The sequence below is a fragment of the Macrotis lagotis genome, chromosome 5 (assembly GCF_037893015.1).
Source record: "Macrotis lagotis isolate mMagLag1 chromosome 5, bilby.v1.9.chrom.fasta, whole genome shotgun sequence".
Classification (NCBI taxonomy): domain Eukaryota; kingdom Metazoa; phylum Chordata; class Mammalia; order Peramelemorphia; family Peramelidae; genus Macrotis; species Macrotis lagotis.
The window spans coordinates 244,331,412-244,451,088 of record NC_133662.1 but is presented as its reverse complement, the minus strand read 5'-3'; the positions used below and the strand labels follow the sequence as shown (position 1 = coordinate 244,451,088).

At 41.4% G+C, this 119,677-nt stretch overlaps 2 protein-coding genes across 7 annotated transcripts; one reads left to right on the top strand and one right to left on the bottom strand.

Moving 5' to 3' along the window:
- Positions 1–13,391: 13,391 nt before the first annotated feature.
- Positions 13,392–42,494, top strand: CLUH (clustered mitochondria homolog). 4 transcript variants are annotated; one of them, XM_074189217.1, is made up of 26 exons: positions 13,392–13,636; positions 22,579–22,763; positions 26,302–26,473; positions 28,981–29,124; positions 29,417–29,544; positions 29,699–29,853; positions 30,053–30,178; positions 30,646–30,793; positions 31,059–31,151; positions 32,088–32,782; positions 33,127–33,335; positions 34,816–34,923; positions 35,128–35,228; positions 35,842–35,994; positions 36,086–36,148; positions 36,300–36,544; positions 37,240–37,324; positions 37,522–37,675; positions 37,766–37,905; positions 38,163–38,243; positions 38,575–38,700; positions 38,783–38,904; positions 39,384–39,477; positions 39,567–39,701; positions 39,791–39,864; positions 40,763–42,494. In XM_074189217.1, the coding sequence occupies exons 1-26, from the start codon at positions 13,537–13,539 to the stop codon at positions 40,926–40,928; spliced, it is 4,002 nt and encodes a 1,333-aa protein (XP_074045318.1). In that variant the 5' UTR covers positions 13,392–13,536; the 3' UTR covers positions 40,929–42,494. The 4 variants fall into 4 exon arrangements, with proteins under 4 accessions (XP_074045318.1, XP_074045319.1, XP_074045317.1 ...); XM_074189218.1 differs by having other exon boundaries at positions 13,393–13,636; positions 34,819–34,923; XM_074189216.1 differs by lacking the exon at positions 13,392–13,636 and adding an exon at positions 18,835–20,049 and having other exon boundaries at positions 34,819–34,923.
- A 2,071-nt stretch (positions 42,495–44,565) lies between these two features.
- PAFAH1B1 (platelet activating factor acetylhydrolase 1b regulatory subunit 1) lies at positions 44,566–119,235 on the bottom strand. 3 transcript variants are annotated; one of them, XM_074189219.1, is made up of 11 exons: positions 119,133–119,235; positions 75,723–75,946; positions 61,183–61,267; positions 60,445–60,519; positions 59,244–59,450; positions 56,282–56,450; positions 54,682–54,784; positions 53,645–53,873; positions 50,890–50,991; positions 49,347–49,503; positions 44,566–48,538 (listed from the first exon to the last, which is right to left on the bottom strand). In XM_074189219.1, the coding sequence occupies exons 2-11, from the start codon at positions 75,752–75,754 to the stop codon at positions 48,465–48,467; spliced, it is 1,233 nt and encodes a 410-aa protein (XP_074045320.1). In that variant the 5' UTR covers positions 75,755–75,946; positions 119,133–119,235; the 3' UTR covers positions 44,566–48,464. The 3 variants fall into 3 exon arrangements, with proteins under 3 accessions (XP_074045320.1, XP_074045323.1, XP_074045322.1); XM_074189222.1 differs by lacking the exon at positions 119,133–119,235 and adding an exon at positions 118,971–119,025; XM_074189221.1 differs by lacking the exon at positions 119,133–119,235 and adding an exon at positions 117,058–118,336.
- Positions 119,236–119,677: the final 442 nt, after the last annotated feature.

The window sequence follows — 119,677 nt, the reverse complement described above, 5'->3', positions numbered from 1 at the left end:
GAGAGAGAGCTAATGAGCCCCCATTGGTATGCTTCTCTTTAAATGTTAAGTAGTAGAAATAATTAGGTCTCAGTAAAGGTATTTACTAAGATGACATAATAGCAGTAGCTACAAAATATTTCCTCCATAAATTTGTATCAGCACACTGATACATAGGAAAGAGTGGTTAAAAACTTAGATTGCATAGTAGCGAGGCAGATATATAGGAAACAGTTTCTCATGACTCAGATACCTCCTGACCGTGGAATCCTCACAAAGCTCCCCCAAGATGCCTTGCATCTCTGGTATGTTTTTGCTCCGGTATCAGTTATTGCTGGGACCATATGAACTTGAGTCCATAGTCACTTTTCTTCTTTGCTGTCAATCTTGCTTCTTGAAGCTGCTTCACCTAAGGACTATCTTTCTGGGAGTCTGTCAGAAGAGGAGGCTTCTCCTCCTTTGACTGGGTCTTAAACTCTCAAACTGACTCTCCAGATGTTGGATGAGATAGCTTCTTCTGGATGAATAGTTCTGCTGCCAGGTAGGGGATGCTCTCAAACTCCCAATTTCTGAAAGGCTAGAGAAAGCCCCCAGGGGCAATGTCAGTTTTTTAGTTTGTTCAATGACCAGGCTCTAATTCACTAAAGGGATTTCTTCAAACTCCATAAAGGAATTATCTAAACTGGCTTTGTTTTACAGTTAGTTTAGCATTCTTATTGGACTATAAACAAAGAAAGAAATCAATCCTAGGCTTTTAAGGCTTCTTTTCACAGAGACATAAAAATAGAGCATCTATTATGTTCTTAGATTCTGGACATTGCATTAAACACTAAAGTTGCAAACACAAACAAGACAGTGCTGACCCTCAGGGAACTTGCATTTTTTTAAAGAAAGATTTTATTTATTTTGAGTTTTACAATTCCCCCCCCCCCATTCTTGCTTCCCTCCCCCACCCCCCACAGAAGGCATTCTGTTAGTGTTTACATTGGTTCCATGGTATACATTGATCTAAGAGAAATCATAAGGGAACTTGCCTTTTAAGGGGGGGAAGGCAACACATAAAGGGGTGCTAGAAAGGGGAACACAAGAAAGAAAAGAGGATTCACATTAATGAGATGATGAGATAGTAAGAAAGTGAAGTGCAGACTTGGACTTGGTCAAGATAACTCAAAAATTCATCTATCAGAATTATGGGATTTAGAGATTGAGTCCAAGTACCTGAAGTACATTGTATTGATGTCCTGACAATGTCTTAATGCTACTATTCTTAATTCAATCAATCAATCACTCTGTCAATAAATATTTATTAACTGCCTATTACTTGCCTGACATATTATTTTTAACCAGGGGGATACAAAAAGAAACAAAAGACAATCCTAAACCTCAGGAAGCAGATTATTGCAACTGCCGCCCAAAGTGCTCTCTCCTTCCAGGTTTCAATTCATCTCCTACATCATTAATGCCAAAATAAGGCAAACCTGCCTTCAAACCACTCCCCTGCTCAAAAGCTTCTCAAAGTTTCCCACAAAGTCCACACTGCTTAGCCCTCTACAACCTAGCCTTACTGAATTTTTTGAAGCTTATCTACTCCAAATTACCTACCTCCTGCCAAACTACATCACTCCCTGTTCTTTAAACAGGTCTCACTACATTCAGTCAAACTTGGAATTCCTTCTTCCCACATTTCCACCAATTGAAATCCTAGAAATTTTGGAGCTGGCCAGAGAGAAAGGAAAATCTAGGTTCAAGTTCGGTCTTGTACTTTGGGTTAAAATCTGTAACTGATTGTAAACTCCTATCTACTCTGACCCATCTTTGTCTTGTAAATTACAAATTTCCTTTAAAAAATATAGTTCTAGTCACTTCCTATCTACAAGATGAATTTCCTGAGTCCTCTGCTTCCCCCTCTCTAAAATTTTTGTATCTACTTATCTGTAAAGTGGAAATTCTCTCTCTTTTAAATTTTAATAGTATTTCATTTTTTCCTATTACATATAACGGTAACTTCCAACATTCATTTCTTTAAAATTTTGAATTCCATATTTGAGTTTCAGTTCTCCTTTTTTCTCTCACTTTCACCTTCACTAAGATAGTAAGCAATCTGACATAGGTTATACATGTGCATTCATGCAAAATATATCAGTCACATTGTGAAAGAAGAAAAAGACCAAAAGAAAAAAGACATCAAAAATAAACTGAAACTAGTATGCTAATCTGCATTCAGTATCTACCAGTTCTTTTTCTACAGGTGGATAGCATTTTTTTTTCCGGAATCATTGTATTACTGATAAAAATTGTCATTCACAGTTGAACATCATACAATATTGCTCTTACTGTGTGCAATATTCTCCTGGTCCTTTTCACTTCACTCTGCATCAGTTCATCTAAATCTTTCCAGATTTTTCTGAAATCAGCCTACTTGAATTTCTTTTTTTTTTTAAGTTGTATTGGGTTTTTTTTCTGCTTGTCATTTCTTGCAGCACAACAATATTCTATTGCATTTCTATACCACAACTTGTTTAGTCATTCCCCAACTGATGAACGACCCCTCAATGTCCAATTCTTTGCCACTGCTACAAACACCTTTGTACAAGTTGATCCTTTTCCTTTTTTTTTCTTTGAGGGATGGGGATACAGACCCAGCAATGGTTGCTGTTGTTGTTTGTCCTTTGTTCTTGCAAACCATGACAGCAGGGAGGTAATGCTGTAACAAGCAGGTGAATTGGCCTCATTTTCTCCTCCAGAATCATATTTAGGTCCAGTGGCCAAATATATATATATATATCTCAGGTCAACTTGAGATGGCCCTGGAGGCAAGGCAACTAGGGTTAAGCGATTTGTTCAGGGTCACACAGTTAGTAAGTATCTGGAGTCTGAAGTCAGATTTGAATTCAAGTCCACCTGACTTCAGGGCCGGTTCTCTATCCATTGTACCACAGTGGAGGTCATCTCAAGTGTAAAATCCTTGAGGGCTGGAATTTTATCCTTTTTCTTTGTATTCTTATAGAGTAGCTCCTTAAATTTTTGTGAATGAAAGTGAATTTCACTGATCCTATTTTATTACAACTTTTTCTCTATTACCCTGCAGCTAGATGGTGCAATGGGTAGAGCACTGGTCCTGAAGTCAGGATGACAAGAGTTCAAATCTGACCTCAGACACTTACTAGCTAAGTGACCTTGGGCAAGTCACAACCCTGATTACCTCAAATCCAGGGCTATCCCTAGCTGCCTTGATTCTGGAGGAGAAAGTGAGATTGTTGACTTAGTAGCACAGGATTCCCTCACGAAAATCCAATTCACATACATGTGAAATGCGTATCATGGCATCCCCTCCCTGATGTCTCCTTTTTCTTCAAGAAGGACAGGAGGCAGCTAGGTGGTGCAGTGGATAGAGCAACAACCCTGGAGTCAAGAGGACCTGAGTTCAAATACAGCCACAGATACTTAATACCTAACTGTATGATCTTGGGCATCATTGCCCCCCACACACAAAAAAAAAAAAATCATTATCAATTCTATACACTTTTCTTTCTCTCACCCTCCAAGAAAGACAAACCAACACATTGACCTTATTTTAAATTTACTATCCATCCCCACCATGCAACAGTGAGAGTCGTATTTACCTGCTGGAAAGTCTCTGTGGTCTTGAGGCAAGAAAGGCAAGTTCTATTTATTTACTGAAGGACAAACAGCCACAGAGAGTTTATATGAATTGTCTAAGACATTCAAACAATCGTGGGTGGAACCAGGACTAGAAATTGTGTTTCTTGCCTTTTCATGCAGGATTCTGTGGTCTATGTTTGGAATGAAAGGGCCTGGCTTACTAGTCAGTGACTGTGCAGCTTTAGGCAATCATCTTCACCTTTCTGAATCTCAGTTTCTTCATTTGTGAAATGGTTTGAACTACATGACCCTTTCAACTTTCAATCTGGGACCTTACAGTTTAACTCTCTAAAACAAGGCTTCTTAAATTGACTATTCCCAAAGGGAAGAATTTACTCAAATTTTGGATAAAGTCATAGTATCTCAAATTTCCTCCTACTAAGGGCTGGAGCAAATCTCCATTTAAAGAGGACTCCTTTGTACTATCATTACCCCACCTCCATTTTCCTCCCTTCTCAACAGCTTTCTAGGGTCTTTTGTGTGTTATCTCCCCCACTACTACCCCATTTTTAAGTTCCATTGGGTGGAGACTTTCTTTTTTGTAATTTTTTTTATCTCCAGCATTTAGTACAGTAACATGTCACAAGTGGAGTGTTTATTGACTGACTAGTTGACTACCAAAAAAGAAAAATTCAGACTATGTGAGAAAAGACTGGAATTCAGTGAATTTGGATCTAGATGGTACAGCTCTGAGACTTGTATCCCATACAGTTTGATTTCTAGTGATTTATAGGTTTATTGTCGCTTCTACTCAATAGTGTTTGGTAGCTCCTCATCACCTCTGGCACCAATTATAAACTCTTCTTCATAGCTTGGTCCCTTCTGATTTCTGCAATCATCTTACATATGTTCTTATACTCTTACTTTATAGTCCTTCTATAGACCTTATCATTTCTGACAAATGACACTTCATCTCTTATCTCTTTGACTTTTCTTTCTTTCTTTCTTTTGTTTTTTGCAAGGCATTAGGGTTAAGTGACTTGCCCAAGGTCACACAGCTAGTTAATTAAGTGTCTGAGGTCACATTTGAACTCAGGTCCTCTTGACTCCAGGGCTATTGCTCTATCCACTACACTGCCTAGCTACCCCTCTCTTTGGCTTTTCAATGGCTATCCCCTCCCCATACCTAGGATGCCTTTTTTTCCCCCACCTCAAATTCTTAGAATCCCTAGCTTCCTTAGAGATTCAGCTCAAAAGACAATTTTTTCATAACTTTTCCAGCTCCCTTCATAGGATATCTTCAGTCTTATCAATAAGTATATTATGTAGGTGAGGATAATTGTAAGATAACTGCTGACCTAGACCATGACTTCCTCAAATAGACTCTGAGTAGTTTGGGTTTTTTGGCTAAAAATTTCAGAAATTTTGAGTTCCAAATGTTCTTCTTCTTTCCCTCCATTGCTGCACCCATTGAAAAGGCAAGCAATATATTAGTCAAACATGAGAAATAAATGAACCTATTAGCCATGATGCAAAAAAAAAGCAAGAAAAAGAAAGTGAATGAAGTATACTTCCATTTGCACTCATGTTCAAGTACAAAGTTCATCAGTTCTCTTTTTGCATAGTATTTTCATCTTGAGTTCTTCATAACTGTCTTGGATCATTATATCAGATATAATAAATCTGATCATTACAATATTGCTGTTACTGTGTGCAGTGTTCTCTTCGTTCTGCTCAGATCACTTTACATCAGTTCAAATGACTTTCCAGGTTTTTCTGAAATCATACTGTTTATTGTTTGTTATAGCAGAACAGTTTTCCATCACAATACGTACCACAACACGTTCAGCCATTCCCCAATTGATGGACATACCCACAATTTCCATTCTTTGTCATTACCAAAAAGAACTTTTTTTTTTTTTTTAGGTTTTTGCCAGGCAAATGGGACTAAACAGCTTGCCCAAGGCCATATAGCTAGGTAATTATTAAGTGTCTGAGGCCAGATTTGAACTCAAGTATTCCTGACTCCAGGCCCGTTGCTTTATCCATTGCGCCACCTAGCCGCCCCCCAAAAAGAACTTTTATAAATGTTTTGAGCATACATAGACCCCTTTTTCTTTTATCTCTTTGGGACAGAGATTTTTAAAAATTTATTTATTTTCATCCATATGTATATGTATATTTTTAAGTTGCACAATTTCCTTCCACCCTCCCTTCCCATCCCCCTCCCCTCAGCAGTGAAGTCAGGTTAGCATTGTTCATACGTATTTTGATAAATGTTTACAGATTAGTAATTTTTAGTATGAGGAATTAGGATTAAGGGAAAGAGATACATAAAAGATAATTTTTCTAAAGTGTTCATCAGATTCTGAAGGGTTGTTGTTGTTGCGTGTGTGTGTGTGTGTGTGTGTGTGTGTGTGTGTGTGTGTTTTGGTTTGGTTTTCTTCCTCTGGATGGGGATAATATAGTCCATAGCCAGTCTAATACAGCTGTGCTAGATCTTTGGACTGCTGAGAGGAGCTGCTTCCATCAGGGTTGTTCATCACACAATATTGCTGTTGATGTGCACATTGTTCTCTTGGTTCTGCTCCCTTTGCTCAGCATCAGATGCTGTAAGTCATTCCATGCTTCTCTAGAGTTGGACCATTTATGGGTTTTTGTTGTTGTTGTTGTTTTAGGTTTTTGTGAGGCAAATGGGGTTAAGCGGCTTGCCCAAGGCCACACAGCTAGGTCATTATTAAGTATGAGACCGGATTTGAACCCAGGGACTCCTGACTCCAGGGCCAGTGCTCTATCCACTGTGCCACCTAGCCGTCCCTATTTATGTTTTTTTTAATAGAACAATAGTATTCCATAATGTTCATGCACCTTAACTTGTTTAGCCATTACCCAATTGATGGGCATGCCCTCAATTGGAATAGAGATCTAGCTATGTATTGCTGGGTCAAAGGACACAATTTTATAATCCTCTAGGCATAGTTCCAAATTGCTATCCGGATGGCTGGAATGATTCACAACTCAACCAACAGAGTTGTGGATCAGTAGATAGAATGTTAGATCTGGAGTCAGGAAGACTCATTTTCCTGAGTTCAAATAGAACCTCAGCTGCTAGTTGTATGACCCTGGGCAAGTCACTTAACTTCTGTTTACCTTAATCCATCAGGAACTGACATATCAATTCAGAATCTTTGTCAAGAAAACCCCATGGACAGTATGGTCCAGGAAGCCTTGAGGAAACAGATACAATAAGTGATTGAATAACAACAACCCTCGACATTTGTCATTTCTTTTTTCTATCATGTTAGCCAATTTGTTAGAGGTGAGGTGGTAACTTAGAATTGTTTTAAGTTGCAGTTCTCTAATCAATTGTTATTTAGAATTTTTTATATGACTATAGTTAGCTTTGACCATTTATGCATTATAGAATGGCTCTCATTTTTATAATTTTGACTCAGTTCCCTATAAGGTTGAAAATGAGTCATTTATCAGAGAAACTTCTTGTAATTCTACTTCCTCCCCTTCACCTCTCCCCATTCAAAAAGATTCTTGCTTTCATTCTGATCTTGTCTGGATTGCTTGGTTTGTGCAAACCGTTTTTACTTTAATGTATTCAAAATTATCCATTTTAGTTCCTGTGGTCTTCTTGATCTCATTTGGGTATAAATTCGTCCATTTTCTATAGATCTGATAGGTGAATTTTTCCATACTCCCCTAATTTGCTTATGATAGCAACCTTTACATCTATCATGTAGTCATTTTGACCTTATATTGGTCTATGGCATGAGATGTTCATCTGTTTGCTAGTTTCTGCCAAACTCCACTCCAGTTTTCCCTGCAGTTTCTGTAAAATAGTGAGTTCTTGTCCCCCCAAAGCTTGGATCTTTAGGTTTATTGAACACTTGATTACAATGATTACTAAATTGCAATGTGGATTGTGTGCCTAATTTATTCCATAGATCCGCCACTCTATTTCTTAGCCAGTAACAAATTGTGTGACTGATTACTCCTTGTAATACAAATCGAGACATGGTACAGCTGGACCTCATTGCCACACAATTTTTTTCATTAATTTCCAAGATAATCTTGTCCTTTTGATCTTCCAAATGAATTTTGTTAATATTTTTTCTATCTTTTAAAATAATTCTTTGGTAAGGGGAGGCTAGGTGGCTCAGTGAATAGAGCAACGGCCTCAGAGTCAGGAGTACCTGTGTTCAAATCCGATCTCAGACACTTAATAATTACCTAGACCTGTGGCCTTGGGCAAGTCACTTAACCCCATTGCCTCGAAAAACCTAAAAAAAAGATATCTTAATAAAAATAATTCTTTGGTAGTTTGATATGACACTGAATAAATAAATTAATTTGAACAGAATTGTCATTTTTATCATATCGGATATTTTTGATATCCCCATTATCACCAGGATAATGAGATTTTTGAGATGAAAGTTACTGCAGGACAGACCCACCTAGAAAGGGAAGTTTTTGATAACTGAATGATATACCATTTTGTTGAGGGAATTCAAGCAAAAATAAAAGAAAGATATCAATCAGAACAAGCATGCTGTGAGAAGACTTGAAATAGCTTATGAAAGAGTTAAGAGCATCTAACACTCAAACAAGTCTGGAAGTTGATTTATTGTAGGAAAGTATTGACTTCTACATATCCATTACACATACTATATTTGAAGAATTATATTCAATCTGTTCTGAAAGAACCCTAGAGAAAATCCTCTGACATGCCAAGATGGTCAAGACTTACATCTATGACATTTTCCTGGTGAATCTACCTGATCCCGAATCCGATATGGAAACTATTGCAAGGTTTCAAAAATTGCAGAGACCTGAACAAGTGTATCAACCCAGATAAATCTGTGGCCTATGGAGCAGTAGTGCAGGCAGCCAAAGGGATGGGTGATAAATCAGAGAAAGTTCAGGATCTATTGTTGTTGGATTAGCATGCCTTTCCCAGAGGCTGGAAACAACAAAAGATATAGTGGCAGGATTGACCAAAGGAAACTCAACCATCTCCACCAAGTAGACCTACATCTTCACTGGTTCTTCTGATAACCAGCCAGGTGTCCTGATCCAGGTATTTGAGGGAGAATGGGGCAAGACCCAGGACAACAACCTCCTCAGTCACTTTTTCTAATTAATACTTATTTTTTCAATGATATGTAAAAAAAATTTTCAACATTCATTTTTCTGAAGTTTTATCCCATCCACCCCAGGATAGCAAGTAATGTGATATATGTTATTCATGCACCTGATTCTCATATTAGTACATATACTAATGCATATAGTAGTACATATTTTCATATTAGTCACTCTGTGAAAGAAGAATCAGAAGAAAAAGGGAAAAACCAAGAGAAGGAAAAGCAAAAAAACAAATTTTAAAATAGAATGCTTTGATCTAACATTCAGATTCCAAAGTTCTTTCTCTGGATGTGGAGGACATTTTCCATCAAGTCATCTAAGCCTTTCCAGGTTTTTCTAAAATCTGCCTGCTCATCATTTCTTATAGAGCAATAATATCCCATTGTCTTCATATACCACAATTTGTTTATCCTTTTCCCAGGTGATGGGTATCCTCTCAATTTCCAATTCTTTGCTAATATGAATATTCTTGGGGGTCTTTTTCCCCTTTTTGTGATCTTTGGGAAACAGTGATGGTATTGCTAGATCAAAAGTTATACAGTTTTGTTTCTCTTTGGGATAGTTCCAAATTGCTCTCCAAAAGGGTTGGATCAGTTCACAACTACACCAACAGTTCGTTAGTGTCCCAGTTTTCCCACTTCCCTTCCAACATTTATCATTTTCCTTTTCTGTCATATTAACCAATATGATAGGTGTGAGGTGGTTTTTAAAAATCCAACAATTAAGATATGAATAAAGGAATATAATGGGAGAAGAAGGGGTGAGGTAGAAGAGAATAAATCACATCACATGAAGAGGCACAAAGGACCCATTCTAGGAGAGGGAAAGAAGGAAGGGTGTGAACATTGATCGAATCTTACTCTCAACAGATTTGCCTCAAGGAGAGAATAACATACACTCCCAAAGGAGTTTAGAAATTTTTCTTACCCTACAGGGAAGTAGAAGGGAAAAGGGGAAAGAAAGGGGAAGGGGCTGATAGAAGTGAGGGCAGATTGAAGGAGGTATTGGTCAAAAGCAAAATACTTTTGAGGAAGGATTGGGTGAAAGGAGAGAAAAGAAGTATAAATAGGTATAAATAGGATGTAGGGAAATACAGTTAGTAATCATAATTGTGTATGTGAATGGGACGTACTCTCCCATAAAATGGAAGATAGCAGAGTGGATTAAAACCAGAATCCTACAATATGTTGTTTACATGAAACACATTTGAAGCAAAAAGAGAGAGAAATATACACAGAGTAAAGGTAAAAAGTTAGAGTAAAACATGTTATACTTTGGCTGAAGTAAAAAAAAAAAAGGCAGGGGGTAGCAATCCTGATCTCAGAACAAAGTAAAAGCGTTTTAAGTCTGTTTTTAGACTTAATTAAAAGAGGTAAGGAAAGATACTACATCTTGTTAAATGGAACCATAGATCATGAAACCATATCAATACTAAATATATATGCACCAAGTAATATAGAATTCAAATTCTTAGAGGAGAAGTTAAGTGAGTTATAAGAAGAAACAGACAGTAAAACTACATCAATAGGGGATGTCAACTTCCCTCTCTCAGAATTTTATAAATCTAACCATAAAATAAATAAGAAAGAGGTTAAAGAGGGGAATCAAATCTTAGAAAAGTTAGATAAGATAGATCTCTGGAGAAAATTGAATGGAGATAGAAAGCAGTGCTTTTTCCTGGGTCACTTTGACCTAAATGTTATCCCTCCTGTTCCCCAGGTTGTCTCTCAAATTGAGTTGACCTTTGACATTGATGGCAATAGAATTTTGAATGTCATAGCTGTGATTAAGAGCCAACAATATCATCATCACTATGAAAAATGGTTCCTGAATAAGGAAGAAGTAAAAGGTGCAGAGAAGTGTAAAACTGAAGGTGAGGCCTACCAGGAGAAAGATTCTGCTGAGAATGCTCTGGAATCCTATGATTTCTTGGGGGGGGGGGGTTGTTTTTCTTTTGCTTTTTGTAAGGCAATGGGGTTAAGTGACTTGCCCAAGGTTCCACAGCTAAGTAATTATTAAGTGTCTGAGGTCATATTTGAACTCAGGTCCTTCTGATACCAGGGCCAGGGCTCTATCCACTTTACCACCCAGCTGCCCCTTTGTTTTTTGTTTCTTTTTGTTTTTTTTTTTCCCTTTTATTCATTCATTCATTCGGTCATTTGTTTTATTTATTTATTTATTTATTATTTTGAATCTTGTGCTTTCAACATGAATAGTGCAGTGGAGGATGAAGGCCTGAAAGGCAAGATTGATGAGAAAGACAAAAGAAAGGTGTTGGAAAAATACCAGGAAGATATTTCTTCAGTTTGGTTTGATGCAGACCAGCTGACTGAGAAAGAAGAATTTAAATATAAGAGGAAGGAGCTAGAGCAGGTGTATACCGCATCATTACAAGTCTTTACAAGGGTGTTGGGGGTCCCCCTGGGGGGGGGAGTTCTGAAATTCAGTTTTAATATTCAAGCTCTGGATCAGGTCCCACTATTGAAGAGGTAAATTAATTGTACTCTCTCTTCTGTCCCTGCACTATGTTATACTTCTGAGATTCTGGGAATTTGGGGATGCTTTGTTTCCATTATGCTATTCCTCCTTTAAACTCCTCTGTCATGCCTACCTAATCATTATGAAATGTAATTATGAACTCTGTTCTTATAAGAAATGTTTTTTTTTTTATCCTTTCCCCAAACTTGGGAGGGAATGAACACTGCCTCCCCTGCTTGTGTCTTGCTGTGTAGTGCACTTGGTCATTACTCAAATATTTTCTATTTTTATTTTTAGCAGTCAATGGCTTGGAAAATAGGAAAAATAAACAATCAAACTATCACATCTCCCCAAGAGCAATGAATATTTATTTCATTGAGATCTATCTTTATTTTGTGAAAATTCCTTTGTAATTGTGTTCTTATACTTCCTAGGTTTGTCTTGGCACATAGATTCTCAAGAATTTTGTAATGTCTGCAACGGGACTTTTCCTATCTCTTTTTGGAGTTTGCTGGTAATATGTGGAAATACTGATAGTATATATATAGATTTAATTTATATCCTGCAACTTTGCCAAAGTTGTTTCAACTAGTTTTTAGTTGATTCTCTAGGTCTAAGTATACCATCATATTGTCTCCAAAGAATGATAGTTTTGTTTCCTCATCACCTATTTTTATTCCTTCAATTTCTTTTTCTTGTCATAGATATAGCTAATATTTCTGGTATAATTATCACCATATTGAATATAGTGGTGGTAATGGAAATCCTTGCTTCACCCCTGATCTTATTGAGAAGGCTTTTAATCTCCATTACAATGTTTATTCTTGGTTTTAGATACTTTTTTAGAAGGAAATTTCCATTGATTCCTATGATCTCTAGTACTTTATGTTACTTATAATTAAGAATGAGTATTGCAGTTTATTGAAAGCTTTTTCTGTAGAGGTAACTATAATTTTTCTTATCTCTTATAATTGTTTCTTATTTCCAAATATTAAACTGGTTCTGCCTGTCTGGCCTAAATTCCACTTGACCATAGTCTCTGATCTTTGTGATCTATTGTTATGATCTCTTTGCTTATATTTAAAAATTTTGCACCAATATTCATTAAGGAAGTTGGTCTATAGTTTTCTTTCTTTTTTTGTTTTGGCTCTTCCTTGTTTAGGTATCAGACTGTAAGCTTCCTGAAGGCAGGGAGGTTCAGTTTCTGTACATAAGCTCACACACACACACACACACACACAAAGACGCTTTTTTATATGCTGCTAGCACCTTACACAGAGTCTACCATTTAGTGCTTGAGAAATACTTATAGATTGGTAATGCATTGATTAGTGATTTAGGAGTAAATCCAGGAGAGAGGTTAGGATTGAAAATAGGCATCTGCAGAGACATCGCTGAACCCTGGGGAACTGATGGGATTAGTGAGAAAAATTGTGTGGAAAAGGAGAGGCTCCAGGCAAGAGCTTCGGCTGCATCATGGAGAACGAGGTCATGGGGGGGAGCTGGGTGCGCGGCCCGGGCAGGCCCAGGCCCCCGGCGGGGCCAGGGCCGGGCTCCTGTCGGGCAGCGGGGCGCCCCGGCTGCACCCCAAGATGGCAGCTGCCAGTGCGGGCGGAGCGGCCGGAGCCCGGGCGGCGGAGGAAGGGGGCGCGGAGGCCGGGCGCGGCCGCGGCGCCCCCGGGTGAGTGTCCCCGGCCCGGGCCCGGCTCCCGCAGGAAGGGGGCGGGGCTGGAGGCGGGGCCGGGCCCCGAGTCCGAAGTCCGGGGGGGAGGGGAGCCAGGCGCGGGTGGGGGGTCGCTGAGGGCGGGGGGCGTCGGGCCCGAGGCCCCGCCGCACTGCCCGCAGCCCCGCTTCCGCCTGTGTGACGTGGGGGGGGGTCGGGCCCCGGGGCGCTCCCCCGCGCCCGTTCCGGGGCGAGCCGGCGGCAGGGCGGGGCCGGGCTGGGGGAGGGGCCGCCGCCCGCCTCGCGCTCAAGGTCACGCGGGAGGCCCCTCCTCCCCGCGGCGCCGGCGGCCTCGGGCGCCCCGCGGGGCGGCGCCTGGCCCTTTAAGGCGTTGGGCGCGCGGGCGGGCGGCGGCGTTTTGTCCGCGGCGGGCCGCCGTGCGCGGGGGCGGGGCCGGGGCGGGGCCCGGGCCGGGGCGGGGCGCGGCGGCCGCGGGGTCAAAGGTGACGCCGCGCACCACGTGGGCGGCCGCCCGACTCCGTCCTTCCCGCAGGAGCCGCGGCGGCGCCAGGGCGCTCGGCTTGGGTTACAGGCGCGGCCCGAGCCAGCGCGGACGGTCCGGCCGGAGGCCAGCCCGAGCCCGAGCCCGGCGGCCCGCCATGGTCATCAAGACGGACGAACTGCCGCCCGCCGCCCCCGCCGAGGGCCCCCGGGAGCCCGGGCCGCAGGGCGGCGGGAAGGCCCGGCCCGGCCCGGCCGGTGAGCGGGGAGGGGGCGCGGGCGGGCGGGGGCGCGGCGCCGGCTCCCCGACACCCCTCGGACCCCCGCCGACCTCGGCCCCGAGCCCCGGCCGAGACCCTCCCCCCGACCTTGGACCCCCGTGACCTCTCCCCCTGGCCCCGCCTGGGCTCCGGCCCCCTCCGCCCCAGACTCATTAAGCGTCCCCTCCCCCCCAGCCCCCCCCAGCCCTCCGGTCTCCCCCCTTCCCCCGACATCCCCTTCCTCCTCATCCTCACTCTGGTCCGGCCCCCCAGCCCCCCCAGCTCCTTCCCCTTCCCCAGACCGCTTGTCTCCCCCTTCCCCCTCCCCCTCCCCCTCCCCTCCTCCCTGGCCTGGGTCCTCCGTCCGCTTCTTCGGACCCCTCTCTGCCTCCCCCAGCCCCCCCCCCCCCGGCCACAGCCCCCCTGTAGCTCGGGGTCCCTCCCAGCCCGGGCCTCTAGTGAGGAGGGGGCTGGGCCCCCGGGCCTGGGACCCTCCCCCCGGAGCGGGGCCTGTTGGGCCCTCCTGCCCCACCCCCTTCCTGAAGGTCACCTTCACCACCCACCTGGACCCTTTCTCCTCCGGGCCACCCAGGGGACGGCGAGTCACCCCCTCCCGCCCTGTGCTGTGCTGTCCCATCGGGGATCCCGCCCCCCAACTTTGCACGTGGTTCCCCTCCCCCCACTGTTAAAGGGACAGGTCTGAGTAAGTGTTGCCCCCTCCCCCTCCCCCCGAGTCCCTGGGCCTTGGGGGGACGGGGCCGAAGGGCCTGCCTCCCCCTGGGCCCGGGCGGCCTTACTCTGCCTTCCTGTCATTTTGGCAGCTGTCATTTGGTAGAGGCCTGTGGCCCGTCCCTGCTCCCTCTCCCGCCCCCCCAGGGTGGGGGTGTGGGGGTGACGGCTCATCCCCGGAGGCCCCTGTCCCCCATGTGTGCGCTGCGCAGATAGGCCCGGCTTGCACATAGGCCCCAAGTGTTAGCCGGAGGAAATGCCGGCGGGCTCCTGGGGCCCTCTCCAGGCCCAGAGACACCCTGCAGGAATCCATCCCCCTGCTTCGAACTGTCCTGGCGCCCCCAGGCCTTTAGGGGTTCACTTGTGACCCAGGCTCCTTCCCTCTTTGGTGCCGGTGTGTTGGGGAATGGGGGGCACCGGGACCTGTGCTTCTATGGTTTGTCATTGCTTGGTGAGCCCAGTGCTGCCCCCCTGAATGCGGGAGTTTCTCATTCCCTTCTCTAAGGAGGTTCGGCCAGGTCTCTGGACTTTCAGTGGATGGTGGGAGGCTGGCCTGTCCTCCAGGCCTCACATCCAGCCTCTTCAGTGACCCTTCTTCCCCCATACTCTCTGTGGAGACTCAGGTGTGACCTTCATGTCCTTATGGGCCTGGGCAGCTTTGAAAGCTTAGGGTGAATTTCTGGAGATGCTTTTTCTGGGTGTCTGGATCGGGAGACCTCAGGGCTTCTTGGTCCAGTTCTCGGACCTTCCTCGTCCAGAGTGTCCCAGAGCTGTGGGGCCAGGCTGGGAGGAGCCTCTTGGGGTCATGCTTTGTTCCCTGTCCTATAGTCTCATCTGTGGCCTGGCCCTGGGAACATGGAGGGGTGGGGGGAGGCAGGAAAGGAGTTTGCATCCCAACTTGATCATTAACCCACCTTATTGCGAAAAATGGGTCATTTCCAGAGCTGCTGTTTTTAAAGCAAAGTTCACCCATGTCAGTTCCCCACCTCCCAACTTTTCTCCCCTCCCCCCTTCCTCTCCTCCCATCCCACAACCCATCCCAGTGGGGCAGGTGTCAGCCAAGCAGGGAGTGGCAGAGGTGGGGCCAACTTTCTCTCACTTTCTCTTGGGTCTCCTCAGTGGCCCACCTCCCCTTTGTGCTACCAGGCCTGGGCCTCCCAGCTCCTTTGAGTTATGACTTGCTGTGGAGTGAACACCCCAAGTCCTGGAGTCTGAGTTGACCACTTGGGTTCAGCCAGTCGTGGGGGCTCCTCACTTTACCCTGGCTTTTGTTGGGCTTGGGAGTGTGCCTTCTGCTTCAGTCCCAGTCCTCCACTTTCTCCTTCCCTTTTTCCCCATCCCAGAAGCTCTACCTGGGCCAGCATTCGCTCTGGTACCTTGCTGCCCACAGGAGTCCAGACTTTGTAGACACCTTTTCGCTTAACATCCTGTTTGAATCCTTGGGACAAGGACAAGGTTGTAGTATTGCTGGTGGTCTCTCCCCATGACAAGATGGGATAAAACAGTGAGATTCCCCAGCAGGGCCTCTAGGCTCCTGGGTTTGAACCCAGGGTCCCAGATTGAGAGATGAGTACTAGCCTAGATTCCTGTTGGGGAGAGAATAAGAGTGATGTCAGCCACCCAGATCCGAGGAGACATTAGAAGGTTTACGTCAAGTTACCCTGGAGGGGGCAGGGAGGATGCTGGAAGATTCAGGCCTGGAATGTGAATGAACACTGGAGAGTTGGAGGAGTTGACTTTGAAGGTCCCTTTTAGCTTAGAATCTCTGCTCCTGCCAAGCTGGGGAAATTCAGAGGTTCAGCCCAAGGACACAGTGAAGTAGTAGAGATCCAGGCCTGGGGTCCCCCGGCTGTCTGCCTTTCTTCCTCTCCATCCAGTGTGCTTTGACTGGGAAGCAGAGTCTAGTCAGATTATAAAGGATAAATCTGAGCCGCAGCCGGAGTGGTTGTGACTTGGTGCTGGTGCAGGGAGTGTCACTGAATCTCTGTGGCTTTCTGCCTGTTCCCTTTTCCTTTGACCCATAGGCTTGAGGCTCTCCAAAAGCCATCCCTTCTGGGGGAGCCAGTGGAGGGGGGACCTCAGTGCTCATCTGCCCAACCCCTCATGCAGAGGGGAAGAAGCTGAGGCTCAACAGAGTGGTGCTGACAGGCCTCTTCTCTCAGACTAGCAGAAGGCTTGAGAGAGCAGGGCAGGTTTTTCAAGTTCTTTCTAATGTGTCCTGTGTTCTTTTCTAAGTGTCTACCCTCCAGGTAATCACCTTGGGGAAAGCCAACTTTTGTTGGGTGATTTGGGAGTTTGGGGGTATGTGGAACAACTGCTTAGGCTCTTGAGGAAGCAAGGAAGCAAACCAAGGGGATCCTCCATCCCAACCTGTTACCCTGACTCCAACAGATTCCAAGTGACCTTCTGACTTCTGGGTTGGAGCAGTAGGATCCTGCCACCAAGAATTTGGTCTGTGTCTGTCTGTCTGTCTGTCTCTGTCTCTCTCTCTCATTCTCTCGCCTCTGCCAGCAGGTCCCCTCACCTTTGCAGTTAGGATCTTCCCATTTGCCTCTCCCTCTTACTTTTCCGTGGGAGGAAAGACCTGGGAGCTGTCTAGTCTCCCCTTCTGTGGACCCCCCCCCCCCCCCCAGGCAGGGGTGTAGCTCTTCACTGGGCAGGTTTGCTTGCTACTATGTTTAAGGGGAAAATGTTGAGGCCTGGCTAGGCCTTGGGAGGGCCCTGGCCTGGGCCCAGATCCAGACTCCAGTAAGAGAAAGGTAGGTAGGCCAGGTGCATGATGATGGGAGTGGGGCAGGCGGGAGCAGGAAAGCGCACGCCCTGCAACTGTGTATGTGTGTGTGTGTGTGTGTGTGTGTGTGTGTCTGCCTGTCTATCTATCTATGTCTGTGTGTGACTGTGTATCTGTTAACTGACCATCCTGGGTCTAATTTTTGTGCCAGGTTTATAACCCTTCCCCACTTTGCCTTAGGGACCCTGTGAGTCTCCACCCCATTCTAGGAAGCTGCCCTTGATCTTGATTTCACAAATGGAGGATGAGATTATGGGAAAATGAGACTCGGTTATTACGAAAATTTCATTTCCCTCCCCTTTGTAGCTTCTGATACATGAGATTTGGACTTTAACAGAGAAGACTACTTTAGGGGTGGACAAAGCTGGAATTCTCCTTTTTCTTCCGACCAGCCTTTATTTCTCTGACCCCCTAGAACCCCTCATCTCCTAAAGAGACCCCCTGGGAATACTTCCCAGGTCAGGATGATGGCCACAGGCCAAGTCCCTTCATGGGTCAAGGCAAGAGGCTGCATTGTCTTCCTTTGCTTGGGGCTGGGGAAGTACAGACAAACAGCATGAAAGGGGAGAAAGTTTTAGGCAAGGAACTCGTCACTAACAAACTACATGACCTTGGGAAAGTGAACTTCCTGGGCCCACTTTGTAAAATGAAGGGTGAAGGTGAAATGACCTCAAACTCTCAATGATTTCAAAACAAAACCAAGAACCCCCCCCCACCAGTAACCTGATTTCTCTCTGTCTAATCCTAACAAGAAAGAAATTGGGGAGGAGAAGGAAAGGGGGGGTGAATTCGTCTTGCCTCCCCTCCCCCAGTGAGAAAAGATTCCTGTGGATTCTTAGTAAGAACACAGGCTTATTTGGCCTTCTGAATCCAGAGGAGAAGGGGCTTGATTAGCCTCTGGGTTATGGCTTGAAGAGGAAGATTTTTCACTCTTTCAGATTTTCCCGATCTGGGCCATCAACACAGTATCAAGCCCTGAGGATTGTCATAGTGCAATTTGGAAGCTGGAGAATATAACTTCTGAGAAAGAGGCTTGAAGGGTGAAAAGTTTGCTCCAGGGACTTCTCTTAGGGTCCGAGTCCAAGAGGCTTGGTCGCAGCTTAGCTTCCCTGGCTTTTTTTCCTCCCTTTCAAGGGACAGAGTGTCCTGGCTTAGTGAGAGAAGGAAAGGCCTTGAATAAGGAAGATATTTTCTTTTTTCAGGGTTAGGGGAAGGCTCTACAATGTTGCCAAAGCCCCTTTATCCTCATTGAAAAATGGGAGGTGAATGAGTGACAGAACAGCCCCCCTCCCCCCAGATTTGTAGATTGTGGATGGAAGCCTGGTGAGGTTTGGATAGTGTCTACCACATTGATCTTGTGAAGGGACTGTCAGACAGATGGCAGCCTGAACTAGGAGCTAGAAGAGACCTTGGAGACCACCAAGTGAGAAAAATCAAAGTGAAGGGGGAGATCAGGCTCTTCAAGGACCTGGGCCCCAGGAGCTTCATGTAGGCCTCCTGAGAAGAGGTTAGAGGAAACCCTGAAGATTTGTAGGCCTCAGCTTCCTTCCTGGACTGATTTTTGCAGCTGGGCCTGTGCCAGCCCAATTGGGCCCTGGAACTGAAGATGAGTACAGGTGTGTGTGTCTGTGTCTGTGTGTCTGTGTCTGTGTCTGTCTTTGTCCTTCCAAATGGGGCCAGGGCCTGGAAGCAGGGGTAGTCTGTTGGTCTATCCTGTACACCAGCACTAGGCTGGCCTGACTGTCCCACTCACCTTGGGGCTGAGGGCTACTCTCCGTTAGCCCCTCTCCTAGTCCGTCCTTCCTTCAGGGCCTTCACATTTTCCCTGCTACCAGCTGGGTTTCTCCTGGGGAAATTGCAGGGAGGAAAGCCTTGACTCCATTCCCCTCCCATTTCAAGAGGGTAGGATTTCTCTCTGGGTGGGAGGGGGCCAACTAGCTCCTTATTGGGGGCTGAGAGACTGGGTCACGAGATCAGGAGTGAGGAGAATTCACATTCTCCTTTCTGAGCCCTGCCTGCCCTCTTGTAAGGGAGGGACACCAGGATTGGGTCCCCTGTGAGAATCCAGAGAGACCCCTCTGGGTAGACAAGCCTAAGAGGAGTTGTGGGGTCTGGGAAAGGCCATTTCCCTTCTCTCTGCCATACCCCAGAAGAGCTTACAAGAGGATCTTGTGCAACTTTCTGGAGGAAGGACATTTTGGTGAGGCCGTCCCCAATGTCCTGGGCTGGGGTCTGTGCCAGCTGCTGTTGGCGGCTGGCAGAGGCTGTTCTATCTGCTCCTGCCAGGGATGAGGAAAGGGCCCCCCTCCTGTCCAAGACGCCTACCAGTGAGAACCCCTTGCCAGGTCCACCTTGTGCTGGGGCCCCTTACCCAGATATTGTTCCCAGTGATAGAGAGAAAAGAGATCCAGACCCCCTTGGAGTGCAGATGGCTAGGGATAGATACCTTCAGGTTTTAAGAGTGGCTTCAGATGCCTGTCCTGTTGCTGTCCTTCCAGCCGACCTTGAGCCGGGGGAGTTAGCCTGTCCTCGGGCTAATGGAGCAGAGCAGGGCCTGGTGAAACCTGAAGCTAGCAGTGTTGGCTTTAAAGAGGGCAGTTGGGCAGGGGCAGCTGGGGAGGTGGGCCTTGCCACCAAAGACCCACTCACACATAGCAGCTGGGATCAGGACCCCCCCAATAAACTAGAGGCAGAGAGCCAGATTTCTCCTGAGCAGGGTGAATGGGGGGCTCCAGAAACAGACTTGGCATGCATCAGGAGGCCCTGTATGCCCCAAGAAGAACCTTCCAGTCCCACAGCTCCAGGGCCCCATGGAGATGAGAGCTCTGAGCTACCAGAGCAGAAGAGGGAGGAAATGCTGCCTCCACCTCCATGGCCACTGCCTGGACAAGGTGGGCTTGAAGGAGATGGGTGCAGACTCTGAAGGGAATCCCTTGTCCTCGGGGGGCAAGGGGGGAATGTACCAGCATCCAGTCACATTCCCTGGTTGTTCTGTAGGGGGCTGGGTGGCCATGTGGATTGAAGGGCACCAGTCCATGCCAGCCTCTGCCCTGTGTGTGGCTGGAACACGTGCTCTCTGTAGGTGAGGGAGGATCAAGTTTCTATCCCTAGCCTACACAGGAAATGTGATGGGGTTGGGGGGGGCACTTCACCTTCATCTCCAGTGAGAGCACAGCTTAGATCCCAAGCCCTGCAAAATGCCCAAAGCTTGGCCCTCTTGGTCTGCCAGGACCCTTTTCCAGGGTCTGTGGATATTTGTGTGTGTGTGTGTGTGTGTGTGTGTGTGTGGTGTATGTGTTCTTGAGCGGGTGTGTCGCTGATCTTCTCTAGCCTGGCCTCCTTCATTTCCTGGGTGGGGAATCTGAGGTCCAGCAGACCCTGGGGGCGTCCGGGGGCGTCCGGGGGCCTCTTGTATTTTCCTGTGGTTTCACTGGCAGATGTTCTTTTGCATCCTTATTGTTGTCCAAGTTCTGAAATCTGTTCTAAATGAGCCAGAGGGTCTGCTTCAGAGATGGCCCAGAGATGGGTAGCAGAGCTGGCACTGTGGACCCATTGCCCTTCCTACTGTCCTGAGCTGATGTACCCGGGCCTCTGCCATGCCAGGCTCCTCTTTCCTGCTTCCCTTAGCCTTGGGGAAAGGAGCCAGGCTTCAGCCTCAGGCTGGACAAAGAATCATGTCTTGCCCTGATCCCTGGGTGGTTTCTTTGGCTTTCCACATTCAGGAAGTTAGCTAGGCTGCAGGTAATGCCTGCCATCTTTGAGGAGGGCTGCTGGCTGCTCCTCCCAGACCTTGGTTTTGGCATCTGGGCCTGCAGACTCTCTGCTTCTGTTCCATGAGGGGATTCCCATGGTGTAAAGCTGATTAATGAGTCAGATGCTGCCGAGCTCCACCCTCTCATCACTCAGCATCTCAGAAGAGATGCAGAAACACTACCAAGCCTTCTCCCCCCCCCCCCCCCATGGGGCCTTTTGTATTCTGTTGTCTGTCTCCCTGTGTTGGGGAGGGGCAGTGACAAGGGCTTGGTGGTGTTTCAGTGTCTCTTCTCTCATCTCCACCCTCCAAGAATTGAGTCTCTTGTGCCTTGCTCCTGCCCATGTTCACCTAGCAGACTCTCTTGCTGCCTTTGGCTCTGTTTGCCTCGGTTGCTTCATTTTGTCTCTTCAACTTTGGTAGGGAGTGGCTAGGGCAAAGATGGCTTCACTCTGCTATATGCTTGCTGGCAGCCCAGAGGAGTGAAAATGTTTGCTTCTGGATTGAGGCCCTGGAACTATAACACAAGGATGAGAAAGAACAGGGACCAGTCCCCTCCTCTTTCTCAGGCTTCCCTGGAGGCCCCTGGGAAGCATGATGCTTCAAGGATCAGAGTTAGAAGAGGATCCCCCCCCCCCCCCACTGGACAGGCCAGCTCTCACTGTTCATGCTCCCCAGTGGAGCTGGGCTGAACATCCTGGACCACACCTCCCCCAACTGGGGGAGGCAGGAGCAGATGGATGCCACTTTCTGGGCATTTCTTGTCTCAGAAATGTGCTGTGGGGGGCTTCATCTTCAGGGACGTTCTTCAAGCACAAGCCCCAAACCCTTCAGGGACAGAAGGCTCAATTGATAGAACAAGCCCCAGCCTTGACTAGGAGGGGGCTTGCCAAGCAGTGCATGGAGCCCAGGAAACAGCAGGAACAGATGGCCAGGTTTGAGGGACCAGACAGGACGGCGCCTCTTTGGTCCTATGGAGGCAGGACCACCTAAGCATTAGACCCTGTTCTGGTTCAGTCTTTCCTTTGAAGCAAAGGCAGTGTGGTGGGCCAGAGTTGATGTTTTATCCTTCATTCTTTTTTTGTTTGTTTTTGTAAGGTAATGGGGTTAAGTGACTTGCCCAAGGTCACACAGCCAGTATGTATCAAGTGTCTGAGGCTGGATTCCTGCTCTCTCCTAGATGCCCCTGGTGGCCAGAGGGGAAGAGCCTTGCCTGAGCCTGTAGGTTACTTGAGGGCAGGGCCTGGAGCGTTGCCGTGGCAACCAGGCCACCTCATCCCAGCCCTTCCTTAGGCCTGTTGCTTTCATTTGGAATGTCAGTTCTGGTACTGTCGTCTCTGAATCCAACTGAGGAAAAAGGGGACTGTGGGACAGTTCCCTAGGAGTGTTTGGAGGATCATGTGAAGCCTTCACACCTCCTTAACCATGGGCAGGGGTGGGAGGCACAGCCAGATTCTGTTCCCCTCCCCGTAAATGGCTCCTGTGGTCCCCTGTTCAGAGGACTGTTCCCTTGCACCTTTTGGGAGTGAAAGGTGTAGGCCTGGAGCAACAGAGGCCTGGCCTGGGGCCATGGAGGTGCTCCTGGCATGATTGCAGAATTAGGGAACCCTTGACCCTGGTTGCCCTGGTAGCTGCCCCTCTCTGATCTGTGCCTCTTCCTCAATCCCAGAGCTCCCGACAGTCATGCTGCTGAATGGGGACTGTCTGGACAAGAAGAGTGAGGAGCCAAAGGAGAATGGGCACGGAGAGGCTGAGCCCAGCGACGAGGCCAGCGGGCAGGAGGTCATTGTCATCCAGGACACTGGCTTCACTGTCAAGATCTCGGTCCCAGGGATCGAGACGTTTTCATTGCAGGTGAGAAGGAACTTGAGGAGAGGGTACTGGAGGAAGGAGGGAAAATGAGACCAGGGAACTTGACATAAAGGATCAGCACCTGGTACCTGTGCTTCAGCCTCCCCCTCTGTTAAATGAGGGTCTGGATTCCTTTGAGCCACAGAGCTAGGGGTCCCACAGTCCTACTTCAGACTTGATTGTTTTTTTATCTTTATTCTGTGATTGTGGGAAAAGCTATTGGAGCATAGATCCTCAGTTTCCTCAGTTTTTAAATACTAATTCTTGTACATACTGTATAGTAAATATTGGAGAAACTTTTTTTCCAGTTTTCTTTATTCACATTTTTCTTTTTTATATACTTTAATTTATCTCTTATCTCCCCCTTCCCCACCTCCCTAGCCCTATGCCTTATCCAGGAGAAAAGGAAGTAAGATTAAGTCAAATCAACTTTGCTTTTAGTTTTGTCTGACAGGTGTATTTAACATTTGGGGGAGATCTCAGATAACAGTTGGAAAACAGATTTAGGAAGTGCATGTGTCAGAATCCTGAGATATACATTTTCAATGTAGAATTTTAAAATTTTTATTTAAGGCAATTAAGGGGTTAAATGACTTGCCCAAGGTCATACAGCTAGGTAATTGTTAAGCATCTGAGGCTAGTTTTGAACTCAGGTCCTCCTGACACCAGGTCCAGTGCTCTATCCACTGCACCACCTATATTCCCCCTCAATACAGAACTTGAAGAAAGTTTTTTAAATTTTAAATCCCTACATAAATGAATTTTCAGTGGACATGGGGCCTTGAGTGGCCTGGCCACTCAAGTGGACATCCAGTACTTGCTTTCCTTGTCTTGCCATTTTTTATGCTCCCAGAATCTCAGCATACCAGAGCCAAAAGGGGATTTAATGCATGCTTCTTGTTAGAAGGGACAAAAAGAGTAAGACTGAGACTCAGTCCCACTGCCCCTACCCCTTAGGGCAGCCTTGGGCCTCTGGGGCTGGAGGGGCACAGAGGGCAAAGAAATGAGGCCACAGCAATGGAGGAGAGAAGGACAGACCGCAGGCCCTCCCTTAGAGATGGTAGAGTAGGCTCTGAGCTGCCAAGAGCCCCAGAGATCTAGGGGTGTGACCTTGGGGCTCAGCCACCATGTGTGAAAGGCGGGGGTGAACTAGAAAGTTTCTGGGATGCCTTTGTTCCAGTTCTTAACTTTTTAAAGTTCTTATGTAAGCTTATTTGGGGCAGGGGGAAAGGAAGCCATGTCCCTGCCCCTCTGTGTCCTCCCAATGTTGTTCTTGTGTCAGGGTACCCTGGTCATCTTCTCCCCTTCCCTATCACTTGAGCTCTGGCCCTCTTCTGGGGAGGCAAGGTGACCAAGGCCACCTTTGGAGTTGTTGCTTGGAGTGCCTTGGGCCCTGGCCTCTCCCTTTGGAGTTCCCCAACCTGCCTGTCCCTGCAGAGCTGCCTGCATTCTGGGCTCTGCTCCAGAAAATTGCTTAGCTCCTGGCAGCTGGAGGGGAGGGATTTGGCTGCTCTGGGGGAGGGGGAACACCCCAGACAGATGATCAAATTCTCTTCCTTCTCTCCCTTGGATCTTTGACCTCCCCCCTTTTGAGTACAGGCTAAAGGAGCATCCTTGTGGGCTTCTGGGAAGAAGGAGGAGGAGGGCAAGCCTCTCTGGAAGCAGGAAGACCAGTCTTCAGATCTCCTTTGGGAATCCAGTTTAGATTTCTTTCCAGTCCTTCTTAGTTACCTTACTTCCTTTTATTCTGTTTCATGTATTATTCCTACCTCCACACACCCCTCCTCCCCTCTCCATTCTAGAGAAGCCAAGCTGTACAGAGAAGGGATAGAGTTAGAGGAGAGCAGTTTGGTGTGGGGGAAGGAACCCCTACTGTGCCATTAACTGACTGAGTAATCTTGAGGAAATTCTCAGAGCTCTGCTTCCTTAACTGTAAAATGTACATCTGATCGTGGAATTGTGTTGACCATGTCCATGTGCATTCATATAAAACATTTCCATATTAGCCACGTTGCCAAAGAGAACCCAGACTAAAAAGAAAAACCAAAGTTTTAAAAAGTATGCTTCAAACTGCATTCAGTCTCCATCAGTTCTTTCTCTGGAGGTAGAGAGCATTTTTTTCTCTTAAGTTTTTCAGAATTTTCTTGAATCATTATATTCACAATAGCTAAGCTATTCACAGCTGATCATACAATATTGCAGTTAATGTATAATGTTCTTCTGGTTCTATTCAGCTTTCTTTGTATCAGTTCGTATAAATCTTCCCAAGTTTTTTTCTGGAACCATCCTGTTCACCATTTCTAATAGCACAATAGTATCCCTTACATTCTTATGTCACAATTCAGCAATTCCCCAATTGATGGACATTCCCTCAATTTCCAGTTCTTTGCCACCATTAGAAAGAGCTGCTATAAGTATTTTTGCACAAGTATATCCTCCCCCCCCTCCTTTTTCTTTTTTCTTTTTTTTTTTTTTGGTTTAATCTCTAGGGACTACATACTAGAAGTAGGCTACATCAGTAGTGATATTGCTAGGTTGTCAAAGGGATGTGCAGTTTTATAGTCTTTTGAACACAGTTCTCCAAAATGGTTGTATTCACAACTTTGCCAACTATTAGTGTTCCAATTTTTCCACCTTCCTACCAAATTTGTCATTTTCCTTTTCTATTATAATAGCCAGTCTGATAGGTATTAAGGTGATATCTCAGAGATGTTTTCATTTTCATTTCTCTGTTCAGTAGTGATTTAGAGCATTTTTTTCCTTATAACTTTAAATAGCTTTGATTTCTTCTGAAAACTGCTTGTTCATATCCTTTGACTATCATTTAGGGAATGACTTAATCTTACAGATTTGACTTGATTCTCTTTATATTTTAGAGAAACTTAGTCTCTCAGAGAGACTTGCTGTAAATTTTTTTCCTTTATTTTTTTTTGGCAAGGCAGTGGGGTTAAGTGACTTTCCCAAGGTCACACAGCTAAGTAATTATTAAGTTTCTTGAGGCCAGATTTGAACTCAGGTACTCCTGACTCCAGGTCTGGTGCTCTATCCACTGCACCACCTAGCTGCCCCTATAAAAAATTTTTTTTTTTTTTTTTTGCAGTTTCCTTCTAATTTTCTTATTCTGGCTTTATTGGTTTTGTTTATGCAAGAAAATTTTAATTTAATGTAATTAAAATTATTTGTAAACTAATATTTGATAAAAGTAAGCCACTACTATTTTTTTGTCCTACATATGTGCACATATATTCCCATTTAATCGAATTGTTGACTTCTTGGAACAGAATAGATGCTCAGTAACTGTTTGCATGTTGACATTTGCCCTCTGGGGGTTGGAAAGGCATAGATTATGGAAGCCAGACCCAAACACAGATTGTAGTTTTTCCCCCCTGTAGGTCCTCAAACTGGGAGCTTTCTTGATCCATGCTCCCTCCCCACCCCTGCCAAAGGAAGGCTCTTGATCCTAAGTTAGGGTTGGGGATGACTCCTCAGGCTGTGGGGGAGCTGGAACAGCTCTCATGCTCAGGGTGGGTTTTTTGTACAGGTGTCTCCCCAAGAAATGGTCCAAGAGATCCACCAGGTCCTGATGGATCGGGAGGACACTTGCCACCGCACATGCTTCTCTTTGCAACTGGATGGCAATGTGCTTGACAACTTCTCAGAGCTCCGGACCATCGAGGGACTAGAGGAAGGCTCCATGCTGCGAGTGGTGGAAGGTCAGTGATTCTTTCCTCCTGAGAAGAGAAAAGGGCTGATTTTCAAACATGTGGATTCTTGAAGGCCAAAGGGTGGTGAGGGTTGGGGGGGTATGAATATTGATACTTTCATGATCAAACCAAGATACCCCAAAGATCAGAACCCACTGAAACCAAGGTAAAGAATAATGTAAACATCTCTAAGTCGGTTCAAAAAATGATGTATATATCCTCCCAAGTGGGGCTGTTCTGGCTCAAGAACAGCACATGAGAAAGGTCTGGGGCTCTGTAGGAGGCAGCAACTAACTGGGGGTACCTAGTGAGGGTCAACTGTTGCAGAGTGGCCTCAAAGGAGCTGATTGTGGAGAGAAAACCCTTCTGTGAATTGTTCTTTGTCACTCTCTTTGCTGGGGTCTAGGCTTATAGATTTAGAAATAGAAATTGGGGAAAGTAAGGTTTTCTTCAAGCCTTCCCTGGAATTAGTCCTTGCCTTTACCTCTAGGGCTAGTATTTTCTCTCCTCTTTTCTTCTGTTCCTATTCCTAAAAATTAGTTTTCCTTTCTGAGGATTGGGGGTCAGAACTTGACCAGACTTTCCCACATTTGGTCAGAGTGCTGGTAAATTCTTGAGAATTCTTTTAAGTTCTGATCAGGTAGTCCTCAGTTCAAGTCCTGGCTGGCATGCTGCTCACTAGCTGGCTGCATCACCTGAGCTTCCCAGGCCTAGCTTTCATCCTGTCAGGCTTTGCCTCCTCTTTGCTGGATACTCATCTCCCTGACCTGTGGCCACATCTGGCCTTCGGCTTCAGAATGTTGGCTGACTCTTGCTGTCAGTGGAGAATCAGGGGGCATTGAATTGATTTGTTTCCCACCATAACTTTCTGTTGGGTAAACCGAGAGTTGCTCTCTGGTCCTAACCTATGCGTGTTGATTCCAAAGCTTGCTGGCTTCACTAGCTCAGCTAAAGCTTTTCTTGTCATACACCAGTCATGTCTCCAATCCCTGTGTGTAGATAGATGACCTAGCTTCCTGTTTCTCTTGGAGTGTAGGGACCATTGGGTGGCAGCTCCCTTCCCTCTTATCATCCACCCCTTACCCCTTAAGATTCCTTATTTTGTTTAGGTTCTTTGAATCTTGGAACACATATTTCTGTTCCCTGCTAGGACTATTCTCCTGTGTCTGGACTAGAACTCCTTCCTCCCTGCCTCTCCCTGCCATCTTCCCCCAAAGTTCCACTCCTCTCTTTGACATCTTCAACCTCCATTTCGTCATTGATTCCTTCCCATCCCTTTGCTGCATTACAATCTTCACACCCATCGGTCCTTGGACCCCATCTTAGCTGTCTTCCATCCATAGCCTCTCCTCCATGGCTATGCTTCTTGCAAAATTGTATCTTCAATCTCTTTCTGGTCTCTTTGCATTCATTCATTTTGCCCACTACTTTACAAGCAGATGGGACTGCTGGCTGACGTGCCCCCAATCTGTCCAGGAAGCATTTATGAGCCTCCTACTATGTGCTAGCCCAGGATGAACATACCCAGGTTAAAAAAAGAACAACTAGCTCTGACCTTAAGAACTTTCCGGAATTCTTCATTTTCATCTCTGCCCCACCCCAGAACTTTCTGGTGCCCTCCCCAGGTGCTATCTACTCTCCTTCCTCCAGTTACCCTAAACTCACTTCTCTGTGTGCACTCCTAGTAGAAGGAAGCTTCCTTTTTAAGTTTTGGGGAAATCCTTCCTAAACATTTGTGCCCAATGTGAATCTTTAACCTTTGCCATCTGATTGCTGCCCAGCCACATAGTCTGATGGTTCCCCTCTTTCCTTGAATTGGCTGCACTCATTCTCAAATAGACCCTGGCATTGGGATCACAGGACCGGGGTTCAGATGCTGATTCTGTCTCTTCTACATGTGGGACCTTGGGCAAGTCAATTGCTCTCTCATGGCCTTAGTTTCCTCATCTGTAAGATAGAGGTTTGGACTAGCTGACCCCAGAGGCCCCACGCAGCTTTACCCCAGACTAGCAGCAAGCTGAAGCATTCTTGTGGCCAGACATGCCCTCTTCTGGACTCCACTCTGAGGCTGGCAGTCAGGGCTTCCCTACACAGTGGGCACACTCTGGCCTGCCCTCCGACTTCAGGCCCCCCCCCCCCAGTCAGTGATGACCTTTCCTTGACTTTTGGAATACACCTTGTTTCTGCTCTTAGATCCTCCAGATGTTATAATAAAACAAATATTTAGAGGTTGGGCTAAGGTTTCATTCTAGAGCCTCTGCTGTCTACACACAGTGCCCTCTGCACACAGGGCCGTGGTCTGGTTGACCTGATGCTTGTGACAAGAGCCTGTGGCAGGCTGCAGGTGGGAAAGGCTGGGGTGGGGGGCCCACAGGGATCTCCCCTTGGGGGAGGCCAGGCTGCCAGGACAGCCTGCTTGTCATCATACCTTTCCTCAAATTCATCACCATGGCCTCTGCATTTATGCTGCTATGATCCTGGGGCCTCCCTGTGATGTGCCCTCACCTCTTACCCAGAGCCATACACAGTACGGGAAGCCCGAATCCACGTACGCCACATTCGAGACCTTTTGAAAAGCCTGGATCCCTCAGATGCCTTCAACGGGGTGGACTGCAACTCTCTCTCCTTCCTCAGCGTCTTTACAGATGGTGACCTAGGAGGTACCCACCCCTGTGGTTTCTTGGGATCCTCTCGCCCATGTCCTCCTGCCTTTCAGGGCCCCCTCCCTGGACCTGAGGAATGGGGGAGATAGATGTGAGAATGGTGCAGATACCTTTTCCCCAGATGGATAAGGGGAATGTTCTGCCCTTACTGCTAAGCCCCACTTTGCCCTCTCCCACGTCTCCTGATGATATGATACCATTGTAATCTCCAGAGTTTGAGATTGCATGGGTGGCTTGGAGTGTGTTCGGGGTGCCTTCTCTGTCTGGGTCAACTTTTTTGCCTCTTTAGATAGTGGGAAGAGGAAGAAAAAGGGCATTGAAATGGAACCCATTGACTGCACACCACCTGAGCACATCCTCCCAGGGAGCAAGGATCGGCCTCTGTGTGCTCTGCAGCCCCAGAACAGAGACTGGAAGGTGAGGTGCCAGTCCTCAGATCATTCAGGGAGGCCCATGGTCCCACAGGGGGACTTAAGACAGTGGGCATTTCTATTCCCCCATGACCTAGTTCTTGGAGCTTTGGGTTGAATGGGTCTGACTGCCCCTGTTCACACTAACCTATTCCCCACAGCCCCTTCAGTGTCTAAAGGTGCTCACTATGAGTGGCTGGAACCCCCCACCTGGGAACCGAAAGATGCATGGGGATCTCATGTACCTGTTTGTGATCACAGCAGAGGACCGACATGTTAGCATCACAGCCTCCACACGGGGTTTTTATCTGAACCAGTGAGTGTCCCCCCTTGTCCAGGCTCTACAATCCAGCTCAGAATCTCTCCCTTTTGCCCTTGCTTGTCTATTGGTGCCACCCCCTTCTCCTCCGATTTCTCCTTCCTCGTGTGGCCTACCCAGACCGGAACATGGGGCCTTCTGGGCCCTGATAGTGGGACTAGGGAAGTGACTTCCCACATGGATGTTACCTCCACAGATCCACAGCATACAACTTCAACCCCAAACCTGCCAGTCCCCGGTTCCTGAGTCATTCCTTGGTGGAGCTTCTCAACCAGATCAGTCCAACCTTCAAAAAAAACTTTGCTCTCCTGCAGAAGAAAAGGTATCCCTTACCAGCTTGGCATTCCCTCCTCCTGTCTCCTCACTGCCCAGAGCAGCTGGGCCCTGACTGGAAGGGACCTTGGAGGAGATGGAGCCTGGCTCTGCCCTGGTCCTTGTCCACAGATAGGAGGTGGGAGAGATGGGTTCAGGGTCAGGACCTCCTCCTCTAATCAGAGTGTGCTGCACTGGGGAGACTGCCCTCCAGGAAGGGTTTCTCCTCACTGCTCATCAGAGGGCCTGACACCCCACATGGGGTATTCATTGCTTTGTCTGTCTACTTTTGTCATCACTGGGGTCCTTAAGAGAATGAGAGTCTGGGCAAAGGCAGGGGGAGAAAAGGGAGAATTTTCAAGACAGATCCAGGTGATAGAAGGAAACCTCACTGTTCTCTGACTCCATTTTATGTGCTGGAGTTGGGGGGAGGCATGTTGAGTGATGATGCTGTTGGGTATCTGCCCCTGGCTGTAGGGTCCAGCGCCATCCTTTCGAGAGGATTGCTACCCCGTTCCAAGTTTACAGCTGGACAGCCCCCCAGGTGGAGCACGCCATGGACTGTGTGAGGGCTGAGGATGCCTACACGTCTCGGCTGGGCTATGAAGAGCACATCCCTGGCCAGGTGGCCCTCCTGGGTGAAGGGAGGCTGGGAGGGGGTGGAGAGAGGGGTGAAGCAGCTGAGACTCAGTAAGGGGCAGCCTTGCACAGGGGGCTGGATGGATTTGTTGGACAAGTCAGGACTAGCAACTCTACTGCCTTACCATGTAACACTTGAGTTTGTTTTGTGAAATTAGAAGAGGCAAGCAGGGAAGAACCTGTTCTAGGGTACCAATGGCTGTGTTCTAGAGAGTTCTCTAACTCCTTCCTGGGCTGTGACTTTTCCTTAGACCAGAGACTGGAATGAGGAGCTGCAGACAACAAGGGAACTTCCTCGCAAGAACCTTCCTGAGCGGTTGCTGAGGGAACGGGCCATTTTCAAGGTACCCAGAGAGAAGGGTGGGGGGCCTGGGCTTGTCCAGATAGGGAGCCCCTCTTTCCAGGCCTTGGATTACCTCCATAGCCAGGGAGGAGCTGCTGCTGACCTGCAGGCCGGCCAGGCTGTAGGCCCTTGTCGTGGGATTCTCAGGGCTGAAATGGGGATCTAAGAAAAGTGGGGACCCTTAGGGCTCTTGTTATTCCCCAGCTCTTTAAATGACTTTGTTGGGAAGGGTTGGGGAACAGCAGAGAGTGTGACTATTTCCCTTTCCATCCCACAGCCAGGACTGCCCTTCTTTGCCGCTGACATAGGACACCCTCTGGTGTTAAGACAAGAGGACCTTTAGGTTTAAATTCTAACCTCATTTCAAGTCATGGGAATTGAGACCCAAAGGAGAATAGGGACTTAGCCAGGGTCTCCTATCCTCCAGAAGTTTCGAGAGTCCTGCTTGGCTCTTGGAGAAACTACAAACTTAGAATCTTTTGTGACCCCTTCCTAGATTGGCGCCAGCCTTCCTGTCTGGTTTGGCTGTACACAGATCCTCATGGCCTCATCCTTCCATCTTTGTACCTTATCATGGGCATTTCCCCGAACCCAGAATGTGCTGGGGCTTCAACTTGTGGCTGCTGCCTTCAAGGCTCGGCCTGTGGCACTGGGTGGTTACTAACTGAGGGTTTGTCTAGTCCCACTGGGGCCTCTTTCCCTTGAGGACAGGGACCAGGATCATCCAGGCCTGTGCTTGACTGCCTAGGGTAAGCTTACCTGGGAACTTGGTAGACCTAGATAGAAATTAAAATGACACCTTTATTTCACTAGAATGAATTCCCTTTGCTGTCCTTAGGAGACCTTAGGCCTCGGGGTCTATGACCCAGAGAATGGGTCTGCACAGATGGCTTCCTTCTCAGGAAGCAGGTTCTAAGGTTGTCCCTTTGCCTACTAGGTTCATAGTGACTTCACAGCAGCGGCTACCCGAGGGGCCATGGCAGTCATCGATGGTAACGTCATGGCTATCAACCCCAGTGAGGAGACCAAGATGCAGATGTTCATCTGGAACAACATCTTCTTCAGTCTGGGCTTTGATGTTCGAGACCACTACAAAGACTTTGGTGGGGATGTGGCTGCCTACGTAGCACCCACCAATGACCTGAATGGGGTACGCACCTACAATGCAGTCGACGTCGAGGGTCTCTACACATTGGGCACAGTGGTGGTTGACTACCGAGGGTACCGTGTCACGGCCCAGTCCATCATCCCTGGCATCCTTGAGCGGGAACAGGAGCAGAGCGTCATCTATGGCTCTATCGACTTTGGCAAGACAGTGGTGTCCCATCCACGCTATCTGGAGCTCCTGGAGAAGACGAGCCGGCCTCTGAAAATCCAGCGGCACCGAGTGCTCAATGACCGCGACGAGGAAGTGGAGCTGTGCTCCTCTGTGGAGTGCAAAGGCATCATTGGTAACGACGGCCGCCATTACATCCTAGACCTGCTCCGTACCTTCCCCCCAGACCTCAATTTCCTGCCTGTGGCTGGCGAGGAGCTGCCCGAGGACTGCCGACGCGCTGGTTTCCCCAAGCCTCACCGTCACAAGCTCTGCTGTCTACGCCAGGAGCTGGTGGACGCCTTTGTGGAGCACAGGTGAGGTTATATTGCTTGGGGTGATCGGGGCTGGTGCTCCCCCAAATGAACCCACACTCCTCATCCCCGGGGTCAGCCTGCAGATTGCCTCCCTGCCCTTTCAACTCTGTCTGCATGAAGCAGCAGAACAAGTCTGGAATATGGCTCGAGCCCAACTGCTCCTCCTGTGGGACCTTGGGGCCGCAGCTGCTTCCCAGAGTCTCCAAAGCCCCTTGTCCAGTATGCAAATCCAGGGCACATGGAGTTGAAGGAGAAAAGTGAGGATTGGTCCCTGAGCCTAAGAGACAGAGACTGGTCTGGGCATAGGTGCCTGCTGGCATAAACCTCACAGCTTGGTCCCCCAGGTACCTCCTCTTCATGAAGCTGGCGGCCATTCAGCTCATGCAGCAGAAAGCCAACAGGGTTGATAGTCCGGGCCCGCTGGAGAACGGGGCTTCAGAGGCTGGGGCTTCAGAAGCCCCAGAGGCTGTGGAGGCTGTAGGAGAGGAAGGGGCCAGTGGCCTGGCCAAGGTGAAGGAGCTCGCCGAGACCATCGCCTCTGACAGCGGCCCAGGTGGGAACAGTGGGAGGGCCGGGAACCCTGAGGGTGGGACTCCACAGCACCCTTAAAGAGCCTCCCTTCTCCTAGATTTTGTACCATGGGATTAGGGGGCTCCGATTCTTGTCTATCCTGATTGTCTCCACATGACCTTGTGTTTCATCTAGGGATGGGGATGACTGAGGGGCTACTGACTTTATGGTCATGAGAGTCTTATCTACCTAGTTGAATCTGTGTGCCCTTTTAGGTTCCTCTTAATGACTTTCTAGGTTCCCCAAGTTGGAGCTAAGCAGAAGTGTCTTGCCCATTCAATGTCTTGCCTCTCACTTTTTTTTTGAAAGGTTTTGTGAGTTTTACAATTCCCCTCCCCCCACAGAAGGCTGTCTGTCAGTCTTTACATTGTTTCCATGGTATACATTGATCTCATTTGAGTATGATGAGAGAAATTATATCCTTAAGGAAGAAAAATAAAGTACAGGAGATAGCAAAATTACATAATAAGAGAATGGTTTTTTTTGTAAATTAAAAGTAATAGTCCTTGGTCTTTGTTAAAACTCCACGGTTCTTTATCTGGATACAGATGGCACTCTCCTTTGCAGACAGCCCCAAATTGTCCCTGATTGTTGCACTGATGAAATAAGAGTGTCCATCAAGGTTGAACATCACCCCCATGTTGCTGTTAGGGTGTACAGTGTTTTTCTGGTTCTGCTCATCTTGCTCAGCATCAGTTCATGCAAATCCCTCCAGGCTTCCCTGAATTCCCATCCCTCCTGGTTTCTAATAGAACAATAGTGTTCCATGACATACATATACCACAGTTTGCTAAGCCATTTCCCAATTGAAGGACATTCACTTAATTTCCAAGTCTTTGCCACCACAAACAGGGCTGCTATGAATATTTTTGTACAAGTGATGTTTTTACCGTTTTTCATCATCTCTTCAGGATATAGACCCAGTAGTGGTATTGCTGGATCAAAGGGTATGCACATTTTTGTTGCCCTTTGGGCATAGTTCCAAATTGCTCTCCAGAAAGATTGGATGAGTTCCCAGCTCCACCAACAATGTATTAGTGTCCCAGATTTCCCACATCTCTTCCAACATTGATCATTGTCCTTTCTAGTCATAATTTGCCTCTCACTTCTCTGCCAAATGACCAGGGGTTTTGCGTCACCCACAGTAGTCTAGTCCCCCAGCTGTTCAGACCATGCCCCTGATCTAGGTAGTGCTGTCACTTCCCATTGGCCATTATTAGAAGGGCCCCTTGATGAAGAGCAGTTTTTTTTTTTTAGCAGAAAGTAGCACGTTCCTGCTTCTAGGGCCCCTGAGGACCTGGATTAGGTGAGACTTGCCACAGGCTGGTGTGCCCCCAAAGAAACCTAAGCCTGCTCTGAGGGGGCAAGTGGCCCTTTACAAGTTTCCCTCCCTGTGAGGGGTGTTCCCTCCCCAGGGCTGCCTTCTGCTTCCTCATCTCCCCACACTTTCACTCTTTCCCTAGCAGTGGACCCCAAGAGCCGGGAGGTGATCCAGAATGCCTGTAAGGCCGTGGGCTCTGTCAGCAGCACTTCCTTTGATATCCGCTTCAACCCTGACATCTTTTCACCAGGTGTGGAGGCACAGGGGGGTCCGGGCAGGGAGACCCTCCCTAGTGAGCTCAGGGTTGGGTCAAGAGGAAAGAGCCCATGGGGGTGTGTGTGTGTGTGTGTGTCTGTGTCTGTGTCTGGTTCTGGGAGCCAGAGCCTGAGGGCTGCTGAGTGCTTACCCCCTTCCTTCCCAGTCACCTGCCTGTTTGCCCCTATCCTGCTGATAGGTGTGAGATTCCCTGAGTCCTGCCAGGATGAAGTTCGGGACCAGAAACAGTTGTTGAAAGATGCTGCTGCCTTTTTGCTGTCCTGCCAGATTCCTGGCCTGGTGAGGAGCTGAGTGGCTTGGGGCTCCTGAGGAAGATGATGGACTTCAGCTAGCTGGCACAGATAGCACAGGACGCTCCCCATCCCCACCTCCTGAGGCCCCCCCAGGGGACCAGAGCCGGACACCCCCTGGTCGGCCTGAGATACGCCTCTTAGACCTTCCACGCAACACAGTCAACTTAGGCCAGTTGAAGGAAAGAAACTGGGTTTTTAAAAGAAGGCTGTCATTTTTTAAGACTGTTCCTTTGTAAATCAATCTAAAGTGGTTGTGGATAAGGGAGCACCCATCCTTGCAGGAGGAGGCTCTGCATTTGCCTAATTGGGTGGAAGGCTGTTTGGAGTTCAGTGGAGGGCTTGCATCCCTGGTGACCTCTCTGAGGCGATTGTTCTGTGAGATATTAATCTGGGAAAAGTTTGATGCCTTCCTTCCTCCTTTGGGGGGTCTCCAGGAGGGCAGGGGGCAGGCAGAGCACTCAGCCCGCCCTCCTGTCTTGCTGGGCTTTTCCCAGGGGATTTTCCGGGGTGCCAGATTAGGAAGAGGATGTGAGGGTCGGGTTTGCTTTAGGAGTTGAGGGGGCACTGATGCCATCCTGACCCTTCTGCTGATGTTCCAGGTGAAAGACTGCACAGACCACACGGTGCTGCCCATGGATGGGGCCACCTTGGCAGAAGCCATGCACCAGCGTGGCATCAACATCCGCTACCTGGGCAAGGTGCTGGACTTTGTGCTCAGGAGCCCAGCCCGGCCTCAGCTGGACCACATTTATGTGAGTGATGAGCAGGGAAGGAGGGAAAGGGGGCGCAGAGGAGAGGCGGCCCACAGGGAGCGAACACCTTGTCTCCCCCCACCCCCTGCAGAAAATCGGCATCAGTGAGCTCATCACGCGGTCTGCCAAGCACATCTTCAAGACCTACCTTCAGGTACCATTACCCTGCTCTCCCTGATCATTCCTCCAAGGTGGTCCTGTGGGGGGCATGGAAGAGGAATGAAAGACAAGGGAGGGGGCCCCAGAGCCAGGGAGGAGTAGGGCATGCCATGGGGCAGCTCTTGACCACCGTGTACTCAACCCAGGGTGTGGAGCTCTCGGGCCTCTCGGCAGCCATCAGCCACTTCCTGAACTGCTTCCTCAGTTCTTTCCCCAATCCTGTTGCCCACCTCCCTGCCGATGAGCTTGTCTCCAAGAAGAAGAACAAGAGGAGAAAAAACCGGCCCCCGGGAGGGGCTGACAACACAGCCTGGGCTGTCATGACCCCCCAGGAGCTCTGGAAGGATATCTGCCAAGAGGCCAAGAATTACTTTGATTTCAACCTGGAGTGGTGAGGGAAGGAGGAGGGAGGTGGAGGCAGAGTTGGGCAAGCTTGAAGCGGGGGGCGGGGGAGCCAAGGGGAGGGAGGGGCCTGGAGAAAGGGTGGGCTCTGGTCAGGAACCCAGCCAAGGAACCCTAGAGCCTGGGACAGACAACCCCCAGCTGGCTGGGAGCTAGAGGGAGGACCATCGGTCTGCCCTTTTCTGTCAGAGGCCTAGGCTTTGTTCGTCTGGGGGATGTCCGCACCAAACACTGTGAGAGGGGCTGATAATATGGCTGTGACCCGAGGTGTCCTGAGCTGGGCCTCCGAGAACCATCCGCTCCAGTGTGGTGTGCGGGAGACCACCAAGAGGCCTGAGGGCGGCCACCAAGCAGGGAGGGAGGTCTGGGAATCCACATGGAAAGCTGGTCTGAGGGGCAAGGGCAAGCGTGCCCGCATCAAGGCCAGGCTCTAGGCAGTTAGGAATTGGACTGCAGTAGTGGACCAGATCCCTCTCTAGGAGTCTCAACTCCTGCCTTAGGAGGAACTAGCAAAGGAACTTCAGAAACCAAGAGCCCCCCCTTCCATGGGACTCCAGGGTCAGGGATCGGGATGCCCCCCCCCTCCCGGGGGGGCTCCCAGGGACTGGTGTGAATAGGGGGTGGGAAGAGGTGTCTGGGGCCCCCACCCTGGCATCGAAGCCCTTAGCCCATGCCGTTCCTCAGTGAGACTGTCGACCAGGCTGTGGAAACTTTTGGACTGCAGAAGATAACCCTCCTCCGAGAGATCTCCCTGAAAACTGGAATCCAGGTGGGTACCCCCCCCCCCTAGATCTGAGGGGTCACATGGAGCTTCTGGAGAAAACTCGGCATCTTTTACTCTAAGCTACACCAAGCTGAGCTGGCAGACCACCTGCCCATGGGGGCCTTGAGGGATGGGCAGTGGGATAGAGCTGAGGAGTCCAGAGGTGAGCCCGCCCCTCCTCCTCCTGTGCCCCCCCCCCCCAGATCTTGCTGAAGGAGTACAGCTTTGACAGCAGGCACAAGCCAGCCTTCACCGAGGAGGACGTCCTCAACATCTTCCCCGTGGTCAAGCACGTCAACCCCAAGGCCTCTGATGCCTTCCACTTCTTCCAGAGCGGCCAGGCCAAAGTGCAGCAGGGTAAGGGGGGCCAGCCCGGGCCACAGTGGGGAGGACGGGGGGGTGGGGGGCAGGATGCTGCCGGGACCACAGGCCTCTCTTCCCTGCCAGGCTTCTTGAAGGAGGGCTGCGAACTCATCACGGAGGCCCTGAACCTCTTCAATAATGTGTATGGGGCCATGCACGTGGAGATCTGTGCCTGCCTCCGCCTCCTGGCGCGGCTTCACTACATCATGGGGGACTACGCAGAGGTGGGTACACCCCCCCCCATCCCTCAGCAAAGGCCTGGGCAGAGCTGTCAGATGGGGGGAGGGGAGGAGGTTGTGTCCACCTCGGGGCCTGACCTGCCACAGCCTGCAGCACCCCAAGGCGGCTCCTCCTCAGTACCACTGGTTCTTTCCTCGTGTGGCTGCGAACAGTCTTTGCCCACCAGGCTGGAGGGGAAAGAAGACCCCCAGTCACTGCCTCAGGACCAATGCTCTCTCCCCTCCCCCCCAATGCTTCCTAGGCCTTAAGTAACCAGCAGAAGGCTGTGCTGATGAGTGAGCGGGTCCTGGGAATCGAACACCCCAACACCATCCAGGAATACGTGAGTTCCAGGGTGGGGCGGGGGAGACACTTGGCCAAGGGGAACAAACTACACTTGACCTCAGTCTCCTCTGTAAAATGACAGAGGAGGGAAGTGGAGATGCCACACGGGCTTTGTGAGGCTGGTGTGGGGAAGCAGGAAGGCAGAGCCCAGGCAACCAAGGGGGCATAAAGATAAGCTCTGTGTTTTGTTTAAAAATGGAGGGAGTGGAGCTGAGGACCAAGCTCCTTCCAGGCCCGGGTGGACGCCCCCAGGGGGAAGAGACTGTGGGCTGGGGGGGGGGGGGGGTGAGGGCCGGAGTGGGTGCTGACGCCAGCCCTGGTCTCCCCAGATGCACCTGGCTCTCTACTGCTTTGCTAGCAGCCAGCTGTCCACAGCACTGAGCCTGCTGTACCGCGCCCGCTACCTCCTGCTGTTGGTCTTTGGGGAAGACCACCCCGAAATGGCTCTGCTGGATGTGAGTGTCTGGGGAGGCCCTGGGGTGGGGGTGGGGGGATGTGCAGCACCTGGCCCCAGCCTCACGCCTGGCTTCTCCCCAGAACAACATTGGCCTGGTGCTGCACGGGGTCATGGAGTATGAGCTGGCGCTGCGCTTCCTGGAGAATGCTCTGACCATCAACGCAAAGTACCATGGGGCCAAGTCCCTCAAGGTGGCCCTCAGGTAAGGACAGGCCTGTGCTCTCCAAGCCCTCAGGCCCTTCCCTTCCCCTCCCTCAGCCAAGTCCGGCAGTCTCTCCTGTGCTCTGCTTCCACCTGACTCTGGGGACTTTCTCTTTAATCTATCTCCAAGGAAAAAAAAGTGTCCCATTTGCCTCCATCCAGTAGAATGGAGGGTCTTTGTGGAACCCAGGTCCAGTCCAGGCCATTTGAGACAGAAAGCCCCCCCCCCCCCCAGTTTTGCTTGGTCCTTGTGGGGGAGATGAGAGACACCAGGCCACAGGAGATTTGTATCAGGAAGGGTTCTCGGGGCCCCCTGATGGGCTGTTGCCCACGGCCCTCCAGCTTCCACTTGGGGCAGATTGAGGAATGAGGGGTGGCAGCCAGGGAGGACGAGACGCAGAGGAAGAGGCCTGGAGTCCCTGGGCCTGTGGGGCAGGGCCAGTCCCCTTTACCTCACATCTGCTGTGTTTGCCTCCACAGTCACCACCTGGTGGCCCGGGTCTACGAGAGCAAAGCCGAGTTCCGATCGGCGCTGCAGCACGAGAAGGAGGGCTACACCATCTATAAGAGCCAGGTGAGGAAGCCACGTGGCTTGGGTCATGGCTCGTGGGCTGGCCTTGGAGGGGGCAAGCTCAGGCCTCCCCTGACACTTTGTCTCCACAGCTTGGGGAGAACCACGAGAAGACCAAGGAGAGCTCCGATTACCTGAAGTGCCTCACCCAGCAGGCCGTGGCCCTGCAGCGCACCATGAACGAGATCTACCGCAATGGCTCCAGTGCCAACATCGTGCCCCTTAAGGTACTTGGGCCCCATGCAGCACCTGCCCCAGGCCGGCTGAAGCACATCTCTGCTCCCTGGCCTCACTGGCCCCTCTTGTCCATGCCCAGGTCACAGCCCCCAGTATGGCCAGCGTCCTGGAGCAGCTTCACATCATCAATGGCATCCTCTTCATTCCACTCAGGTCAGTTCGAGGACGGGGGTCCCCCTCCTCCTCAGCCACCCTCGGGGAGCCTGACAAGGACAGAATTTCCCGGGGTGGGGCCAGCCCTGAGGTGGCAGAGGTACGCAGCATAGCTGAACCTTTCCTGGATGACCTAGCAGCCTGGAGAGCTGAGGTTCCTTCCTCGGACGCTGAGCTGGGGGTGGACCCCCCCCCACCTGCTCTCAGGCAGGGTAGAGAGTGCCGAGGGCCCTTCTAGTCAGGGCCACAAACTGCATCCGCCGGTTTCTGAGCTGAATGAAGCTCCTGAAGCCAGAAGGGAAGCACTCCCTCCTGGGGTCGCCCAATCTGAACACAGGTTGCTAAAGAACTTTTCATCTCTCTGGCTAGGTGAACGTAGCTAGAGGGGTAGAAGAGTCCCAGAACCCCCCGAGCCGCCCCCTGCATATTGGCTGTTCTTGAGGAGCCAGCAGCTCCCCAGGCTGCCTTGTTCTTGGACCTTGCCCTTGGATGGCTTGGTCTGGTTGGGCTCAGACCTCGGGACCGTGTCCCATCTCCCCCGGGCTGTCTTCTCCACTGCTTGGCCTTTTTTGTTTGTCAGAAAGATGTATGTAAAGAAAAATGGCATTTGATAGAAGATGCCCCAATTTCCGGGAGTGCAGATGGGGGGCATTTTACGACTTTTTCAAGGTTCTTTCTGGGTTCTCAGCTGTGTTCTGGATAGGGGAGACCATCAGAGGAGTTTCTGGATAAGTGAAGTGTCCCTCAAGAGGCAATGAAATGCAAGGATCTATGTTTCTGGGAGGACCTGAGCAGCTTAAACTTTTAATTCCTGTGCCTTTGGGAAGCATGAGGAGTCAGGGAGGGGCTTGGGCCCAAGAGCCCTCCTTCTCTCACCAACCCTCCTCCTCTTCCCCAGCCAAAAAGATCTGGAGAACCTGAAGGCCGAAGTGGTTCGGCGGCACCAGCTTCAAGAAACCAGCAAGGCTGCCATGCGGGATTCAGATGCAGCCACTGAGTCTCGAGAGGAGGCAGAGTCGAGCCTCGTGCCAGGGGATGATCCCCCCACCTTGAGCTCAGTATGATGTTTCTGGGGGCAGAGAGGGAGAAACTGGACACTCGCCCCCCCAATGATTCGCAGAGGGCAGGTATATGCCATTCCCTGCTGCCTGGGGAAGGGGTCATCCCCCCTTACTCTTGAGCACCTTGGCCCCCAACAAAAAAATGTTCTTGCACTGGTACAATTAATACACAATGCCAAGTCCTTCTTGGAGACCTGTAATTGGATGGAGCGGGTGAGCATGGAGCCACTGGCCAGGGACAGAGGGGTCAGGGCAGCCTCTGGCCCCTCCCTACTCCCCACGTATTCTCGATCTGTCCCTTTCTCACATGTACATAGCCCCGGCTTATTTCCCCAAATGGACTCTGTGGAGATGAGATTGTTTCTCAGGTCATTTGTATGCTTGGCATAAGGATGCTGCTGCTACTTCTGTTACCGCCGCTGCCACCGCCGCCTCCTGAGGGTCTGCCCCCCCCCCACCCTGGGAACCCAGGGTCCAAGCCAAAATGCAGGGAGGGGGATTCCCTTCTCTGCTGTCCCCACACACCACCCTAGAGGGGATGGTGCACATCCCAGCCTGTGCCCCTCCACCTCCGGTCATCCACCGGGGTCTGGGGTCCACGGCAGCATTTCTGCTTTAGGAAAGAGCCATCCTTTCTGCAGCATTGTGTCCCCGGGGTTCTCTTTCCGCTCAGCGGACTTAGTTGGGGGGGAGGGGGAGTATCGTCTCTGATGTCTCCATGTTGGCCGGGCCCCTTGGCCCCCATCCATCCGTCCATAGTGCCTCACCAGGTGCTGAGGACTGTGTCTCTGCGCCCTAGCTCAAATACGCACAGTCCCATTTCCGCCCTAGCCCCCTCCCAAGCTTCAGAGCTGAGTATCCCCCCTTTCTCCAACTCCAGATTCTCATCTGGGACAAGGAGGGGGAACACCAGGGGAAGGGGGGGGGGCTTTCAACGTGAATGTATTTTTTCTTCCTCCGCCCTTTATCCTAAGCAGTTTGATGATTAGTAGGGGAAGGTGGGATTTACTGGGTGAGGGAGGAGCCCCAGGAGGGAACCAGCATAGAATCAGGAGTCTGGAGAAGTCACACCCCCTCCCCCAAGGAACATTTTTTTAAAAATTGTGTTACTTTTGCTCATCTTGGGGGCCCTTTCTGTCTCTTGCTGATCATGGTCACTACTGAGATGTTTCTGCGGGGACAGAGGAGCCTGGGGGATGGAGCCTGCTGGAGAGGTTGCCACCCTGGTTCCCACGTGGGCTGCTTGCCCTTCTTCCTGTGGCCTGTTAAAGGGGGCAGGGAAAACGATGTGTCCACTGGGTGTGTATGTTAAGAGGGTGGTTTAGGATGTGACATGCCACTTCTCCCCCTCACTTGAAGCCCAGGGACCCTAAGGTCCAGGCCATCCAGCCACCCTGTTTCAAAAATCAAAGTGTAGAGAGCGAGTGTGAGCGCAAGTGAGTGTGAGCGCGTCCCCACAAGCTGATCAAGAACTTGGTTTTCTTGTTTTTAAACCATCACATCTTCGTTTCACATTGGAATAAAGTGAATTTTTGAAACCTGCTGCCCCCGCCTCAGCACTGTGCTTTGTGAATTCTGGGAGGGCCAAGTTTCCAAGCTGCTTAAAAGAACTCCTGGTCTCGAGAACCTTTCTGAACCTTTAACCAAGGCAACTGGTCCTTTACTGCTTAGGACTGGGAAGAGCCCTGGGGAGGGGGACGGGAACGGGAACAAGCCTCAGCTCTCTGCCTTCCTCAGGGCCCTCTTTCTGCTACAGTAGCTGCAGCCTGAGCCAGCACAACACAACCTAGGGCAAGGGAGGTTTTAAAAATTTTCACTTTTGCCCTCCATCCTCAAAATAGACTTCCTCCACACAGGTCAAGGGCTGACTTGGACTTCCAAAAAGACATCAGGTTGGGAAGGAAGTATAGGCAAGCCAGAGGCTTCTTGGATAGGAAATAATCTAGGCCTGTATCAGAACTAGCATCATCTTTAGCCAGGCAAGGAGAGTGTTCCCCAACCTACCTGTCCTTTGGGGCAATTAATTTCTGCCTTTCTGGCTTTTTAGAAACCTAAGCAAACCCTATGTCAGAGAGACAGTTAATGTGGGGGTTTTAAGTGAATTTTTTTAAAGCCCCCCTTTTCTCCACACATTTTAAGGTTTTGCTCAGTTTTAACTATTTTAAATGCTAACATTTTCCTCGTACCCCTTTCTAAAACAGTATCATTTGCTTTTGAAATAACTAATAATTTTTCTTGCTTGTTTAGAGAAAATCATTTCCCTAATCCCAACATGGTTTCCTCATTTTTCAAGAGTGGGGAGAGCCTTCATCCTCTGGGTTACGTGCTCTTCTTGTGCTTGATTGCCAAAAGCACATTAGATTTTAGCTCTAATTGTGATCATTCAGGAGCTAACAGTAACGAAGCTGAAGTAAAAATCTAGGCCTTGTTTCCCTCTCACTTTCTCCTGCCTGGTTCACATTTTAGAGGTCAAACAAGTTGCATCATCATTAAGCTCCCATTCGTTTTTTTTGGCAAGGCAGTGGGGTTAAGTGACTTGCCCAAGGTCACACAGCTAGGTCATTAAGTGTCCCAAGACTGGATTTAGACTCAGCTTCTCCTGACTCCAGGACTAGAGCTCTATCCACTTTAATTCACTTTTTTTTTTTAGGTTTTTGCAAGGCAAATGGGGTTAAGTGGCTTGCCCAAGGCCACACAGCTAGGTAATTATTAAGTGTCTGAGACTGGATTTGAACCCAGGTACTCCTGACTCCAAGGCCGGTGCTTTATCCACTACGCCACCTAGCCGCTCCTTTCATTCACTTCTAACAGGTGATAGAAGAGACAGAACAAGTTCTAAGCCAGAGGGTGGCGGCAGAGAGTCAGTCAGGATGTAGAGTCCAATGGAGGTGGGTGAAATTTAGAAGTTTCCCCAGATGTGATTTTAAGAATTTCTAGAAAGATCTAGAACATTTTCAACTAATAAAAAGATAAGTGAAGATGCCTGGATCTTTATCAGGTTCTTTCATGATGTCAATGGAAGTATAGCAGAGTACGAAGTCTTCATGGAAGGCAGCAACAGCAGCTTTCCATCTAAAGATAGAGAATGAAGAAGGAAAAGAGGTAATGAAGTCGATGACTAGGCAATCTACTGACTGCAATGTTAACAGCTGCATGACTGTTTTAAAGTCTCCCTTTAGTCCAGCAGGGTAAAAAGAATTGAATGATTATAAAGAAAAGCTAAATGATAAAGATTTACAGGGAAATATATATATTATTACTTTACTGATTTTTTTAAAAAAACGCTGTCAATATATTACACAAGTAGGCCAAAAAAGGGCAGTCTTGAGGACCTGAAATACTGTTTTTAACCTGAACACTCAGTTCATTGGAGACAAAATAACTACCAAGGTTGCCAGCTAGGTCTGAACCAGTGGTTTTTACTAGTTAGGACTTCGTGAAAAAGGGATGTTTGAGTCACCATGGGAGCTCAGTGAAGAGGGACAGTGAGATAACTACTGAACACCAATCCCTAGAAAGTCTAAGTTCTTAGATTTCTACACTTTCTATAGTCCCCCTTGATGGGGTTCCTGTAGGAAATTCTATGAGAATGAAGTTGTTTAAAAATTCTGTGTACAAGGAGACAAAAAAAAAGCACACCTAGTTTTATATGCATTTAATAGTTTACCAATTGGTACAATAAGATTTTTAATATGCAGAAAACATGAATAAATTTTGTTTTACACAGTCTGAGCGCAACAAATCTTACTGTAAAACACAGAGCAATATTATATACATTCCTTTACTGATTTTTTAAAAATGGTGTCAATATCTTCAGTCTGGGGAACTGTTTCTCCAATTATAACCTTGCCATCGTTCTTTATGAAATCAATGCTTGCCTTCATGCCAGTGTCAGGATCAACTTTTATTAGCTTGGAGATTTTTTTTTCTAACAATCTTCAGAATGCGCTTGGGTGTCTGAAGGATAGGCAGGACAAGAAAGCAGCTACTTACATGATACAGTGGAAAGATAAAAAAAGGCCATTTCAATCCAGTCGTGACTTGTAAATCCATTCACCCCCCCTTCCACCCCCCCAAAAGGTTTTCTTCCCAACAATTTTGTACACATTGGCTTCTCTACCAGATTCTTCTTTGTGTCAGCTATTTTAATTCACACATTGGACTTATATACACAGCTGGACATAAAATATGTAGCCATTTTAAGTGCCTTTTTTCCTTCATTCAATTCAGCAATTAAAATTTTCAACTTAAGGATTATCAAGCCACCACTGTCAACAGAACAAAATATCCTTTATTTTTTTAAATAGTTTTTAAAAAAACTTATTTTTAAAAAACTATTTAAAGAATGCTATTACCAGGCAGTTCACATAAAATAAGAAAGAGGCAGACAGGAGAAGCAGGGTACTGACAATAAAGGAGATGGGGCTTGGTGCATCTATAGCCAAAGCTCTCAACAACACTAGCGTGCTCCACAGCCCGGCACGACTCACTAGCGACTAGTTATTTGTAGATGAGTGCTCTGGGCACACATTGGTCACACCACACACATACACAACAGCAGGACGGTCTTTGTCTCCTAAAGTGCAAGATGCTAAAAAAAAAAAGCCGTTATTTCCAGACTGTGTCTAAAGCACGCGCTCGCTCTCTTGCGCTCTCTCAAGAGCACCTGGGAGACTTCTCCAGCACTTCACATCAATGTGGCACAGGAATGTCTGTTCTCTTAACAATGAGAAAGAAACTATCTGAGAATGCAATTCTACTGGGTTTGTTTTTGTGGGGTTTTTTTTTTGATTTCTTAAATTAATAGCCAATCTAAGAAAATTGACAAAGCAGCAGTGAACCTCTAAACCTTCAAGATATTCCTCTACTTATAATCCAAACCAGTAACCTCATCATTGTACTTATCGCAGGCAAGGCACAGGATTAGACAGCTAACAGAGAAAAAACAGGAAACAACAGTGAGAAAGTGAATCAGCACAGTCTATAATGGAACATGGCAGGGAAACCTTTGTACATCTGACTCCAGGATAATGGATGGGATCCTTTTTCTCCCCTCTGCATTATTCAAACAGGGCTTGTGACATTTTGATCCAGTTTGGGCCCATCCCTGAGATGGATTATTTGCTGCTTTCAAATGGAAGAAGTTGATAAGAAACAGTTACAAAATAATTAAATAGCAATGGTATTACACACTCCCAAGTATACAATTTACTGCTTCTTCCTTTGTCCATGAAAGTCATGCTATGCTATAGGGAGAGAAACCCACTGGACACAGCTTATTTATTTCCTCCAAAATCGGTACCTTTTTTACCATGCATGATGTGGCTTACCCTTAATTCCTATCACTACATTCTAGAGAAGAATTAAAATACAAAACTATTTTTGTTTACATTTGAAGATGTACAGACAGAGGTTAAGATGTATTTCCGTGTTCTCATTCTCAAAACAGGAGAGGAAAAATAGCAGCAAATCAAAACAAGCATCTTTTCCCAAGGCTTTTGTAGAAAATTCCAGTCAGAACATTTGAGAAAGCCATACTACCTACATTCTAGCAGAACAGTACGAGTCAATATTGTCCTGAAAGTCATTCTCTACAATGTTTAAAGAATTAGATTGAGTTATCCAATTTTGTCCTGAAAACATAAAATTTCCCTCCTAGAGACTTCTCTCAGGAGAAAAAGGAAAGAAGACAAAAAGGAAGAGAGAGAAGAGAAGAGAAGAGAAGAAAAGAGAAGAGAAGAGAAGAGAAGAGAAGAGAAGAGAAGAGAAGAGAAGAGAAGAGAAGAGAAGAGAAGAGAAGAGAAGCCAGATTCAAATCTGCTTCTAGTCAATATATGGACCATCCTCTGTGACTATTGGAAATTAACTCAATTCTTTACCATTTTCAGGAACCTGCAGCCCAATGTTTTCCATTATATATTTTCTATAGGGTCAGTCTTAAAAGCCATTTGTTACATGAATGAAATGCAGACAATAAATTTACCTCTATTAAATTTTCAGACTATTAGTTCATTATACTGTAAGTTTTCAAGTGGACTGCTAAGAGATCTCATTGGTTAGCTAAGCCAAGGGATTACTACAAAAGAATTTGTAAACAAAAACAGATTAAAATTCTCTTAAATACATCCATCAAAAAGGTGATCTTTCTGGGACATACAATTAAAACAGTTTCTACATTGAGATGGCCACATAAGGAATAATCAACTTCTCTATCCAGCTGGATGGGATTTTTCTCTTATGGAAAAAGAGATTTTCTAGAGCCAGAGTCTATTGAAGAAGCTTCTGGATCAAAACTGTTTCTTCCAGAGTACAACACCCCAGGACAAAGCTTATTCTACCTATGTGCTTTAGTATTTCAAAGAACCAAGCTACAATACATGAAGGGTACATGTATGTAGAATGACAAGATGAACATTTGCAGACAATTACGTCTCTATGCTCTAGATATAGATACATCTCTGCCAGAGGACAAGACAGTGTTTGAATGAAAGCTCTGTTAAAACCTGTTGTTTTGACTCTAAGACCCTAAATGAAAGTGTTGAGAAGTTTAAGATAATAGAGATGACCCCCAAAAAATTCTTCCCACTTCCTGCAAAATGGGAAAGAACCACCTTTCCGACAGCTCTCCATCCTTTTGTAGTGTGCACTGCACATCCCTAAGAAAACATCAAAAGTAAATGGACTATGACCTTCTCAATTCAATTCTACTTGGAAACCACATCACTAATGTAGTCTAACAGGAGAAAGGGGACAACTGGAAAGATGTCTAGCGTGGAAAAGAGAAGCTTAAAGTGTTACAGTGTTGTTTTTAAAACCTGTTTACAAAAATTCAAGAACCAAATAAAATAAATGGTCACTCAAATTAGCTGCTGAGATTTTTCTTCTTATTTGAGGTTTACAGTCATTTTCATATACAAATATACCACAAGCCTTTGTTTGATCGGCTACCAAAACAATTGTATTCTATTGTTTTGGCAAAAGTGTCATGACAAAAATTCTAATGTTTCATTCCCATTAATTACATAGAAGGTTCAGAAGATTTTGAATTGCAGCCTTATTATCTAGCATCCTTAGAGAAGATTTATTAAGCACACTTAAGTGATGTTACATAGATACACATTTCTGAAAGAGCCCTAACAACCTTTTTTTTTCCCCAAATGAGGTCACCAACCCAGGCACCAACAGACAGCAGAAAGAAAAACAGAAATTAATAACCCGACATAGAATGACACCATCAACTCTTCAGTTTAGTGCCCTAATTCAATTTATCCAACTTCTGCCTTCTTAGGCCTGGTGTGACCAATGCCAGCCCAGGTTTTTAACCCTATGGTACTTCTAGACAACGTATGTAAATTTACAGTATACAATTTGGATTCACCATGCATGAATACTTTGTGTGTAACATTTAATAAGCTCAATCTACATCCAGAATAATTTACATGAAAGGACAATATTTATTTAAACAGAGCTCAATGGGGGTAACCATGGTATCTGAGTGCATCCAGGAAAGGGAGGGGGGAGTCATCAAATGTGAATCAATCAACGGCACTCCCACACTTTTACTGTTTGATCTACACTTCCAGTAACCACGTATGGTGCCGTCTTGTGGAAATCTGTAAAAAAAAAAAAAAAAAAAAAAAAAAGCAAAAAAAGAAAAGAAAGAAAAGGCTCATTTGAAACTCATTTTGAGTTGAATACAATTCCAATGAGCTACAAAAACAGGTCAATTACCAAGAGAGGGAACCTCATAGGGTATAAACAAAAGACAAGGGGACAGACAAACAGCAGCTCAAGAACAACTGTTCCTTCTTAGAAAATGGTGCCAGACATGCTAGCTCATTTTGCTCTGGGAATCAACTACCTCAATTCATATCTGAATAAGAAAAAAACTCAGCAGCCATTTTTAAAAAATGATTTAATTTCTCTCTCTAGAGTATTTCATCATTATAAACTACAAGACAAATTTAACAACTGGAATTTCCTCCTGGAATTCTAAGGAAAGGAGGGAGAAGAGACTTTTGAAATGTTTTCCTTAATTAGAGCACCTTACCCCATTCCCATACTCAAATGTACAACTAAAAAGAAAAAACCCTATTATTGCTTCCCAAATGAAAGTTAACTTCATCTTCCACTAATTCCCAAGGAATCAGCCATGAACTAGAGCCTATGCTAATTACCGGATCAACTCCAGAACACGGCATTAACGCTTTAGTTTTGTTATGAGGCTAACTAAGCAGGTATCATCACACCATGGAGGTTAAGCAAAGGAGAAAAAGCAATCAAAGAAAAAAAAAGTCTAGTAACTCCTGCCTGCTGGCTTTCTTCTCCAACCCTGAAAGGCCCTTGGGTTCACATCTAGCCTGAGCTTGGCAGGGCACTCCCCAAACGAACAGCCCAAAATCCAACTGCCCTAGTACATACCCAAGGAGGTAACAAAGTGTTCATGCGCGTTGAGGGTCTTCATGCAGCGTTTGTTCTTATAGTCCCACACACGGAGGGTCTTGTCATCAGCACAACTCAAAATAAACTTTCCCCCAGAATGGAAGAGAACTCCACGTACCCAATTATCATGGCCCACCTTCAAAAACAGAAAAGCAACCTAAGTGTCTGGGGAAAATGAGCAGTAACTTCAATAGATCTCAGGCTGAAAGGGATTTGGCAGTCAACTAGTTCAAGTCAGTGACTTTACATTGGCCCTCAAAAGACAAAGGGACTTTTTGCTCCAGGGTCACAAGGTGCCCAAGTCTTCCACTGGGCCCCCAGCCTCTGGGGCCAATGTGAGCCTCACCTAGAACAGAGGACCTGCTTCAACAGCTGGGACCTACTTGGCAGCTACCAGAAGAAGGAAGGAAATCAGCAAATTTAAGTCCCTTCTTTCCCTCTCAGGCAGTTCCTCAGCCACCAAGTCTGGGGATGTGTAGTCCACTATCCATCACCTCTGTGAAGAGTCCTGGGTCATCTAAGCCAACTCCTACACCTAACGTGATACCAGATCCTCTCATGTTACTGACAGAGAAGATGCTTTGTGGACAAGGCTGGAAAACACAACATTCCCTGCTTTGAAATCTGTCGGCTGAGTATTATGTCTGTTCCAAGTAGCAGAAAAATCCTCTTAGCACACAAATTACAACTGACCCAGCACCAGCGATGTTGTGACAGGCTCCAGTAAGAGCAACTTCCTGATTACTTGACAACACTCACATGAATTATTCAAAAGACGTGATCTTATTAAATTGACGACCCCCTCCCCATAAGACATACCCAAGAAAGAGAAATGGGTACCAGTATTCTAAATTAAACTTGCTCAAAAATTCATTTATCATTTATTCCTGTAGTCAGACAGACAGTAAGAGTGCCATCAGAGCTCCTTTTCACTGAAATATAGATTTTTATTAAAAATGAAAATTCCCAAGTTGTCCAAATGGGATCCTTAATTTCAGAATGCTAAAATAAATCTTAGGTGGCTGGCATCATATCAGTAAGTGAATGTGACAAAGTAAAAGTTTCCTGTTAAAACACTTTCTTCAAGAAGAGAAAAATCAGCAGTCTTAAAAGAACAGTGATAAACTCAGTTTTAAGAATAAGCTTCTGAAAGTCTTTCTCCTCTTCCACAAGAAAAGCTACACAAAAAGTGATCTAGTGACCTGGAATTCCTAAACTGGCAACAGAGGCATCCCTATTACAAAATTCTTAAGAGTAATTATTCTTATTTTCCTTTGAGTAAGATTTTGCAAAATCCTCTTTATACAACAACATAATCATTTGCACAGACAAGATATCTTACAGAGTAACAGCCAAATGTAAAGGAAAACATAAGACTTCAGTTATTACTAAACTGCTTGGGGGATAGGGGAAAGGAAGGAGGTTGAAGAGCTGCCTCAGATTTAATACATTACAAGCAGCTCAAAGTCCCAAAGCCATTAAGTGACAAAGGTTAAAAATGAACAAAGACAAAAGAACTTACAAGGGTCATAAGGCACATGCCAGTGATAACGTCCCACATCTTAATGGTCTTGTCTCTGGATCCAGACAGCAGGATAGGCCCAGGTTTGCTACTTTTTTTAGTCTACAGAGACAATATTTCAAAATTAGATTTCTCATGCAAGGAACAAGAAAATCACATGAAGGTTTTTAAAGGGTTTCAATTTAGCAATGACCTACATTTCTAATTCAGTGAAGCAAAAATTTGGTTTTAACCATACATACAAACATAGCTGAACAAAAGTAGGTGATTGAAGTTTGTTTTTGAAAATAAACAAGAATTGGAAGCATAAGAACTAGTAGGGAATTAGCTGGATAAAATACAGACTCTTTTTAGCAGACTAAGATCTCGAAGAATCATCTCCTCAGCATAGTTAGCATTTATATGGTGTCAGACCTGGTGCTAAATTGCTTTACAAATATGACCTCATTTTATCCTCACTACCACCCTGGGATTGAGAGGCTTTTATTGTCCTCATTTTACAGATGAGGAAACTGAGCAAACAGGTTTAATAACTTGGTCAGGGACATAGCCATGAAGTGTCCAGATCCAATGCACTACTTTGGAGCATTCACAAAGTTAAAATCATAATTAATTGCTTAGGTCCATTTGTCTAACTATTAAGAGATCACAGGGCCACCAGCAGATTCAGGAACTTGTCCAGGGTGACCTGAGGATACCAAGTGTCTCAAGCAGTATCAAGTCCAGACGACTCCAGACAAAGTTCCCTCCCCATTCTGCTTCACTCAAAGATCAACCTTTTCATTTGCATAATGCTTCAATTTTCAAATATTTAGTTCATAGCTGAACATGACCTGGAAGGTCATCCAATCTAAGCCTATCAAATAGATACCCTATATTGGGAGAGAACTAATCATTGCAGGAGGCAGTAGGTCATTCTTGTTCTAAATGTTTTTTTTTAATTTCTTTCTCTCTTTTTTTGTTTGTTTGTTTTTTAGATTTTTGCAAGGCAAATGGGGTTAAGTGGCTTGCCCAAGGCCACACAGCTAGGTAATTATGAAGTGTTTGAGACCAGATCTGAACCCAGGTACTCCTGACTCCAGGGCTGGTGCTTTATCCACGGCGCCACCTAGCCTCCCCGAGTTTTTTTATTTCTTTACAAAAATCTACTCTTCTGTCCATTCTATCCATTTTTCTACCTAGTTTTGTCAAAACTCTCTTAAATCCAAACTTCAGTGACACAGTGAGAATATTTTCATTTTTGGAAACTTTTTTTGGTGGGCTTGGGAGTGTATATCACTGAGGAAGGGGACTCCCAGTAAAACAATTCCCCCCACAACATCAGATCAGCACCTGCTCTGCAACTTAAAAGTGTCTTTCTTAGAGAATGTATTGATTATGGAAACTATACTTGGATTAATGCAGTATTTGTTGTGGCGCAGGTCACATACCTGTCAGCTAAAACCCAAAGACTTATCATTTATATCCTATTCCATTATGTCTTACTACCTTTAACCTTGAATTCCAATCTATCACAATCCTTTTAGAATCTAATTCTATATTCCAATTCCATCCCTTCCATATGAGTACTCATTCACAAAGTAGGTAAGTATTGTTCACATTTAAGTCTTCATCCAAAACTTCACATTTTATGTGGAGTAGAAGGAGGGCTGAGGGAAGTTTGGCTCATATTTATTAATCACATCCCATTTGTGGGAGGATCTAACTTTGATCTCTCCTGTTTCCTTCCAATTGTCTCAGATATTTGTTCTACAATCCTAATGAGGTAACAGTAAATGTAAAGGCTATATCCATTATGAAGATTCTTTAATCTAGCAATTATTAAGGAATGTTGTTGGTATTCAACCAACCAGTAAGGTTAATACTAATTACCCTTAGTAACTACTAATTAGTTACAAGAAAGCTGCAAATAGAATTTCCCAGGGAAATGAACTGACCAATAGGAATTATTTAATATTTTGATTTTTATCAAAACAAATGAGAATTTTCTTTGCTGGAAAATATTAAGTAAATTTATGATTGAATCTGTCAATTAACAATATTTTAGTGAGAAACTTAATTTAAAAGTCAATGACTTAAAATGCTTACTGAAAGTCTTGATATTATAGAAACCTTTTATTTCTAATCAATAATACGGTGAGACAAGGACTGTTTACTTGTGATTTCAGAGGTTTAAGGAACTCTCCGATGAGAAACTCCCACCATCAAGGCAGGTTGGCACCTTCCCTACATGTTTATAACTGAAAAGTTACATGATATGCCAGGGTCTAGGGCAGGACTAGAACCCAAGTCTTTTTGACTCTAAGGTCAATCTCTAGCCACTTCACATGCTGCTGCCCCCTTGATCTTCTAATCAATAAAATCACAAAAGACAAATGTGGGGATAAAATGTCTTCTTAAACTATTTAAACTGGATTTACGTCTAGAAAGATCAAAAATAGCTCTATAAGTTTACAAATTTATAGAATATAAAATTTCTTCAATTTCATAGCTAACAAGTAACAAATTTCTTTTGCTGCCTTTTATTATTTGGAGGTGTTTTTTTTGTTATTGTTGAGACAATTGAGGGTTAAGTGATTTGCCAAGGGTCACATAGCTAATAAGTGAGGCTGAATTTGTACAGTAAGGTTCTTCCAATTTCAGGGCTGGTACTCTATCCACTATGCTACATAGCTGCTCCGGATGCTGCCTTTATACAGACAACTCTCCTAGAACAGGCCAGGACCCAATCAAAGTGCAACAGACATAAATGTACCTCAGATCCTGTAGCTTCAGAGATAGAGGAATAAGAGCTTTCTGGGGCCCAGGAAATGCACTCGACCACATGCTCATGTTCTCGGAGCTCAGCTTTGCATTCTTTCGTGGCTACCACCCATACACGCACCGTCTGGTCATTAGAACAGCTGGCAATTAAGGTGCCATCTTGATTTGGCCGCACCATGCGTACCCATTCTCTGTGTCCTGTGAAAGTCTTCACGCAGTAGCTACCAAAAACAAAACCAAAAACAAAATAAAAAACAAATCCAAGTAGTATTGGAATGAACACAGCACAATTTCACATTATACATAGTCACTGAGGAAATTGCTTATAGTGCAGCTCCAAGTCAAGGAGATCACATACAAGTATGGGGGAGATGAGAGGCTGGAAGTTAAATTTGTTTACAAACGAAGATAAAATGACCAAACACTTGTAAGGAAAAATATGGAAGACAAATGTCAAAATATATCTACAGGGAATACCTAAAACATACTTGAGGGGGAAGAGATCAAGAAAAGAAGATCTATAAAGCAAGCATAACAAGCCAAAACAAACAAATCCTAACTTGTCTGGGAAGGGAAAAAGCAAATACTCCATCAGGAGGTAAAATCATGGGCTAATGTCTTATTACAAGCATAGTTATGAACAAAGAAATTCAGCAGGACAAAGCAGAGGGATCTTTTGTTAACATGGGGATCTCAACTAATCTTCAAGGAACATAAGCTAAGACACATTACTTCAGTTCTTCAAGTCTCTCTTTCCAGAATGTCCTCACAATCTTTGGAAATTATTCTTCCTTGCCTCCCACCAGTACACATGCCTTACAAACGTTTTTTTAAGGTCAATAACACTTTTTAAAGATTAATAACTTTTACTTAAAGAACATCAATCTTATCAGGCTTTCGATAACTACATTGGGTTAAAGTTGAAATCTCCGCCACTAAGTCAAGCATATATTAAGTGCTTAAAACTTAAAAAAGTTTTATTTATGTTCCTTTATCACTGTCGGGTTTTTTCCAACTAGTTTCACTCACCCAGTCTGCACTTCCCACATTTTTATAGTTTTGTCCCTGGAGGCAGATACTATATGATCTCCATTAGGCATGATGGCTACTGAAGAGACATTGTGATCATGTCCTGAAACACACAAACAGGAAATTTTGGTAATGTCCCACCAGTGGCACATAACAAGTCCACATTATTCCATTAGGACATGAATAGCAGATAATTCAAATAATATAATTAGAGGGATATACCTAAAGTTAATAAACTTGTAATGACAAATCTTAATACAAAAGAAATTATGATGACTCAAAATAGCAAGATTTCCTGCCACATTTAAAATGGACTTTTAGGAACATGTTTCATTATCAAAAAACATTTACTGAGGTATCTATAAATCTCTACTGTCTGAATGGTCACATGGAAACATTAAAAACAAGAAACCAATTTGTTTTTACAAGGCAACAGGGGTTAAGTGACTTGCCCAAGGTTACACAGCCAAGTAAACATTGAGTGTCTGAGGCTGGATTTGTACGCAGGTCCTCCCAACTCTAGGATCAGTGCTCATCTACTGTACTACTGAACTGCATTATAAACCAATTAGTTTTAATATTCAAATCTTACTGGTCAGGGAAAGGGTTGGTTTTTTCTGTGTAGCTCTGCAAATACTTGTTATTATATGTAAAAAACTGAACTTGATATATTTATTTTAAATGGTTGTGAGATATTGATTTCACCCTTATAGTTTTCAAAAGACCAATACAACCAGTGCTGAATCAGTTATCCTATTCCTAGCTATGGGGTAAGCCCCAGATAGCCTCCAGAAACAGCAAATTTTCAATTCTTTCAAGAACTACTCAATAGATGAAAAATAGTTTTTCCCTCCAAGTTAGCAGGTAAAATGGCCAACTTTCACAATACTCAACACTCTAACCAAGACTGATATGAAAATTCCAATTTATCACACTTCCACCAAAGGATTTACCACAGAATTGCCCTTAAATAGGAAGCTTCTCTGGAGGATTGTAAGTAATTTTATTTACAAAATTTGATAGCATGGACCTGAAATATTAGTTCAGTCCCAGAATATATTTAGGACTGGGCAGAGACGGAAAATCCAGTTTTCAGTTTTAATCCTATGCTTACTCATTTAGTTTCTTTCCATTTGTTGTTTTTCTTTAATAAAAAAATTTCATCCCCATATTATTATAATGATGTTTAATTGCCTTGGAAATATTTTAAATCAAAAAAATTTTTTAAACTATAAAATTCCAGCTACAGGCTATCTTAAATAACTAGTAGTTTATCATGTAGATTATCTAAAAATTGAAAAGGTTACTACTGCAAAATTACAGCTACAGGGCTTGTTAGTTTATCATCTAGATTATCTGTTACATCTACCACCTCTCTCCCTCAACCCCACTTTGTTAATCTGGATAATCAAAAGATGACTTTAGTCAGATTTTGTACCTATAATTATGAGCTGATGTCAAAACAATTAATTATGATTCAACCAGCTATACATTCATGGGCAGGCTTAAGGAAAGTCTATGTACACTCTGTCTCTTATATGTTCTCCTCTCTGGGTAAAAACTGCAGCTCAATGATGAATTTGTTTCCTCTATACCTTACCATGCATGGTTCTGATGCACTCAAAACCTTGGAAGTCCCATAGTTTAATGGTCATATCAGCAGAACAGGAAGCCAAAAGCTTGCCACTATGGTCAAAGGAAATATCCTGTACAGAGTCTGTGTGTCCTTTGAGGGTTCGTTCGAAATCTCCAGTTTCATAATCCCACACCTGACAAATGAACAGAAAATTGGTTAACACCAGCTCATCACTTCTCAGACTCTACTCTTATATTTGCACTCAGCAGGCCAGTCTGACACCTTATTGAATAATTAATTGAACAAAGGACAAAGGATGACAGTTCTAGAAAATCATAAGGCTACAGAAAAAAAATGTTATAGCATCAAAAGTGAAAACTACTCTTACTTATGATGACTAAAATATATGTCAAAAATATTTACAGACATATTCCCTTTGAAATGTACCAATTTTGGAGATCAGCAATTATATGACCAAACAATACTAAAATGAAGAAACCATTTTTTAAAAGTAATTTTTCCAAAAGAACACAAAATTAGATAGCAAAAATCTTACTATGCCTGGCACTCAATGATGAGTCCTGATAGGTGATAAAATTCTGATATAAATTGCCATATTAGAGTTTAACCTTCAAACATTGTCCATTGTTATCCTCCCTGATATTTCCCTTAAACTGTGTAAAAGCCAATCCTAGGAAATTGAAGAATTGAAATAAGTGTTTAAAAAAATGCATCCAATTGTTCCTGGCAAAGACATTGCTCCAGTTCAGATAGTTACAAATCTCTAGTCACTCCTGGGCAAAAACATTCATCCTTTGCTAACTGTCATTATTATTTAATGACTACTCAATTTTCACCTCTTCAATAAGATTAGAGCTTTATTATCACAAAACCACTAAGACAACATAGGGTTTTTCATTCCTGAAAACAAAGGAAAAACTGAATTCAGACGTTCGTTCTTTAAGTACCTAATAGAAAACATTTTAAAGACCGAAAAGAAACATGCTGTAATCCTATAACACAATTAGCCTTAATATACTCCTTAAAAATTATAAGGCATTAGTTTTTAAATATTAATTCCTTTTTGATTCATTTTATTTTTCAAAAAAAAAAAATAAAATCTTAGTTTAAATGCATAACAGTATAAACCATCGTTTTCTCTCTTCATGCAAAGTTAATAATAAAACTGGAAATTGTTTTAAATCAGATTTTCCTGTTTTTAAAGTATCCCAAGGTGTTTTTTTTATTCCTCCTCTTCCCCTAATTTGATGAAAGATGTACTTTTTGCATAGCAAACGTCACTTAAATACTTCACCTAATACTATTTGCTCACATTTTCCACTGTCTCAAAAAATGCTTTGCATTTTCCTCAAAAGGCTGAGATAATACCATCATAGGATGTCAGAAATGAAAGCTGTATAATTCAACCTACACCTACCTGTTCCAGGATCCACTAGATATGAGACATTTCTTAAAGTAATTTCTCTAAAAGAACATGAGATAGACAGTAAAGATCTTATTACACTTAGCACTCAATAACATCTTGAGTTTTTCTAGATGGTCAAAGTCTTACAAATTGCAACATTATAACTTTAAGCATTGTGCTCTCGACATATTACTTGTGCATGACAAGCAATCAGCTTATAAAGTTGATCTTTAATGTTCACTTCTAGATATAATATTCTTGAATTCTAGAATATATCTCTGATGATATAGTTATGTAATATCACTGACTAGCACAAAAAGCTGAAACTAAAGAGGCCAAAACAGGGCTAGAAAAAATGAGTAATTTTATTAATATAAATGTATCGTATTTCAGTACATTTCCATTTAAGTGATTCATCTTGTTTTTGACTAAAAGATAAAAATATTAATTATACTGAGTAAAGGCCATGAGAAATACAGAATCACTTTAATCTTTTCACAGGAATATTTTTAGGTGAAAATTAAAATATAAAATGTAAGTATGCAAAATCCACAAAAGCTCTTCTCTGAAAGGTGTGCTTATAAAAATCCTTTTAAATATATCAATAGCCACCTACTATATAAAAGGAAGCAATAGTATCCTATTCTTTATAAATATTCATTGATTTGCTAACAATTTCAACAACAACCATATTTAAGATTTCTAAACCATGTTAAAACCATTTAGCCCTCCCCTCCATTTTAAAGGTGGGAAAATTTGGGGTGAGAAGTTTGGAGAGCTCATTTGGGCTTGCAAAAGTGTGGAGTGTCCATGAAACAAATGAACATCCAAGTCTCCTGACTTCTACTGAGGTCCTTTTAATTAAAAAAAAAAAAACATTTTTTTTCCATTATTATTCCCTATCTGACAGATGAGAAAACTTGAGATACAGAGTAAATAACATGTTATTTAAAGGCATATTAGTCTAGTAATATTTTCATATACCCTTTTCATTAGCTTCCCCTTCTCTCCATGACTAGAAACTTTTTCAAGCACAGCTAGTTCAAACCGGCTCTTGAAAGCCAATTAACTAAATTTATAATGTGAACATATGATCACTGAAAAGCAGCAAATGGTACAAAATCAGGACTGGATTCTTTATTTTAGCGACTGCTTAAATTTACTAAGCTTGAAGGGCCAATTATTAAATGTTCCTAGCAAACATTCACCACTGTCTAGATTCTAGAACCACCTATTACAGACTATGTGAACTTCTCAGTGTCCTGCCTTATAGGTGTGCTGAGAAGTCAAAAACACCTGAATCCCAGATTTTATAGAGAAGGAACCTGGACTCTAGACTGTCATGAAAACACAATGCCTGAAGAATAAGAACTTTTCTGGTTTCAGATTCTGATCCACTTACCCAGTTACAAAAATTTAACAGAGCATCTTTCCCTCCCCCTCATTTCTAAATCCTGTCCCAAGTGGGTACTGAGCTCTTAAAAATAATCAACCCCCCCAAAACAACAAATAAGACCCCCCCCAAAAAAAACAAAATGAAGGGGAAAAAACCCCACTTACCTTTATTGTAGCATCCTCAGAAGCAGAGACCATAACACTGAAAACTGGGTGAAAAATGACACGAGTGACCGGACTCCTATGTCCACTCAATGAGTACTTTTCTGGAGGTCGAGGAATCCATTCTTTTGGGTCTCGTTTCTGACCAAGAGGTCCACCTGACGTAAATTCTTCCTTTGCTTCATTTAGCTTTGATTCTAATTCCATAACCTTGAAATGAAACAGAAGAGTTATTTCCAGATTTGTTTAAATTAAGTTGAATTTTAAAACTATCATTCAACATCTGAAAAAAAAAAACACTTAATGGCTACAGATACATACAACTCAGCAAATACATAAGAACTGTTTTTGGTTGACAGCTCTTGTACTAAGTGCATTTTGTTTTTCAGCCCTTCTATCAATGACCAGGGTATTTGTAAAAATTCAACTGTTTATATACAAAACTTTTCTTTCCATAGTTAACCTAAAACTTATTTTTCTCTATTCCCCCCCCAAAAAATCCCTTAAGTCTTGTGATCAAATCCCCAATATGATGAAAGTCTAATTTTCCATACAACTATACACATTACCTATCTCAGATTCAGAAAGGAATTCAGTTTCCTTTCTTCTCAAACATGACATCCTCTCTGACATGTTGGCCAAGATGCAGAAGTCTTGGGGCCTCTCTAAGCAAGAGCAATGCTGATTCCAGTTCCCTGATAATTCCTCCACACTCCCTCTTTCCTTATTTACATCAGATAGTGGTTTTATTGAATATCTTTGTTCCAAGGATGCCTTTCCCCCTCCCTTCTCAACCTAGCTCTGCATCACTGCTATGTTCTCACCCTTTCAAATCAGGGTCCCATTCAATCTATATATTATGGACAGAGTATCACAGGAAGACAAAAGTCTGTCAAGTACATTTTTGATTAAATGTTTTTAGAACTTCAAGAAAAAACTTGATTTACACACTCAAAAGGACCAGCATTCATGATAGGATTTAGAAGTACAATATATTAGGGCACATCCCTAAGTCAAAGAAAAGGATAGTCATCTTTTCAAGGAGAGAATAAGGCACATAAACCTGTTAAAAAAATTTTTTCTTTAGGTTTTTTAAACTTTATTTTTTTATTTTATTTTTTATAAATCTGTTAAATTAAGACATTTCTAATGACTGCAGATAACAAACACAGAATTTTTTTTCTGACAAATTCAGAAAAGTTACCTTCTTTTGTAATCTGATAACTGATGTCCATTTTTTTTCCAAAAGGCCAGCATATTTCTTGTCTAACTCTTCATTCTGAAGGGAAGAAAAAAGGGGGGTTTTAAAAAAACCTTCCTTTTGCTTCTCTTTGCTTTGCCTTGCCCTAGGCTTCCTTCCCAAACACATTCCTTCCCCTGACTCAAAGAACTTTCCCAGTTAGAAAAATGCAAACAAGGAAAAAACAAAGACTAGCAGATAGCTCAGATAGGTCCAGCCTGCCTGGCCAGTGCATAAAGGACATCACACCCTTAGGCCTCCACCTTTATATTCAGCCCCATCTTTCTAACTTTCCATCTGGCCTTGGCCCTTCCCATTTCAGGCACAATCACTATGTACAGAGCCCTGCAGGTTCTGGTGACTTTCCTTTGTTACGTTTGCTCCTATTTGCTTGGCACATCCCCACACTGCAGTGCGCTGCAGGCTGATCCCTATCACTGGGCCTTGGCTTTATTTTCAATCTATTCTCACACAAAGCACAGCTATGAAGGCTCTGTCTATCTGGGATGTGTCTTTCTATCTTCAGCAGTGGCAGCTCTGGTCCTTCTGCTTTCCACAAGAATGGGTGGACCAATTCTAACATCCACCAAAAGGATGTTTATGGGCCTCATTCTGTGTTTCTGACTGGGAAAGCCTGCAAAGAATGCAGGCCTTCTTTTACTGTAAGATAAATGGAGTTCATAGTGAGAAAAGAGAACATACCATATCTAATTCAGCTTCTTTTTTAAAAACTGAATATGCCTCTTCATAGCCATTTGAACGAAGATAATCTGCTATAGCTCGATTTCTAAAATGAAAACAAAAATATTTAATAACCAAACATCATCATTATTTTGAAGTATTTAATGTTGCTACAGACTATTTAATAAACATTAAAAACAATTCTTACAAATTTCCTTGTTTCCAAACTACTAAAATGAAAAAAAAAACCCAGTATTTTGCAAAGGGGGGGGAAAAAACTTCATAGTGCTTAAGAGACTCAGTCTATGCTGTGACATATTAACAGTTTATTTCCTAAATGTCTTAAAAGCTCTAAATTCTCACTGTGTTTCTTAGAATAAAGTTCATGTTGCTCAATCTGACACTGAAGGACTGCTACAATATGGGTCTCATACCTACCTTTCCAGCCTTAACTCCTAATATTTCTTCTCAAAATTCTACATCTTAAGCTAAATTATCTATTTGCCATTCTAAAAATATTTTCCTATGTTTTCCTATCCATATGCCCATGATTTTTCATCTACTCTGAATTCCCTGCTCTCCATCTTTGCCTATCAAAATTGTATCAATTTTTTCAGGTCTAGCTCAAATTACATTTTTTCTATCATAAAACTTTTCCTAATACTCAACCTCCTTTTCCCAAAGACATAGGCTACCTTTCCTTCCTCCTCCTCCTCCTCAATTATTTTATTGCAGAATTTTAAAGAAGAAACTTTAGACCTTATGGGGCAGGGTAAAAAGGAAAGAAAGAATGAAATCATAAGTATTTCTTAAGAATCCCGAGTGCTACATGCATACCATTATTACCTCATTTGATCCTCACAATAACTCTGGGAGGTGAGTGCTACTATGACCCCCAATTTACAATTGTGGAAACTGAGGCAGAGATTCAGTGACTTGCTCAAAGTCACACAATTAGGAAGTGCCTGAGGCCAATTCTGAACCAGGTCTTCCTAACTCCAGGTCAACATTTTGCACCACTTCTAGGCTCTAATAGCCACCATGAAGTTATACAGGCTAACTTCCACTTCTTTACGAACAAGGTGACTAGAATTCAGGGATAGAAGCTAGGATTTAGCTTGTTAGAATATCAGAGTTGGAAGGGATCCAAGGAGCCACCCAGTCTAAGAATCTCTTCTAAAATTTTCCTTAACAATAAAGTACATCCTGAAGACCTCCAGTAATAGAAAACTCACCCATTCTATCTTTAAATAATTTTCAACATTAACGATCTTTTTATTGTAATTGAAGCAAAATTTGGCCTCCATCTATCTAAAGACAGTTCACTTCTCACTATCACTGAGACTTTTCTTCTGTGGGCTAATTATCTCCAGTTCTCTGGATGGGCTAACTTAAAAAAGTCCTTAACAACAGCCTTCCTAAAAGGGAAGCCTATCTAACCAGGAAAGAGTATGATTCTAACTTTCCTTGTTACAGACTCTAGGCCTCTTTTAATATGCAGCCTTTGAAAGAATTAGTTTTTTTGTCTACTTCATCACAGTGCTGACTCATTAAACTGACGCTCAATAATAATCCCCATACTTTCACACAAGCTGCTCTTTGGTTATAGCTGCCCCACCCCCCATTTTAAAATAATGTAACAATAACTGGAACCCAACTTTACTTTTATTAAAATCAGTCTACTGTTCTAGACTATCAAGGTCTTTTGGATCCTGATTCTGTCATTCAGCATACAACTACTCTTGTCACCTTCCTGTTCATACAAAATTTGATTAATATGCTTTTCATACTTTCATCTAAGTCAAAGATCAAATAAAGGCCCAAAGACTCTGACTCTATACCAAAGACATGCCTCATGGCTGACTATGACCAATCACCATCTTTTTGATTCCCATCACTCACCAGTTCCAAATCCATTTAACAACGTCCAGCACAGATCTAGCTTATTCACATGTACATCATGTCACTAAATCGTATTTTTGGAAATATGGGCTCGAGAATTTTTCTAGGACTTGAAGTCATTCAATTTCTTTATGAACAATGTTTGTGAAAGTTGTACTTAAAACTTTCAAGGTCATCAGACACAATCTCCTAATCAATGAAGAACTCATTCTATTATATCCAGCCTCTGATTAAATACCTCTAAATACACAGGAATGAACTAATTCCCAGGGCTATCAAAGGCAATTTTTATACATTCAAAGACACTTCTACCCAAAAGCCCTTTTAAATGACATGAGAGTCAATTCATCTTAACTGCTATTCTTCTGATCTAAACATAAACAATTCCATTAACCATTCCTCAAAGAATATGGTTAAGTTCTTGTGGTATATTTGGCATTGTAAAAGATAAATCTGGTGGTTGTAAAAGGTATGCTAAATGACCACTGTGACTAATTAGGAATAAATTATTGTAATAATCCAGAAATCAAGGAATAATGATTTGGATGGGGGTAATGGCAGTATAAGTAAATCTAAAACATTTTCAAGGTTAGTTTTATAGTGTGTACTTTTCTTTGATGTTTAAAGTATTATTTTCTCTTTAAAACACTTATTAAAAGGTTGTTGCCTTAATATTTCTCTTCCTACTTCAATACATCAAAGAAATGTTATTTAATTTGTAGAGATACATTACACTCTCTATGGATTGCACATAACAATCATTTCTCCAATTCAAAAATATTTTCATCTGAATTCTACAGAACAGATCCATCCCCAAATCTCAGAATTTCCAAACAGAAAAAAAATACTTTGAACAAAAAATAAGAAAATCTCAATTACATACTAGAGTCATGAGAATAGGCAACATCTAACTCCTACCTCTAAAGATACTAAATATCTCCATCCTCAATTCTGTAGCTGCACTTTCATATCCACTACACAACTTTTATTTGATCCTTATAGCAATCCTCTAAGGAAGGAAGGAAAAGTTATGTCCGTACAAGAAGAGGATCTCTGAGGTCCCTGTCAACTCTACTATCCTAGAATTCTTTTCATCTCCAGTTGACAAATGAGAAAACTCAGGCTCAGAAAAGGTGCCTGACTTGCCTAAAATCCCCAGGTAAGGTTTTACTGTAGTCAAGAACCATTACCCACAACTCGTGATTCTCAGATTGACAATTCACATGTGATCTGATATATAAAATATTTAAACAATTGTAAAGGGAGTTACATTCACAACATAGCTTCATACCTAGGCCACTACCTGGAATGGGCTGCCTTGGATAGGTAGTGAGTTTCCCCCTCATTGGAGGTCTTCAAACAAAGGCTGGAGACTGCTTGTCCGTTATGATGTAGAGGGAATTCTTTTTCAGGTATGGGTTGGACTAGATGGCCACTGAGGTCCCTTCCAACTCTGAAAATCTGTGATTCTGTGAATTGGATATGCTTAGGCTGAAGAAAAAAAAACTTAGGGGACAGAATAGAGGGCTTCAAGTATTTTAAGGATTGTTACATTAGATTTATTCTACTAGATTCCAAAGGGCAAATCTAGGAATACTGGGTAGAAATTAGAGAAGCTTCCTGTTCTTTAAGAGATAGTCATTCACAAGTGGAACAGGAGGCCATAGGAGGTAGTTGTGGGGTCCCCAGAATATGAGATTTTTGAGTAGTCTGATAATCTCGTCACCCAGAAGTGATAAAGGGATGCTTAGGCTATTTATACATTATTCTGGGTTATATATTATATATAGAATGTACATTATAGATCAGAGTTTCTGGGTTTCTGTTCAACTCAGATTCTCCAAAGTTACCTATAACTGCAGTTTCTGAAGAGATCGTAATGATGATGATAGAAAGAAAATACTTTTATGACCAAATTGAATCTAACTTGGACATATAACACCATTAAATCAATACTTATGTATGCTGAAAGGGTTGGGGGATATGGTGGCCATTTACCTGATATTAGAGATATGAAACAGTGCTACAGTCAAGGCTAAGGATCGGGAAACGCACAAGGCTGACTTACCTCTTGCATCTCCAAGCAGCCTAGCATGGCACAATTATAGAATATAAAGCACTAATTAAAATCATTCATTTTTCATCAAACTGGAGAACTAGTTGGTACAGTGAAGAGAATGGCAAGACCTGGAGTCATAAAGACCCGGGTTCAAATGTGACCTCAGACACTGACTGGATGACTTAAGTACCATTTGCCTCCATTTTCTTGTCTATAAAATGGGAATATAATCACACCTATCTCCTAAGGCTATTGTGAAGATAAAATAAGGTATCTTTGAAGTGCTCATGATAATGCCTGGCACAGAATATTATATAAAAGTTAGCTGATATTACATTACTTTCATTATTAATTTAACAACCAACATAAAGGTACTAGGGTGCTTACTATCATTCCTAGAGAAGCCAAATCTGTAAGCTTCACAGCATCATAAATTTAGAGCGGGAAGGAATCTTGAAGGTCATTTGAGTCCATTTTACAGATGAAGAGTAAGGAACTCCCTATAGTCATACAATTAGCTGGAACAGGATTTGAACTGGAATATCTCTGTCTGTCTGTCTGTCTCTCTCAGAGAACAGCAGAGTAGAGGGGATCTTGGATGATGACTTTGGACAAAATCCTTAGTTTTTTCCATCTCTAAGAAGAGAGTTGGACTTGATCTCTCCAGTTTTCTCCAGGTCTATTCTGCTACTAGGATTCCTAGTGATGATCAAAGGGAAATCCCTGAGTGCTGTATCTACAACTGCTCTGACCCTGAGGAGCAGCATTGACAACAACGAGCTTCCTAAGCAAAGGCAAAAGAATGAATACCAAAGACAGAAATCCTGATAATGACATTACTTCAGTCTTAAGGTTAAAAGAAGCCTACACTCATGAAATTCCATGTTAAGTTATTTTAACAGAAAATTTCTTCTCCCTCTGCTCCTGAATTTAATAAAAACTACATGACGATAATATTCTAGGTCACATTAATCATTTCTCTTTTCATCATTTTGTTTTTCTCAGTGAAATTTTAGCAGAGGAAAAATTAGCCAGAAAATATTCCTTTCTCTCTTAGCACTCAAGTTTTATATAAATGTGTCTTATTATAGGGGACTAAAACTAAAGAAAGTTACCTTTTGTATGCTTTTAATATTTAAATTAAAATGTTCTGCTTTTAAAATAAGTCTCATCTATTCTCTAAAAAAAAAAAAAACAAAAACCAAAAAACTGAGACCACCTTCTATGATCTTCCTTTTTTGTCCTTGATGCCAGACCTCAAATATCTCTTACCTATATTCTCTTCCTATATTGGTGTCCCTGAGGAAAAGGGACTCTTTTCCTTTCCAAAGTCTCAATTTCCTCATCTGTATAATAAAGAGTTTGGATTGGATTTGTCCAATTTAGCTCTAAATCTATGATCTTTTCCCCCTGAACTCCCCTTGTCACTGCCTTTTTTTTTAAGGTTTTTGCAAGGCAAATGGGGTTAAGTGGCTTGCCCAAGGCCACACAGCTAGGTAATTATTAAGTGTTTGAGACCAGATTTGAACCCAAGTATGCCTGACTCCAGGGCCAGTGCTTTATCCACTGCGCCACCTAGCCACCCCTGTCACTGCCTTCTTTTAAGTTGAATCTGACTCCCACCTTCAATCTCTCCCTTTCCCATAAGTCTCTCCTATATCGTAATAGCCCAAGGCTCTGCTTTAACATACTGTATGCCCAAAGCCAGAACCTTCTATCTCTGCAAAACTACTACAAGGAAGAATGAATCCTCTCCATATACTACTTTTAATTACTGAACCTGCTCTCTTCATCCTTTACCAAGGATCTCATTGACTATATTCTAATGGTCTTTTCTTACTCCTCATCTTCCTTGACTGCTGTTGTATTGATTCACTAGCTATTGATTCATACCTGACTTCCTTTCTACGTGACCCCCACCCCCCATTTCTAAAACATTTCATTCTTTAATTAAATAGAAACAGTCTTAGCTCTGGGGTCAGAGGACATGGGTTCAAATTTTGGCTCTGTTCCTAACTAAGTGACCTCTACTGAATAAAGTGCTTTCCCTCTCCAAGCCACCAATTCTCTCCAGTGTAAAACAAAGGGGTTGGATCAGTCTGAGGTCACTTCCAACTCTTAACACCTAATCCAAGAATTTACCCCCTTCTAATTCCCTCATTTGCCCATCTCCTGTTCCCACAACTTGAATCTATTCTTAAACCTGTCTCCTTCCCTTTCCACTCTCTTCCTTAGTCATCCTATAGGACCCTATCTTAATGCAAATGACCCCCTCCCTCAAGTTACAATTGTGGAACTAATCTTGCTCATGAGTTCAAATTCTATATTTGACATTTTTAACCTACATGGTCTAGAGTGAGTCAACTACTGTCTACTAGAACCTCAGTTTCCTAATATGAAGGACTTGGACTAGACGGGCCTTTAGTTCATCCATTTCAGTCTTATATCCATGATACCAAGAGTCACCAAAGCATCAAAAAAATCTCCTTACAGATACCATGCCACATCCTGGTCTCTTCTTTTAAAGAAATGACAGAAGGGGCAGCTAGGTGGCGCATTGGATAGAGCACCAGCCCTGGAGTCAAGAGGACTCAAATCCAGCCTCAGACACTAATTACCTAGCTCTGTGACTTTGGGCAAGTCACTTAACCCCATTGTCTTGCAAAAAAAAAAAAAAAAAAAAAACCCAAAAATGACAGAAAACAAAATTAACAGTGGTTAGAATTATGACTAATCAATCCAAAAGTATTTATTAAGCACGATTATGTTCCAGGAGTGGTAGATGATGAAGAGACAATCACATAAGACAGCTTCTGGCTTCAGGTCTGTATTTTAATAGGGGATGGGGGTAAGGGGTGGTAAAACATGTTCCCAGACAAGTAGAAATAGGTTATTTACAAAATAAATACAAAGTGATAATTGGAAGATAGCAAGAAGATGATAAGTCAATGACAACTGGGAGGGGGGAGGGGGGCACTCAGGAAAAAACCTCTTGAAGGAGGTAGTACTAAGGCTTGCAGAAAGACAAAAGTTTCAAATGACTTTTGACTAAACTGGAGGAAAAAGGAAGAGCAGCTTAAGCCCAGGGAAAGTCTGTACAAAGGCCAAAGATGGGACAAGTGTTCAAAAGCAACTGGAAAGTATGGATATTATAGGGAATAATATGTAGTCAGGCTAAAAAGATAAGACTATGCAAATTATTTTGTTATATTGAATCTGCATAATAAATAGGAATTATTAGTTGATTTTACTTTAAAACTATCTTCTTTGTTTTTTTAATCATTGTTCCAAAGAAAGATTTAATGAATAAGAAAATATTTAGAAATATATAATCATCAAGGGACGGCTAGGTGGCGCAGTAGATAAAGCACTGGCCCTGGAGTCAGGAGCACCTGAGTTCAAATCCCGTCTCAGACAATAATTACCTAGCTGTGTGGCCTTGGGCAAGCCACCTTAACCCCATCTGCCTTGCAAAAAAAAAAAAAAAAAAAAAAAAAAATATATATATATATATATATATATATAAATCATAATAGATGTAAACAATACTGTCCCTACTCCCTTTGGATAAATTCCCCATTATCTCTAGGATCAAAAAGAAACTCCTCTGATTGAGACTTAAACCCTTCAGTCTGGTCCCAATATATCTCTATGATTCCCTTTCACACATTCTCTGCTACATTCAAGTTGGTCTTCTGCTCCACTCTCTAATCATAGTCCATCATAAATCTCAATACCTTTTCAAGTATTATTTCCCCTTTTCAGTTCTGCTTCCTACAATCCTCAGTTTCCTCTAAATTTCAATTCAAAAGTCATCCCCCCACACAGTCCTTCTCAATCTCTCCAGTTGCTAGTGTATCCCTCCCCCCAAAATACTTTGTCTATAATTATATGCTTAGCATACTGTTTGTTGATTAATGATTCAGCATGCTGAAATTTTTTTCTGTCATTTTTTTGAAAAAAGGCTAGAAACAAAGTACAGCACTATTTCTCTAAGGAGACTTTTTTGCACTATGAATTGAGCAGTAATATTTAAAACGGAATAGGAAATTAACAAGCATTTTAAAGTGTTTTAGTCAATCTGTGCACAAAGATGTAGGCGCTCTGACGCACAAGAGGTAGAACTGAGTCTGGAAGTAGAACAGACAACATTAAATCAATGCAATCTACTGTTTATTACCTTTAGACAACTTCATTATTTCACCTTTGTTTTCCAAACTGCATTTCAAAAAAAATTTTAAGCTGTCTTGAGTCTCATTTAAGCTGTCTCATTTTCACAATTTTGCAATGTCCTTTATGTTTCATTATGACACAAGTGATGGTGAGAAGTTCCACACTAGTGAGTTGTTGTTGTTGTTTTATATAAACAATAAAGGCAAGATATTTCTCCCACCAGGAATGTATTTCTATTATTGATAACAGCAAAATCTTACCAGTGTTTATAAATTAAAAAAAAAATAACATTCTGTTTACACTTAACACTATTAAAGACCACAAACCAGAGAATGATTGGTCATTCTGCTTATTAATCAAATAATCTGATTAAATACATTTTTGCATTTTATAGTATTTCAATATCACTCACAAAGAAATTTTAAGATAAGTCTGTCTAGCAGATGAACCAGTTTTTACTATATAAGCAAATTTTGAAAAATTCCTTGCAAGACTTTGTAAGAAAGGCTAAAATCTAAAAAGTAAAACTTATAAAATGGTAGAATGTACAATTTGAAACTTCCTTACACATAATTAAATTAATTTGTTTTGGTAGTTTTTGTAGTTTACAAATATAAACACTTTCTTTAATTGCTGACTGGTTTTGGAGCTTCTGAGAAGTCATTGTTGCAGTCTAGCGTACAACTTACTAGCTGTTGTAACCCTGGGCAAGTCACTCAATCTGTTTGTCTCCGTTTCCCCATCAGGAAAAGGCAAACCACTCCAGTATCTTTGTCAAGAGTACCTCAAATGGGTTCACAAAGGGGTGAACCATGACTGAAATGACTGAACAACAAACAATACTTTTCACTTCACATTTCATGTCATATACTTTTGGAATTTATTGAATGCAAAAGCATATTCTTGACTGAATCTTAATGGAAAATTTATGGTAAAATCTGAATGACACATTTGATAAGAAGGTATAGAAAAGTAAATGCAAAGATCCAATTATATTCAAAGTACAGTGCTAAAATGACCCATATATCAACAATATTCCATTTTCATCTAAAACAGGTCTACAAAGTCCATTGTAGTCAGAAATATTAAATTATATATATGGCCCTTGACTATGTTTTGGTTGGGCAATGTGGCCTAGAAGAGCTAAAAGGTTGAACACCCATGATCTAAAAGATATTATAAAAAAGCAATAGTTTGTGACAGAAGATTCCCTTTTGTCTGTTATGTCAGACATTAAAATCATCACTTAATAATAATTTGGAATCCTATTTAATAGTGATCACGCAAAGAACATACTCACTACTCTACCATGTACCATGCACAAAATTAATTATTAAATGTTAAAGAAATCAATGTATTGCTTGTAGGCTTAATAATAAAAACCATGCAACCCCACCCCCAAATTTCAAAAGCTACTGTTTTGACTTTGTGCCTCTGAGTTGCTCAAGTTTAGCATTGAGGAATTAGAAAAACTAAGCTCCCCCTTCCCTCATTTAACTTGGAAAATAATTTCATTACTATTTCTTAATTTCTAGGGACACTTTAGGGCAGCCAGAGGGCACAGGATAAAGCACTGGCCTTGGAGTCAGGAGGACAAGAGTTCAAATCCAATCTCAGATATTTACTAGCTGTGTGACCTAAGGTAAGTCACCTAACCCTGATTGCCTCCCATCCAAAGCCATCTCCAGTTGTCCCAATTCATATCTGGCCACTGGACCCAGATGGCTCCCAAGGAGAAAGTGAAGCTGGGGACTCAAGCACAGCCCACCTCGCTCAAATCCAATTCATTGGAGTGTCATGGCATTATTTCTCAGACGTCATGGCATTATTTCTCTGATGTCATGGTCTTCTTTGAGAATGAAGGACAACATTATTATAAAATTAAAATACTTGTGTTCAATCCTTTTGATTCTAAAGTTTAAACAATAAATACTTGTATTAGAAAAACATTTAAACTTGAAATAGATTCATACATTACTACTATAAAATGAAAGAGATGGTCCTAAGTTAGAGGTGTCAATCATCCTATTGGCCACATGTGGCCTATAATACTCTCAAAGTGCAGCTGAACCAGATTAAAAAGTAATTGGGAAATAACTTAAGAAAATAAATAAAAATACAATAAAGCATAGTTAATATCAAATCTTAAAACTGTCAATGTGTAGTTCACAGGGACCCTTTTGTATGGATAAGTGGTTCCCATATCTATATGAGTTTCATACTACTGGTCTAAATGATATTGAAGAAATTTCACAACACTAAATCCAACCAGTTCCATTTATCCCTCTGTACAATACACACTGGGATTTCTGATTCAGATAGATAGAAATTAAAACAAACTTTGCCTACTGAAGGTCAACCTAAATCATCTTATGAAAAACAAGAAATGTTCCTATAACATCTGTCACAACTTCTCTCTTATAATATACCTTAGGGATGTTCAACTTTACTTTGAAAAGTTTTTATTGAAACAGAAGACAATATATTTTGATTTGCCATTTTAGTGAAAGCTCTACAGTTTCTTTTACTAAAGTATTTAATAAACCTACAGCAGGCTGCATAAATTTGCATTGCCAGGCCTGATGTACACTTTACCAAAACTTTTACATTCTAACTAATCTAACCTACTAGATACAACTTGCTCATTCATGCCTTTACTGTTAATCTATGCCTTCTACTTCATGAAATATTTTATACCTAACACTACCAACTATGTCTGTCTTTTATTTTTCATTTTTTTTTTTTTAGGTTTTTGCAAGGCAAGTGGAGTTAAGTGGCTTGCCCAAGGCCACACAGCTAGGTAATTATTAAAGTGTCTGAGACCGGATTTGAACCCAGGTACTCCTGACTCCAGGGCCGGTGCTCTATCCACTACGCCACCTAGCCACCCCTATGTTTGTCTTTTAAATAATGTTTTAATTTGAAGCATATCATTAGCCAGGGGGTGGCTAGGTGGCGTAGTGGATAGAGCACCGGCCCTGGAGTCAGGAGTACCTGGGTTCAAATCCGGTCTCAGACACTTAATAATTACTTAGCTGCGTGGCCTTGGGCACACATCCCATTTGCCTTGCAAAAACCTAAAAAAAAAAACAAAAAAAACCCCCCAACTATATGAATGAAGTATTATTAAAATTAAACTAGAACCAAATGTACAGAAAATGTGAGATCTGTCCTTCCTTTTAATTCTTCTACATACAACCCCTAGCAGATAGACTATGATGATGACGAATGGAAGGTGAAACTATCAGGTGGATGAGAAAATCAAGTCGGAAACAAAATCAAGTTCAAGCCCTGGGAAGGGTTTGACCAATGTATGCATGTGTTAGATGGGGGGGGGGGGGGTTAAGGGGGGGGGGCAGCCTCCCCCCCACACACAGATTTTTAGTTTGAGAAACATCCCTGGTCAGTCCATTCACTGCCATTCATCTAGTGGCAGAGCAGGCCTGCTAATTGATGACCGTGTATGTGTAAACCTATGAGGACAGTAACCCAGCATAGCCATCTGTCTCATCATTTAGATTGCAAAATTACTATTTGTTTGAAAATGCTTAAGAGCTTCTAAGAATTCTTCACATGAACAATAAGCTACTTTCTATTGCAAAGTTTACCTAGTTGGCAACTGATAGCTCCCTAGCCTGGCCACAAAAGTCTTAACAGTAAGCCCACATATCATATAGAAACCAGTTAGACACAGAAGAAGTCTAAGAGTCAAGGTACTATCTATACAGACTATTTTTGAGCAATATGGTTTCTAGAAATTCCTCCCTATCCCATACAGAGACAGCTCTCATCATTCTACCTCATATAGTACCTACTTTGTGTCAATGTTTTACAAATATAATCTTATTGGAATCTCACAACATCCCTAGAAGGGAGGTGTTAACATTACCCTCATTTTACAGATGAACAAACAGGTAGACAAGGCTTAAGTGATTCACCAGGGTCACAGTGTTATAAAGTGTCTGTGATCAAATCTCCAGCCCCAGAATGCTGTCATCTACTTCACCTCTTAGCTGCTGAGTCCATTTGAGGGATAGCAGGCTAAGAAACAAGATGAGCTGGATCAAGTAATCTCAGCCAAGTCTTCCACATCTACCTAGGCCTTTTTGTCTTCTTTATAGTCATAAATAATGCCTGCCATAGGCAAATCCTGCTTTGCAACTTTAAAATGTTATCTGTTTATTATCCTCAAGAAAATTAAAAACCAGTCCTTGCTAGATTAAAAAGCAGGTGTTGAAACCATAACTGGGTTGCTAAGATTTACTTTTGGAATAACTTACTAGTAACAAGTAACTTCTAAATATTTACTACATTTTAGTGCTAGAAGCAACCTTAGAGATCATTGAGCTCAACCCATCTTGTTACCCATCTTGTTTTACAGATGAGGAAATTGAGGCCAAAAGAAATTAAGTGACTTGCCCAGGTGCTCCTGATTCTGAAAACTGAGTTCTACCCACTGATAACCTTGCTGGTTTTTAATTCCAATGAAATTACCATCTTGCCTAGGAATGAGAAGAAAAAGCTATTCCATGACAAGAAAACACTTAGCAACCTGTCCTTTTATCACTTCCACTCAGAAAACCAAAAAAAGCAAAACAAAAGTGAATAAAAATAGACATTACAACAGATTCTCCAACTAATAGTTAATGCTTTACGTTGACCAACTTTTGCTTCTGTCAAAACACTATGAAATCTAAATGTTTTTGATATTTTAAAACAAAAAATTTTGACCAAAAATGATCAATATTCTTATGAACTTCCTTGACTCTAGAAGCCAAGTTCTATTATACAACATCAAACAAAAAATTAGACTTTTTGTTAGATAATTATGTTTTAAATTAAGTCTACCACAGATCAACAAAAATAGCCCCATATATATGCATACATCTAAAAGTACTTTCAATAAAAACTACTGGTCCTAATTTCAGTCAGAATACATTAGAATAGGAGTTACGAAATTATTGTATGAAAAATACTATTTAAGGATCTTCACAATGATATTCATATGCTCAAGATAATATTTAAAATTTTTTTTCTTGAAAGTTGAGGTCACCAAAGAATAACAACCCATTAGGACATTAGGAATAAGTTCCCGGAAATTATTTCAATTGACCTTTAAAATTAACATGCTCCTTCAAGTACAGAGCCGAATGATTATTCCTCAATGGACTGTATTGTGTTCTTTATACAAAACTCAACTAACTTCAAATTTTGTATTTAGAAGTACAAATTTGGCAGTATACCTACCACTTGTAAATCTTAGGTGGCTTCTAATATGGCAAATCCCTAAAACATAACTTGTGATGAGCTTAGAAAATGTAGGCTTCTTGAGGGATAGGATTTTTGGCATTTGAAGAACATTTGAAGAAATAATTAACGCCAGAAACAATGTCCATTTATTTTCATCCCTAATTGGACTATAACAAGGGTATCCAGAAGATGTGATTTTAACAAGGAACAAAATAGTATGATCTCTGCATGACCAAGAAATTATTAAAAATAAAAATTAAATAAAACCAAAAGTATCTTTGGTTACTTTTCTCACTACGGAATTGTGGTCTTCCTAAAATGGTACAACTACCAAGCAACTAATCTCATGAATTGTACTCTCCTTGAATCTGTTTATAAATTAGGAAATTATTTTAGACTAGCTTAAATTAGAATAATTAAACACCACCAGATATAAAATTCAGTGATCCTTAATTTTCTCACTGATGAAATATGGTAATCATTAAGTTCCCCTGATAAATAATCAGTATCTGACCAATGAGTGACTGTGTCTATATTAACTTAAGAATCCCCCAAATCTCTATCTCCCCCCTTTATACTTAATTCTTGGATCCATCATTGTGAGAATATATAATTACTTCTTAACAGTTAAGGGGTATATACCACCTAAGCACAGCTTCAAGGAAAAAAAAGAAACAGGAGGGATGGGGAGAAAAGACCTTTTGTACATTGGTCCAAACTGCTCTATCTACCCAAAAGAATCATTAAGAATGAGAACTGTCAAAAGCAGTGAAATCACTTTCTATTTTCATTATTATCAACAACAGATAAAAGATGAATCATATAAAACATTAAAGCATTTTGAGGAGAAATTATTACAAATTAAATAATCTAATGAAGATTTGGGATTAAAAAACTCAAGTTACTTAACTATGCTATTAATGACATTAACTTGTTAACATTTTAATTATAAACATCCATATATAAAGTTCATAACAAAGGTTCAAACTTATAAGCTAGATTTTTATCAAGATTTACAAACCATTCCATTATTATTAACTAAATTCATGCTAGTGCTTCCTGTACAACATTTGAAACCAATGATGTTTTTGAATAGTTACATATACATTCTATTTTATTTTGCCTCTTACAAAATAATATGGAGATGTTTGATTTTGAAAGTCCAAATGTAACTTACAGTTCGTCTCGTTGTCTCTGTGACAGCACCATTGTGGCGGTGGTATCAAGTTTTCTGATACAGCAGCAACTGCCTCCCTTCTTCAGGAAATCAGAAAGCTTTACAATCCCTGAATCGGCAATCAAATATGCCACAGAGTGGCGTCCACTATTAGAAAAATAGTTCTTCACAGATGAGATCCAAGAGGTAACCAGGAGACATTCAACAAGGAAGATTCATTACACCTAAAAGGAAAAGGGAAAAACACATTTTAGGTCAAAGCAGTATTTCACTTCATTTGATACTATTACTCATACTGCCTCCTTGACATATTGGTTCCAATTTTAAATGTTTCAATTTGTAATGTGTGGTCTCTCCAGACTATAATAGTCTTTAACCTCCTTCATTCTACCACAGACAAGGATATGGTAGGACCATAAACAGGAAAGAAATCTACTTTTTTTTTTTACCTATATTGATGATTTCAGGGGCAACTAGATGTCACAGTGGATAAAGTGCCTGGCCTAGAGTCAGAAAGACTCATTTGAATTCAAATCTGGCCTCAGACACTTACCAGCCAAGTGACTCTGGACAAGTCACTTCATCTTGTTTGCCTCATTTCCTCATCTGTAAAAATGAGGTAAAAAAAAAAGAAATGGCAAACCCTTCCAGTGTCTTTGCTAAGAAAATTCCAAATAAGATTATGAAAAGTCAGGCATGACTGAAAAGTGACTTCAAAATAGATAAAATCAGTCAAACATCATATTCTTTAAGCTTCATTTTCAGTTTCCTCAATTGTCAATGAAATTAAACTGCATAATAGTTGTCATTTATAATTCTGAAATTCTGTGATTTAATCTTTTAAGTACACATTAAGAACAGATAAGAATATTATATGTAATGGGGATGTCTTCCCAATCAGATCAGGGGTGACAAGGATGCCCATTATGACCACTATTATTCAATATTTGATACTAGAAATGCTAGCTATAACAAGAAAAATAAACTGAAGGAATTGGAATAGGCAATGAGGAAACAAAAGCTTTAATTCTTTGAGATAATATATAAATGGTATATTTAGAGCATCCCAGAGAATCAATTAAAAAACAAGCTGAAATAACATTAGCAAAAATTAAAATAAATACATAAGCTACCAACATTTACATTATTACCAACAAAGTCCAGCAGCAAAAGATAGAAAGAGAAATTCCATTTAAAATAATTTCAAACAATCTAAAAATTATTTTAGTTCACCTGCCAAGATAAACCAGGAACTATATGAATACAATTATAAAACACTTTTACACGCAAAGTCAGATCTAAATAACTGAAGAAATATCAATTACTTGTGGATAGACTGAGCTAAGGTAATTAAATGGCAATTCTACCCAACATTGTAAAGAAAATGACAATTTTATCTAAAATAATTTACTTGTTCAGTACAATACCAATAATACCAAAACATTATTTTAAAGAACTAGAAAAAATATAAAATTCATCTTGAAGAAGAAAAGGTCAAGAATTATCAAGTGAAATGAATGGAAAAAAATGAAAGGTGGCAAAAGCAGTATCACATCTCAAAACTGTGAAACCAAAGCAATCTGATTCTGGCTAAATAACAAGAGCAGAGGATCAGGGGACACAATACACAATAGTAAATGACCATAGCAATCTGGTGTGTCATAAACCCAAAGATCCAAGATTTTGGAATAAGACCTCAAAATATGAGAAAAATTACAGGGAAAACTGAAAAGCAATTTAGCAGAAACTAGATATATAGACCAACATCTTCTAGAGTATACAAAGATAAAGTCAAAATGACTGCAGGAGGAGCATGGAACAATCAAACTCATTTATTACGGAATAATTTGTGACCAAAATAAAGAATACTGTGAGATTCAAGCTATATAATTATGGCTACATTAAATTTAAAAGATTTTGCACAAAATCAACACCAAGATAGAAGGAAAGCAGAAAAGTGGGGGGGAATTTTGCAGCAAGTATCTCTGAACTAAGTCAAATTTTTAAAAATATAAGTCATTTTTCAGAAGAAGAAATCAGAACTATCTAAAGTCATATTGAAAAACTGAAGTCTAGTGACTAGATTAGAGAAATGCAAATAAAAATTCTGAGGCACTTATTCACTCCTATCAGATTAGTGAAAATGATAAACATTGGAGGGTATGTGGGAAAATGTGGACAAATGCATTGATAGTGGGAGTTGTGAACTAATTCAATCATATATATATATATATATATGTTTATAAAGCTAAAAAACCACGTGTACTCTTTACTCCACAATACTATTTTTTTTTTAGGTTTTTTTGCAAGGCAAATGGGGTTAAGTGGCTTGCCCAAGGCCACACAGCTAGGTAATTATTAAGTATCTGAGGCCGGTATCTCAGGTACTCCTGACTCCAGGGCCGGTGCTCTATCCACTGTGCCACCTAGCTGCCCCTACTCCACAATACTATTACAAATTTTGTATCCCAAAGGAATCAAAGAATTGGAACTTGAGGGGATGCCCATCAATTGGGGAATGGCTAAACAAGTTGTGGTATAAGATTGTGATGGAACTTACTGTGCTTTAAAAAATGAAGATCAAGACAATTTCATGAAATCCTGGAAAGGTTTATATGAACTGATGCAAAGTCAGGTGAACAGAAACAAGAGGATATTGGGCATAGCAACATCAAAACTTTACATTGATCAAGTGTTAATAACTTAACTATTATCAATAAAATTATTCAATCGTTTCAGTCTTATCTGACTCTTTGTGACCCCATTTGGGGTTTTCTTGGCAGAGATAGTGGAATAGTTTGCCATTGTCCCAGGGTCACAAAGCTAATAAGTATCTAAGGTCATGTTTGAACTCAGGAAGGTTAAGTCTTCCTGACTCCTAGTATTCCATCCACTTTGCCAGCTATTCTCAGAATTACAATGATCCAAGGCATCACCAAAGGACTTAAGATGAAAAAATATTCTACATCTAGAAAAAAGAACAGATAAACTCTGAATGTGAATTAAATCATACTTTAAAAACCTTAAATTTCCTGTTGGGGTGGGGTGTATTGCAACATGGCTAATATAGAAACATTTTGCATGCCAGCATGTATCTAATCTATATCAAACTATGATTTGTCAAGGAGGGGAGAGGAAAAATTTGGAATTCAAAGTTTTAAAATATATATATATATATATATATATATATATATATATATATATATATATATATATATATATAATTGGTAAAAATGCAAGCGTCTTCATTCTATCAATAAATTAATATGGTTGCTCTATTTTGGGTTGCATATATAAAAAGTTAGGAATTTCACATTTTAACTCTCAAGAAACATTTCCTATCAAATATGACAACGTCTTTAGAAACAATAATTTGGAATCATGCAGAAGTACCTGAACAAGACTCTTACAACACTTCCAGATAGTTATTTGAAGACCCCCAGCTAAGGGGAATACCATAAATCACAATGTAAACCCTTGTACTTTTGGACTCAGTTGTTAGGAAGGCAGCCAAGTGGTACAGTGGATAGAGCACCAGGCTGAGAAAAACCTGAATTCAAATCTGACTCTGCTACTTATTAGTTGTGTGACCCAGGCAAGTCACTTAACTCCTTTTGCCTCAATTTCTCATTTCTAAAATGGGGACCCTGGAGAAGGAAATGGCAAACCAATCCAGCATATCTGCCAGGAAAACATTTTGTTCATGGGATCAGATAAGAGTTCACACCTGACCGACTGAACAACAATGTTAGAAGATCACCCAAACATCAAGCCCTTCATCTATCTACTTCTATTCCAATCTAAATCCTTTATTTTTACAGATGAAAATCGAAAATCCATGAAATGACTCAATTCAATACCTGCTTTGTGTCAGGCACAGTGCTGAGTCCTGGAAGTCCTTGCCCTCAAAGAGCTAACATTATATAGGGAGAGTCAATATGTCCATATAGAATCCATAGAGGAACATGCAAGGGCAGAGCACAAGGCTGAGAATCAGTAAGACCCAGGTTCAAGTTTTATCTGACACATACTGGTTGTGATCCTGGGGCAAGTTACTTAAACTCAGTGCCCCAGGCAATTCTATGACTGGAAGAGAACTTCCTGGCTGTAAAATCCCTCCACTGATAAAAATCGAAGATCTAATTTAAAAAGCAAACAAAAAAATCCACAACATCAAGAAAACACACACACACACACATAAGTTCTAAAAGGGAGGGTATATCATTCACATAGAAGGTGGTACTTGAGCTGAATTTGGAAGAAAACCAGGAATTTCAAGAGGTCAAGGTGATAAAGGTAAACTTTCCAGAATTGAGAGAAAGTCAGTGCAAAAACATGGAGTCAGGAAATGGATCACTGGATGTGAGGATAAAGCAGGTCAGTAAGGAAGACTGTTTGGATATATTATATGTGAGATGTTTTGGGGACATTCAGACACAAATGTATAAAAAAGCAGTTCATGTGAGATGATGATAGCAGGTTCAATTTTCTTGAAATAGTTGTGGGATAGAAGTATCAGAAAGTAGAGAGGGTTGAATGTGAAATAAGAAGAGGATTACTGCCCAATAGCCTTAAATTTTCTCTGGAAAGGATGAGGCTAGGTTCTCAGCCAAGAAGACGAAGAGGAATACTGTCAAAGATTTGAGAAGTGAAGCAATCAATGATGTACCTGTGATATCAAAATAAAAGGTGCAGAGAAAAGACAAAGTTTAAAGCCAATTTTTCACCCTGAAATCTATACCTCTCCCTAAACCTTTACTATTGAACATACTAGTTCCTTTGCCATATCTAATACATGTCTGAAATGAAACTCATGATCTTTCCCTTAAAACCAACCCCTATTCTGAACTTCCTTATTTCTATTGATGGCATTTACCATCATTCCATAAATATTCTCAATTCCACTTCAACCCATATACCCAATTAGTTGCCAAGTCTCATGCATCTTCTCTGTCATCATACTAGTTCTGGCCTTCATCACCTCTTGCTTTACACCACATCAGATAACTCTTCTCAATATTTCAGGGGGCCAAAAATCCAAACACTCTTCAAACTTTGGCCTCCAACCTTCTTTTCCAATCACATCATAAATTTATTACCTTTCATGCCCACTTAGCTCAGCTGAATGTGTTTTCTTGTTCTTCACATACAATACTCTCCCCAAACAGATAAGGAATAATTAAAATACACTCTGACCTTTACCTTCCAGAATCCCTATTTTCCTTCAAAACTCAGTTCAAGCATCACTTTTCAAATTTTTTAAATTTAATTATTTAAGGCAATGGGGTTAAGTGACTCGCTCAAGGTCACACAGCTAGGCAATTATTAAGTGTCTGAGGCCATATTTGAACACAGGTCCTCCTGACTCTGGGGCCGGTGCTTTCTTCACTGCGCCACCTAGCTGCCCCTCAAGCATCACTTTTACACAAGGTATTTTCTAGTCTTAGCTCTTAATGCTGCCTGCTGTCACTATTCTGTAATTTAAAGTATGTTTCTATATCCTGAAGAGATTATGAAAAATGGTAAAAACATCACTTGTACAAAAATATTCACAGCAGCCCTTTTCTGGTGGAAAAGAATTGGTAATTAAGTCAAATAATCAAAAGTTGGTCATTTTTAAGGGGAGATATTTTCTCCCTTTTTGAACATTAGTATATAAGTAGTTTGGGGTAACAATAGCATTTTAAAAAGTGGTTAATAAGCATACCTTAAAAATTTTTAATTTTTTGTTTATAAAAGATTTTATTTTGAATTTTGCAATTTTCCCCTTAATCTTGCTTCCCTCCCGTCCACCCCCCACAGAAGGTAGTCTGTTAAGTTTTACATTGTTTCCGTGGTATACAATGATCTAAGTTAATGTGATGAGAGAGAAATCTTATCCTTAAGGAAGAAAAATAAAATATGAGATAGCAAAATTACAAAGTAAAATAATAGTTTTGTTTTTTTTTAATTAAAGGTAATATCTTTGTTCAAACTCCATAATTCTTTCTTTGGATACAGATGGTATTCTCCATCACAGATAACCCAAAATTATGCCTGATTGTTGCACTGATGGAATGAGCAAGTAAGGTTGCTCCTCACTCCCATGTTGCTGTTAGGGTGTGCAGTGTTCTTCTGGTTCTGCTCTTCTCACTCAGCATCAGTTCATGCAAATCCTTCCAGGTTTCCCTAAATTCCCATCCCTCCTGGTTTCTAATAGAACAATAGTGTTCCATCACACACACACACACACACACACACACACACACACACACACACAAAGTTTATTAAGCCATTCTCCAACTGAAGGACATTGACTTAATCTCTGGCTATGGGTGGTATTTTCCATCCCAAAACTTAAAAGTTTATTATTATGTCACCGGAAAAAAAGCAAAAAATTTCAAATTCACTATTAGAATAATCCATTTACTTTACTGTACTTATCAAAAACTCTTATCAACTTTTGGTTCTCATATTTAGAGCCTAAAATATTTTGATTTTTCCAACTTTAGAAAAATATCTATTAAACTACTCAAATATCTTTGTACAGAATTTAATTGAAAATCAATGGAAAAACTTAAAAAAAAATCTTATGGTGAAGAATAAAGAGTTGTACCTTTGGTTTTATTAAAATCAATTAAGTTAGAGGTATGAAAGAAAACCAACTCAATGTATAGATTATGTGAGCTATAAAAATTAACATAAAATCTTAAGTTTTAAGTAGAAAAGATGCTATTTTCTGGCACTGTAGAAAGAACAAAGTACAGCAGGAGTGGCTAATTTACCTTACATATCTTAGTCCTTCAGAAGACAAAGGAAGGTCGAGGAGGCACAAAAGATTAAAAATAGAAAGGGACAAACTGAATTAAGGTAAATCAGATAAGAACTAGACACTCAATAGTGAAGGCAGGTAAGCTTTCACCTGTATACATCACCACCCTTAAATGAATAGTCAAGATATATTGTATACCACTGCAACAATAAAATAAAGTTAAACACTATGCCCTGAATTAGATTTAGGCAGTAAATAGCTTGTATTCCAAAGGATATAAAATGAACTCACTCTCTACTGGCATTCTAGGCAGACACACAATCCCAAAGGAAATGTTGAAGCTTAGATGAGACAAAACTCTGGTAACCCCTTAAATGGACATTTTAATATCACAACTTATTTACAACAATCAGTCCACTGAGTCAAGATTTTTGCTTCTGCCAATGCTCTGCCTAACCTGAAAGTAACATAGGGCAAGAAAACCTGCACTAACCTAAGAGGTAAATGATGAGTTTCCCTCAGGAAAAGAATCTTTCTCTTTTTTTTAATTGATATTTTATTTTTCAAATTACATGTTATGCAAGTTTTTCAACATTCAACCATATGCATATGCATATGCACATTAAGTTACATAATTTCCTTCCACCCTTCCCTTCCCACCCCCCTCCCCTCAATGGCAAACACTCTGGTAAACATTGTACATGTACATTTGTGTTTAACATGTTTACAGAGTAGTCATTTTCTGTATGAAGAATTGGGATTAAGGGAAAAGAAAGAAAACCATGAGACAGAAAACAAACATAAGAGAAATTTTAAAAAGTGAACATAGTGTTCGATTCAGATTCTGTAGGATTTTTTGCTTTGTTTTTTTCTTCCTCTGGATGGGGACAGGATTGTCCATAGTCAGCTCTCTAAACTGCTTAGAGAAGCTGAATCCATCAACCTTCAGTAATCTTTCAAAATGTTATAATTATCTTTTGATTTGTTTCCAACACCCAAAATAGTCCTCATCGCCAACACAATGAAAAGCAGGAAAACCCTCTTTGACAGCCTCCAGCTACTTTACTTATAAAAGGTGATGATTGAATTAAGGAGAGGGTATCCCCTACCCTTTGAAGAATTTGTGTTAAGAAGTGTAAAGATGGAGATTAGACAGGGATCTTTTATTTCAAAGGCTGCAAAGTCTTCATCATCAGAAGATGCTACTAAGTCACATTCTCTTTTACTGTCCTTTCAATCTAGGTTCCACTTCCCATTGTGGTACCCAAATTTCTTTCACAAAGGGCACCAATGACAAGAGAGGGATAGGTTGTTTTTATACATGGCCCATGTATTGATCTATTTTGCTAGGCTATACTTTTTCAAAGGAAGGCTTTTGGAGTACTATGAGTACTGAGATGCCATCAGTAACACATTAAAAAATTCACAGAAGGAAAAAAAATTAAGAAGGCGGCACAAAGTAGTAATTTTGTTACTACCTTTGTTAAATTTAATATATATTTTGTTTTTCCAACTACATGTAATGGTAGCCTTTATCAGTGTTATTTTTGGCAAGGTTTTGAGTTTTACATTTTTCTTCCTTCCCCCTCCCCATAATTATAGAAAGAAATCTGATATATTGTTATATATCTAAAACAATAAATGTAGGCATTTATAACTCTGCTAAGGGGAGAGGCCAATAATAAATACTATAATAAATACTTTTAAAAAACTGACTAAAGCTCACAACTTCAAATGCAATCCTCTTGTTCTTTGGACATTGAAATGTTTAATATTTCTTAAATTCGCAGAACAAAAAATGAAAATAGCAAATTGAAGATGAAAAGTAAAAGGTTATTAATCAATTATTAGGTTTTGTTAAAGTCAAATGTTTGTTGATTCCCCCCCCCCCCCAATCTTTATCCTCCTTGATCTTCTTCTCTTCAGAAAACTTTTGATCTAACTGACCACCTCTGCTCTCCGAATACTCTCTACTTTTGGGTCAAGAAATTCTACTCACTGGGGCAGTTAGGTGATGCAGTGGATACAGCATCAGCCCTGAAGTCAGGAGGGGCCCGAGTTCAAGTCACTTAATCCCACTGCCTTGTCAAAAAATAAGAAAAGTGGGGGCGGAGCCAAGATGGCAACATGAAGGGATCCAGTCTTAGAAGCTCTCTGATAAAAACTCATAAACTAAGGACTCTAACTAAACTTTCGAGAGACAGAACCCACAAAGGGACCCAGTGAGACAGTTCTCCTACTCAAGGTAACCTGGAAAAGAGCAGAAAGGCTCTGCTCCCCGGGTCAGAGGGGCAGCCCCCCCCCACCCCAGAGGGGCGGCCTGCCAGAGCCAAAGAACTTCAGCCCCCCCCCCCCCCCGGAGGCAGCCCCAGGGCGCTGGGAGCCTGAGCTCACAGCAGCACGGGAGTCTCCTGAGCTGCACCCCGGGGAGCACCGGCACAAAGTGGGGAACAGCAGGGGATCTCTGCCAGAGCCAGCACGTGGAGCCCAGCCATCAGGGCACACAGCCAGCAGCTTGGTCTTTCCGCAGCCCAAATCCAGGAACAGAAGCAGGCGGAGCTGGTAAGCAGGAGCCCCCAGGGCATGAGCCCATTGAGCTGAGGGAGGGGAGTGAAGAGAGAGAGAGAGACTGCCAAGCTCTGCCCCTGGAACAGGACTCTGGGGCTCTGACCACATTCAGACCCTGATCACAGTCTAGGGCCCCCATAGAACAACAGGGCCCCCCCACCTCGGCCCCGTGGCAGAGTGGGGTGCTTATGGTCATTCACAGACCAGGAGGGAGGACAGAGCCTCACACACTGAGACCCTTGTGGGAGTGTCCCAAGAGCTCAGGAAGCACCCCAAAAAAACAGGCTTAGGCTGGGAAAATGAACAAGCAAAGAAATAAGAGGAAGACCATTGAGAAATATTTTGCAAATGAGCCCAAGAAGGATCAAAATACTCAGTCTGAAGATGAGGAAGCACAAGCTCCTACATCTAAAGACTCCAAGAAAAAACAGAAATTGGGCTCAGGCTATGACAGAGCTCAAAAAAGACCTTGAAAATCAAATGAGGGAGTTGGAAGAAAAACTGGGAAAAGAAAGGAGAGATGCAGGAAAAACATGAAAATGAAGTCAGCAGCTTAGTCAAGGAAATCCAAAAAAATGCGGAAGAAAATAGCATGCTAAAAAACAGCTTAGGTCAAATGGATAAAACAGTTCAAAAAGTTATTGAGAAGAATGCTTTAAAAAGCAAAATTGGCCAGATGGAAAAAGAGATAAGAAAACTCTGAGGAGAATAAATCCTTCAGACAAAGAATAGAATTCAGGGAGATTGATGAATTTACCAGAAATCAGGAATCAATACTTCAAAACCAAAAAAATGAAAAATTATTAGAAAATGTGAAATATCTCATTGAAAAAAAACAACTGATATGGAAAACAGACTTAGGAATGATAATTTGAAAATTATTGGAATACCTGAAAGTCATGATCAGGAAAAGAGCCTTGACATCATTTTCAAAGAATTACTACAGGAAAATTGCCCTAATATTCTAGAATCAGAGGACAAAATAGAAATGGAGAGAATCCACGGATCCCCCCGAGAAAGAGATCCCAAAAAACCAACCCCTAGGAATATTATAGCCAAGTTCCAGAACTCCCAAGTCAAAGAGAAAATATTACAAGCAGCCAGAAGGACACAGTTCAAATACCGTGAAGCTGAAGTCAGGATCACACAGGACTTAGCAGCAGCTACATTGGAAGCTCGTAGGGCTTGGAATACAATATACCGGAAGGCAAAAGAGCTTAGAATGCAGCCAAGAATGAACTACCCAGCAAGGCTGAATGTCCTCTTCCAGGGAAAAAGATGGACTTTCAATGAACCAGGGGAATTTCAAAGGTTCCTTTTGGAATGGCCAGAGCTGAACAGAAGGTTTGATCTTCAGATAAAGGACTCAGGTGAAGCATGGAGACTGGAGGAGAGGGGGGAAATATGAGGGACTTAATGAGGATCAACTGCATGTATAGAAAAATGATACTGATAATATTCATATGAACCATCTCAGTTAATAGAGCAGGTAGAGGGAGCTTTTATAGTTGAAGCACAGGGGAAAGCTGAATTTGAAGATAAAATATGATGTAAAAATGGAGTCAATAGGAAAAAAAAGGGAAATGGAAAGGGAGAAAGAAAAAGGAGAGGGGGAATAGTCCAAGATATTTCACATAATAAGATTTTTTTTATTACAATGAGCTATTGCAATGATATAGAAAGGGGGAGGCAAGGGGGAATGAGGGAACCTTTGCTCTCATCAGAGATGGCTAGGAAAGGAAACAGCAAATATACTCGATGGGGTATAGACATCTGGAGTAAGGAGGGGGGAGCAGGGGGAAGAGGTGGGGATGTGAATAAAGGAGGAGAGGATGGACCATAGGGGGACAGTGTTCAGATATAACATATTTTTTTTACTTCTTGCAAGGGGCTGGGATTGGATGGCCTGCCCAGGACCATAGGGCCAGGGGGATGCTGGGCCTAAGGGGTGGTATGGGGGCTCAGGGCCTCTTGGCCCCAGGACCAGGGATCTGTCTGCTGCGCCACTCAGCGACCCTACAGCAGAGTCAGAGTGAAAGGAGAAAGAAAACATAGTACAGGGTAGTGGAGAAATAAGAAAGGAGGGAGTTGCGATCAGCAATGGCAACAGTGGAAAAATATGGAAGTAACTTTTGTGATGGACTTATCATAAAGAATGTGATACACTCAAGACAGAGTTGATGGTGTTGGAACAAAGACTGAAGCACATTTTTTGTTATTATTATTTGGGGGAGGGTGCAGGGCAAAATGGGGCTGGGTGGCCTGCCTGGAGCCACATAGCAGAATGATCTTTGGGTGTCTGAGGCCGGATTTGGACCCAGGTGCTCCTGGCTCAAGGGTCAATGCTCTGTCTGCCACCCAGCCACCCCTACTATTATTACTATTTTATTTTATTTTGGGTCTTTTTTTTTTTTCTTCTTTTTGGTTTTTGCAGGGCAGTGGGGATCGGGTGGCTTGCATGTTACACGGCTGGGTGATTATTGGGTTTACGAGGCTGGATATGGACTCGGGTGCTCATGGCTCCAGGGCTGGTGCTTCGTCCATTGAGCCACCTGGCCATACCTACAATTATTACTATTATTTTTTTTCTCCCCTTTACTTTTTCACCCAAGCAAGTCTATCTATATTCATGGGGGGAGGGGTATTTTGTTTACTTGTAAACAAGTATATTTTATTAATGTAAAAAAAAACATTTGTACGAAATGAGAATAAAAAAATTAGAAAATAAATAAATATAAAAAAGAAAAGGAGAGATATAAAGCAATAAATATGGAAGATGATAAAAAAAATAAGAAAAGTGAGAAATTCTACTCATGATTCTCCTCCAGGCTCTCTAAATCAATTCTAATCCATTCCTTTTACAAATTCTCTTTCTCTTCTGTACTTCAATCTGATATAGAGGTGACATCTCAGGTGGTTACTATTTCTCCAAGATCTTCCAAAGGTTCTCTCTTCTTTAGTTCCCTTAGCAACTACATTCATTCCCACAAAATCTATATTTCTGATCCCAAATCTTCACTTTCTCCCTTCTCTGGGTGAAAGTTTCAAATCCAATTTCCCAATTCCCTACAAAGGCACTGCGATTTTTATTTTTCTCCCTTCTGTATCCTCAAATTCATTATGTTCAAAATTGGACTTATTATCTATTTGCCCCAAAGCTATTTCAACCTCACCAATTGTACACTTTATGCCTTCTCCTATGTTTGAAACTCTGGTGATTGAGTGCAATTTCCCCTAATCTCTAATACCCAATTCATCACCAACTCTATCCTAAAAACATTATATGCACCATATCCTACTCTCTATTCCACTGCCATTTCACAGGAGCATAAACAAGAAGCAGAAATGAACAGAGAAAGTGATCAAGTACAACCTCATTTGAGAGGAGATCGAAGTGACAAGTGGGGTACATAGTCACAGAGCCAGTGGCTGAGGTGGATTATCAAGTCCAGTACCTTCTTATACACTAACCCATGCTGCTTCTCCCTACTAGGATCCCATACTAGGATCAAGCATAGGTAATATATCATACTTATCACTCACCTATATGCACTATTACAAAAACCCATTTAACAACTGGTCTTCTACCTCTATTTTCCTTTCCCATCAAACCGTTAACAATAAAATAAGTGTTTTATCATTATATTATTATTCAAATACAGGTTGAATGAATCTAAACTTTCATACTGTCAGACTTTTACATGCACAATAGATCCTATTATATAACTCCCGTCCTCAAAAATTCTTTCTTTAGTGATTCCATTCTGTGTGAAGGATACTCAAACTCCTTTACCTGATATATTTAATTCCATTCAATCTTGTACCATACTACTTTCCTCTCTGTCTAGTCAATATGAACTATTACTGACACTCAGTCTATTATTTCTTGCTTCAAGTGCCTTTGATCAAGTGATGCCTAGAATATCCTCCTTTTCTATGCTAAAAGCTTAAATGTGCTCTCTTCCATGAAGCCTTCTTTGATTTCTTCCTATTGGTTAGAATCTTTCCTCTCAAACTATACTCTTTAGTACCTAAGCAATACCCTGTGGTACTACTCAATTATGCAGTACCTTATTTCTCTTATCCAAAACAGAAATTCCCTGAGAGTGGTTTGCATATTAACTGCTTAAAAAGTTCTCTGAATTGGAATTAATTTTCTCCAAGTCCTTCCATGTTCAATTTTGAAAATAATTCCATGAAGAATCATTAAAAAGCACAAAAGAGTGAAAGTCCCATACAGTATTCTGTAATAAAATGTCAATATTCTAAATCAGGTCTGTTCAACCTTACTTTTACACTTAATAATTACCAAGCTGTTTGACCTTGGGCAAGTCACTTACTGCCTTGCAAAAACCTTTAAAAAAAAAAGAAACAACATACAATTTATTTTGATTTGCCATTTTAGTGAGAGTTCTGCAGCAGTTCAGTTTCTTTTACTATAAAGCATTTAGTAAACTCACAGGCAGGGCACAAAAAAAAAATTGCATTGCTGAATTTAACCATGCCCCAGTCCAGGTTAAGTCATTGTAATAACAGTGAGATAGAGGAAATTAAAAAAAAAAAGAATTCAAGCCTATTCCCTTAAGTTCTTCAACTGCTTTACTATCCTTAGGTAACCTATAATTCCAAAATGATCATTCACTAAGGATAAAGGAAAAAAAGCAATCAGAAAAAGATCAATTTATTCATTCATTAATTTGTACTCTGTAGGCAATAAAGCTGACAGTTAAGTGGTGAAGTGGAAAGTAGTGGATCTGGAGACAATCAGATGAATCTTACTGAGTTCAAATCTGCCCTCTGACACTTGTGACCCTAGGCAAGTCACAACTCTATTTGCCTTGGTTCCTCATCCGTAAACTGAGCTGGAGAAGTTAATGGCAAACCTCTTCAGTATCTCTACCAAGAAAACCCAAATGGGTCACAGAGTCAGACACAAATGAAATGACAGAGCAGTAAAAATGAGATTATAAATATTATTTTATAAGGTTTAAAAACAATGATAAATGCTAAGGACCAGTTACAACTCCAAGAGGTGTAGAATAATTTACGTTTTCCAACATGATCAAAGTATTAATTTGTTTCTTATTATTTTCATATATTTAATTGCAAAAGAGGACTTTTAAAAACAGAACTGAGGCAAAGAAAAATTTAGTTTATGAAGATGTCCTCACCCCCAACAGTTTCAGGGGACAAGCAGTTTCAAAGCTGGGAACATTAAAATTTAAACTGCTGAATTAATAATAAAGATGAAAATTTTAAATAAAATATTTTGGAAGATACACAGCATCTTCAAAAAAGCAATCTTCTCAAGACACAAATCCAAGTAAAATCACTAAAATGTGTATTAAAAAACTTGAAAAGAATAGTTCACATATGTGTCAAAGTATTTAAAGTAAACTTTTTGTGATAGTAAATAAGAAACAAAGTAGATACCTATCAAATAGTATAAGAATATAATAGAATGTTACTGTCTTATAAGCAATGATGAATGGAATGGTCACAGAGAAGTATGGAAAAATCTACATGAACTAATGCATACTGAATCAAGCAGAGCCAAAAAAACAACATACATGTGGACTACAACGATATAAATAGGAAAAACAAAAAAAAAATCAAAAGTGAATGATGCAAAATGACTTGATGTAGCTAAGTGGCACAGTAGATAGAGCATCAGCCCTAAAGTCAGGGGGACCTGAATTCAAATTCTGGCTCAGACAGTTGCTATGTGATTCTGAGCAAGTCACTGTAACTTAATTGCCTCAAAAAAAAAGGTATGACATCACTAAAAAATCAGAATCAGACTGGGAATCTCTGGGAGCCCAAAGAAATACATGCAGTGATTCTCCAAAAGCCTAAAAAGAGAAAAGCAAGGGCAAGGGTGTATTGGGAGATGATATTCTGAAGAAAAGAATCAAAGCTGTCAGGTAGTCATTAAAGAATAAACAAGATTAAAAAGGTAAGAAGCATATGGAGTCAATAATATACATGGAGAGTAATTCCCAGGAAAAATTTTACACAAGGTATTTCCAGAGGAATCTAGTAAATAAAGAGTTCAATGTGAAATTCATGGAAAGCTTACTCAAGAATTCATTAATCATCTCTTCCTTCATACATGAAAGAGGTTAACAACAAAACAAAACAAAAACTACTTACTTTTACAATCCTCTATAACATCTGCTGCAGAATCAAGTTGGGGGAAGAAAGCAAAACTTAAAGAACTACCTTTCTATAGAAAATTAGGCTAAGCACCCTTGGTGAATTAAATGATTAAAAGATTTCCCTGAATTTTTGGACTTTTTGTAGACAATTTAGTAAATTATGAAATTTTCTAATGTCCCACAGTTACATATAATCTCAGCATCAAACTAAGGGAAAACAATTGCTTAGAAATTGCAAATAAAAATATCCAAGTGTCAATCAATGCCCCTCTAGTCCAACTAGGTTATCATGTCACTGTCACAATGATCCATCCACATTAGACAAATGCTAAAATACTTATTGTACTTTATTCAATGCCACAAAATTGGTCTAGAAGGAAGCATCTTATTATAGTAGGTTTTACAATTACCTAAAAAGTTCAAAGATATACTACATTCAATAGTTACCAAAAAAGTTCAGAAATTATGAAAAGACAAATTATTTCATCTCTTCCTGATGCCTGTTTCAAATGTCTTTCTTCCTCCCTTCCAAACATGTTTATGTGTGATTTCTATTACCAATACAATTATAAAGTCCTTGAAGAAAGGGAAAATATAGTAAAAGATTCATACATTTTTATTATATATTTTAGCCCTTCAGAACAAAAGAAAAGCAAGAGACAGTCCTTGCTCTCAGTCTAATATGGGAACCAACATGCAACTAAGTATAAAGACATAAACAGGATAAAATGGATATAATCAAGAGCATGAAGGCATAAGTATTTAAAGGGACTGATCAGGACTTCTTTCTGGTGGGATTTTAGCTGGTCTTGTCAGAGAACACAGAAAGTAGAGATAAAAGGATGGAGCCTCAAGTCTAAAGATCACAGTGAAAATGCTGTAAGTTGAGAGACATAGTGTCCCATATAAGGTCAGCATCACTGGATTGCAAATTATACTGGGGGGGAGGGGAACAGAAGACTAAAAAGGTAGAAGGGGTTCAGGTTATGATGGGCTTTAAACACCAAAGGATTTTATATTCAATCTTGGAGATGATAGGGAGTCATTAGAGTTTATTAACTCTTAATTACTTGCTCAGAACTGCCTTTTATGAAGATGGATTAGAATAGGCAGATTTGAAGCAGGGAGACCAATCAGCAAGCTATTACAACAGCGCAGGTTTAAAGTGATGAAAATCTGCACCATCATATGACAATTTCAAGAAGTGAGAAGGGGGCATATATTAGAGATCTTCGAAAGGTTAAATCAATAGGACTTGACCACAGATGAGTCAAGGATGACAAGTTGCATGTCATCTTTGGATATCTGTGAAAATAGTTGTGCCCTCAACAGCAATAGAGAAAGTAGAGAGGGAGTCTAGGGGAAAAGATGAGTTGTTTTGAACAAGTTGCATTTAAGATGACTTTGGGATGTCCAGTTCCAGATGTCCAATATTCTGTGAGGCTGGAGGTCAGGAACTACATGAGTAGATCTACGAATCATCAGAACATGAATAATTAAATGAGAGGTGATAAGATAACCAAACAAAAGCATTGAAGGAGAAGAGAAGAGGGTCTAGAAAGATCCACTGGTTGTGAGACTGATCTTTTTTATTTTTTATTTTTTTAGGTTTTTGCAAGGTAAATGGGGTTAAGTGGCTTGCCCAAGGCCACACGGCTAGGTCATTATTAAGTGTCTGAGACCGGATTTGAACCCAGGTACTCCTGACTCCAGGGCCGGTGCTCCACTGCACCACTTAGCCGCCCCTGTGGGACTGATCTAAATCCAGCAAAGGAAATTGAGGCACTTACAAACAAGAAGGCTATGTAAACCAGCTAAAAAAATAAAAAGATTATCAAGAAGAGGGTAATTGGGGGTGGCTAAGTGGCGCAGTGGAGCACTGGCCCTGGAGTCAGGAGTACCTGGGTTCAAATGCGGTCTCAGACACTTAATAATGACCTAGCCGTGTGGCCTTTGGGCAAGCCACTTAAACCCATTGCCTTGCAAAAACCTAAAAAAAAAGGGGTAATTGATAATATCTAAGACTATAAAAAAGGTAAAGTTTAAGGATTGTTATGAGATTTTACAATTAGGAGGTCATTGTAATTTAGGAGAGAGAAGTTGAATGAGTGATGAGAAGCCAATGCCCAGAGAATGAAGAGTAAGAGGAAATGAAATAAATACATCAATTGCAGAGAGCATTTTCAAAAAGTTTAGGCACAAAAGGAAGGAGAGATAACTAGTGGGGAATGGGTGGATCCAAGAGGGAGAAGGGGGAAGAAAAAAGAAAATATTTATAGGGAATAGGGAAGTAGTCAGAGTAGGAAAGTAGGGATGATAAAGAGGATAATCTGCTGGAAAAGACAGGATGGAAAGTTGGATTACTTATGTATATAAATAAGTTTTGTTTTTGCAGGGAGAAAGTCTACCTCTTCACATAAGACAGTACTGGATGATGTTGGGAGATGTTTCTTGTGGGATAAACAACAAGTAGGCCAGTGTACCTGTTTAGGGTACCATCATCCATTCCCCTGCTAACAATTTAGGGCTCAACTTCCCACTCACTTTCACCTCCCATACTCAAACTGTCAAGTTCTGTCATTTCTAGCTTGTAACTAGTCTCTCATAAACTCCCCTTCTCTCCTCTGACTAGTAATAAGTCTGTTGGATTAGTATCCATGCTTCAAGTCTCTCCCCACTCCAATTAATCCTTCCTCCCTATAGCTGTCAAATTGTTCTTCTGAAGCCTACCACTTCCTCCTCCAAACTCAATAAACTCTAGTGGTCCCTATTAACTACTGGATCAAATACAAAATCCTCTGATTTTTCAAGTCCCTCATCACATGGTCCTTTTCTAATTCTCCAGTCATGTTACTATTTCCCTCTTCCTCAAAGCAGTCCTAGACCCTTTTAAGAATGAACTCCTCACAGGTTTCCTGTATACATATTGACTTTAGGCATTTTCTCTACTTATGCCACCCATTATTAGAGCTCTCTCAAGAACTCCTCTCCACCTCCACCACTTTCAAGTCTCAGTGAAAGTCTTACCACCTTTTTGAAAAAAGGCCTTTCCTCCTGGTCTTGCCTTCAGTCTATCTGTAAAATTTGAATGATCTCCCTAAAATCTCACCATTGGTGGTATACAAAAGAGCTGACACTAAGTGGAAAAACTGAAAGAAAAAATGATAAATTCTAAAACAACTTCTAGAGCTAACCTCAAGTCCTTTTAATTATGAAATGCTATGAAGAAGAAAAAAATTATTTCTTTAATTTACATTTGATTGAGCCCCACTTTCTTTTATCTTTCATCCATGATCTCACCATTAGGCTCCAGATTAGACTTGGTTCTTCAAACACTATGCTTCAGAAACCTCTTCATCCTGGAAGCTCACTCCAGCCCTAGAATGCACATCCTAGAAATATCCTTCCTCTCTCTCTCTGCTGATTGGAGGAATACTACCTGAACTTCCATTTAAAAAGAAGGCACATAGACCAGTCATGTCTGCCTTCCTCCCCAGATTACACTCTGGACTCTCTACTATGAAACCTAGTTGGGTACTACTTCTCTTCCTCATCTTCCTTTGATGTGTTATCTTCCCCAATAACCTATAACCTCCTTGAGGTCAAGAACTGTCTTTCTGCTTGTATTTGGATTCTCAGTACCCACAGTGAGGCCTGACACACAGTAAAGTAGGAGCTTACAGGATTTTCCCAATGCATAAGACATTCCCACATGTAAGAGGTACCTTAATTCGGCGGTCCGAAATTTGAGAAAAAAATGTATTACGTGTCATTGAACTCAAATTTTATTCATCATAAAATTCATACAACTCCTCATTTCCATCAAAACTCCCATACATTAGCTTGTCCTCATCTGTGTTTGATAATGAATCGCTGTCTTAGAAGAGGCTCTGACAGCTTTCCTGCCTGTGATCTGATCTCTGGTTGACCACAAGCACTCCCTAGGCAAGTCTGGTATGTGGACGCATACTTAGTCCATTCTGTTTCATGAACCTGAAGCATCAATTGTATCCTCCTTGGAAATCAAGTCATTTCTTTTTCATCAGCAATTCTTCTGCCCTCCTCTGAACCATCTTTGTGGACAGAGGAATTCCAATTGCCCTTTGTTCTTCAATTCTCTAATTCAAGCCATTTGGCTGACTTGCTTCTCATGACCTTCTTCTGCAGGAGCATTTTCCATAGGGTTTCTTCTTCCCATAGCCAGTCTCAGATTTTCTCAATTAGAAGAGGACCAAACTGACATTCAGCAGCACGATTTCCATTCACTTTGGCAAACTGGATCACTTGAAACTTGAATTCAGCACTGGATGAGAATCTTTTCTGAGCCATTTCTGGACAGAATGTGGCAAAATGTAACCTAATATACCAGCAACATTTGCAAAACAATGAGCACAAAAAAGTGTAAAATGCCAAATAAAAAAATCTACAACCAATGTATAAGACGCTCCCAGTTTTTAGACCCCAAATTTTTAGAAAAGGGTGCATCTGACTGAGCCTGAGAGCTCTGAAAGCAGGGAATCTCTTCTGCCAGTCTTTATATCCCTAGCCACTGGCACAACAGCTGGCATATGGCAGGCGTTTATTACATGCTTGTTGACTTGTTTCATGACTAAATCACAGACTTTATGGAAAAAAGTCAAGTTAGTTAAAGGTCAGGCTGTGAAGAATTTTATATCTGATATTGGAGATAAGAGGGAGCCACTCTAATGAATTTGTATGCATGGATTTATATATGGGAGGGGGTAGTGGTAGTGATGACAAAGACTCATCTGTTGTTCAATCATTTCGGCTGTGTCTTGACTCTTCATGATGCCATTTGAGTTTTCTTGTCAAAGAGTGGACTAATTTACCATTTCCTTTTCCAGCTCATTTTACAGATGAGGAAACTGATGCAAGCAGGGTAAAGTGATTTGCCAGGGTCATCCAGCTAAGAAGAGTCCAAGGCCACATTTGAACTCATGTCTGGTTCACTATAAACAATGGTGCCACCTAGCTCCTTCTGATGATTTGTATTTTTTAAAGCAATAACTGGTGGGTGAATGAAGAATATATTGGAATGAAGAGAGTGAGCCTTGAAGCAGAGACCAAGTAGGAACTTACTGCAGTATGAGGTGATGAGGGCCTATAACAGAGTGATGGTAGCTATATGAGTAAAGTGAAAAGGATGTGTAAGAGATGCTATGAAAGTAGAAGAGATCAGATCTGACCAAAGAGTAGCTATGAATGCATGCCAGGATAATGGCTCTTTTGTCAATAATATGAAAATTGGGAAGAGAGGGTTTAAGGGGAAAAATAAGTTTAGTTATAGATACGTTTTAGTTCAGCTTTTACTGATGCTATGTTCTCTGGTGAAATAAAGGAAAAAAACTCTTCCAAACCAATGAGTCCTTCAATTGTTACTTTCCTACTTACTATGGGAGCATGACTGGTGAAGTCCAAAGACTCACAAAAGCTTTTCAGTTTGTTTGTTTGATCACTGTTTTGAACTTGAATGATCTCCCTAAAATCTCACCATTGGTGGTATACAAAAGAGCTGACACTAAGTGGAACAACTGAACGAAAAAATGATAAATTCTAAAACAACTTCTAGAGCTAACCTCAAGTCCTTTTAATTATGAAATGCTATGAAGAAGAAAAAAAATTATTTCTTTAATTTACACATTTGATTGAGCCCCATTTTCTTTTATCTTTCATTTATGATGACAAATGAGAATGATCAAATCAGAAAAATAAGTTATTAGTTATTCTCAGGCAAAGATACTATGTTAATTACTAAACTCAAGAAAAAGGGATAATCATTTTAAAATTTCATTTTACCGAAAGATATTATGTCTATGAATAAATACTATTACTTAACAAGATATTGATTTTTAAATGTAAACCACAGCTCTCAGGTAAAGGTCTACATTCCCATCATGAAATTAACTTACCAGGTTTTGGAATTTTTAACAATCCCAGTGTGGTTTTTATATCCCCAATTCAGATAAAAGTAGCTGATGTTCTGAAGGATTTGGAGAAAACTCTCTAGATTACTTGCATAATCAAGAGTGACTGTATAGTCAATTAATTCCCCAAATAATATTTTTATAAAGTCTACTTATAATTAATTTAATATTTTATTTTAAAAATTTTTAATGGGGCAGCTAGGTGGCACAGTGACTACAGCACCAGTCCTGGAGTCAAGAGGACCTGAATTCAAATTCTACCTCAGACCCTTAATAATGCGTGACCTTCATTAAGTCGCTTAACCCCATTGCCTTGCAAAAAAAAAACCTAAAAAAAAGAAATTAAAAATGCAAAACTGGATCAGCTAGCTAATCCTGATAACAAGAAAAAATTCTTTCATTTACTTATAAAGAGATAACATCATTTTTTGGCAAAGGGGGCAAAGAATTTTTCAGCGGAAATTTCCCAAATTTATATATATATATGTATATGTATATGTATATGTATATGTATATGTATATGTATATGTATATATATATACACACACACATATACATATATGAAAATCATATGGGTTCAATTAGAAGTTACTTCAAAACCATTAGTCCTAAGCTAAGATTGTTATCTTCCTCCTTTCTTTAATAGCTAAGTTTTACTACTTATAATAAAATTAGGGGTGTCAAAATAGCATTCCTATTTTTACTAACAATAATATAATGATCATCAGTATATTGGCAGAAGATAATGCCAATTATTTTAGTGCATGATGAAATATAGCAACTGAAAGTCTGAACACTTTAGTCAACAGACTGATGTTGACAATCTGAATGGACTTTAATACATACAAATGAACTAGTAAACCTTAAAGCATTACATAAATATAAGCTACTACTACTACTACTACTACTACTACTACTATTATTATTATTATTATTATTATTATTATTATTTCCTCCCACCTTCCTCCCTATAATTTAAGGGGACCAATTTCTTAAGAGTTAGTAAAGCAAAGAATTGAATGAACATCTAGTGGTTTTAAGTCAATGATGTAAAACATTAAGAAAAGAAATAAAGAGATAAACAAAGAGAAATCTGAGGATATGAAACTACACCTTATGAGAATCCAACTCACTTTAGTTAATCAGTCAGTATTTATTAACTACTTAGCAGCTATCAGGATACAATATTAGGTTCTGGGGGCATATATTTTAAAGTTGGGGTATATTTTTAAATCACTATATTTCATATATCTATTTATCTCAAGAAGCTTACATTCTAAAAAGATCACTACTGAAATAATCCCTGCTTTAAATGAACTCTTAAGAATTAAGAAGTAAAAAGCTTTTCACCTTCCCAAATAGCCAAAACCAGTAGTGATACCCTTTCTGACTTTGGTTAGTGCCAAAAGCAAAATAAACAAAGCAATTACAGTCAAATGATTGTTATAGTCTTAAAAGACTTCAGGTCACAAGTGGTTATTTATATATGTTAATATAAATATCTTGGAGGGGCGGCTAGGTGGGGCAGTGGATAGAGCACTGGCCCTGGAGTCAGGAATACCTGAGTTCAAATCTTGCCTCAGACACTAAATAATTACCTAGCTTGGGCAAGCCACTTAACCCCATAGCCTTGCAAAAAACTAAAAATAAATAAATAAATATACAAGTGAGTGAATGAATGAACAAATAAATAAATATATCTTGGTTATCTTTAAAAAAAAATTCCAGAAATAGCTAATTAATTGAAATACCTAGACAAAAGGCATAAAGAAGTTTCTATTTCATGAAGGCCACCTAAAGTCACTCTAGACCTTAAATCTGATCAATGATGTTATTGGAAGATTACTTAGGTGGAAGGAGAATCAATTTTTACACATTAAGACAAGTTTGAAAAAAGTGTTCTGCAAACTGTCAAACTAGTCAGGGGACAACTGAGACAAGGATGATTGGAAGGTTGTTCTTAGATGAAGCAAGGTGGTTTGGGAATAGGGTGGAAGACAATTACATTTACAGAATGTCATATTACAGTTATGCACAAATTGCTAACTATTTGTTCACAGTGTAGGATGCATTTCCCTCTGAAAAATGATCCTGGTCCTGGAAGTATAGTTCCTTGTCAGGACACTACTGGTAAGTGCTGGCATGTTGTCATGATGATCACCCAGCTGAGCAAATTTCTACAATTTGCTATTAGCCACATCAATGCTTTCTTTCATTGGGGCAGATACTTGAGAACCAAGGAGAGCTCAATTATTAAAGTTAACTATCAAGCACCTATGAGACAGTATAGTCTACAGGGTACAAAAAGGCTTAAGATAGTCCTTGTCTACAGGATATAGACACAGAAAGTAACTAATGAAAATGAGACTATCATATACAAAAATTACTAAGTTGTACATAACAGTATGAAACAGTACCATTAGGAAACAGGTCCAAATGAAAACTGTACAAAAGAGTCTGATCAGTGTGGTCTGGTATTGTTGAGAAAGAATTCAGAAGTTAAGTTAGACTTCCAAGCATGGGTAGGTGAAAATAAAAGAAGTTCAGCATTTTAGCCACAGATATGGGAGTGACCAAAACAAATATGGAATCTGAATATCTATCAGACTGGAGTGGAAGATTTAGATTACTGAGAAATGGGGTTGTAATCTATGCAGGACTGGGTTAGATTTATGATTTTTAGTAAAACTATAACAGGCAGTCACTGAAGGCTCTTCAACAGATGAATAATATAATAAAGATTAATCTGGTATCAATGTGCAAGAATCACTGGAAGATAGAGTACACAAGGAACTACCTGTTGAGGGATAGGGAGAGCAACTACAGTAATCCAGGCCTAAGGAAATAAAAACTTTGAACAATGGCAATGGCAAAGGGACAATTAAATCACACAAGAGTTAGAAAAGAATGAATCAAAAGGGTTTGATGAGTACATACACAATAGGGACAAAGCTGAGGGAAGGATTCTAAGATGCTTTGAGACTAGATAAAGAATAATATGATTCTATGTTCCAATAATGGGGGGGGGGGGAATGGAGGATGTAGGGCTAGCTAGTTTTAAAGGGACAATGGAGAGTTAAATTTTAAACTTTCAAGTTCAAAGTGAGAATGTACTACAGGAATGCAAATACAGGATTCTTAAGAGTTTGGCTAAGTGACAGTGATTAAAATGTCAACAAAATAAAGGTTCAAGGCATGAAGAGAAGATGATTTCTTCAGAGGAAGGAAATAAAGAGCAGATACCCAAGGATAGAACATCAGAGGACGGAAGAGTCAAGTAGAACAGACAGAGAACAACTTAAGGAAACAAGAGGAGAAAGAAATCTAGTTCATCATGGAAGCCTTATATCAAAAACTCAAAGGATCAAAATGAGAACTGGAGGGGAAAAAAAAGACCATTGATGCCCCTCTACATACTGACTAAAGGTAAACCGAACTTATGAAAAAAGAGGAGGGAAGAAGACTTGAAATGAGTCTCCAGTCAACAAAATGTTATTAGATGCCTCCATGCGCCAAGGCATTGTGTTTATCTCTGAAGATGCCAAAGAAAGGAAGAAATAGTGCCTGCTCTCAAGAGTTCACATCATGGAGAAAACCAGAAAACTGTCAGTAAGTTTTCAAAATGGAATTCTGTGAAAGGAGTATTAAAACTCTTAAGTTGGGAACTTTATTCAAAAATAGCTCTAGTACTATAAATAAAATTTTTTTTATCATTCTTATTTTCAAATATATTCTTCCTCTCTCCTGACACGAGCTGGGAAAAAAATTTAAAACCAAACACACCAATCAAGTCTGATGTAGTTACTGCTCCATACCCAGTCCCCTTCACTTGCCTGTTAAGTATTTTCTCCTTTATCCTCACAAGTGAAATTTGATAATTATATTTATACAGTTATTGTGCTCTAGATCTGAGGTCTAACCAGGTTGGTACCATATGTCCCTCACCTCCTATCCCATTTGAAACATAACAAGACATTCATAACTGATTTTACAGTTATCAAAGGGAGACAAAGTAAGTGAAAGACAAGTAGAGGAAGGAAGTAATGTTCAATTAGGATAAAAGCCTTGACTGAACTGAGCACAGTTTTCTAGAGCAAGCATTGGTCATATTGCTGTGGAGTGACCAGAAACTTTAAGCCTTGTGTCTAGGTTCTCCTTATATTAAGGTAACCAGGAAGCTAAATCAATAGCCAAAGTGTTAGTTCCCTTAATCAATTCAATCTCAAAAACAGTTTTTAAGAAAAATTAACCTAGGGGTAGCTAAAGTGGTACAGCGGATACAGCAGTGACCCTAGAGTCAGGAGGACCTGAGTTCAAATTCGACCTCAGACACTTAATAATTACCTGGCTGTGTGACCTTTTGCCTTACCAAAAAAAATAAAAATAAAAGAGGGGCTATAAAGAAAAATTAACCTAATCAGCAAAAAGTAGAACATTAGAACATCTATCTCCCTTTCTTCTTTCCATGGTATTGCTATTTCACTTGGCATCAATTCACTTAAATCTTCATACTCTCCTCTTACTATTAATTACTTTTTAGTATTCCTTTTTATGACACAATAATATCCCAATTACATTATTTAACCATTCCACAATTAATGGGCACCTATTTCGTTTCCAGCTTTTTTGCAACTAAAAAATGCTTGTATAAAATATTACTATCTGACCTCCTGAGGGTACAGGCCTAGCAGTGGACTTTCTGAGTCAATGGGCATGAATTTTAGTGAACTTTCTTAATATAAATCTAAACTGCTTTGTTGACCAATTAACAAGCCTTTCAATAGCGTTTCTGTAGGTCTAAGCTTCCATATCCCCAACATTGACTATTACCAATCTCTTGTTTTTCTAGCTCCAACACTCCCTGGCTGTGTGATCACAGACAAACAATCTATCTGTCTGTTTTGTCATCTGTAAAATAGGAAACACGATTATTATGAAGAAAGTGCTCTACAAACCTTAAAGTATAATACGAGTCATAATGAAGTGTCTACTAAAGTGATAAAGATGTCAGCCAAAATATGGACCAGTCTCTCAGTAACTGTGTCAACAAAGGTAAAGAGAGAAAAAGAATGCTCCCTAAAGATAGAACCATGGTTTGTATACTTCTGCATCATACTTGAATTCAGAGTATCTTGCACTCAAAACATTTAATGAATGAATATCAGGGAATATGTAAGAGATGAAATCATTAGTTTTGCTAGTACACATTTCTCTGCTTTCTGGAATATAAGGTATATTTAGGGACATTTGCCAGGTCAGTTAATTCAGAAAGGAGAATACGTCTGATTCAATTAATCGACAAATATTAAATGTCTATGTGTTAAACACTATATTAAGCACTAGGGACTCGAGTCAAAAGACAGGCCCTGCCCTCAAGAAGCTTACAATCTAACGTAAAACAACATGTAAAAAACTATAGAAAGCAAAGTGTATACAAGATAAATAGGAAATCATTAACAGAGACAATGCTCTAGAATTAAGAAGGATTGGGGGGCAGCTAGGTGGCACAGTGGATGAAGCAACGACCCTGGAGCCAGGAGTATCTGATTCAAAGCCGGCCTCAGACACTTAATAATGACCTAGCTGTGTGGCCTCGGGCAAGCCACTTAACCCCATTGCCTTGCCAAAAACCCTTATTTACAAAAAAAAAAAGAGGGATTGGGAAAGGTTTCCAGAAAAAGATGAGATTTTAGTTGAGTCAGATAGCACAGTGGGTAGAGAACCAGCCCTGAAGTCAGGTGGACCTGAATTCAAATTTGGTCTCAGCAGTGGGCTAGTCACTTAATCTTGACTGCCTTGCATCCAGGGCTATCTCCAGTTGTTCTGATCTATATGTGGCCACTGGACCTAGATAACTTTGAAGGAAAAAGTGAGGCTGATGACTAAACCCAGCAATCCCTCACTCAAATCAAATTCACAAGCAGGTCCTGGTGGTCTTTAAGAACAAAAGGCAGGAGGCAGCTAGGCGGCGCAGTGAATAGAGCACTGGCCTTGGAGTCAGGAGTACCTGGGTTCAAATCCGACCTCAGACACTTAATAATTACCTAGCTGTGTGGCCTTGGGCAAGCCACTTAGCCCTGTTGCCTTGAAAAATCTAAAAAACAAAACAAAAGGCAAATATCACCAAGAGAAGCCAGGGAAGCCTAGAGATGCATGGAGGGAGAACTGCCAGAGAGAAAATACCAAAAAGCTAAGAGATGGAATGACTAAGGGTCAGAGGAGGAGTCTGGAAAGAAAATGAGCTTGCTTGTGTAATGACCAAGATGTCTTAAGTGATAACTCAAACTTGACTAGAAGGGTAGAAATCAGAAACTAGCAAGGAAGGTGGGGGGCGGGGCCTAGAAGAGACTGAAAAAGTTTTAAGTAAAAAAAAAATCTCAACAACCAAAAAAATTCCTGAGTAATATATATGGTGTACCTATTACATCTGTTACCAGTCCAAAATTCCCTCATCTTTTATTCTGCCCAGTAGCTAATGGCATACATTCTTCCTGCTTTAGATGCTTTAAAGCTAATCAAAAGAAAGGATTAAATCCAAGATTTAGTCTCAGGAGAAGAAATTTTCCCTTATCTCCCCCATTCCCCCCACCCCAGTCTCCCAGTAGAAAATTAACTCAATAAGCAGAAACAGAACCAGCCAGGAGCCTTTTGCTTGATAGCTTGGTATGAGAGCCCCCTTTTTCTTTTTTCTTTCTTTTTCTTTTTTTTGCAAGGCAAAAACGGGGTTAAGTGGCTTGCCCTAGGCCACACAGCTAGGTAATTAGCAAATGTCTGAGACAGGATTTGAATCCAGGTCCTCCTGACTCCAGGGCCAGTGCTTTATCCACTGCGCCACCTAGCCGCCCCGAGAGCCCCCTTTTTCATATCACACCACCAGTCCTACTACAGAATTCCAAGGATTATTCTAAAGCAGTTGCTCAAAATTAAGAACTCTAACTCGTTTTGAGGGGTATTGGTTTGATTTCATGGAGGAAGGGGGGGGGGGGGGATGGGAAGCATCCTATCCTCTTATCCAATAGCCAATCTTTAACACCTGCCTCCTCCCATGGTTTTACCCAACTGGGCTCCCTTAAGACAGAACCTAACCCCGTAGTGGATAAAGCACCGGCCTTGGAGTCAGGAGTACCTAGGTTCAAATCCTATCTCAGACACTTAATAATTACCTAGCTGTGTGGCCTTGGGCAAGCCACTTAACCCCATTTGCCTTGCAAAAACCTAAAAAAAGACAGAACCTAACCCAAACCTGACATCCACAACAAGCTATAGACATACCTGGCTTCCTAGTCAATTTTGTTCCTGGCCAAAGCATAGGTAAAGCAGGCATAATGAAAGGGTTACACCCATACTATCTTTTAACCCAAACTTATTGAGAACCTCCTTCCCCTTTGCTGTGAAGGGTATTACCATTGTTCTAGTCTTCTATCTTCAATTTGCTTATTATCGTCTTGACTCTTTTAATTAGCTGAAACCCTCTCTTCAACATTGCCAATAATCTAATTGTCAAATCTGCTGATCTTTTTCTCACTCAAACTTCTTTGATTTTACAACATATTATTAACCATTTCTCTCCAGACTCATGACACTGACCTTTCAATACTCCTCCTAGTCACTCTGTTGAGCAAATATCTATTAAGTACTTACTCTAGACCAGGCATCATATGAACAAAGCAACTGGGCAAAAACACAGTCCTTGATCCTAATGAGATCATATTTGAAAGTGGGAACTCAACATGCCAAAAGGTATGGATACACACACACACACACACACACACACACACACACACACACACACAAATGAGAGGTTTGTTCTTCATTCTTGAAGAAGACTATGACATCAGAGAGGTGACATCATGACAAGCATATAGATTGGATTTCAGTGAGAGGGGGAGCTGTGCTGCGTCATCGGCCTCACTTTCTCCTCCACAGTCATCTAGGACCAGTGACCAGATATGGATCAGTATAAGTGGAGATGGCCCTGGATGCCATCTTGCCCAAAGTCACACAGTAAATGTCAAGTATCTGAGGGTCAAATTCAAACCTCAGATCCTTCTGACTTCAAGGTCAATGCCCTATCTACTGTACCACTTAGCTGCCCTAAATGAGAGATAATCTTAAAGGGAAGATGCTAGCAGCAGCTGAGGGACTTAAGAAAAATGAAACCCTTAGAGAATAATGCAAGCACAGCATATACCCAAATGACCTAGTATATTAAAAAAGAAACCTGGGTGGATAGGTGGTGCAGTGGATAGAGTACCAGTCCTGGAGTCAAGAGTACCTGAGTTCAAATCTGGCCTCAAACACTTAATAATTACCTAGTTGTGTGGCCTTGGGCAAGCCACTTACCCCACTGCCTTGCAAAAAAAAAAAAAAAAACCAAAAACCTTACCTATTCAGTACCATAGAATAAGTAATATTGCAGTGGTGTGCAAATTAAATGTAGGTATAATTTGGCTTTCCAGCCAGTTGAGATTTTCCTGTTACGAAGTTGAATTACACAATTCTGTAATTGTCTCCACTCAAGTCCTCCTCCAATGTCTCATCAACTAAGGTGATTCTGGCTTGAGGCCAACATCAATCGAATGTCAGCAAGTTCTACACAGATAGAAAAGGTCCTGGCAGTTGACTGACTGAGTATCTCTCAAAGATCATTATCTTTAGAGAGGAGCTGTTATCTGTTTTGGTGAAGGAAGTATCCACATTGATGAAATTTCAGATCTTGACTTTTTAGATGTTAAAGGGATGGCCCATACCAAAATGATTCCAGACTACTGTGCTTTTTGGTCTTTAAAAAATATACTGTTTTTATAATGTCAAGTAAGAGATTAATTATAGGTCTCTTTTATGAATAAGTATAAAAGTTCTAAGTGAATGGGTTTTGGCACATCCATTTTTGCTTTTCCAAGATTTTTATGTTTACTTCCTGATTTTCAGTTATTTTCTGTTGAGATGACGTATTACTGTAGTTAGTAGGGGCTAATTTTCAGTTTCTAGAGATTCATTTCTATTCCCTTCTCAAGCTTCAATTTCTGTGCATTTTAACCGTTCATTAAAACTTCTCCAAGTGTGGAGAGGGGCTAGAAGAGGAAACAATTCTTTACAGATACATATCAGCTAGTCAAAGTAGTTGGACAGGAAGCTGAAATTTAACAATAAGACTATCACTTAATGAACACTTCTAAGAATAAAAACCTACTCTTTCCCTTCTGAAATCTGTAACAAAATATTTTCAGTTTGAAGGTGGAAAGTTCTGTGTTAGGACTTGCTAAAATTGAAAATAAGGGCAAAGAAAAAAGTTTCATATGGCATAATCTGTAATAAAGATTGATAGTTGAGAAGAAAAACCTTACATCCACATCATCTTTCCATCTCTCTCTCTCTATGACCCCATAAACCCAAATAGGTTTTATAAAAGAAACTGCTACCAAGTCTAACTGCAGCAAGAACCACGGGCAGAAATTTTTAATATCTTCCCAAAAATACTTTTTGATTCTAAAAGCATTAATAAGCAAACACACTATTTACAAGTATCTACAATGTAATTCACTGAAAACAAAGTAAACATTAATTTACATATTTTCAATATTCAAGTTGACATGTTTTATCAAGTTTAGACTTATTTTATAGTAAAAAAAAAAATGAGGGGCGGCTAGGTGGCACAGTGGATAGAGCACTGGCCTTGGAGTCAGGAGTACCTGAGTTCAAATCCAGCCTCAGACACTTAATAATTACCTAGCTGTGTGGCCTTGGGCAAGCCACTTAACCCCATTGCCTTGAAAAATCTTAAAAAAGAAAAGAGCTTCAGTTATTTGTAACAGCTAAAACTGATCCTTAATGAATCTGAGAATCTGTGAATTAAAATTAAATATAACTAATGACTATGAGTTCTTGTTCTTTTAGAGTTTTTTTAGAAATATACTGTTATTCATGAATAGAAAATGTAAAATCAAGAAGCAAATTACATCCTTAAATTAACAGGAAGTTGACTCATGTCACATACTGTCATTCAAAAGCACAAGTCAATATAATACTACAAAGTATCATGGATACCACTCTTTATAAAAATATATTCATATGAAGGATACCTTTCAATATTTTAAAAAATTCAACAAAATCTTTTAGCACAAACTTTTTACACTTCATTTTTAGTAATATCAAACTGTTAACTAAATAATTTCCAATCAAAAGACAGAGATCCTCATTAAAAATTGACCTGGATCTCTGATCGAAACAATGACTAATTATAGAATAATCCTTCCAGAGGACTCATGATGAACCATGCTATTCACCTCCAGATAGTATTCTCACTGACTGATTCAGAGTATAGACTGAAGATTGAGTTTTTTTGGATATGGCTAATGGGTAAAAATTCTTGACACGCACTCTCTCTGTCTCTCTGTCTGCCTCTGTCTCTCTCATATATGTATGTGTGTGTGTGTGTATGTATATATGTATGTTTTTGCAAGGCAGTAGAGTTAAATGACTTGCCCAAGGTCTCACACAGGTAATTATTAAGTGCCTGAGGTCAGACTCAGGTTCCCCTGTCTCCAGGCCAGTGCTCTATCCACTACACCACCTAGCTGTCCCTTGACTATATATATTTTATTGTTTTGTTTTTCTTGTTTTCTCAATAGGTGGGGAAGGGAGAGGTAGAAGGGAGAGAATTCCAAACTGAAAATAAAATAAAAAGGAATCCAATTAATCTGTACACTTTATGTCAAGAATAATCAAACTGCTTTCCAACCAAAAGCATATAAAAGCCTTTTTAATATGCCTATAAATTCATATGCCTAAATGTTATACATTTAATAATTTATATGATCTTAAAAGTTCCCCTCTTCTTACTCAATTATTCTAGATATTTTGCATTAGAATCACTTGTTAATGCAACTTTATGTTAAGCATACAATTCACAAAATGAATAAAGTAATATTTGATTTGAAATTAGAAGTCTCTCCCTAAATTTATTAAAGGATATGCATACAGAGTACTATACCTATTAATAAAAATTTTAAAACTCATTTCTCCCTGTAAAGAAAAATTAATAAAGTTGATAACTAAAACTTAGGAAAACTGTTTCAGCCAGCCAATTAGACCTTTTAATTATCCATAATATGTATAAAAATAAAAGCAATGCTAATAAAGCAACTATACCATCTATATCAATGATCAATGACTTCAGTGTTCCTGTTCTAAAATAAAGATATTCTATTCAATTCAAATGTGTCCTTTAATTAAGGCCAGGTAACAGGAAGCTCTTAAAATAAATCTTAAAAATGTAACTGTTAAACCAAGATTATCATTTAAAATGCTGTATAAACAACAACTTTATTTAACTAATAAATAGTCATTAAAGATATATTCCCTAAAGACAAAATGGTTTTTGGAATAAGCATTTTTAAGATTCAAGTTGCTATATTATCTGCCCTGAAACAGAGCAGGTCAAGACCCAAGATAATTTCAAAATCAAACTTAGTTTCTCCAGTTAATTTAATGAAATAAATGCAAAGAACCTCAACTAACATAGGAGGCCACAATATTGGAAAAGTAAAAGCTTTAGAATCTCCATATCTTATGATATATTTCAATTTTCAAGCAATCCAAGATAAAATACTATCACATGTTTAAAACCATTACATGCATAATTTAAATAGTAAAAGCTGGACATGTCAGAGTTATACAAGAATACAAGTCAGTTTTAAGCAAGCACATTTGTAAGGTACAATGGTAAATGTCAAGCTTACTCTTCAACAGAAGACTTCACTTAACCAATCAGAAGTTAATCATGTCTTACTTGTACTCTACTGTTTTTCTAACATCAAACTGAAAAAGATATATCCACACATTTGATAGGAATAATGGAGACAGTACTGCCCCAAAAAACACCACCAACATGCATGTATAGAAAGAATATTGATTGTTTAACAAAAGCATTTTCTTCACTACTCTTTACTTCTTTCAGATAATAGGGCAAATATGACACCCCATTTTCCAGAGGAGGCAATTAGGTCCTTATGGTTCACCTACCATTTTACTTGATTCTAGTAGTTTTCTGATTCCCAGCAAATATTTCTATTAATTCCATCCTGGCTATAGGACCAATCTGTATATCCCAACTAGAGTGAGGTGCTAAGTTTTATATAACCATTTAATAATTTGAGAGTCTTCTAAGAAAATACTCTCAGATCCAATTTCCAAAAATTCCCTCCTTTAACTGATTACCTAGAATTTATTCTGTGTATACCAACATTTGTACATATTGTCTCCCCCATTTAATGTTAAGTTCCATGCATTTGTTTTCTTTTTCCCTACTCCCAAACCCTAGCATAGCACCTGTCACAAGGCAGACTTAAATGTTTGTTGATTTGCTGATTATAAAATAAAAGGGGAAACCCTGAATAGGCAACCAAATATCTAAACTTTACTACAAAAAAAACTAGGACAAAACTACTTTCACAAAGTCACAGTTAATCTGACAAAACTTGATCTAAAGCATTTAGAATGCAGACCACAGAGAGCAATTTTTAAAATAATTAACACATACCCTACTGGAGAAAGACTTCAATATTTTAAAGGATGGCATTAATTGGGTAATGGATAATTAACCTCTCTTGTGAACTGTGGCCCCCTCCCACCCTTTTACAGTTTGCTGAAATCTACAAACTCCTCAAAATTATTTTTAATGCATAAAATGCATTAAGATTACAAATAAAATGAAACAATGAAATTCAGTTATTAAAAAAAATTAAGCTCACAGATATCAAGATTTAGAACAACCCTTGATCTAAAAAGAATGAATTCCTATTTATTCAGAGAATATAGAGTTTGGGCTACCATTTATGATATTTAACATAAATGGATGATCGATTTGAATGCAATAAAATATGCTTACCACTAAAACTTTATTGAATTTTTTAACACTTCTTTAAAGCTTCGTGAGGCATTTTAGAATCTCTGAGATTTATCTTAGGGTTGTCATAAATACTAATCTCACTGTACATACTGTGGAAATAACAAAAAACAATTATGATTTGAATTTGCTAGTCATTTACATATGGAATAAAAAAGAATTTTCTGTAAGATACTGTTTTGTACTTAAAGAGAAATTGTCTTCATCTTGTGGAATAAAAAAACACTAAGAGTCTACAGCCTATAAATCAGAACTGAGAGGTCTGGGGTGTTTTACTGACTTTCCCCCCCAAATCTCAGACCTACATCTTAGACTTCATTATATTCCAATGGTTATGTTCTCATCAATGTCAATATTTGGCCCTTTCCAAGGGTTCCGGGAGCAATCTATGTATCCATGTTATGCTGTGTGAATATTTTTCCATATTCTTCACATGTCCTTCACAGCTTCTTCATCTAATATACTAACTGGCTTACCCCTAGAGTTTTTTCTTTTTCTTTTGACAGGTATACCAGTGCCAGTACTAGGGCTGTCCATTTCATCCTGATCTTCACTATAAAAGTCTACTTGCTGATTCCCTTATCATTCATTTTCTTAATGAAATCCCTCCACAAAGCCCTATTTCAGAGAATACAAAGTAACCCTGGACACTTGAAAGTTATGCCAAAAGAACTTAAAAATATTCACAAAATGACTAAAAGAGTCAGTGTGAAATAAAACATATTAACTTTCTCCAACTACAGATACCAAATTAAATAAAGAACGAGGTGGTCAAGATTCAAGTCACTAAAGCTGAAGTCCAAGGCCCTTGAGTTTTTCTTGGATAAAAGGAGACTATCCACATGAAATTTGTAAAGTGCTAGATGACATTTTTAAAGTAAAATCTTCTGTTTCTACATAGCCCCAAACCTAAAAAATGCAAATATCTTTGCATAAAATTATATAACATACTATAAACATATATTCATTTTATGATTATATTTCACAGTTAAAAACCTCTTAATTTCACTTTTCAAAATTGTAAGTTTGGAAAATTTCAATTTGCTGCTGCCAGGCAAACACACTAGTTCGTAGCACTGCAAAACAATGCATGCAGCAACCCTTCCACTCATCTCAATCAAAATTAATCTTATCTATGTCTTTTCATTAATTCTCCATAGAAGATCCACCCACTATGGGAGTGAAGGACTTTATAACTCATTCTTTTATTATATCTGGATTATACCAGTGGATCATTCATTCATATTGTGCTTTTCTGAATATTTGTCTATCTGCCGTATCTTCTATTCCAGTTCCTGAACATTATGCTGTAGCCAACTCTTTCTTACCAACCATTTGAGTTGTTCAATGCCCTGGAGGTTATTTGCAATCTGGATTCTTCAGAGATTATGCTGTTTCATCATTCACTGCTGTGAAGCACTACCAGAATGCTAGCGTTGAAGAGATGTGCTTTTACAGCAGTAAGTACAATTTAGAGTGATCTCTTCTCCTCCTATCTAATGTTAATCCTAGTCAATAATGCACATTGTTTCTGCACAGTCCCACACATCCATATTGATGAACTCTGGACAACAAGAGGGGGCAACAACCCCCTATCCCACCCAGCTCCCTTTACGTTCTTGGTTAGGATGATTACATAGAACTTTCCCACGTGGCTATGGATTTTACTGAGGCAATTTTACTGTTGCAGGGGCTCAAAGCAAATTAGATTAATACCATCTATGCCAACTGGAGCATCTGAAAAAACTCTCTATAGGTAAAGAATCTTTCTTTTGTGATCCCAAGGTGTGATCCCTTTTGTGTACCCAAGGTGAACAGATGTCTCTCCCTGTTTATATATCTCATTAGTCTATAAAACCAAACATCGATTTTGGCAGTCAGAATCAATTTCTTGGTCTTTCAAAGTGGTTTTTTGTATAGTAATGATACATTTCAATGTGACTTCTTCAAAGATTCTCTCTACTCTTTTTTTCTTCAACGTTCTAATTTCAACATGGAAAAAAATCGGGAAGGGGGAATCAGGACAATTTTGTGTATCTCCAGCACTACCTTTACAATTTTTTATAAATTTATTTCTTTGGAATAATTGTGATTTTAAACAAATATCTCAATGAAAACTCTAAATATAACTAAGAGACCTTCATCTCTACCAAGAGCTGTGGAGATCAAATTCTTGTCATGAAGTGGAATAGATAGATTCATTTCAGAAAAAAATGAAGAAATATTTTTAAGTAATCAATTTCTACATCAAATAACAAGAATTTATATCATCAATCCAACTTCAAATTAACAGCAATTCCCTTCCCATAAATGGAGAAAGCCTCCAAAAATAATTTAAGTAGTTTGCAAAATATGTCTAACATAATGCTAAATAAGTACTACTGTTTCCCCTCAAAATATATTATTTATTAAACTTAAGAATGTATTCTTGTTGTCAATAATAGTTAGGTTTCAATATGACAGCAAAAATACTAAATCTTGTTCAGATCAGTTATCCCTGATCATTCAATTACAGGATTTTTCTGTTTTCTCATTTAAACATTATAGATAGATAGATAGATAGATAGATAGATAGATAGATAGATAGATGGATGGATATAATCCCACTCTAATGCTGTTATCATGACATGGAGACAAAGACCCAAGGTCGGACATACAAAACATGATCTGAAAAGATGTTTGACAACACACTTGCAGGGTCACAAGGCAAACTTAGATAAGTTTGAAAAGTTTCAAGATTTGGCAACCAAAGAATAATTTTTTCCCCCAAACAAAGGAATTCATAAAACATCTAATAAGGGGTAGAAGTAAACAAGAAACATTTGTAGAAGAAATACACACATTAAAGAAATCATCAATCCATAAAATGGCAAAATTAATGTCAATCCTCAATTCAATTCAACAAATATTTATTAAACCCCTAAGGCAAGGTCAAAGCACAGGAAGAGAAAGAGACAAAGACAACAGTCTTTCCCTTCAAAAAGCTTCCATTCCACTGCCACATAAATTCATCCTATCAATTGAAAATAGAAAACACTAACAATTAGAAGGACCAGGGATTCTAAGATGTAATGATGAGGAGGGATTCATTTAGGCAAGAAAGGCAAGCCTGAGTAAAGGCTCAAAGATAGGTAATATCATGTCAGGGGAATATTCAAATTTCACTGGATTGCAAAGTGGGTTAGAGAGAAGTGTGAAATCAGTTTGTGAAAATAGTTGGAGGTGGGATGGAGTCAAGATTGTAGAGATTTAAATAGTAAAAAAGAGAATTTTCACTTCATTCTGAAAGCAATAGGTGATGGAATACAACTGTGCTGTAAAAAATGACAAATTGCTTGATTTTAAAAAAACATGGAAAGACTTGAATGAAATAATGAAAAATGAAATGAGCAGAACCAAGAGAATGCAATACCATAATTGAGAATGACTAAGTTATTCAGAGTAATGTCTTTCACAAACATCTGGTTCAATCCTCATTTTACAACTAGGTGGCTCAGGTGATGAGCACCAACCCAGGAGTCAGGAGGACCTGAGTTCAAATTCAATTTCAGACTTGACACTTACTGGCTGTGTGACCTTGGACCTTGACTGTCTCCCATACAGGACCATCTTCAGTCATCCTGATTCATATCTGGCCCCTGGACCGAGATGGCACTGGAGGAGAAAGTGAGGCTGGTGACTTAGCACAGCCCCCCACCCCACTCAAATCCAATTCATAATGCTTGTCATGGCATCACTTCTCTGATGTCATGGTCACCTTCAAGTACGAAGGACAACCATCATCTAATGCTCAAATCAACTACAAAGGACCTATGAAGGAAGATGCTATCCCCTTACAGTGAAAAGAATAAATAGTTAAGTTGTATAGTAGATTTTACATATATTTATAAATTTGTGTCAAATAATGACCTTCTCTAGGTGAAGGATCAGAGAGAGAGAAGGAGACAGTCTGGAACTTAAAATGTAACCAAAAGAAAAATTAGACTTAAAAAAAAAGCAAATAGGGAACCTCTGGAACTTTTTGATCAGACCTCATCAGACCGGTGTTTTAGTAATATCAACTCAACAGCTCTATGGTCAGTGAGGAAGAGTATAGGGAAACTACTGTAGCAATCTAGGTAAGAGTGGCTGAAAGGGTGAACCAAGACATTGGCTATGGGAACAGAAAGAAGGATGAACATACGAGAGGTTCAGGAAACAAAACTGTCATGACTTGGCAACTGCTGATACAGAAGATGAGAGAAAGGGGGAGAAAAATCAAAGATGACACCAGTCTACAAGGTAATGCAGAATGGAAGTTCAAAAGACCGCTAAGGGCTGGATTAAAAATTTAGGAGTGATTGTCATGGGAGATGTTGAGGTCACCAAGGAAGACAAGAGAAGAGGGTGCACAAGAGAACCTTCGGGTGAACATACTAGGTTTGGGCATGGAAAATTGATCCATCAAATAAGACTGGGAATGGGGAAGAATCAAAAGAGAGAAAGTATCACCAAAACCCAAGGAAGGAATAGTCAAAGAGTATTCAATGTGGTAGAGAAAGATGAGTGAAAACTAGAATGTAAGAGGCTGAGAAGTGATAACTATATTCCACAGATTAATTGACCCAGCTGGGTCAATGTTTCTTATAATAAAGTTGGTACAAGGTTTGTTACCACATACTTCACCCTGAGTTATAATGCTGTTCCCTATGGCACAACTTTTCCAGGGGAAACATACCTTCCCATTACTTGCAATGTTATTAAAATCTATTGAAAGTTGACTATTAGGGGTAGCTAAGTTGCACAGTTAATAGAGCACCAGTCCTGGAGTCAGGAGGACCTGAGTTCAAATCTGATCCTCAGACACTTAATAATTACCTAGCTGTGTGACCTTGAACAAGTCACTTAACTCCACTGCCTTGCAAAAACCAAAAGAAAAAAAAGTTGACTATTATAAAGAACTCTAAAATAAGAATGTGTAATTTTTCTTTCATCTTGCTTAATTAGTTTTGATTGCTGACCTGATCTCTGCTCAGCATTCTAAGGGATACAAAACTTCCTGCCCTCAAGCAACTTTATTATAAACAAAAAATATGTAACAAACAAGATAAAATATGAATAGCAAGGAATGATACAGTTAAGTGCTATGGGATGGGGGGGGTGATCAATGAGAACTACAGTAATTAAGTTTCATAGATGGTGAGATTTAAGGAAGATAACCATTGCAGAGAACATGAAATCAAAGGTTCCTTCCAGTTCTTGTAACTATGATATAGTTTTAAATAAAAGGAAAAAAGAATTTGCTAGACCATACATGAAAAAGTATTTTAAAATGGCTCAGTAGCTAAACAATATGTTGGTGGGTGATTTAAGGTCTGTTAAATGTTACTCCTTTCTCCCCTCCTAATCTGCCACATGGACTTGGTAAAAGGGAACTTCCCTGTATCTCAGTTCTCTCACTCATCAGTTAACATAAATAAATAACCTACCTCAAAGGGTGCTTGGGAGAACAAATAATAATACAAGTACTTTGAAAACTTCAGATACTAAGGAAATGTGTAACTGTAATAGTAACATCAAGGGATTATACACTCCACTAAATCAGGCAGGTATTTTAGAGGGACTCAAATAATAATAGCCTAAGCTTGTGCCAAAAGCCAGTAGTATCTTTAAAAAAAGAAAACCATAAATCAAAATAATAGCTACTTTTGATGCCTTTATCCTAGGATTGAAAAATATTTCACAAATATTGTTTTAATGGTGGAAAGGAAGAGTAAATATTATACATTGAAAGAAAGTAAAATTAAGGTTAAATTCTAATGGATAGTTTATGTATTATACCAAAAATATAGTTCTGTAATCTATTAACTTTCCATGCAGGAGTATACCCTCAAAATAAGCTTTTCAGAAGATTGGCAAAATCTTTACTTCTATTCAAACATAAATGAAAACATATTAAGCATAATTTAAGCACTACAAACAAATTTCTTAGGTAAAGGCAACATGGTATTGGAGTTGGTGGAAAAAAAGTAACTAACAGACTTTCAATCCAATAAAATGAAAAATGCTAAAAAAAAATACCTTTGACAACAGAACAGACCTATAATCTAGTCATTGGTTTTCAGCAGATACACAGCACCAAGATCCACTGGCAAAACAGTATAATTCACTCCTTGGGACCCAAGAACAACAGTATCAAAAATGGAATTTCTGACATTCTAGGCTCTCCTTAGGGGACCCTCACCCAAATACCAACAAGACTCTTATGATGTTACGATCAATCTCTCTATAATCTGACTATAACTGTGTTGTTGAATTCTTTGTGTCCAAATCGTGACCCCATTTGAGATTTTTCTGGCAAAGATATTAAGAGTGATTTACCACTTTTTTTTCTTCTTCAGCTCATTTTACACATTCCAGTTTAGAGACAAGGAAACCGAGGCAAAAAGGGTTAAGTGACATGCTCAGGTCACAAAGATACTAAGTGTCTGCGGCTGAATTTGAACACGGGTCTTCCTAACTTCGGATCTGGTGCTTTATGCAACGTGCCACCAAACTGACTATATAGTAAAATTTTGGGGTTTTTTTAAATTCCAAGTCAGAAATCTTGCCTTCCTGATGACAAACTTAGAAGAAGAAAAGAAGCCAGAAGGTTATTCAAGTTATTTACACCTTGCATCTATTGTTTAGTATAACTCTGAAGATTCATTCACATAGTTCTTTTAAAACTAATATATGGAATTTAAACCTTTTAATAAGAGAAAACTGTCTTTAAATATTTCACCCTCTGAAATTTTTCAAACACTATCCTGGGAACATTTATTTAAAAATATATTACAGGTAACTACTAGATAGAGGAAAAGAACTACCGTAGGCAGAGGATCTTCCCAATCTTATGCTCAATTAATAATTAATAAAAAGATTCCTAAAAACTGACCTCATGGAAAAATGTAATATTTTAGCACTAGAAGGCACCTTAAAGATTATTTAATTGAGCCCCTTCATTTGACAAAAAAAGGAAACTGACCCTTAGAGGTGAATCAAGTAGCCTGAAGTTCACTCTGGTAGTCTTTCCATTTGGCCATTCTGTACTTCTTTTAAAAAAAAAAAGAATTGACAAATGAAGGCAAACATCTTGCAAAGCTATAATTCCTGTATACAGAAATACCACCTCTGGTAATAAACAGACTTCTTACCCAAAAGCCAAAGCAACCTACATCTCAAAATCAGCCAAAAAAAAAAAAATCTCTTGAACAATAACCATTATGAGTGCAGTAGTAATGTCTTAGCTGAGGTGTGAAAGGTTTTTAATGTTATCTTGAATTCCTAACCTTATCCTTACGATGTATTCTTTTAAGGAAATTCTATTTTCCTCTTGTCTTTTTCCTAATCACATCTACATAAAATGTGAAGAGAACTAAATCAGTGAACTATACACTACATAAATCAATGGCCACCAAAAATCACTCTTACAACTTGAATCTCAAACTTCTTTTAAGATCTCATTTTATATAGTTCTTTGATTCAAGATAGTTAAGTCACCTACCCTCTTCTTTTAAGATGGTACCTTACCAAAAATTGCCCTTCTGGGGGCAGCATAGAGAAAAGGTTAGTGCTAACGAGCTTTGTAATTTTTATTTTATGCTTTATGTTGGGATCTTAATGCTCATTCAAGAAAAAACATCTATCAAATAGATGGAGATGAATACCAGTTCATACTGAACCAGAATAAGAAAAAATTGAGGCATTCACATTGGGCTTTTGCAATATGTCTGGCTGTTCCTTTTTCTATTTTTTTTAATTTCTAGCAAAGACACATAAAGAAATAATGAATAAAACAATAAAAAAAAATTAGTACTTCTCTCTATATATAAAATACACAACCAGGCAGTAAGTGCCTACTTTGGATCAGTGACTGATCATGTCCTCCTGGACTCTACAAAAATGATGGAAACCCAGAGCATCAGATCTTATTTAACAAAGTCACTTTTGCTATTAGGTCTACTTATGGAAGTACCATCGATACAGTAACAATTAGTTTTATAATAGTCCAACAAAAAAAAACAGAAAAAATGCAATGAAAGGGCAATCTCGCTATTCCCAGCTTTCTTACTCCACCCAGTCTTCTCAAAGGTTGTACGCAGCATCCGCAAACATCCAGGTTTTTCCCCCACAGGGAGGGGGATTCAAAAAAAAAACCCGAGGGCCGTAGCGAAATCAGAAGTCTGCTAGTGAAGCAAGCATTTGCAGAATTTTTCCCCACTATCTTCCCTTTTTTACAAGACGCTCAGGCTCGGGGCCGGTGAGTGGGCTGCTCTGCCTTGTCCGCCTGCCTAACGCGAAGGGCCGTGCCAGGGAGCCCAGCCGCCGCGGGGCCGGGCCCGGGGGGACCCGGCCCGGCGCGGCCCCGCTTCTGCGGGATGACAGACCGCGGCGCGGCCCCCCGGCGCGGCCGCCAGGCCCGCTGGAAACGGAAGGTCACGGGCGGCTCCGGGGCCGGCCCGGGCCCGTCCCCGCGCGGCCGGAAGGCGCCCCGCGGCGGCCCGGCCCTGCGGCAGTGCGGGCCGGTCCCCAGGCGCGGCCGCGGCCAGGCCCGGCCCGGCGGCCCCACCCCCCGCGCGGCGGCCCGGGCCCCGCAGGCGCGCCCGCGGGGAGCCCCTCCGAGGCCCGGAGGGAGGGCCCGCCCTGCGCCCGGCGATTCCTGCCGAGTCACCGGGGAGCGAGCGCGCGGCCCGGGCCCCCGCTCCGGGGGCGCCCCCGCCGCGGGCCCGGGGCGGGAAGGCGCAGGCCCCCTCCCCCCCGCTCCGGGAGGGGGGCCCCGCCGGCCCGGGGGCCCCCCGGCGCCCCGCGCCCGCGCCCCCTCCCCCGAGGCTCCCCGCGGGGCCGCGGCGGGCGCCCGGCCCCCCGCAGCCCGCCCCGCCGCCCCTCCCGGGCGCTCACCCAACGGCCGCCGCGGCCGCCATTTTGAGAGCGAGGAGAGAAGAAGGAGGAGGAGGGGGAGGGGGCGGGCGGGGAGGGGGAGGGGGCCCGGCGCAGCCCCAGCCCGCGCCGGCGCCGCCCGAGGAGGGGGAGGGGAGGAGGGCAGGCCCGGCGCCGCCTTACCGAGAGCCGCCGCCGCCGCGCCCCGGTGTGGCCTCGTCCGTCCTTCACTCCCATCCGCCGGCGGGGGAGGGGAGGCGGGGGAGGGGGCGGGGAGGAGGGAGGGGAGGGGGCTGGCGCGCTGGGCCCGGGCCGGGGCGGGCCCGGGGGGAGGGGGCGGCGGGCGCGCGCGCGCGCGGCTCTCGGCCCTTCGGGGGCTCGCGCCGCGGTCCGGCCGGCGCTCGCGGCCTCGGCTCCCGCCCGGCTCCGGCTCCGGCTCCGGCTCCGCCGCCCGCGCGCTGCCGCCGCCTCTCGGCCTCTCGGCCCGTCCGTCCTCCCGCCGGCCCGTCGGCCCGCGCTGCCCCTCCCGCCTCCTCGGTGCCGCCGCCGCCGCCGCCGCCGCCGCCCCCGCCCCGCCGCTCCGGCTGGTCTGTCACAGGAGCTGCCCCAGCGCCCTGACGTCACCGCGCCGCCGCCGCCGCCCAGCCGGCGCGGGGGAGGGGGCCGGCGCGCATGCGCGGGCCCGGCCCGGAGGCCGCCGCCGTCCCCTCGGCTCCCGGGGCCGCCCC

Bases quoted from the DNA above. Each gene is read 5' to 3' on its own strand.
- PAFAH1B1 (XM_074189219.1), bottom strand. From the start codon at position 75,754: ATGGTGCTGTCACAGAGACAACGAGACGAACT. The intron at 56,451-59,243 runs GTAAGTGGGGTT...TTCATTTGTCAG, and splicing joins CTGAGGATGCTACAATAAAG to GTGTGGGATTATGAAACTGG. The intron at 53,874-54,681 runs GTGAGTGAAACT...TGTTTTTGGTAG, and splicing joins ATGTGGGAAGTGCAGACTGG to CTACTGCGTGAAGACTTTCA.
- CLUH (XM_074189215.1), top strand. From the start codon at position 19,374: ATGTCCTGGGCTGGGGTCTGTGCCAGCTGCTGTTGGCGGCTGGCAGAG. The intron at 20,050-22,578 runs GTGGGCTTGAAG...CCTCAATCCCAG, and splicing joins ATGGCCACTGCCTGGACAAG to AGCTCCCGACAGTCATGCTG. The intron at 35,229-35,841 runs GTGAGGAGCTGA...CTGATGTTCCAG, and splicing joins CCTGCCAGATTCCTGGCCTG to GTGAAAGACTGCACAGACCA.